General features: G+C 39.9%; 8 protein-coding genes across 10 annotated transcripts; 5 read left to right on the top strand and 3 right to left on the bottom strand.

Annotated features, from left to right (window-relative positions):
* Positions 1–10,106: 10,106 nt before the first annotated feature.
* On the top strand, positions 10,107–20,770 carry LOC133534107 (protein Jumonji-like). Its single transcript, XM_061873195.1, has 5 exons — positions 10,107–10,118; positions 16,600–16,745; positions 16,947–17,394; positions 19,191–19,427; positions 20,227–20,770. Exons 1-5 carry the CDS (start codon positions 10,107–10,109, stop codon positions 20,443–20,445), a joined length of 1,062 nt encoding a protein of 353 aa, XP_061729179.1. The 3' UTR covers positions 20,446–20,770.
* Positions 20,771–21,214: 444 nt separating this feature from the next.
* Positions 21,215–22,242, top strand: LOC133534111 (uncharacterized). Its single transcript, XM_061873199.1, has 2 exons — positions 21,215–21,692; positions 22,107–22,242. The coding sequence occupies exons 1-2, from the start codon at positions 21,215–21,217 to the stop codon at positions 22,130–22,132; spliced, it is 504 nt and encodes a 167-aa protein (XP_061729183.1). The 3' UTR covers positions 22,133–22,242.
* Positions 22,243–25,333: 3,091 nt separating this feature from the next.
* On the top strand, positions 25,334–39,020 carry LOC133534113 (protein Jumonji-like). 3 transcript variants are annotated; one of them, XM_061873202.1, is made up of 5 exons: positions 25,334–25,981; positions 30,583–30,694; positions 35,684–35,769; positions 36,809–36,865; positions 37,452–39,020. In XM_061873202.1, exons 1-4 carry the CDS (start codon positions 25,769–25,771, stop codon positions 36,824–36,826), a joined length of 429 nt encoding a protein of 142 aa, XP_061729186.1. In that variant the 5' UTR covers positions 25,334–25,768; the 3' UTR covers positions 36,827–36,865; positions 37,452–39,020. The 3 variants fall into 3 exon arrangements, with proteins under 3 accessions (XP_061729186.1, XP_061729185.1, XP_061729184.1); XM_061873201.1 differs by lacking the exon at positions 37,452–39,020 and having other exon boundaries at positions 36,809–36,901; XM_061873200.1 differs by lacking the exon at positions 37,452–39,020 and having other exon boundaries at positions 35,684–36,901.
* A 25,389-nt stretch (positions 39,021–64,409) lies between these two features.
* LOC133534115 (protein Jumonji-like) lies at positions 64,410–75,057 on the top strand. The gene is made up of 6 exons (XM_061873205.1): positions 64,410–64,857; positions 65,059–65,506; positions 67,306–67,542; positions 68,342–68,537; positions 69,062–69,291; positions 74,483–75,057. The coding sequence occupies exons 1-6, from the start codon at positions 64,703–64,705 to the stop codon at positions 74,612–74,614; spliced, it is 1,398 nt and encodes a 465-aa protein (XP_061729189.1). The 5' UTR covers positions 64,410–64,702; the 3' UTR covers positions 74,615–75,057.
* Positions 75,058–75,189: 132 nt separating this feature from the next.
* LOC133534114 (uncharacterized) lies at positions 75,190–77,965 on the bottom strand. The gene has a single exon (XM_061873203.1). It carries the CDS (start codon positions 76,853–76,855, stop codon positions 75,410–75,412), a length of 1,446 nt encoding a protein of 481 aa, XP_061729187.1. The 5' UTR covers positions 76,856–77,965; the 3' UTR covers positions 75,190–75,409.
* A 5,907-nt stretch (positions 77,966–83,872) lies between these two features.
* LOC133534109 (protein Jumonji-like) lies at positions 83,873–129,515 on the bottom strand. The gene is made up of 8 exons (XM_061873197.1): positions 129,493–129,515; positions 113,338–113,403; positions 110,412–110,496; positions 99,117–99,457; positions 97,081–97,317; positions 96,086–96,281; positions 95,332–95,561; positions 83,873–90,393 (listed from the first exon to the last, which is right to left on the bottom strand). The coding sequence occupies exons 5-8, from the start codon at positions 97,219–97,221 to the stop codon at positions 90,082–90,084; spliced, it is 879 nt and encodes a 292-aa protein (XP_061729181.1). The 5' UTR covers positions 97,222–97,317; positions 99,117–99,457; positions 110,412–110,496; positions 113,338–113,403; positions 129,493–129,515; the 3' UTR covers positions 83,873–90,081.
* LOC133534110 (uncharacterized) lies at positions 120,211–121,980 on the bottom strand. Its single transcript, XM_061873198.1, has one exon. The coding sequence runs from the start codon at positions 121,086–121,088 to the stop codon at positions 120,318–120,320; it is 771 nt and encodes a 256-aa protein (XP_061729182.1). The 5' UTR covers positions 121,089–121,980; the 3' UTR covers positions 120,211–120,317.
* Positions 124,639–130,148, top strand: LOC133534108 (uncharacterized protein K02A2.6-like). Its single transcript, XM_061873196.1, has 2 exons — positions 124,639–125,139; positions 125,508–130,148. Exon 2 carries the CDS (start codon positions 125,656–125,658, stop codon positions 127,477–127,479), a length of 1,824 nt encoding a protein of 607 aa, XP_061729180.1. The 5' UTR covers positions 124,639–125,139; positions 125,508–125,655; the 3' UTR covers positions 127,480–130,148.
* Positions 130,149–144,179: the final 14,031 nt, after the last annotated feature.

Genomic DNA, 144,179 nt, shown 5'->3' with positions numbered 1-144,179 from the left:
AAGTAGGACGGATTCCATTATGCTTTCAAATATTTCAAAATTACTTAAAGGCGGCCTATACACACAGACAACAATAAATTGCTCCAATTCTACTGCACTTAGTTCTATAGTCCGCTCAACAGACATGGACACAATGTCCTTACGTTCCTTAAATTTTAACTGACTATTTAATATAATTAATGACCCACCATGTATGGAACTAAGTCTGGTGAACGAACTGCCCACCTGGTGATTATTAAATTGAGGCATTAATTCATTATTATTCAACCAATGTTCAGTAATACATAAAATATCAATATTATAATCATTCAAAAAAAGTTCAATCTGTAAATCTTTTCCTCTAATACATTGAATGTTTTGAATGTTTTGACTTTTGATGCACCAGGTGGATGTACATTCCATGTTTGCAGTATTTTTCATCAGATTTACTAAAAGCTAAATTGCCAGAGACAGATTCTTTTGTCTTAAGAGTCCTTATTCCTACAGACGAGCGTATTTTGTAAAATGCTTCCTTTTTCATTCAAGATTACGACGTAACTATTAGTATTTATTCAAAAACTGATAACGTACTTAAATAATCGTTTCCTAAACTAGGGGCTCCAACAGTTCAAATTTTCATTTTCTCTTTTAAACCTCTTTTTTAATGAGGTTTTTTGGGAGTCTTTTCCAAATTTTGCAGTGAGATGTGGCGTTTCGGTTCTCAATTTTGCTATAAACAAGAATCATTTGGTACATGAATGACTACAATTTGATTCAACATATCTCGTACGAGGGGCTGGAATGATTAACAATCGAAAATTCATTTGAAAAAACTGATAAAATACCTTCCGAGTTTTCTTCATTTTTTTGGCGAAAACAGGGTTTTATTATATTTTATTTCCGCAAATTGTACGCATATTTTGCTTTAAAAATAATATTATAGCAAACTGTAACTTTATGTTAACCTATAAAAAAAAAAATCGTAACTATGGGACCTACATTGCCGTAAATTTATATTTTTTTAAAACACGTATAAATCACGCAGCAGCGACGCCCCGCTCTCAGTCCGCGCGGAGCGCGCTTAGAGGACGGACCTGTGCTCGATTGTCAGGCATTCGTTGCGATCGTAATCAGCTACGGAGTTCCGAGAAGTGCTATATACTGCGATTAGAAAATCTTAATAAAAGTTCATTTTTTACAGTATGCCAAACAGACTCGCTTATTGATGGATTTTCAGTGTTACTTTTTTTTAATACTAAGTCGGTGGCAAACAAGCACATGGCCCGCATATGTACGCCTGCAACTCCAGAGGAGTTACATGCGCGTTGCCGACCCTAACCCCCTCCCGCCCCTCGTTGAGCTCTGGCAACCTTACTCACCGGCAGGAACACAACACTATGAGTAAGGTCTAGTGTTATTTGGCTGCGATTTTCTGAAAAACGCATTTTCACTTGAAATTACGTTAGGGTTTGCATTATTATTTTTGACCCGGATGAAGTCCAAGTTCTCATGATGGAGTCAGGAGTTGGTCACCAGAACTCCTAATCTACTAATTATAATCCCATCGTGTTTGGGCTCAAAAGATTTGCCCTGACGAACACCATCGATCTAGATGAGGTCCAGGGTCTCATGATGGAGTCAGAAGTTGGTCACTAGAACTCCTAATCTACTCATTATAATTCCATCGTGTTTGGGCTCAACAGAGTTGCCCTGACGAGCACCTTCAATCTAGATGAGGTCCAGGGTCTCATGATGGAGTCAGGAGCTGGTCACCAGAACTCCTAATCTACTCATCATAACTCCATCGTGTTTGGGTTCAATAGAGTTGCCCTGACGAGCACCATCAATCTAGATGAGGTCCAGGGTCTCATGATGGAGTCGGGAGCTGGTCACCAGAACTCCTAATCTACTCATCATAACTCCATCGTGTTTGGGCTCAATAGATTTGCCCTGATGAACACCATCGATCTAGATGAGGCCCAGGGTCTCATGATGGAGTCAGGAGTTGGTCACCAGAACTCCTAAACTACTCATCATAACCTCATCGTGTTCGGGCTCAATAGATTTGCCCTGACGAGCATCATCAATCTAGATAAAGTCCAGGGTCTCATGATGGAGTCAGGAGTTGGTCACTAGAACTCCTAATCTACTCATTATAATTCCAACGTGTTTGGGCTCAAAAGATTTGCCCTGATGAGCACCATCGATCTAGATGAGGTCCAGGATCTCATGATGGAGTCAGGAGTAGGTCACCAGAACTCCTACTCTACTCATCATAACTCCATCGTGTTTGGGCTCAATAGAGTTGCCCTGACGAGCACCTTCAATCTAGATGAGGTCCAGGGTCTCATGATGGAGTCAGGAGCTGGTCACCAGAACTCCTAATCTACTCATCATAACTCCATCGTGTTTGGGTTCAATAGAGTTGCCCTGACGAGCACCATCAATCTAGATGAGGTCCAGGGTCTCATGATGGAGTCAGGAGCTGGTCACCAGAACTACTAATCTACTCATCATAACTCCATCGTGTTTGGGCTCAATAGATTTGCCCTGATGAACACCATCGATCTAGATGAGGCCCAGGGTCTCATGATGGAGTCAGGAGTTGGTCACCAGAACTCCTAATCTACTCATCATAACCTCATCGTGTTCGGGCTCAATAGATTTGCCCTGACGAGCATCATCAATCTAGATAAAGTCCAGGGTCTCATGATGGAGTCAGGAGTTGGTCACTAGAACTCCTAATCTACTCATTATAATTCCAACGTGTTTGGGCTCAAAAGATTTGCCCTGATGAGCACCATCGATCTAGATGAGGTCCAGGGTCTCATGATGGAGTCAGGAGTTGGTCACCAGAACTCCTAATCTACTCATCATAACTCCATCGTGTTTGGGCTCAATAGATTTGCCCTGATGAACACCATAGATCTAGATGAGGTCCAGGGTCTCATGATGGAGTCAGGAGTTGGTCACCAGAACTCCTTAACTACTCATCATAACCTCATCGTGTTTGGGCTCAATAGATTTGCCCTGACGAGCATCATCAATCTAGATAAAGTCCAGGGTCTCATGATGGAGTCGGGAGCTGGTCACCAGAACTCCTAATCTACTCATCATAACTCCATCGTGTTTGGGCTCAATAGATTTGCCCTGATGAACACCATCGATCTAGATGAGGCCCAGGGTCTCATGATGGAGTCAGGAGTTGGTCACCAGAACTCCTAATCTACTCATCATAACCTCATCGTGTTCGGGCTCAATAGATTTGCCCTGACGAGCATCATCAATCTAGATAAAGTCCAGGGTCTCATGATGGAGTCAGGAGTTGGTCACTAGAACTCCTAATCTACTCATTATAATTCCAACGTATTTGGGCTCAAAAGATTTGCCCTGATGAGCACCATCGATCTAGATGAGGTCCAGGGTCTCATGATGGAGTCAGGAGTTGGTCACTAGAACTCCTAATCTACTCATTATAATTCCAACGTGTTTGGGCTCAAAAGATTTGCCCTGACGAGCACCATCGATCTAGATGAGGTCCAGGGTCTCATGATGGAGTCAGGAGTTGGTCACCAGAACTCCTAATCTACTCATCATAACTCCATCGTGTTTGGGCTCAATAGAGTTGCCCTGACGAGCACCATCAATCTAGATCAGGTCCAGGGTCTCATGATGGACTCAGGAGTTGATCACCAGAACTCCTAGTCTATTCATCATAACTCCATCGTGTTTGGGCTCAAAAGATTTGCCCTGACGAGTACCATTGATCCAGATGAGGTCCAGGATCTCATGATGGAGTCAAGAGTTGGTCACTAGAACTCCTAATCTACTCATTATAATTCCATCGTGTTTGGGCTCAATAGAGTTGCCCTGACGAGCACCATCGATCTAGATCAGGTCCAGGGTCTCATGATGGACTCAATAGTTGGTCACCAGAACTCCTAATCTATTCATCATATTGTTAATTTGATGGTGCTTGTCGGAGTAAATCTATTGAGCACAAACACGATGGATTTATTATAAATAGATTACGAGTTCTGGTGACCAACTCCTGACTCCATCATGAGACCCTGGACTTCATCTAGATCGATGGTACTCGTCAGGGCAAATCTTTTGAGCCCAAACACGATGGAATTATAATGAGTAGATTAGGAGTTCTAGTGACCAACTCCTGACTCCATCATGAGACCCTGGACTTTATCTAGATTGATGATGCTCGTCAGGGCAAATCTATTGAGCCCAAACACGATGAGGTTATGATGAGTAGTTTAGGAGTTCTGGTGACCAGCTCCTGACTCCATCATGAGACCCTGGACCTCATCTAGATTGATGGTGCTCGTCAGGGCAAATCTTTTGAGCCCAAACACGATGGAATTATAATGAGTAGATTAGGAGTTCTGGTGACCAACTCCTGACTCCATCATGAGACCCTGGACTTCATCTAGATCGATGGTACTCGTCAGGGCAAATCTTTTGAGCCCAAACACGATGGAATTATAATGAGTAGATTAGGAGTTCTAGTGACCAACTCCTGACTCCATCATGAGACCCTGAACATCATCTAGATTGATGGTGCTCGTGAGGGCAAATCTATTGAGCCCAAACACGATGGAGTTATGATGAGTAGATTAGGAATTATGGTGACCAACTCTTGACTCCATCATGAGACCCTGGACTTCATCTAGATCGATGGTACTCGTCAGGGCAAATCTTTTGAGCCCAAACACGATGGAATTATAATGAGTAGATTAGGAGTTCTAGTGACCTACTCCTGACTCCATCATGAGACCTTGGCTAGTCACTATCATGGGTGCGTAGCCAACATGCCAATCGTTTACGATACGACAACGAAACACTACTCTCTCTCTATCGCACTAATATACGCAAACGATTGGTATTTTGGCTAGGCACTAAGCAAGTGTGTGGCCAACATGCCAATCGTTTACGATACGACAACGGAACACTATCTGTCTCTCTATCGCACTAATATACTTTATTTATACCTGCAGTCATTTACTAACTTCTTCATTTTCCATTGGTGTGAAAGAGACAGAATAAAGAGCAAGGGTTATAGTACACTCTGTAGTCTGTACACTTAGTAGTAGTGTACATAAAAAAAACTACTGTGCTTAAACAATAAAATAAAGAGTGCCCATATGATATCATATGACACTAAAATTAATGTTGCTTGAAATTATATTGAAAACTATCAAGATTATTCTAGTCTGCATTGAAACGCGCGTCGCGTTGCCGGCGCTCGCGTACCGAGCGCCAACGCCATCTATCGAGCGTTATTTCGTGAAATCGGAGAACGCTCCAAGGATTAAGGGCTCTTAAGAGCTAATTTAAATTATTGGTTATGACTGGAACCAAAACCAAGTTCATACCGGTCTGCTCAATAGAAGCAGGATAAACTGCCAAATTTTTGGCAGAAATGTCAAACAAATATGATAGCGACAAAGCTTTAATAATAATTTGAAAGGTATAACTTACCTTTAGTCCAAAAAACCATAGGCATATGGTATTTGCTAACAAATTTGTTAGTGTCAATTATACTAAACTTATCACTATATGTACAAAGATTATATAAAAATATATTTAACTTACACCTAGTGTTATTTTCTGCCTCTGACATTTGATCACAATAGGGGAATGTGAAAATAATAATTTCATTCACTATAAGTGTCTTTAATTGTTCAAATAATTTTATTAAATTATTTTTATTCACATTACCCCTATTCCCCATAAGAATAAGCAGTGTTGTCTTTGAATTAATAGTACTATCATTTAAAATTCATTTTGAGAGATTTTCAAGGCTACTATGAGGCAGACAATTGTTGATTGTACTAAGTCCCTTTAAGTAATAGTTTAAAAATGTGCTCATATTGCTTCCAATTTCATCACAGTACATAATAACATTAGGTTCAGGTGTGCTTTGTTGTGTAGTGTGGAAGGAGCTATTATCATTTTGTTGTGATGGAGTCAAACTGTCACACAGGTTCGGCTCGAGTGCTCCACTCGACGAATGACCATTCATTTGCATACAAGCACATGACTGGCCATTGGTCAGAGACTCAACCTGCTCTGAATTTTGTCTAATTTGGGATATTAAATCATCCATGGCTAAAGAATATTCATTGATAACTTTTTTTGAACTCTCATTTAGTGCATCTAAGGATTTAATTGAATCCTCCAAACTCTGAACTTTTAGTTTTAATGTCTGTGTGTCAGTTTCATATTGTAATTTACTATGTTCTAACTGAGCAGAGTATAAATCTAACTTATCCACTAAGCTTACATTAACTTTACAAAATCTCAATTTTTTAAAAAACAATTTATTTATTTTTGACAACTTTTGTTTTTTTTTAATGAGTCTATTTAATTTAATATATTTCTTTAGTTTGTTTCCGCTGCAACTTACTAACCTTGGTGTGGTGGTATCATTGGCTAAATCTGTAGTGGCCACAGGGTTTTCAATTGGTGCGGTAACCAACTGAGAGTCGGGCCGAACCAGTTCTTCGAATAAGGTCTGAGTGTGTGCTGCTGCTACATTGTTTTGGGCCTCCTGTAGCTCGTAGATTTGTTCGTGGGCGTCGTGCAGTGCTCTCTCCAATGAGTTGATGTCCTTCAGGGCCTGCTCATAGGCAGCACTACATTCAGTGAACCTGTCAACCGTCTCCTGAAGCTGGGCCCGCTCTGAATTTACATTATTATAGTCAGTTTCTAAAGAACACAGTTGCTTTTTCAGCTTATCATTGCTATTAAGTACTAATAATAGTTCCTTCTCACTGTCTTCTCTTTCACTAAGCAATTGAGCACAAGATTCCTTGGATTTTTTCAATTCCAGCAAGGTAAGTTGGAGTTTATCAGTCTCCTGCTGGCGAGCCGCTGCGGCTGCTCTGCGGGTTAGCATTGTAGATGTTTTTTTTATTATTATATTAAACCCAAAAAAAACAAGGATTCGCTTACTCAAGCCAAGTGATATTTAGGTACGTACTTACATGAAATAGTGACGATTGACTATGTCTACACTGTGTTCTAACCCTGTGCAATGATTTACGCTTTATTATAAGCACACTTAGTAATTACTAGTGATAAAAACAACCAGAAAGGATTTTAAGGCGAACACAGATTTCAAATGTATAACCTATAACGGCTACAAATTTGAGATATTACAAGACACGTAAACGTCACTAAAGCACTTCACTTATTATGTATACATAAAACTTAATGTTAAAACTATTTAATACACACTTAAACAGCTTACTATTACATGAAATATCATTAAAATTAAAATAATTACAAGGGACCTAGCAAAATCAGCTGCTTATCGTTTGACAGCCAGGGTTGCCAACCTGACAGCCAGGGTTGCCAATCGTTGCCAAATGTTCCTTCAATTATACCCGGTTCGTGTGGACCATGTTCAAGGGTCTGACGGGCTTATAGCAGAAAAACTCAAAATAAAATATATGAGACGTGTAATCTGTCTTGTGGTACAGGAATAAGTAAAGTGACATGCAAATTTTGACAATATCTTAAATTAATACGAGAGGAGATTGACCTCTGTGGCGCTTTGCTATAGTATTTGCGCAGGCGCTTCATGGATCTGATTTTGACCCGAACAGAGACAAAAATAAGATACGTAATTCAACGGTATATTGACGGTTGATATTAGACCCCCGAAATAAGTCAGACCGTATAGTTCCAAAACACCCTACTAGTCCTCAATCGTAATAATTAATTGAAATAAAAATTTAATAAAAAAACCATATTTTACGTATTTGAACTTAAAAAAATACGCAATTGTTACGCAAAGTAAATAATTCTACTTTTAACGATATCCACTATACTTGACAATTAGTTGTATCCGCAATTCGGACCGTATCTTACAAAGTTTTTTTTTTTCAAAAAAAAGTTGTCGATTGAACTGTCAATTGATGTTCGTTACTTCATTATTTCCGTAGGTATTATTTAATTGAAATTTCTTTCGTTTTGATTTATTGCGGTAATTAAACTTAATTGTTAGAATACCTTAAGAAAACATGAGTGAAATAGTGATGAAGGCGGATTACATTTTTTTCAGGTTGTATTTTCACCTTTCAAATATGTTCACACTGCTGTCGTGAAATTTTTTGTGTACTACACGAGATCAAAGTTATTTACATCTCGTGCGCTTTTGAGTCCCTTACTGCGAAAAATAAAATCTAATCCGTCTTCATCACTATTTAACTAATTAAAATAAGCACTCGAAGAAATATCAAACTTTGCTCTCTTGTTGTACAATAGTACATTGTGCAACGAGGGGGGTAAGTGAAACTTTGGAAGCGAGGGTGGTCATTTGCAATATTCTTACCCCCGGAGTTACACACAATGTTTTTCATCACACTTGCGAAGAAAAAACTAAATTTTAAGCGAAATAATTCTTAAATACGGTGACATATCAAACATTCGTCCGCCATTTTGTAATTTATTGGCAGGTGAGGCATCGAAGGCACAGACCTATTCGGCATTCAGCCACGATTGAAAGTTATGTAAATAAATTTTAAACGGCTGTTAAATTAATCAAATTAAATAATTTTAAACATAAACAAAAATATTACATTTTAAACGTCAGCATTTTAAAAGTAAAACTCATTTATGCTACTTGGTTTGTATGAATAAGTGACATAATTAAAGAATAAAGCTATAACTCCTTAGGGAATTATAGCTTCACAATCCATAACTCCCGCGAAAACAAAATAGGCCTTTGTCCTTCAGCACACCTGCATGAAATAAGATCTTTTTCGAGCAAGTGTGATGAAAATAACTATTTCATTTTTTTTCCAAAATATATATATATATATATTTTTTTTTTTTTTAATTTATTTAGAAAACAAACAGCCTTTTACAAATATGTCTAAAGTAAATGAACTAAAAATAGGCCTAAAGTTTCCTACATTACTAAGAAAACTATTACATGGAAATGTAAATTACGCAATTATAAATTACCGGTTTAGTTGTGTGCTACATGCAAGTAAGTTAAGAAAACATACAAAAGTATGAAAAATATGACTGGAACCAAATTGATCAATTTCTAGAAAACAAAATTTGCCGAACTTTGTTCTTGAACACGGACAAACTATGAACAAAAATATCTATATCGTTAAGAGATTCATTATACAAATAACAAGTGCGCCTAAAGAAAGAGTTTTTAGCATACTGTGTGCCACAGGAGGAAATAGAAAATGTGGGTTTAGAACGTGAGGTGAGAAAATATGGTTACAATTTGCTTAAGTTTTGGAGGGGGGAAATGGCGAGAACGAAACCTCGATTTCAAAGATTTTTACGCTGGATTTTTCGCATAAGCTGCAGTTGTCCTTATCGCTCTCATTTTAGGAGCCTCGTCAGTGCGAAGGAGATATATAACTAAAATTATTAAATCTGGTATTTCCTCATAAAAAGTAATATTTACTTTGAACGCCACGGCTATAGTGTGCGGTGGTCATCGTGAACTTTCTCGGAATGGACGAAAGTTAATATGGGCTGTGGGCGCTGTGGCCGCGTGCGTCAACGTTGACGACCGGTTTGGCCTAGTGGGTAGTGACCCTGCCTACGAAGCTGATGGTTCCGGGTTCAAAGCCTGGTAAGGGCATTTGTTCGTGTAATGAGCATGGATATTTGTTCCTGAGTCATGGGTGTTTTCTATGTATTTAAGTATTTATAAATATTGATATATATCGTTGTCTAAGTACCCTCAACACAAGCCTTAATGTGCTTACTGTGGGACTTAGTCAATTTGTGTAATAATGTCCTATAATAAGCGGTGATGTCCGAGTGGATATGACGGCCGACTTTCAATCCAGAGGTCGCGGGTTCAAATCCTGGCTCGTACCAATGAGTTTTTCGGAACTTATGTACGAAATGTCATTTGATATTTACCACTAGCTTTTCGGTGAAGGAAAACATCGTGAGGAAACCTGCATACATCTGCGAAGAAATTCAAAGGTGTATGTGAAGTCCCCAATCCGCATAGTCTAGCGTGGGGACTATAGCCTGAGCCCTCTCGCGTATGAGAGGAGGCCTGTGCCCAGCAATGGAAAGTATATAGGCTGGATTATTATTATTAATGTAGTGAAAGAAGATGTATCATGAAGCTTCGTGTATGTCTTCTGCAGCTCCATTGCTCGATTGAGGCAGTATTTACCTCTGACGTTTCGAGGACGGCATTGTCCCCGTGGCCTCGGAGAATACTAGCTAAAGTTGACACCAATGTTTTAGCCGCGCGAGTTTTTCGTGCTACCCGCACCCGTTTTGCGCACTAGGGATGTTAATCACTCGACACACAACACTCACGATATTTGTTTTCGCTGATACATTTACTAATGACTGGATTACAATTGAATGAGATCCTAAAACCATCTTTCCGATTGAAATTGATTTGTTTTTTTAATTTCAATGGCTTCACTACGATCCGTAGAAATGATTTTAGGGTTATGCAGCTCAATCCAGTGATTTGTTTGACTAGTAAATGCTCGGCAACCACAGACTTGTCCTCGAAACGTCGTAGGTATATTAAAAACTTAACTTTACGCTATTAATATTTTGTCCAAAAGAGAGGTATGGGTAAAAAAAAAGCGCTGGTGGCCTAGCGGTAAGAGCGTGCGACTTGCAATCTGGAGGTCGCGGGTTCAAACCCCGGCTCGTACCAATGAGTTTTTCGGAACTTATGTACGAAATATCATTTGATATTTACCAGTCGCTTTTCGGTGAAGGAAAACATCGTGAGGAAACCGGACTAATCCCAACAAGGCCTAGTTTATCCTCTGGGTTGGAAGGTCTGATGGCAGTCGCTTACGTAAAAACTAGTGCCTACGCCAATCTTGGGATTAGTTGTCAAGCGGACCCCAGGCTCCCATGAGCCGTGGCAAATGCCGGGACAACGCGAGGAAGAAGAGAGGTATGGGCAATGTGAATGTCATCTCGCCTTGTGTGGTAGGGCACAGCACAGCGGATGTCATTCCAGATCTAGAGCAGAGCCCAACTGGGGAAGTACCTCCAACTTACAGAAAACCGCAGCCAAATAACACTAGACCCTACTCATAGTGTTGTGTTACTTGTGTTCCTGCCGGTGAGTAAGGTTGCCAGAGCTCAACGAGGGGGGTGGGGTTAGGGTCGGCAACGCGCATGTAACTCCTCTGGAGTTGCAGGCGTACATAGGCTACGGAGACTGCTTACTATCAGGCAGGCCGTATGCTTGTTTGCCACCGACGTAGTATAAAAAAAAAATTAAGTCCCGTTTTAGTCAGTTTTTTTTTGTTAACCTTTTGACCGAGGATAATCAGACTTCGTGCGTTCCCATATGGCTCACGATGACACGCCGCGTTCGATAGATGTGGCATTCAAAGGGTTAAAGATTATTGTGTATGTTAAGAGCCCTTAATCCTTGGAGCGTTCTCCGATTTCACGAAATAACGCTCGATAGATGGCGTTGGCGCTCGGTACGCGAGCGCCGGCAACGCGACGCGCGTTTCAATGCAGACTAGAATAATCTTGATAGTTTTCAATATAATTTCAAGCAACATTAATTTTAGTGTCATATGATATCATATGGGCACTCTTTATTTTATTGTTTAAGCACAGTAGTTTTTTTTATGTACACTACTACTAAGTGTACAGACTACAGAGTGTACTATAACCCTTGCTCTTTATTCTGTCTCTTTCACACCAATGGAAAATGAAGAAGTTAGTAAATGACTGCAGGTATAAATAAAGTATATTAGTGCGATAGAGAGACAGATAGTGTTCCGTTGTCGTATCGTAAACGATTGGCATGTTGGCCACACACTTGCTTAGTGCCTAGCCAAAATACCAATCGTTTGCGTATATTAGTGCGATAGAGAGAGAGTAGTGTTTCGTTGTCGTATCGTAAACGATTGGCATGTTGGCTACGCACCCATGATAGTGACTAGCCAAGGTCTCATGATGGAGTCAGGAGTAGGTCACTAGAACTCCTAATCTACTCATTATAATTCCATCGTGTTTGGGCTCAAAAGATTTGCCCTGACGAGTACCATCGATCTAGATGAAGTCCAGGGTCTCATGATGGAGTCAAGAGTTGGTCACCATAATTCCTAATCTACTCATCATAACTCCATCGTGTTTGGGCTCAATAGATTTGCCCTCACGAGCACCATCAATCTAGATGATGTTCAGGGTCTCATGATGGAGTCAGGAGTTGGTCACTAGAACTCCTAATCTACTCATTATAATTCCATCGTGTTTGGGCTCAAAAGATTTGCCCTGACGAGTACCATCGATCTAGATGAAGTCCAGGGTCTCATGATGGAGTCAGGAGTTGGTCACCAGAACTCCTAATCTACTCATTATAATTCCATCGTGTTTGGGCTCAAAAGATTTGCCCTGACGAGTATCATCGATCTAGATGAAGTCCAGGGTCTCATGATGGAGTCAGGAGTTGGTCACCATAATTCCTAATCTACTCATCATAACTCCATCGTGTTTGGGCTCAATAGATTTGCCCTCACGAGCACCATCAATCTAGATGATGTTCAGGGTCTCATGATGGAGTCAGGAGTTGGTCACTAGAACTCCTAATCTACTCATTATAATTCCATCGTGTTTGGGCTCAAAAGATTTGCCCTGACGAGTACCATCGATCTAGATGAAGTCCAGGGTCTCATGATGGAGTCAGGAGTTGGTCACCAGAACTCGTAATCTATTTATCATAACTCCATCGTGTTTGGGTTCAATAGAGTTGCCCTGACGAGCACCATCAATCTAGATGAGGTCCAGGGTCTCATGATGGAGTCAGGAGCTGGTCACCAGAACTCCTAAACTACTCATCATAACCTCATCGTGTTTGGGCTCAATAGATTTGCCCTGACGAGCATCATCAATCTAGATAAAGTCCAGGGTCTCATGATGGAGTCAGGAGTTGGTCACTAGAACTCCTAATCTACTCATTATAATTCCATCGTGTTTGGGCTCAAAAGATTTGCCCTGACGAGTACCATCGATCTAGATGAAGTCCAGGGTCTCATGATGGAGTCAGGAGTTGGTCACCAGAACTCGTAATCTATTTATAATAACTCCATCGTGTTTGTGCTCAATAGATTTACTCCGACAAGCACCATCAAATTACCATTATGATGAATAGATTAGGAGTTCTGGTGACCAACTATTGAGTCCATCATGAGACCCTGGACCTGATCTAGATCGATGGTGCTCGTCAGGGCAACTCTATTGAGCCCAAACACGATGGAATTATAATGAGTAGATTAGGAGTTCTAGTGACCAACTCTTGACTCCATCATGAGATCCTGGACCTCATCTGGATCAATGGTACTCGTCAGGGCAAATCTTTGAGCCCAAACACGATGGAGTTATGATGAATAGACTAGGAGTTCTGGTGATCAACTCCTGAGTCCATCATGAGACCCTGGACCTGATCTAGATTGATGGTGCTCGTCAGGGCAACTCTATTGAGCCCAAACACGATGGAGTTATGATGAGTAGATTAGGAGTTCTGGTGACCAACTCCTGACTCCATCATGAGACCCTGGACCTCATCTAGATCGATGGTGCTCGTCAGGGCAAATCTTTTGAGCCCAAACACGTTGGAATTATAATGAGTAGATTAGGAGTTCTAGTGACCAACTCCTGACTCCATCATGAGACCCTGGACCTCATCTAGATCGATGGTGCTCATCAGGGCAAATCTTTTGAGCCCAAATACGTTGGAATTATAATGAGTAGATTAGGAGTTCTAGTGACCAACTCCTGACTCCATCATGAGACCCTGGACTTTATCTAGATTGATGATGCTCGTCAGGGCAAATCTATTGAGCCCGAACACGATGAGGTTATGATGAGTAGATTAGGAGTTCTGGTGACCAACTCCTGACTCCATCATGAGACCCTGGGCCTCATCTAGATCGATGGTGTTCATCAGGGCAAATCTATTGAGCCCAAACACGATGGAGTTATGATGAGTAGATTAGGAGTTCTGGTGACCAGCTCCCGACTCCATCATGAGACCCTGGACTTTATCTAGATTGATGATGCTCGTCAGGGCAAATCTATTGAGCCCAAACACGATGAGGTTATGATGAGTAGTTAAGGAGTTCTGGTGACCAACTCCTGACTCCATCATGAGACCCTGGACCTCATCTAGATCTATGGTGTTCATCAGGGCAAATCTATTGAGCCCAAACACGATGGAGTTATGATGAGTAGATTAGGAGTTCTGGTGACCAACTCCTGACTCCATCATGAGACCCTGGACCTCATCTAGATCGATGGTGCTCATCAGGGCAAATCTTTTGAGCCCAAACACGTTGGAATTATAATGAGTAGATTAGGAGTTCTAGTGACCAACTCCTGACTCCATCATGAGACCCTGGACTTTATCTAGATTGATGATGCTCGTCAGGGCAAATCTATTGAGCCCGAACACGATGAGGTTATGATGAGTAGATTAGGAGTTCTGGTGACCAACTCCTGACTCCATCATGAGACCCTGGGCCTCATCTAGATCGATGGTGTTCATCAGGGCAAATCTATTGAGCCCAAACACGATGGAGTTATGATGAGTAGATTAGGAGTTCTGGTGACCAGCTCCTGACTCCATCATGAGACCCTGGACCTCATCTAGATTGATGGTGCTCGTCAGGGCAACTCTATTGAACCCAAACACGATGGAGTTATGATGAGTAGATTAGGAGTTCTGGTGACCAGCTCCTGACTCCATCATGAGACCCTGGACCTCATCTAGATTGAAGGTGCTCGTCAGGGCAACTCTATTGAGCCCAAACACGATGGAGTTATGATGAGTAGAGTAGGAGTTCTGGTGACCTACTCCTGACTCCATCATGAGATCCTGGACCTCATCTAGATCGATGGTGCTCATCAGGGCAAATCTTTTGAGCCCAAACACGTTGGAATTATAATGAGTAGATTAGGAGTTCTAGTGACCAACTCCTGACTCCATCATGAGACCCTGGACTTTATCTAGATTGATGATGCTCGTCAGGGCAAATCTATTGAGCCCGAACACGATGAGGTTATGATGAGTAGTTTAGGAGTTCTGGTGACCAACTCCTGACTCCATCATGAGACCCTGGGCCTCATCTAGATCGATGGTGTTCATCAGGGCAAATCTATTGAGCCCAAACACGATGGAGTTATGATGAGTAGATTAGGAGTTCTGGTGACCAGCTCCCGACTCCATCATGAGACCCTGGACCTCATCTAGATTGATGGTGCTCGTCAGGGCAACTCTATTGAACCCAAACACGATGGAGTTATGATGAGTAGATTAGGAGTTCTGGTGACCAGCTCCTGACTCCATCATGAGACCCTGGACCTCATCTAGATTGAAGGTGCTCGTCAGGGCAACTCTGTTGAGCCCAAACACGATGGAATTATAATGAGTAGATTAGGAGTTCTAGTGACCAACTTCTGACTCCATCATGAGACCCTGGACCTCATCTAGATCGATGGTGTTCGTCAGGGCAAATCTTTTGAGCCCAAACACGATGGGATTATAATTAGTAGATTAGGAGTTCTGGTGACCAACTCCTGACTCCATCATGAGAACTTGGACTTCATCCGGGTCAAAAATAATAATGCAAACCCTAACGTAATTTCAAGTGAAAATGCGTTTTTCAGAAAATCGCAGCCAAATAACACTAGACCTTACTCATAGTGTTGTGTTCCTGCCGGTGAGTAAGGTTGCCAGAGCTCAACGAGGGGCGGGAGGGGGTTAGGGTCGGCAACGCGCATGTAACTCCTCTGGAGTTGCAGGCGTACATATGCGGGCCATGTGCTTGTTTGCCACCGACTTAGTATTAAAAAAAAGTAACACTGAAAATCCATCAATAAGCGAGTCTGTTTGGCATACTGTAAAAAATGAACTTTTATTAAGATTTTCTAATCGCAGTATATAGCACTTCTCGGAACTCCGTAGCTGATTACGATCGCAACGAATGCCTGACAATCGAGCACAGGTCCGTCCTCTAAGCGCGCTCCGCGCGGACTGAGAGCGGGGCGTCGCTGCTGCGTGATTTATACGTGTTTTAAAAAAATATAAATTTACGGCAATGTAGGTCCCATAGTTACGATTTTTTTTTTTTATAGGTTAACATAAAGTTACAGTTTGCTATAATATTATTTTTAAAGCAAAATATGCGTACAATTTGCGGAAATAAAATATAATAAAACCCTGTTTTCGCCAAAAAAATGAAGAAAACTCGGAAGGTATTTTATCAGTTTTTTTCAAATGAATTTTCGATTGTTAATCATTCCAGCCCCTCGTACGAGATATGTTGAATCAAATTGTAGTCATTCATGTACCAAATGATTCTTGTTTATAGCAAAATTGAGAACCGAAACGCCACATCTCACTGCAAAATTTGGAAAAGACTCCCAAAAAACCTCATTAAAAAAGAGGTTTAAAAGAGAAAATGAAAATTTGAACTGTTGGAGCCCCTAGTTTAGGAAACGATTATTTAAGTACGTTATCAGTTTTTGAATAAATACTAATAGTTACGTCGTAATCTTGAATGAAAAAGGAAGCATTTTACAAAATACGCTCGTCTGTAGGAATAAGGACTCTTAAAGGTTACGCTTGTATTTTTTTTTAAATACAGGAAACCGAAAGTTGCTCCGGTCAAAGAGAAGAAAACGTTACCGAAGCGTGCGGCGAAGGCAGCCCCTGCGCCCCCTGCCCAGGAAGAGGTGGCCACCAACACGAGACTTCTCAGGAAGTAAGTATGATAAGATCTCTGCTTGGCCTTACGGTTGACTGGTAGAGTACAGAATGCCTTTTGTACTGTAAGGTTTTCTTTTGTGCAATAAAGGTTAAATAAGTAAATTAATAAGCATATTCTGGGGATTACGGTAAATCCCGGGTTTATTTATCCCCTTCATATGATACAGGTATATACTTATAGAACCTATTTTTCCAGCTCCCGCGACCCTCCGCCGCCAAACCCGGACGTGTACGAGTTCGACGAACTAGAAGGCTCTCGGCCTCCCTCGGGCCTCCGCCGCCGCAACCAGCCCACCCCCGACCCCCCCGCGCAGAGCCCCGAAAGCATACAATACATGGACATATGCCCTACAAGCTCTCAACTAGCCAAAATTAATACCAAACAAAAAGAAGTTGGGAACGTACTTAGTGTCAGCTTGGTACCTGAGGACGATATATATAAGAAGCGGAAGAATTTGATAGATAATCTGACGAATAGTCCAGCGCTGTTAAACAAGATTTTCAACTCCTTACCGACAGAACTTCAGAACGAGCTTGGGAGCTTGGCCACGGAGGGGACTGGGCGGGAGGAGGCTTATTTGGACGAAAAGGCGGGGACGGTCTTAGAGGCACCCACGTACTATCCTACGGCTGAGGAGTTTGAGGTAATATATTAGTGTTTATTGTATCCACTGCTGACAGAACTTCTCAATGAGCTGGGGTGCTTGGCCACGGAGGGGACTGGGCGGGAGGAGGCTTATTTGGACGAAAAGGCGGGGACGGTCTTAGAGGCACCCACGTACTATCCTACGGCTGAGGAGTTTCAGGTAATGTATATTTTATTGTATCCACTGCTGAACAGAACTTCTCAATGAACTGGGAAGCTTGGCCACGGAGGGGACTGGGAGAGAAGAGGCTTCTTTAGAGGAAAAAGCAGGGGCGGTGCTTGAAGCAACCGCGTACTATCCTACGGCTGAGGAGTTTGAGGTAATGTATTAGTGTTTATTGTATCCACTGCTGAACAGAACTTCTTAATGAGCTGAGGAGCTTGGTCACTGAAGGGACTGGGAGAAAAGAGGCGTATTTGGGGAAGGCAGAGACGGTCTTAGCGGGATCTACGTATTTTCCTAAGGCTGAGAATTTAAATCTGTTTTAGAAATGCAACGGATACCGGATATGCGGCCGCTGGATCCGCCGAATATTCGGTATCCGGAAGCCGGATATCCGGCTAAAAGTTTGGTCAAAAATTAATTAAATTAGATAGCGCGCTTGCTCAAAGTTCGATGCAGGTTGCAACTTATTTATAGTTATAGGCAGCCGTTTATAAATAAGTAAACTAAATTCACATACTGCGAGAATTGAATAGCGCAAATTACAATTTTCTTCGTAAGTGTTTTGCGCGCTGCGGCGCCTGCGGGGCAGCCGCAACAGTCTCCTGGCAATTATAGCTGACAGGCTTGACAGTCAGCTTCTTGTGCACTGGACCAGGGTACACTCACTGGTAGCTACATACACATGGCTCACATGAGTGTATGTAGTTATTACTAGTATATGTGACTGGCTCCAGTTTAAACCCTAAAATATTGTAAGTTTAAACCCTAAAATATTGTAAGTTTAATTTATTTCAATAATAATTTAATATAATTTTTAGAGTAAGTCGTACTAACACTGTATGGACCAAGGTCTGAAATAAATGATTTTTATTTTATTTTATTTTATTGATTTAATATTTTCATAGCGAGTGCAGATTTATTAACTTTGTTTCGTTATTTATAAGATTTAGTAGTGTTTAGTGCATATTGTATTCATAAATATCGTGCTAAATTACTATCCGGAATCCGGCCGGATACTAAGCACTATCCGGAATCCGGCCGGATACTACGCACTATCCGGAAACCGGCCGTATTGTAAAAAATTGCCCGGATACCGAATAGTAATTGGATATTCGTTGCATCTCTAATCTGTTTATATTCGTTTCTTAACTTTATATTACATTTTCACAAGCTTAGTTAAAATTGAGTTTAAGTAACGCAACTTTTACCCTAGTCTTACATTATAATCATGTTGTTGTTGTCCTAAAGCACCCCAGAGGTGTAAAGGGCCTTCACAAGCTCGCGCCACGCCTTCCTATCTTCAGCTCGTCTTCTGGCCTCGCTCCAGCTCAACCCGACCGCTCGTAACTCTCTTAGGACGGACCGTTGCCAAGAGTGTACAGGACGCCCCGAGCCTCGGCTTCCGTCCGGTTTCCACGCGATAGCTATGGTAGCATTATTCGTTTCCCCTCTTCGAATAAATCATGTTAGATCGGTTAAAATAAATATTAGGGGCAGAGAAACACTTGTAGAGAATCGTCATACTTTTTCTATTGCGTCTTGCAAAATAAACTAAGTTTTTATCTCCACTTAACAATGTTTATTATCATGAAATTATGTGTATATGATTATTAACTTATTATTTACAGGATCCGATAAAATACTACGACAAAATCGCCCCCGAGGCCTCAAAATACGGCCTCTGCAAAATAGTTCCCCCTGAAAACTTCAAACCAACATGCACGATGAGCGACACGATCCGCTTCGCGGTCATATACCAGTACATCTCCAAGATGTTCAGCCGCTGGGGCCCCGTGTCCAGGGAGCTGGCTGCCATCAAGGCGCACCTGCGGACCCAGAGCGTCGTGTTCGCGCGGTCTCCCCTCGTGAGTACACCCTCTACCCGCAGGCGACATGATCCAACTCGAAGGCAACTCCTCTGGAGTTGCAGGCGTACATAGGCTGCGGAGACTGCTTCCCATCAGGCGGGCCGTATGCTTGTTTGCCACCGACGTAGTATAAAAGAGTACACCCTCTACCCGCAGGCGACATGACCCAAGTATCTCCTAGGAATAGTTCCCCCGGACGACTTCAGACATGAGCGACACGGTCATATACCAGTACATCTCCAAGATGTACAGCCGCTGGGCCCCCTTGCCCTGGAGACCCAGAGCGTCGTTGGTAAATAAAAATAAATAAGCTTTTGGCAAAATTTCATTTTTGGTACAAGCTTTTATCGCTGACTGTACTTTTTTTTCCACAGGCAACTAATACAATAGACAATTCTAAGAACCCCAAACACACTTAGGTTGCGTTGTTTTATCACAAAGTTCTTAAGGCCACCTCTTGTGTGCCAAAAGTATGCTACATTGGGTTCGGTTCCGGGCGCGTATGAAGGTATGCTCGTGTATCTTAGCTGTATACTTTTGGTTTGTTTACCTATATGATTCTAGTATTATTCTAGTATTATTTTTGTTTTTGACTCCTAGGAAAAGCATTGTATGCAACGTTGTATAAATAGTGCAAAAAATGCTCGTGGCGTATTCCTTTACAATGTTCGCCTACGCCTTCGGCTCCGGCTCGCATTGTAACTCACGCCACTCGCCTTTTTTGACCCTTCTTATACAACTGTTGCATAAAATACTATTTCGAGCAAGTGTGATTAAAAACCTGTTACTGTTTTAGTTGGACGGCAGCGAAGTGAACCTCCCCAGGCTATACCACGCCGTGGAACGCAACGGCGGTCTCAGCAACGTCATACAACGCATGCGGTGGGGCCGCGTCGCCGACGAGATGAAGCTGACCAAGTTGCAGCACCCGGAGCGCAAGCTGGACCCCATATACATGCGATATCTGCTGCCCTACGCCACGTTGTCCGATCGTAAGTTATTAAGATTGTGGTGACCATAAACTCCACACTAATTACTGCTCCAGCGGGCCCGAAGTCAGGCGACGGCGGGAGCGGCCCGCAGCCTGGCGGTCCCTGGCTGTGACGTCACGCCCCCACCGCGGCGCGGCCGGCCGGAGCTCAGTGCATCGCCCGCGCTCGGACAGAGGCTCCCAGAGATTCGCACTAAACGCACGCCGCTTTTCTCCGCCTTATCGCTAGCCTCTGCTTACGCGCGCTACGCGATTATAATATTCTATTTAGCTTCTTTCTGTCGCCTAAACTCTTTCCGTACTTTGCACGCTTGTAAATATCTTTTAATTATTATAAATTTTATATGGATCTCCGAGTTTGATTTCTACGCCGCTGAATAGGGATCCATATCTGGTGACCGCGCGACGTTTCTTAAACGCGATGTCGGACACGGAGCACGAGCAGACAAAGGAGCCAGCGAGCGGGGCAAATGTCAAACCGCCGGGCAAGAAGGAAAACGTGGCCACGGCTCCCTCGTCGGATAATGACGTCTCGGAGCCCTTAGTGTACGGCGCAGTGAATCGAGTTGCTGTTCGTTTGCCCCCGTTCTGGCCAGACGACCCAGAAATTTGGTTTGCCCAGGTGGAGGCGCAGTTTGAAGTTACGGGTACGAAGACCAACTCCACTAAATTCTACACCGTGGTCCAACAGCTAGATCAGAACGCTGCCAGGGAAGTACGCGACATCATTACAAATCCACCCGCGAAAGGCAGGTATGAAAAATTAAAATATGAATTGGTGCGACGGTTATCGATGTCACGCGACGAGCGCTTACGGAAACTTCTAGTAAAGGAGGAGCTAGGCGATCTGAAACCGTCCCAGTTTTTGCGTAAATTACAATCGCTAGCCGGTACAGGAGTGAGTGACGAATTTTTAAGATCGCTGTGGTCGAGCCGTTTGCCCATTAATGTTCAGCAAATTATCGCTTCGCAAAATGTAAGCCTCAGTGATTTAGCAGATTTAGCCGATAAAATAACTGAAATATCGCCACCTAATAATATGCTTCAAGTAGCCAGCACCAGCTCAGCGGCCGTTCCGTTGTCATTTGAGGGTATGCTTTCAAAAATGGAAGAGTTCATCACAAGCCGTATTAAATCCGAAATTACCCAACAGATCTCTCAGCTGAACATTCGAGAACGACGAGGCCGCAGCCGTACGCCACAGGGTCGAGGCAACCGGTTAGCCCGGTCTAGAAGCAGGGGTCGTCAACATTCGCAGAGCCGTACTCCAGGTATTTGTTGGTACCATAATTTATTTGGCGATGACGCCGAGAAATGCACCATCCCGTGTAGTTACAAATCTTCGGGAAACCTGAACGACAGTCAGTAGAGGCGGCAAATGGCTGTCTTAAATCTACCAGCCGCTTATTTGTTACTGACAAAAATACTAAGGTGCAATTCTTAATAGATACTGGCTCAGACCTTTGCGTTTTGCCACGTAGATTCGCCCGGGACAACAGAAGGCCAACCGGTTACAGCCTGACAGCTGCAAATGGCACAGTTATTAAAACTTACGGGATAATAAAGCTGCATCCAGAATTAGGCCTGCGACGCGACTTCGCCTGGAATTTCGTGGTGGCTGACGTAGATAGGCCGATCATTGGCGCTGATTTTCTTTCATTTTACGGGTTGCTTGTTGATTGCAGAAACAGACGCTTATTGGACAGCTTGACCTTATTGTCAAGCACCGGCGTAGTCAAGACGTGCCAGCCGCCGGGCATCAAAGCTATTTCGGGTAACACAGAGTACCACAAACTTCTGGCCCAGTACCCGGACCTCATCAAGCCATCCGGCATCATGAGAGAGGTAAAGCATTCGACTGTCCATTATATACGCACTACAGCTGGACCACCTGTCTTCTGCAGACCGCGACGATTAGCACCCGACCGTTTGAAGGTAGCAAAAGACCAATTTGACGAGATGCTTCGAGACGGAACAGCTAGACGCTCAGATTCTCCTTGGGCATCTGCATTGCACCTGGCACCAAAGAAAGGGGACTCCTGGAGGCCCTGCGGCGACTACCGTGCTTTGAACGCACGCACGGTACCTGACAGGTACCCTATCAGACACATAGAAGACTTCTCGCTCAGACTATCTGGTTGTAAAATATTCTCGACACTGGATCTGGTGAAGGCTTACAACCAAATCCCAGTGTATCCTGATGATATTCCCAAATCCGCCATTACGACGCCATTCGGATTGTTCGAATTTCCGTACATGTCATTTGGGCTCAGGAATGCGGCTCAATCATTCCAACGCTTCATGGATGAAGTTCTACGGGGCCTAGACTTCTGTTTTTCCTATATCGACGATATTTTGATTTTTTCCCAGACCCACGAGCAACACCTAGAGCATCTGAAGCAGCTGTTTCAGCGCCTGAGCGAGTATGGCATTCTATTGAACGAGGCCAAATGCAGTTGTGGTGTAAGTGAAGTCACTTTCCTAGGGTATTGCATATCAGCAGAAGGTGCACGTCCGCCGGAATCGAAAGTCACAGCCATCCAACAGTTCACGGCACCTGAAACAGCAAAAGGTTTGAGAAGATTTCTCGGAATGCTCAATTTTTATAGGCGTTTCTTACCCAAGGCTGCAGAAGAACAGGCAGTTCTACACGGCATGTTGGCTGGTTCTCACGTCAAGGACTCTAAGGTCCTGACCTGGACCCCACAGCTTCTGAACGCCTTTGAAAGATGTAAGTCCAGTTTATCAAAAGCTACTTTACTGTCTCATCCTGTCCAAGATGCTCCGCTAGCTCTAGTAACAGATGCTTCCAATACAGCCATAGGATCGGTGATAGAACAATTAATAGATGGACAGTCGCAACCTCTGGCGTTCTTTTCAAAAAAATTGAACAATGCACAGAAACAGTACAGCGCTTATGACCGTGAACTGTTAGCGATATATGAGAGCATAAAACACTTCCGCCACATGATCGAGGGACGACATTTCGTAATCTATACAGACCACAAACCGATTACGTTCGCGTTCACGCAAAAGGACCGTACCTGTTCTCCTCGTCAGTTCAACTACCTCGACCTAATTTCTCAATTTACAACAGACATTCGGCATATTTCAGGAAAGGATAACCTGACTGCCGATGCCCTCTCTAGGATTGAAGCCATTTCAACATCTATAGACCTGGAGGAATTAGCACGCCTGCAGAAAAACGATGCCGAGTTGCAGAACCTTATGTCCAGTGGTTCTTCACTAAAGCTAAAGCTTGTACCAATGCAAGGTATGAATATTTCCATTACTTGCGATGTCTCTCAGTCGAAGCCACGACCGTTCATCACAAAGGAACTACGTCATCAAGTGTTCCAGTCCGTCCACGGAATGAGTCACCCAGGCGCGAGAACTACGACCAAACTGGTAACAGACAGATTCGTCTGGCCCTCCGTACGCAAGGACTTGCGAAACTGGGTTCAGAGCTGCGAGTCATGCCAACGCGCGAAAGTTCAGAGACACACTTCTGCTCCCCTAGGAAATTTCGAACTGTCAGGTTCCAGGTTTTCTCATGTTCACATAGACCTCGTGGGACCCCTACCATCTTCGTGCGACAACCGATACTGTTTAACTGCTATAGACCGATTTACACGCTGGCCGGAAGTCGTACCGCTGCAAAATATCAGCGCTGAGACGGTAGCTAAGGCATTTTGCGATACATGGATTTCAAGGTTTGGTTGTCCACAGATCGTGACCACTGACCAAGGCCGGCAGTTCGAGTCCCATCTATTTAAAGAACTCTCCAAGTTGTGCGGCATCCAACTTCAACGCACCACGGCGTACCACCCAGCTGCCAACGGTATGATCGAGAGGCTACATCGATCCTTGAAGGCCGCTATAATGGCCCACAATGAGATACGATGGACGGACGTGCTACCCATCGTACTTTTGGGCCTACGAACGGCGTGGAAGGAAGATTTACACTGCTCAGTGGCAGAAATGGTCTATGGTGAGCCTCTGAGGATCCCTGGTGAGTTTTTAGAACCACATTCTATGAATAAGGTCCAGCCAGTAGACTTTGTTTCCCAGTTGAGACAGCACATAGCTAAAATCAGACCTGCTCCTGTTTCAAGGCATGGTACGAAGTCAGTTTTTGTCCATAAAGACCTTAAAACCTCAAGCCATGTATTTTTAAGAAAAGGCCATCTTAGAGGGTCCTTGGAAGCTCCGTACACAGGCCCATTGAAAGTCTTGAAGCGAACCGATAAAACTGTTACTCTAGAGCTACAAAGAGGACCAGTGACAGTTTCGATCGACAGAGTCAAACCAGCTTATGTGTTGAGTGACGACAACTCATCTCAATCCCAAGTCTGCCCGTCTCAAGTCGTCAGGACAACACGCTCGGGCAGAAAAAGTAACTTTTCCTGATTTTTATGTCGCAGGTCCATAAATCTCCAAGGGGGGTGGTGTGGTGACCATAAACTCCACACTAATTACTGCTCCAGCGGGCCCGAAGTCAGGCGACGGCGGGAGCGGCCCGCAGCCTGGCGGTCCCTGGCTGTGACGTCACGCCCCCACCGCGGCGCGGCCGGCCGGAGCTCAGTGCATCGCCCGCGCTCGGACAGAGGCTCCCAGAGATTCGCACTAAACGCACGCCGCTTTTCTCCGCCTTATCGCTAGCCTCTGCTTACGCGCGCTACGCGATTATAATATTCTATTTAGCTTCTTTCTGTCGCCTAAACTCTTTCCGTACTTTGCACGCTTGTAAATATCTTTTAATTATTATAAATTTTATATGGATCTCCGAGTTTGATTTCTACGCCGCTGAATAGGGATCCATAAGATAATCAATCATTTATTTCATATAATGCAAAATGTGAACCTTGAATGTATGAGAACAGTAGTTGTTTTACCAGGGGGTTGTGTTTAACCGCTCGTGCTAATATTGATACCCGAGTAAGGGGAACATTTCAAAATCGAATCTAGAGCGTTGTGAGGGTTTCAAGGCACGTGTGTTAAACAAACTGCTTTACCACCACACCAACGCAAGGAAAATACTACTCGTAACTGTAAACCATCATACGAAATCAATCCAAAGTGAACGTCATTAAATATTTATCATTTAAATTTATCATTTAAAAGTCAATTCTACCAGCCAACATAAGAAAACAACCGCAAAATTTAAATTAAATTACTTTGCAACACATGTGGATAGAATCCAACTTTCTTATCCGTTTTTGAATAATTAAGAGAGCTTTTACGACCTATTGTGGTGAAAATAATCTTTAAACCGAGCCCAAACTACTGTTTCATTAGCAAGTAGCAATTTTTAAGCTCTTTTTCCATTGAGGAACGCCAAAGTATAATGGCGGAAGTGGAAAAATGCTGGACCACCAAGTACCAGAAGATGCTAGAACGGGCCCGCAATCCCTTCCAGCGTCAGAACCGGATGCTGGGCACCGAGTGCGAGTCGGAATCTGACGACGAAGGAGAGGATGGAAACACAGCTGGTGCGCTCCAAGAGGCAGAGGACTGCATAGTGCAGGGGCGCACAATGAACCTCGTCACATTCAAAAAAGTAAGTCAGAATCTGTCGACGAAGTGGAAGATGGCTACACAGCTGGTGCGCTATATGAGGCTGAGGACTGCATAGTGCAGGGGCGCACAATGAACCTCGTCACATTCAAAAAAGTAAGTCAGAATCTGTCGACGAAGTGGAAGATGGCTACACAGCTGGTGCGCTACATGAGGCTGAGGACTGCATAGTGCAGGCGCGGACCATGAACCTCGTCACATTCAAGAAGGTAAGTCAGAATCTGACGACGAAGTGGAAGATGGCAACACAGCTGGTGCGCTACATGAGGCTGAGGACTGCATAGTGCAGGGGCGGACCATGAATCTCGTCACATTCAAGAAGGTAAGTCAGAAACTGACGACGAAGGGGAAGATGGCAACACAGCTGGTGCGCTACATGAGGCTGTGAACTGCATAGTGCAGGGGCGGTCCATGAACCTCGTCACATTCAAGAAGGTAAGTCAGAAACTGACGAAGAAGGGGAAGATGGCAACACAGCTGGTGCGCTACATGAGGCTGAGGACTGCATAGTGCAGGGGCGGACCATGAACCTCGTCACATTCAAAAAAGTAAGTCAGAATCTGTCGGCGAAGTGGAAGATGGCAACACAGCTGGTGCGCTACATGACGCTGAGGACTGCATAGTGCAGGGGCGGTCCATGAACCTCGTCACATTCAAGAAGGTAAGTCAGAAACTGACGACGAAGGGGAAGATGGCAACACAGCTGGTGCGCTACATGACGCTGAGGACTGCATAGTGCAGGGGCGGTCTATGAACCTCGTCACATTCAAGAAGGTAAGTCAGAAAGTGACGACGAAGGGGAAGATGGCAACACAGCTGGTGCGCTACATGAGGCTGAGGACTGCATAGTGCAGGGGCGGTCCATGAACCTCGTCACATTCAAGAAGGTAAGTCAGAAAGTGACGACGAGGGGGAAGATGGCAACACAGCTGGTGCGCTACATGACGCTGAGGACTGCATAGTGCAGGGGCGGTCTATGAACCTCGTCACATTCAAGAAGGTAAGTCAGAAACTGACGAAGAAGGGGAAGATGGCAACACAGCTGGTGCGCTACATGAGGCTGAGGACTGCATAGTGCAGGGGCGGACCATGAAACTCGTCACATTCAAAAAAGTAAGTCAGAATCTGTCGACGAAGTGGAAGATGGCAACACAGCTGGTGCGCTACATGAGGCTGAGGACTGCATAGTGCAGGGGCGGACCATGAACCTCGTCACATTCAAGAAGGTAAGTCAGAATCTGACGACGAAGAGAAAAATGTGGGAACTCAGCTGGTGCGCTACATGACGCTGAGGACTGCATAGTGCAGGGGCGGTCCATGAACCTCGTCACATTCAAGAAGGTAAGTCAGAATCTGATGACGAAGGGGAAAATGTGGGAACTCAGCTGGTGCGCTACATGGGACTGAGGACAAATAAACACACCCAAAAAAATCGATAGTTAGTACATAATCGAACTATTTTTTTAACTAATATAAATGAAAATACAGGTCTGTTAACTAAAGCTGGCGCGTTCACAGTACTCACACTTATGCAATTTCACTATACAGCATGTTTAAAAATAAACCTCCAAATACAACACAGCGCCGCGCGTCGATCACACGTGACTGACTGACACTAACATTTACAATAACATCATGCTGTATTTATAAACAGTAGCAAAATAAAAACAATAACTGTCTCCTTCACGCTCATAAGATAGACCGCGCGCGAGAGAGACGGGCAGACTTTTCATGTTGCGTATGCAGTGCGACGTCACGCCGCGCGCTTATTCACAGACACTACACAAGCGCAATGTGTAAATGTGTTGATCGCGCCAGCTTTAGTTAACAGACCTGTAATAATAAAAACAGTTTACTATTAAATATTTTTAACAAAATACATAATGGATATATACAGAGGATTACTATAACTAGCTTAAATCTAAAATAGGCCCTTGAGGCATTGTACCTAGGATGCTGGTGGCATTTCCTCGTTGTATCGCAATACTGATAAGTTGTGCGAGGAAGCCGCCAGCTCTTCGGCCACCTCACCAATTACGTCAACCAGACGTTTCGCTTGTGCGCGCTGGGACCCCATTATTCAAATTGTTAACAAATTTGAAAAAAGTGTTTACATACATACATTTCTTATGGGACCGTCTGCAATTATCGGGGGTTCTTATATTAGCGAGAATCCTGACGTATTTTTCAATAATAATCAGACATAGAACTTATTGTGGCAAAAACGAGTGCTTGAGAAAATGAAACATCGACAAATATGTTATAGATAAGTCAGTCATAGATTAATAATTTCAAGAATGCAAATCAATTATAAATCGGACCATAATTTCTTTAATACATATATTAAGTATTTAAAAATAAAAACGTTAAATGTAGAATACTGTGCCAAAAAATAAGAAACTACCAATTGGCTGTATCAAAGAAGATATCGAACGTGCTGTGTATTTTGCGGTAGCTATCTTTTTATACAATGTTTAAAATATATTTTCTGCCCTCCGGGCGGACTTTGCTCCCGCTGCGCTAAACGAAGTTGCCGCTTTCCGCCTCCGTCTAGCAGAACAATAGTATGCGCACCACGGCAGGAAACGTAGGACATTCCATCCCGCGTGTTTGTCACCCACGCCTTCGGCTCGGGTAACAATTTTACACGCGGCACGCAATTTCCTACTTTTCCTCCCTTGGGACACAAATAACTAATAACGCTAAGGTAACATCGATAATAGAAATGTCGATATTTGATTTTGTCAATCACTTTATTTTGCCACAATAACTTCTATGTATGGTAATAATCATTCAAAACGGATACGGTCTTCACTGTAGAAAAGATACACTGATTGAGTAGGATGTTATATCTTTTGACGTAATGACTCTTTGTTGCCATAATACAATAGAATAAAAACAGTAGATTGTTAAACAGTGTGTGGAAAGTGAACCATATCACCCGAGATATTTTCGAGGGTGAGATGGTTACTTTTACCCGAGTTAAACACTCTACTTTTCATTTCGACTATGAGGAAAGTCAAACACAAACAAGAAATGTAGGTTATGAGTTATGACTGAAATTGGCGCCATTTACATTTTGATCGGAAAAAATCTAAAACCATAGACAATCCGATCTTAAATTGGGATGTGTCTGAAACGGCCTTCATGAATACGCGCCTTAAAAAAGTGAAACTGAATGAATGAATGAATGAATGTAATGTAATGATAATATTTTAAACATTCATATTGATTTATTAACAAATATTTATGTTTATTTCATACATTTAAATATAAAATACAAGTAGTGTAATTTTTTGATAATGCAATTGACATTTAATTTCGATAATACTTTGTAGGAAAATGCGGAAGCTAATTTGAGAGCTTTCAACTGAATAATATGGCTTATATGGCTGTTAGCCGTTGCTCGAATTACAAATTTTAAAAAAATACTTTCCACCCTAGGGTGGGAAATGCAATTTTCCACCCGGCTATTAGCCTATGAAAGGTGAACTTTCCGATTAGGAGAGATTAATAGTACATTGTGCAACTAGGGGGTAAGTGAAATTTTGGATACGAGAGAATTTAAGACCCGAGTTTGCAATATTCTTACCCTCGGAGTTACACACAATGTTTTTCATCACACTTGCGAAGAAAAAACTAAATTTTAAGCGAAATAATTCTTAAATACGGTGACATATCAAACATTCGTCCGCCATTTTATAATTTCTTGACATATAATTTCTTTGACGACCGGTCTGGCCTAGTGGGTAGTGACCCTGCCTATGAAGCCGATGGTCCCGGGTTCAAATCCTGGTAAGGGCATTTATTCGTGTGATGAGCATGGATATTTGTTCCTGAGTCATGGGTGTTTTCTATGTATTTAAGTATTTGTAAATATTTATATATTATATATATCGTTGTCTAAGTGCCCTCAACACAAGCCTTATTGAGCTTACTGTGGGACTTAGTCAATTTGTGTAATAATGTCCTATAATATTTATTTATTTATTTATTTATTATTTGACAGGTGAGGCACAGACCTATTCGGCATTCAGCCACAATTGAAAATTATGTAAAAATATTTTAAACGGCTGTTAAATTAATAAAAATTAAATAAGTTTAAACATAAACAAAAATGTTAAATTATAAACGTCAGTATTTTAAAAGTAAAACTCATTTATGCTACTCTGTTTGTTTGAATAAGTGACATAATTAAATAAAAAATCTATAACTCCCTAGGGAGTTGTAGCTTTTTTTCACAATACATAACTCCCGCGGGAATAAAATAAGCCTTTGTCCTTCAGCACACCTGCATGAAATAAGATCTCTTTCGAGCAAGTGTGATGAAATAGTACATTACGATACAAGTGCGAAAAATAGGAAATTCGAAACGAATGGCGATAAATTAAAACACGACCGAAGGGAGTGTTTTAAATCGACACGAGTTGCGAATTACCTATTCGCACATGTATCGTACAACGTTTTACAGTACATATGGCCCTTTAAATGTTCGACACAGTAACGTAATATGCTACTTCTCGCACTAGTGCTATAAAGTAGCCCCATATGTACTGTAAAATAAATAATGTGATCATATTTCAGATCGCGACGTCGCTCATGGACGCGCACTTCGACCCGTCCAAGCAGCCGCCGGGCGCCGTCGACGTCGAGAAGGCGTACTGGCGCGCCGTGCTGCTTGGCACCGAGCACATCGGTATACATTTAGATTTATAGTACCTGGGCGACCGAGCTTTGCTCGGTTATAACTATTTATTGTAATATGGTGGTGTATAGGTGGTAATCTTAACTATTTTTTTTACTAAATTAAACTTGTCTAAAACAATAAAAATTAAAAAAAAATATATAAATTTGAACATATAAAGAAAAAAGTTAGTCACCGGGCGAGATTCGAACCCGTAACACTCGTTTAGCAGTCCGCGTCGTAACCCGCTGAACCAGACGGACAGTGGCCGGCAACACGAAATTAGCGACCATATTCTGCGTCGAAAGAAAAACGCATGAAAACTCGAAAACACGCGTTTTCCCAAACATAAGACTCATCTAGATAGATTGTATACCCCCAAAAACCCCCATATACCAAATTTCAGCAAAATTGTTAGAGCCGTTTCCGAGATCCCGGAAATATATATACAAGAATTGCTCGTTTAAAGGTATAAGATATAGATTTATTTATTTATGCAACATACGATTACAAATTACATTCATGTCAATTTATCGACTTCATATTTTTCAGTGACCTCTATTATTATAATATAATAAGGGTGACAGTTGGTAACTACAGTTACCAAAAGCAATTAATTGATCTATATTGTTTTAAAAGTTGTTAATCAAAAGTTATATCGTTTTAGGAGTACAATATATGTTTAATTATTTGCTCGTGTTACAGGAAACACCCGGTAGATGCTCGAGACATTACACCGAACTCTATTCGAATCCAATTGCTATTGACTCAATGGCCTTAGTACATACGCCAAAGCTAGCAACTTGGTTCGAACTAGATGTACCACCCTCTGTAGAGGAATTTCATAAGGCTGTAAAGCAGCTGAAACGCGGAAAGAGTCCAGGCAGTGACGGTACTCAAGCCGACATCATAAAGCTCGAGTGTGTGGGTCCGATTCTGCATAGTCTGTTGCGGAAATGCTGGGAGGAGGGAAAATTCCCACAGGATATGCGCGATGCTAATATCGTCACGCTGTACAAAGGGAGGGGAGACCGCGGTGATTGCAACAATTACCGAGGCATTTCCCTCCTTAGTATCGCGGGCAAGTTATTCGGTCGGGTAGTACTATCAAGACTACAGCAACTTGCCGATCGCGTATATCCCGAAAGTCAGTGTGGATTCCGTGCCCAGCGTTCCACAACGGATATGATCTTTACACTTCGGCAAATCCAAGAAAAATGTAGAGAACAGAAAACACCTTTGGTTGTCGCATTCGTTGACCTAAATAAGGCCTTCGACACAGTTAGCCGAGAAGGGCTTTATTCTGTACTGGAACACATCGGATGCCCACCAAATCTCTTGAATCTTGTGAAGTCCTTTCACGAAGGTATGCAAGGTGCAGTGGTGTTCGACGGTACCGTGTCTGACCCGTTCCCTATGCGTCGAGGCGTTCGGCAAGGCTGCGTACTGGCCCCTACCCTGTTTGGTATATTCTTCTCGTTGCTGCTAAAAACTGCTTTCGGTGACGACCAACAGGGTATCCATCTGCATACAAGGGCCGATGGGAAACTTTACAACGTTTCCCTTCTAAAGCGAAAACGAGACAATTTATTCGTTGACAACTTGCTCTTTGCTGACGACGCAGCCTTCATCGCCACATCACAGTTTGAGCTTCAAACTATTATGGACAAATTTTCTCGGGCCTGTGCTCTGTTCTCTATGTCCATCAATCCCCGGAAAACTGTTGTATTGGCTCAAGGGTGTGCGGAAATACCGACGATCGTGTTGGATGGCGCCCCGCTGGAGTCAGTCGACAAGTTTTGTTACCTCGGGTCGACGGTGACTAGTAATCTCTCACCGGATGCGGAAATCGACGTTCGAATCGGAAAAGCCGCGACGATGTTTGGGAAGTTGAGTACAAGAGTATGGCAAAATAAACATCTAACCAGGAAAACCAAGATGATCGTTTATCAAACGTGCATCCTGAGCATACTCTTGTATGGGGCTGAGACTTGGACATCGTACGCCAAGCACGAGCGTCGTCTCAACGCTTTCCACATGCGCTGCATCCGGAACATATTAGATATAAATTGGAAGGACAAGGTTACGAACGAGAGGGTTCTTGAGATTGCTCAGCTACCCAGCCTCTTTGCGCTGCTAAAGCAGAGACGCTTACGTTGGCTGGGGCATGTGCATCGAATGCAACCTTCTCGTTTGCCGCGGCGTGTTTTACTTGGCGCCATAGCTGATGCCAAGAGAAGCGTCGGTCGGCCTATGTTACGGCATAAGGACTGCGCCAAGCGAGACATGCACGCCTTCAACATCCCTGTTCATAAATGGGAGGAGCTTGCCGAGGACAGAGATAAGTGGCGCAAACTGGTGTTCGACGGACGTAAAATCCACGATGAGGCTTGGTTTAAGACACTTGCTAGTAAGCGAGCCAAGCGTCATCAGCCCGACACCTGTTCGCCACGGACACACTACACCTGCCTGGCTTGTGGTCGTGTTTGCCGCTCCCGTATTGGCCTACACAGCCATGAAAAGCGCAGCCGCCCTACCTGACACTGTTTGAATAGTCTGTAATAGACTCAAAGGCCAATGAATGAATATGCCTGTCACGTTCTAACAAGTATGTAAGTGCGAAAGTGATGCATGACATGAAAAGTGATAAAAATGCGACCATGATACCGCCGGTGTAAGGGTTAGCCTTGCCTATGATTGTCTGATCTGGCATAATTTGTTTCTGATAATTCCAATGATAATCTATAGATAGAATAAGGAACACAAAAAAATACTTCCATATTTATTTCTATACCTACGAAGAAATCTGTTATTTTGATTCATTGTTGCATTCCATTCATAATTGTTGAACATTAGCTTCTCTCTTTCTCTTTCTGTGAGCGGGAACTCGTCAGCACGTGTGCATTTCTCGCTTGCCCAGATGCGACTAAAGGAAACTTTGACAAAGGACAAAATCTATGGTTATTATAAAGTACTAATGTAGGCTCGGATCAACTATCACTGATTGGACCATTAATTGTCATTAAACATATAACAACGTCGTACCCCACACTAGCGTCTCCCGAGCGTCGGCGTCTAGTCAACTCTATAACTGTCACTGAAATTTTTTTAGCTTCTATGACTTTATTATTGTATGTATCGTAATATACCTTTCTATGGACTTCGTTGCCTGATAATCTTCTTCTTCCTAGCGTTTGTCCGGGCTTATGCGCACTTAGACTGAAGCGTTAAATCAATCCTTTGAAGTAGTTTGTGTTGAAAAAAGGGTAACAGGGACTCTATTAATCAGCAATTGCGCTGTAAATAGATAACACGTGATCCACTAATCAGACAATCTTCAGCTCTTAGGGTGACTGTTACCTTTAGTAATGCTGATATAAGTAAGTAAGTAAACATTATTTATTGCGCCAACAATAACTAACAATAACTTTAGTGCAATGTTTCCAATTATTCAGCTGACAGCTGATTAATTTGCCCCCAAAATAGAGTTACCTACACTTGCAGCGCCTCTAACACTCTTATTCAGCTAGTTTACATAGTTAAGGGTTCTATTGTGGACAATAATACAGCGAAATCAGTTTAAAAACAACGGTTTTTCAAGTGAAACCGAAATACAAAGGTTTTGCGCCAAGTACATGATAACGGTTTGGAACTTTAACCGGTTTCCGAGCCGTGCTTCTAAATGCCTTTCATTAATTATATAGCAGTCACATAAACTAATATTTTTGCAAAATATGTATACGCTAATTGACTTATTGCACCGAAACAGGAATTTAAACGAATCATAACTCAAAGTAGTCACCGACAGGAAATCCATAATCACAATCCCACAGAAATGGCTAAATAAACAGCACCATTAAACTGGAAACTAAGCCAAGTCTGAAACTTTACAATGACTATTTGTTTCGAATTCGAAATGAACAATTAAAGAAATTCTTGGGGAAATAAATACAATTCGTGGAGCGAGCCGGTGAACAGACTTTATAACGGTAACTAAAGACGACGTCCATTAAACTTCTGAACCCCTTGTTTTTAAATTCAAGTTTACCAAGGGATGAAAGGTACATAGGTGACGACGAGGTATTTTTATTAGAATTAAAGTGAGAGCACCAAAATTTCAGTCCAGTCAGAATGGGTGCTTTTCAAGCGAGTTAAATACTCAACTTTCGTCTTTCGTTCTCTCGAATACGAGGAAAATATAGTAGTTACATAACACAAACACACACAAATAGGACTGCGTACAAACGTTCATAACATTTTTGAGGGTATTTTCAGTTAACATTATAAGTAAAAGGATCATTAATTATGCAATTGTAAGTTACATATCAGAATACAAACTACACAACAAATTAATTGCAAAAAATAAAAATAATTTTTTCCTTCCAATTTTTTTTTTACTTTTCGCGGAGGTACACCTCCAAAAAAAATATGCATGAGTAGCCACTAATTCCCACTACATACACATATAAAAATATTTGCACAAATGTTCGTGCTTCATGTCAAAAAAAAACGATTCTCCAATAAGTAGTCACTGGCATTATATGTACAGATAGAAGGACATCAACGATGACGTGTCAGCTTTGATAACATCTGACACATAATATTATCTGCATTTGTTTTTTGCATTTTGTAGTGGAAAATGGAAAACATTAAGTGCAAGTCTTGTAAAAAACAGTAGCATCAACTTCTGCGACTACATGCACAACAATTGGCGATGCTGGCTCTTCGTCTGCAACCTACTGCTTTATGTTTATATACTAAAAGTCGACACTTACCACACAATAAATCATTTATGCAAATTAACATATTACTGCATTTGCTATATAAATCAGCCTCTTGCTATGTTTCTATGCATTTTTGTTTCCCACGTGCATAGCTTGACCGTGCGCTGCATTGGGGTTCCGGCTTAATACTGGGATTTCTTTTAGTTCTAGTGAACAAAGCGGACAGCCGAGCCGTACTTACACGTACTAAAGTATTTATGTTGGTAATTTGTTTCAGTAAACGATGTGCCCGTAAAAGATGGAGAGAAAGGATGCGAAAGAGCAGCTTTATTGTTCAATTGCCTAACTGAAAATGCTTCTAAGGTAAACACACCTTTAGATTTAAAATGAGTGCAAAAAGTTTTCATTCGAGATACCTGACATTTTTTTTGTAATATATATTGATCTAAATCTAAGCTCATTCATGTTCTTACTATTGGACTTCTTAGTCAGGTTATAAGTTCTGTCACAAAGATTTTTACCTTATTAGACATAAATGGGTTGAAAGCTTATTTAATGCTGAATTAGGTACTTACAATATAATTTAACGTAATCTGCTGTGCCAGTTTTGTATAATTCTATGTAATATTCAGAAAAAAATATATAAAAAAACATGCAAAATATACGCGGCCTGTTCAAGGTGATTCTGATCCCCATTTATCTATATTTATTTTCCATATGGTTGTGTCTTACATAAAACTAAAGCTGGGTCTATCTTTAGATATATAATTCATGTGTATTGGACTGCCAAAATTGCAACTGTACATGTTCAAAGGTTAACTGGAAGAAACCCCTTAAAGGGATAAGTTTGCCTTTGTACTGCCTATATACTGTGCCATATTTATGTTTTGTTTTGCAAGTACAATAAGGAGTTTATACATACATACATACTCACAATGAGCTGCAAAATGACATGGAGAAATTGGTATGAATGAATTCATTGATAAAGTCGCCATGCACTTTTACGGCTGATGGTACTTACATATTCTACCAAGCCTACTTGTTGGATGGCAGTGAAAAATAAGCGTGTTGCTGAAAAATAGTACCCTCAGTTTGAAGTATTCGTGTCTTACCAAAATTCTAAAGTAAACAAGTAAGTAGTAAATAAAGTCACGATTATTACGTTTTGATCAGTATAAGACAAGCTTTCAAATCATAGTTACTTAACTTTTTTTTATTAAAAGCTTTGTATTACATTTTTTCAGTCAACACCTTTATGACAGAACTTATGACCTGACTAAGTAGGTAAGTAGTTATAATATAACTAAGTTGATAATATTAAGAGGGGACTAACGCAAAATTGTAGTTGTAATATTGAATTTTTATACGTTTTAACACATACATTATATTATTTTATTTTCAGATGGGATTCAATATATAAATGTTTAAGTTTCGAAAGCTCCACATTGTTAATGCGTCGGTAAGGATCATAATTTTAATAAATATGATGAATGGATTTATATTTGTTTATTTTTATCAATCTAAGAATTCCCAAAAACCATTTTTTCTGTTTTCACAAAATTAAAATTTCGCGCCCACATTTTTAAATCCTGTTTCTACTGACAAAATTTATTTGTCACACATGTTCATCCGCCGTTTAATTAAAAAAAAAAATAGTTTATTAATTCCGACACCCAAGGAACCCGTGATCGGCCCATTATTTTATCAGACCTGTCCATTAAGTAGGTAGGATAATCACACAACATGCAATAAGTATTGTAACTGGTAACCCCACTTACCTATGCACCTAATAAACGTCAATTGTAACATTCTAACACAAAAAATGTAGGAGCAACTTTAAATAGAAATGCCCATTTGGCAACTTCATGTTTATGAACGTCTGTGGAACCTAAAATAAAAGAACACATGAAAAGTAACTTGGTAACTTGCTAGCCTAACAGTTTAATAATTTCTTGTTGGAGTACTTCAGCCACTACACTAATAGCTTCAAGAAACGCTGGCAACAATGGTACTCGTACTTTTATTAACAGTTGTATCGTTTTCAGAGCTTGTGTTCCTGCCATCGCGACTAGGCTCCCTAGTCCTATATCACTCGGGTTTCAAGTACCACCGCCAATACATCAGGGCCGGCAAGACCCGCTGGCATTGCGTCCGACGCAAGAAAGCCTGCCTTGGGTCCGTGACCACCATCGAGAATAGGGTGTGGAGTAGGCAGATCTATCATAACCATCCGCCAGAAGCATTTCATGAACTTATGACGTATTTTAAGGAAAGAATTAAGAAAGAAAATAATCAAATTTAAACTACACAAGACGTAACCACGACTACAGTGTTTTTGATTGTATAAAGTATTACGTTAAATAAAAATATAATATGACAAAAGCCATTATACATTTGTGGAGATCTTTGGCGTTTAGGAAGCCTCGACCTCCACACTTCCGTGGGATGTACAATCTCATAACAGATGAGCGTGGGTGTAGCATACGGTATGTGGTGAGCTGTAGTCGGACCCTCCGATCCAGGGCGTCCAGCTCGGTCTGAGTCCACCTTAGTATGCCAAAGGAGTATGTGAGTAGGGGCATTACCCAGGCGTTGAAGGCGCGCACTTTGTTGCCTCCTGACAAAAGACTTTTAAGGACTTTTGTGAGTCGACTGAAAAAGCGCTCCTTCACCGACTGTCTAATACCCTCGTCCTCAATACCCAAAGTCAGTCATGGCAGTAGCATCCTATAATTAATAAATTAAAAATAGCAGGAATTTATAGTATTCCATGTTATATGTATACCGTATATTTTATTGTAATATACATATTATGATATTTCTATAAAAGCATAGTACCTGTTAAGAGGAAAGAATATAACTATGCTAAATTAAATTATTCAAATATTCCTATACATTTTAATTTCGGTTTGGCTCCAAAAACCGTTATTTTTAAACCGGTTTTTATGAGACCAGTTCTTGTCATATTAACCGGTTTATATCAATATGTCGGTGGATATTTACGTTGCATACCACCAGGCCAACCGGCCGTTGCGTCAGTCCTCGAATAAACCGGTTTTTTAGGTTAAAATAAAGTTCTTAAAACGTTCTCGTTCTTATGAAAGTTCTGAGGAAAACCGAAATAAACTGGTAAAGACGTGTTCAGATATTTTAGAGTACCCGGCTGCTCCGATATATCTGATAGCGACTGTACTTACAACTATCTACATAAAACAATCAGCACTATTTTAAATTCAGTACCCCTAGTGTAACTTTGATCGACATCATAACGTGACGAACGCGTTTGCGTTAAGTCTCATTTTGTATAGGATTTTGAGTTTCCAAAACGTCCCGCTTGGCGCGCTCTTTCGAAATCCAATACAAAATGAGACTAAACGCAAACGCGTACGTCACGTTTGGAAATCGAATTTATTTACACTAGGGGTACAGAATTCTTACCTCCATACTTTTTCGAATGAGTAATTGTGTGTAACTGTGTAACAGCAATTAGCTATTCTCTTTTCAAATTGCGAATCCCGTGTGCATCTGCGTAACCAATCGGTCACAGTCTAGCAGCGCCATTATCTGCGGTCATGTTGCGTGAAGCCGAAATTTCGTTACTACGTCTCTTTCGCTCGAATATGCAAGTGCGATAGAGAGTGTCGTCAAGCTCACCATACTTATTAACCTATCGAATGAGCTAATGGTTTTACGGATACTGGAAAGCGATATGTAAATGTACTACATACCTATACGAGGCCTGGATGTTAGTGAGATGACGATATGAGTTGTGCTGGTGTCCGACTTTATTACCTACATATAACATGAGTATCACATGATTATCCACCTGGTTTCTTGAGCTTAATAGTCGCCTCCAAACCTCCCCTTATAGCGACCCCTTTCCTCACACAAAGTTTACCTTAAGTTCATATTAGCCTCACTGGATCACTGTTCACTCTGAGTACTGATAACGTTGGTCACAATATACTAGAGACACATAATTATTCTAATAACACCATAAGAACGTTCTTGACTTGATCTAAAAGCAAATATCACTGCCGCGTCGATCTGTTCGCACACAACCTCCTTTTTCCTACTGTCGTTCTCATCTACCCTCTCACCTTCCCTCAAAAAATCCCAATAACCTCGAAGCGGTTACTTAAGTTAAACGTGACTACTAGCGCCATCTACTCCATGACGTTGGCAAATATTAGCGGGTTCGCAATACGTTGGCGACACTCCCGCCCAGAAAGAAAATGCTACTCTTAATTGAAATTAGATGTCTATAGGCAAACATATAAATAAATCAACAACTAGATAATAAGAACACTTGTGAATAACAATGTGTTTTCTCGAACCGCATGGTTCACCCTTTGCGTCGTGAATCGGCACGGCCTGAGACTTTGTGCAATTTCTGATGACGTTACAGAAATGTGCTGAGACACTGCGTTTCTGAGATCGATCCAATCGTGCATCTGGTCTGAGTTGAGTTGTGATTGTGAGTGATCTGTCTTGAGCTGATAAAGAACAGGATTCTGAGTCTGGTCTGAGCATTCATCAATGTTTGTGCTGAGCCAAATAATAACAGGATCCTAAGACTGATCTGAATACTGATCAATTTCCGTGCTAAACTGATTGAAAGCAGGATTCTGAAACTGGTGTGAGCGTCCATCGATGTCTGAGCTAAGCTGAGTGGGATCACGGCTGCGACCTGTCATATTTGGTCCATTACTGGTCTCTCCGTCAACCCATGACCAATGTTATTTCTTACACTCCAGCGCGTACGGTTCTTGATTGCTCCGAGCAGTCTCTAGTTGCAATTTAGGTCACGAGAAGAGACCGCGTCATGCGGCCCATGTGTCAGAGAGTGGCAATGCGATCTGATATCAAATATCGGTATTATTAAACAGTGAGAGCTCCGTTCGCGATAGGTTTATCCCATCTGTAACTACCATCTGTGATTCGCTCTGTCACTTTGTCACTTTGCTCTTTTGACATCGTTATTAACATAATAACCTATTTCACCACTTCAAGTGTCACAACTATTACTACAGCAGACGTAAACAACTGTAACTGTTTTGAACACTGCGACGACCGCGAGAACGAAAAGAACATACGTTTTTTATATGCAATGATAGTTACCACACAGACAAATGCGGCCATCTTATCCGAACGGGTGTATGTAACCTAAATTCCCACTACTTCTCTTTACTGAATATTACTCGCAGTAATCTACTATGTTAAGTATTCGCTTTAAATCTATTCGCTTATCCATTAAGGCCACTGTTGACATGTCCATCTCTGGGTGCACCCACTTCATGTCCGGCAGCCCTCCCCAGCCAAGGGAGAATCACGCTATTTTTATATAATCACAAATCAGAATGTAAAATAGAATCTATTTACAACTCGACCACACTCCTTTTTTTTATGCTAATTGGACATTCAACAGACTTGTCAAATCAGGCTCCCACTTCGAACCGTCAAATCCAAAACAAGTGATGTGATATTCAAGGCACCTTTTCTTACCGTTCATTTCGATTTATCAAGCAGATATTGAGTCAAAATGAACTCTGTTTTTTTTGTTTGCAAAGTGGTTTTTATTCTTCTTATCATTCTCTGGTGCGTTTATATCGCGCCTGGTGTGAAATAATCTAGTTTAAATATGTTGGGACAGTCAAGTTGTCAGCAACAGTTTTAAAAGTATTATATCGCGTCCGTGATTTTATTCACGTCGATTTACGCATAAACATTTTTGCCACACTTTATTCTGTCTAAATTGAGCTACACTGATACCGCCTTTGGGAGGTGGATGGCTCGGTATTAATTCAACGCATTCAAAATGCTTTTCTTTTCTGTTTCTTGCCGTTCTCACATCACACCATTTTTAAACCGTTATAACCTATTAAATATGTCTGCCAGACCTACCTTACACTTTGCATCATTGCTTTTTGGAGTCATTCGCGATTAACAGCCGTCTTATCTATTTGAAAAACTTAAGATTTCGAAGGGTCATATACGTGGTGTCCTCAGGCTTAACGGCACGCAACACAGTAAGTCCGCTTTTCGTGGCAGCTTTCGATATGTTTACTCTTTGATTACATCCCCGTGCACATGCATCAGTCCTGCTAAGGATGGTAGAAACAGCAATACATATACTGTACATCCGAGGCACCGATCCATCTTCCTCATTCCGATCAGATCTTAAATTAAGCAAAATATCGCCAGCCTTCCGCACCACAGTGTTTTAACTGCTGTGTCCATCAAATTGACCCAATCTGTTTCTTTTATTCACGAATAATCACTTCACAACTTTAACAACCATGCGAGACATATAGATGGGTACTCAGTAGCAAATTCTCAACGTGTGCCAATTAATAAAGAATACAGTGGGTGCGGCGTATACTCTTTAAGGCTTTGCGCTTTATTGACTTCGCATTCGCAAAGGCTTTTGATTTCTTTAACTGGAGTTAAATGTTCAGAGTTATGAGAAATGGGATACCGTAACACGTAATCCTTTTATAGTTGAACGAGGAGTGCAACTGTTCACTGAGATCTGTGAATAGACAATGAGTATAGGAAGGTTGTGAGGGTGATGTCCAAGTTGGTGGCCAACTAATCAATAAACTCAGTTTTGCAGATGACATGACTATATTAGGTTAAGTGTCCGTGGAAAATGAATTTCGGTTCTGCTACAAAAGATTGGGTATGCCAGTAATGAGTCCATTTTCAGGATGCAGATCCATACCTTATGATCAATAGAAATGAGACGAAGATGATGCATGTCGATCTTCCTTGTAAAATTAAGAGAATCAATGAATTGCACGATCTTGAGGCAAGTTGTTGGTTTACTTGGTATTTTAAATAAGTGATGATGGCATCTGCGACTAAAAGGTGATCAGAAGAGCTCATGTGGCCAAAGCTGCGGTGAAACGACTCGCCAGGATATGCATATGGAATAACATAAAACAAGGATCAGACTAATGCGGGCGCCTTGGTTTCTCGATCATATTCTTTACATGTCCGAAACCTAGACCATTGAAACTGAAACCCATCATAGGACAGATGCATTTGAGATATGATGCTGGCGAAGAAAGCTTGAACGTTACTACGGTGCAACTGCTTCAACTCTTGACAAACTCGACATCACCGAGGTTATCCACTGTTAGTACCCATAGCGTTCTTAGTTTCTTCGGCTATCGAGGCCGAACCAAGAAAGGAAGAGCCAAGGAAGCGTAGGGATGGACGTATGGTCACACGTCGTTGGGCGAACAGAATAACATTAAAGATAAATCCACATTACAGGCTAGCATACACCGCCCAAGAAAGAGCGGCTTCGAGTGCACTGGTGAAGAACCACACAGGACAGGTGTCCACAGTGACTTATGACGATACGGCAACGAATAAGACTTTGATAAATCTGTCTTGTGACTATTGCTACTGTAGGAGTCGTACATAAAACAATTAAGGCTCCTCTTCCCGCAAAATACCGTAAAACTAAGTTATTCAGAACCATATTTTATATTAAACATTGATACTTTCTGAGCAGCAAAAAACATATAACAATCTACAAGATATGACCAACGATATATTTTTCTGGAAATCTATTTTAATTTACACAACTATATTTCTTTCAGTTAGATCGGTATTATTTCTGCAAAAATATGGAACTTTACAATCATTCTCACAAGACACTATAAAATGATTTGGTTTTCTTGCTTTTTGCAATTTCATAAAACTATGCCTCAATTTCTAAAAACAATAAGCCTAAATTCCGCCTAGATTCCTACCATTACCCCCCTCTGCGGAGGCAGTGCGAGGCAAGTCGTATTGCTAGACGGACCTGTGCTGCATTGCACGCGCGAGCAAGCGATATTCTATTTCGAACGCATAGCTCTGCGCGCTCGATCTTTTGCAGTGGGTGGTGCGGTGAGGGGTATAAAGCTCCGCCCACACGCGCGAGGTCATTGGCGTCGAGTGCAGCCTTAACACTACGATATTTCACGGCAATATTAAAATGAATCAAGAAAGATATCGAACTTCCTTATATGACATCTGATTCTAATTGTGATTATGATTCTTGGGATCATAGTGTAGCTCCAGTCTGCATTTCAATCCGATTAAATCTGATAAACAAGCTAACAAGCTGAGGTGTCCCGATCAATTATTATCAATAATTATTTGGCTTATGATTAATCTCTTCCTTTTAAAGGTTTAATGGTCTGAGCTTTTGCATACTAAAATAATTAATAATAAAGTCCTTTTTATTGTTTCTAAAGATGATATTATACAAAATAGATGATATTATATCTGAATTACTTCTGTCATTACATTTATTAAAATAACACAATACTTGAGAAATTCTGATCTTATTCAGAAATGTATCCACCATGGTCTTCTACCGCCTTTGTAATTATTACTATGAGTATGAAGGTTGAAGGTACTTAATATGTACATCTACGACGAGTAGACTCGATTGAGTTGGCGACATCAATTAACATCTACTGCTCGATTCCACTTTCATTTAACAAAATTAAAATAGTTTTGCATGGCTAGTGACTATTCTTTAAATTATCTACCACTCCCTTACCTGTTTTTGTTGGAATAAAATACATAATAAAGAAACCACTAGCCCATTCAATTAGTATGCAATTCATTTGAAGTCTTCTCAATAATAATATATTTTAATATTTTTAACCCTAGGTTTGGGTCATCGCATGTACATGACATAGATACATACACAATTCAGAAGTTAAGTTAATATTTATCTAATTAGTTTATATCAAATCGCTAATCTGTGACTGTCCACACTATGAATCAATGGTTGAATAATAATAGGAAGTCCTTATACCTATAGGGTATGGCTTAGGTGCAAACATATATATTATAATAGCCTGGTGGCTTATAGTAAACAGTTTTGCGTTTGCAATTTACTGTTATACAAGTTGATATTTATTGATTCTCTGATGACAATCTCTAGATTGGAATGTTAATTGGGATTGAATCAAGATACTGTGCTGAGTTACATGAACAGAAAAAGTAAGTGAATATTATTTAAACATAATATTTATATTCGGCAGTTCTTTATTCGTTTACAATCCTTTTAACCGTTTATTTTTTAGGACAGCAATATCATGCATGCCAACTGTTAAATCTAGCGAGAGCCCCATATTGGCAGTTTGCTGGTGCCATTGGAGTGGCTGCGCGATTCTGATTGGGTCTCAATGATGGTCCTGGTCCTTTGAGTTTGGGTAGCCATGTACATATTATGACATCAAATTGTAATCTGATTTCAAGTGCCTCCTGCATTTTCATTAAGGCACGTTACAGGTTACTACATCTAAATGATACCTATAACTTCTAAGAAACCAACCCGTACCAATACCTTACAACTGTAACAACAAACAACAATGAGGCAAGACATTCCTTAACATCTCTTATGTTATGAGTGGTTCTAGTCCTTCAAACGAAGTGAAAGGGTTGATTTCGAATTTTGAATTACACGCAATGCGAATGCTTCTGATTTTAGCTTAGTGAAGATATGGATGCGCAAAACATACGATTATAATAGCCTAGTTTGGTTGTTTGGAAGATGTCGCTCTTCAGCGATAAGACCGCTTGTTGTGCACCATAGTTTGAGTTATGTGCTTAATCTGTATGTTATTTTCGTTTTTATATTGGTGAGCAACAAAGAATATTTGTACTGTATTATTTTATTAATCTTGATAAAATAAATTTTGTTTCATTCTAAGAGAATATTTATGGATCATATAAGTATATCGAACGAATGTTAAATCTGGTTCCTACCTAATACGTTAAACATGATACATTCGTTTTCTAAAAAGACACGCAGTATAAATTGTTTCCATCCACCACGCACACTTGCGCACACGACGAGTCAAATCAGGGCTGAGCTGATAATTTGTGATAAAGCGGATATTCTGCAAGCAATGCGTGTTATACAAAAGCATCATTCATAAGAGATTATGGTCCTTTTCACAAAATGTTATAAACACCAATATAACTAGATCCCGAAGTTACAGAAAATATACCAAATCGGGGGTCAGACCTAAACTGGTTTGTAAGCAACAACAGTCGGCAAGGCATTATATCACTATCCGCATGATAAATAAACTTTAAATTTGATACTATTAACTATAACAACTATTCCGCCAAACAGAACAATGAATGAGAGATTTTGATTCTTATTATTTTAATATTAAAATGTTAATTATTTTGTTAATGAATTGTTGATCAACAGCATGATTTGAATCTGTGATAAAGTCGCTGTTTGAAAGGATGTATCCTGGGTCACAACACAAATTGACCAGCAAATTTTAATTCAAAATGTCGTAAATGTTTATTAGTGCATGATTTTATTTTATTTATATCAAAGATTGGTCAGGCAACTAAATCTAAACACGTAGGTAAAGTACCTTGTCCCCTACATAATCAAATATAAATATCAAAATTAACATAACGTATAGGTACCTAAACATAGATTATAGTTAAACCTCTTGTTTAACTTAAACTTAGGTTTGAGCAGTTTGACCTGTTAGGTATGAGCAGGTATGGTAATGGCACCATTCATTAGACATTTAAGAGAACAATTGGATAATTGCTGACACTTCACCGATAATTGAAAAATTTCTACCGCTTTGGGCGTTAAAATTTGAGTTGAATGTCCTTTCACCTTTTATTATTTTCGACATGTTTAATGAAATATGTAGTTAGGTACTTGGTTTCAATATAATGAAATGTGAGACTTAAGAGTTCTAAGGCTCTTGTTGAAGGTAAAATGTTACTAAGTCAGTGTTTAAAAACTGATGATAAATACTTGTTTTATAGGATTTATAGTAAACACGAATTACGAATGTTTACTGAGACTTACCTGATTCATAAATGATTACTGATTACCTTTTATTATTCAGTAGAGATAACTATATTTTCTGATGTGACAATCTTTGCCACTCTCTCATTCTTTTAACATAGAAATGTTGAATCTGTTTAGTAACGTCACATATAATCATGAGCGTAAAAGTAAAATCTTGAGCGTTGCGAGTGTTTCAAGGCACGTGAGTTGAAAACAAACTTTGCTGCTCTGGTAAAACATAAACATTTTTATCACATCAATTATTGTCAAATACTGGTTCTAAAACATAAAAATGTAAATATTTATATCATTCAAAACCATAACATGAAATTCCATTCCATTCCACTGCTTATAGCTGCTATAGGGCTAATAAACACACTGTTTTCAAAGATTAAAGAGAGCTTTTTAATTCAGACTACCCTTTGTCGCAAAATATTAATAATCGTGAAAGTATGTATTTATATATCTGCTTTTTATAAACTATATTATGATACCTACTGACACATGCAATCTCTTGTATATCAAAGAGCAAGAATGTTCAGTTAAAATGTATGTAGGTACTCACTCAATTGCCTATGTGCTCAGGTGAACCACTAACATTCGCCTGCTGAATACCTTTTTGGTAGAAATAATATAAATATGGGCTTCATGGTTGAAATAAAACATTAAATTGAATTAAATAAACCAAATATTGTAGCTCTTTAGTTGTACGCGCGTAAATAAATTGACTTTTCATATGTTAGAGATAAATATATGTTACTTTTGATGATGATAACAGTGCATGTGAATAAAAATTCCCAGCATGCTCCACCATGTCGTCAAGCTCACCATACTTATTAACCTATCGAATGAGCTAATGGTTTTACGGATACTGGAAAGCGATATGTAAATGTACTACATACCTATACGAGGCCTGGATGTTAGTGAGATGACGATATGAGTTGTGCTGGTGTCCGACTTTATTACCTACATATAACATGAGTATCACATGATTATCCACCTGGTTTCTTGAGCTTAATAGTCGCCTCCAAACCTCCCCTTATAGCGACCCCTTTCCTCACACAAAGTTTACCTTAAGTTCATATTAGCCTCACTGGATCACTGTTCACTCTGAGTACTGATAACGTTGGTCACAATATACTAGAGACACATAATTATTCTAATAACACCATAAGAACGTTCTTGACTTGATCTAAAAGCAAATATCACTGCCGCGTCGATCTGTTCGCACACAACCTCCTTTTTCCTACTGTCGTTCTCATCTACCCTCTCACCTTCCCTCAAAAAATCCCAATAACCTCGAAGCGGTTACTTAAGTTAAACGTGACTACTAGCGCCATCTACTCCATGACGTTGGCAAATATTAGCGGGTTCGCAATACGTTGGCGACAGAGAGGGAGATAAAGGTATTTCATATTTTGATGACCGCGGTGGGCTGCGTGATGTTGCATGAAGGAAACCCCTATATTAACGCCATCTATATTTATAGTGCGCAAACTCATTTACTTTGCTCAAAAAATAAGACTCTTGGGGCATATGTGCCTAACATCAGAGCCCGAGGGGAGACAATGTTTAGTGATTTAGTAGAAACTGAAGGCCTACCGCTAACCACGTTCGCCGTGTTGCCTCTCTGTCGCACTTGTAAATTCGTACGTAAGTGAGACAGTGAGCCGTTTCGCTTTTGAATAAATAAAAAAATACCTGGCTTTTCATTGTGTCAATAACATACTAAAAAAGCGGCCAAGTGCGAGTCGAACTCGCCCATGAAGGGTTCCGTACCATTTAACACGTATTAAAAAAAAACCCAAGTAGCATTTTACTCCATTTAAGAGTACACATTTAGTTCCCAGGTGTACTTGAAGCATTATTACAGTTCACTCGTGATGTATAAGCTGCATTATTGCGATTAATAACACCTATACCTGTCTAAGGGACTTATAGGAGGGTAGAGTTATACTTTTATACGACTGTTGGTGTTATAATACTCTAACAACTATCCTTTAGTCAGCCGTCTGACTAAGAGCATTATAGGAGGGTAGAGATACGGCAACCGCTGTTTAACAGCCTACTTGTACGATGTTGTAGAGCTAGCATTTTAATAGAACACACATGGTCATTTATAAAGCCAAAAGCTGTTATGTTTACTTGTTTGAGACTGTTATACAGCTAGTAGGTGTAGTAGGACTTGTTTGTGATCATTAAAATAACCTTTTTTTACTAGCTGTACAGAAGTGTTTAAATGGTTCGCATGTGCACTGTAGGCTGTTAAAAGGATTATATGTGTTGTCCATTAACATCAATAGCAGTTTATTTGTCCACAAGTACTACTCTAATTTGCTGTAAGCTGAAAATGCATTAAATTGGATGCATCAGTTCACATAGCCGTATTTCATTTCCACCATTTTGTTCTGCGTAACCTAAAATATTTACCAAATAAATCTCCAAAATTATCATGCAGATTTATCACAAAATACGCAGATAGAGCGATTGAGTTTTGGTTTCATGCTATAATTAATTACCGTAGTATAATTATAATGCCAATATAATGTCAAAAACTGAAAATTGTTGATTTCCTCTCAGCCAGTTTTAAATATTTTAAAATGAATATCGCGTTTTTACAGAGGCGCGTGAATATTTTAGCTGTAAATATGTATACATTTCACGATAAACTTGCATTCCCATAGCATTTAACATTATTAAGAATTTAAAACAGGTACTTACCGCGTGTTATCATTAAATTTATCCAAAGGATATCCGCCGGTGTTTCTGATGGCACACAAAAAACCAAACTAATGAGGAATAAATAAAATAAAGAAATATAATGGACCCACGTGAATTTTAGGTAGCACTGGAGTACTTTTGTCGGATTTTATAACTGTGATAGCTGTGTATTTAGCCACTTGTTACTCTTTATTACACTCATGTACGTTGTATGGTTCACACTGCGTCCCATATAGTGCCATTAGTCAGCCTTAAGTCCGATGTTACTACTTAAACTGCTATTATAATGCTATTATACTGCTAATGTACAGCCATAGTGAACTTAAGGCTGTCTAATTTGTGCCCAAACTGGTTCTATAAGAGCATTATAGCAAGCTATACAGCTCTTATACAGCTGACTTACACAGCTTGTGGAGTACATGTGAACGACTAGACATCTCATATAGAACCCCGAATGCCACTTGGGAACTACTTATTTTTGTGTGAAAATCTTAATGCAGTTCACAGAATACATCTACTTCCCAAGTTTCAATAAGGGTTCCGTTTTCTGCCATTTGGCTACGGAACCCTAAAAATCAGGGATAATGGAAAATATTTGAAGTGGAATAACATTTTCACCTTTTATCCTTATTTTCTGTGCAAAAATATATGATTTTCTCAAAATGGCCCCCCCCCTAAGCCTAATCTTGTATCCGCGCTAGGGCGTGCAGTCCCGGGACCGGTTCCTAGTTTTTCATTTCCCGGTACCGGGTCGGAGCCGGTACCGGGATTCCCGGTTCTCCCGGTTCTTTATGCTGAGCTGAATTATTTTTATATATTTTGAATCTTGCAACTAACTTTAATAATAATGAAAAGGAATCGTAGGAATAATTAAGAATTTTTTATAGAATAAAAAACAGTTTTAGGAATAATACACTTAAATCAGTCTTTATAGTTACTTTAATCAGTCTTAATTGATTAATCAGTTAACAGTGTCATTGATCATAATCGTAATGTTATGAATCATGTGTAGTAAGTAATACTTACAAACAACATAATATTTTAAACATTCTTATCATGTTCACAATATCATAATTATCATAATATTGTAATTAAAAAAAAAAAACAAATTGTGCAAAGATATACGAATTTTAATATCTCAACCTGACTATTTATGTATGATGTCGTCAAATTTACTCGACGTAACGCTAATCATTATTTTAATTTTAAATGTGAACTTAAATAATATAAATCAGTCTAATTATAATAGTTCAATATTTTTTATATTTCAAATGTGATTAACTTAAGATAATTGTAACATTGCAGTAATATAATAATCAACACACTTAAAACAAATACAGTTCTTTTTTTTAACAAAAATATAATCAGTATAATCACGTCACACATAAATAATTTAACATAAAGAACTTATCAAATACCTAATCTAATCATTGGCTTAAGAACGGATGGAACTGGAGATCAATAACAATTACGACACAAGAATGTGATTTATAGTTTTATACATAAACATTGTAGTTTAAGTGTTGTGTATATAACATTTATTCATCACCATCACAGGCCTTTGCGTCTATTGCAGACGATTTAAGCATTGCTGTTTAGACAACGGGTTTGGTGACTGTGGAGGCCGATGCGTGAGCGGCACGACCTCCCACATTTTTGGCAGAGAAAGCTCATGCCACCTGAGGTTCCAGTCCCGATTTGCTTTCTGCGACACCTTCTGCTATCTAACGTAGTAAACCAGGCTTGGTCGCATAGCTTTCTCCCCTCCACAACACGCTTGCGCCATCCATCACGGTCTTCAGCTAAAGTTTCCCAGGCATGGTGGTCGATTTCAAATGCTGACATGTCTCGCTTAACACAGTCTTTAAAGCGCAGCATCGGTCTTCCAACGTTCCTTTTAGCATACGCAACTGCACCAAGCAAGACACGTCGAGGTATTCTAGAGGATTCCATCCGGTGCACATGCCCCAGCCACCGCAAGCGTCTCTGTTTGAGAAAAGCGGCAAGACTAGGCAGCTGCGCTTTTTCAAGAACCCTCTGATTTGTCACTTTGTCCTGCCAAGTTATGCCTAAAATGTTGCGTAGACAGCGCATGTGAAAAGTGTTGAGCCGTCGCTCCTGTTTTGCATACGTCGTCCAGGTTTCTGCTCCGTACAAGAGTATACTTAGAACGCAAGTCTGGTATACTATCATCTTGGTTCTAACAGTGAGGTGTTTGTTACACCACACCCTTGAACGTAGCCTCCCGAACATGGTCGCTGCTTTGCCAATACGAATATACATTACACATTTATACATTTATTAAACTCTGAGTAAAAAGTAATCAATATTACGGAAATATTTGATGTTATGGCGGGAACCGGGAGAACCGGGACTCGGTACCGGTTCTTTGGATTCCAAATAAATCCCGGGATTTCCCGGGAAATCGAGAACCGGTATTTCCCGGGAGGACGCCCTAATCCGCGCCTGGGCGGGCGTCCGCGTTAGCTAGCGGAGGCCCTTAAACGAATAAAAACGATTATTGTTCCAAAAAAATATGATTTAACTGTACAGCGAATTTTAAAAGATTAATATTTTCTCGGTTACAGTAGAAGTTAAAGTAACGTCATTAAGTTTGTGACTCCCCCCCTCCCCCGTGTCACATTATCTTGCCCCCTCCCTCCCTCAAAACGTGTGATGACCCCTAGAGAAGAACATCCGGACATACGAAACCACTTTTTCCCCAAGCTAAAAGGGAAACCTTCGCTAACGCTAGGTCCAAAAAAATTTTTTTCACCCCAAAAAATTTTTCTTTTACTTTTTTCCTAATTAGAACATAATACCAAATATGCCCTTCAACGGATGCCCACTATTTTTGTTACACCTTGTAGGTATGGAGATCGATTTAACACATTGACTGTCAGGAACCCGCCTAGTGAGCGCTCGTAATATTTGCTCAGATATCAGACAAACCACTAGATATAATATGAGCGAGCAATCATGCGTGCAGAGCCCCGGATCGGCCGGACCGCTGATACTGACTCAAATGTGAATACTTCTAGATAATTTACAACCTATAAACCTATGTACCTACTTGTTCTGTAAAAAAAGATTGCTGACTGCAAACAGCGTGCAGCGTCTTATTTCGCCGTTTTATGTTTTACTCCTGGCGCAAAACGTGTTTCATACAGCTTTCCACTTAGCAGTATGCATGGTGCCTATGTACATTTGTATAAGCTCTGTCTCTTAAACAAGCTTTATATTGCAGGTAAGTATTATGTCAATAACGTTCGTGTAGGTGTGTTCTATTCTATCGATCATAACTTATGCTACTTTACAAAGTCCATTCACATATAACGCATCCGTTTCATGTTTCACCAATAAACGGTAGGTATAGGACGGGGACAAACGGTTCCATGGGTAAAAAGGTTTACTATGTATGTCTAACCCCGAAATAAAAAGTCATGTGTGCATTTCAATACAAAACACTATACTTATATCAATCGACAAAACAAACAAATTGAGTCGCTTAACTTCAAACTCGGATAAATCCACTCTACCCTATCAGAAATATCTATTCTATTACCTTTTCTTGATACCAAAATCCCAAAATCTGACAGTTGGTTTTGCTGTTTGTACACTTCAATACAAGAAAATTGTTTTAATAGGTAGTTTTTAAACTGTAGGTACCCAATATTTAGATATGGGATTGGCGAGTAATGGAAATTTAGGTGGTAATATGCGTTTTTTCAGTCCCTTAACCAATGTGTAGTATATCCGCATAGCAATAGCAGTTCATTTTATTTTGCGGTTGTTAATGTAGGTCAGTGTTTAATCAAACGCTAAATTGACATGAATGTAATTTGTAATGCAATCGTATGTTGTGTAATAAATAAATCTAAATCTAAACCAGAGTAAATTTTTAAAAAACGCGTGTAGTAACACATCCCTACCAATGCAATATTATTAAGTTATAAACAGTTGACATTGTATAGTTTGGCAAGAAAGAGTATATATTTGGAGCATAGACAAAGAAAGGATACTCTTTTTAGGGTTCCGTAGTCCACTCATAGTTTCGCCAAACCCATCCGTCTATCCGTCCGCGACTTTGCTCCGTGATCGTTAGTGCTAGAAGCTGCCATTTGGCATGGATACATAAATCATACATGGCGACGGAATACTAAAATAAAAAAAAAGCGGCCAAGTGCGAGTCGGACTCGCGCATGAAGGGTTCCGTACCATTTGAGACGTATTAAAAAAAATCTACTTGCTAGATCTTGTTCAACATTTTACCACTTTGGACACACATTTTACCACTTTGGAAGTGTCTCTCGCGCAAACTATTCAGTTTAGAAAAAAATGATATTAGGAACCTAAATATCATTTTTGAAGACCTATCCATAGATACCCCACACGTATGGGTTTGATGAAAAAAAAATTTTTGAGTTTCAGTTCTAAGTATGGGGAACCCCCAAAATTTATTGGTCTTTTTCTATTTTTGTGTGAAAATCTTAATGCGGTTCATAGAATACATCCACTTACTAAGTTTGAATAGTACAGCTCTTATAGTTTCGGAAAAAAGTGGCTGTGACAGAATCGGACAGACAGACGGACATGACGAATCTATAAGGGTTCCGTTTTTTGCCATTTGGCTACGGAACCCTAAAAATGAATTGCAGTAGAATTATTCGGTCGTCTTTAGCGAACATTGATTGAACTGATTTCCCCCACACGTATGGGTTTGATGAAAAAAAATTTTTTTTAATTTTATGACGTATCAAAAAAAAACTACTCACTAGATCTCGTTCAAACCAATTTTCGGTGGAAGTTTGCATGGTAATGTATATCATATATTTTTTTTAGATTTTTCATTCTGTTATTTTAGAAGTTACAGGGGGGGGGGACACACATTTTTTCACTTTAGAAGTGTCTCTCGCGCAAACTATTCAGTTTAGAAAAAAATGATATTAGGAACCTAAATATCATTTTTGAAGACCTATCAATAGATACCCCACACGTATGGGTTTGATGAAAAAAAATTTTTTTTTTTTAATTTTATGACGTATTAAAAAAAAAACTACTTACTAGATCTCGTTCAAACCAATTTTCGGTGGAAGTTTGCATGGGAATGTATATCATATATTTTTTTTTAGATTTTTCATTCTGTTATTTTAGAAGTTACGGGGGGGGGGGGACACACTTTTTACCACTTTGGAAGTCTCTCGCGCAAACTATTCACTTTAGAAAAAAATGATATTAGAAACCTCAATATCATTTTTGAAGACCTATCCATAGATACCCCACACGTATGGGTTTGATGAAAAAAGATTTTTTGAGTTTCAGTTCTAAGTATGGGGAACCCCCAAAATTTATTGTTTATTTTCTATTTTTGTGTGAACATCTTAATGCGGTTCATAGAATACATCCACTTACTAAGTTTGAACAGTATAGCTCTTATAGTTTCGGAAAAAAGTGGCTGTGACAGAATCGGACAGACAGACGGACATGACGAATCTATAAGGGTTCCGTTTTTTGCCATTTGGCTACGGAACCCTAAAAACTATATGCTTTTTAGGGTTCCGTACCAAAATGACACAAAAGGAACCTTTATGGTGCGACTCTGTCCGTCCGTCCGTCTGTCACATCGCTAAATATCTCGAGAACAAGTTATGAACAAGCTAGCCCGAAAATGCCCAATATGAAGAGGGGGCAAAATGCTTATGTTTTTTTTTCGGGATTCAAACCGCTGAAGTCCCTAAAGAAACGCCTCAAAATTACTAATTAATTTTTTTAGCAGCCGTATTGCGATTTGAAAAAGCGCTACTGAGCTCCGTTACTCCGTTATCTGAGCCTACTGCATCTTAAGACTGTTTATTATATTTTTGAACTGCGTAGGTATTATTCACAGTAAGCTGTTTAAAAGTATATCAAGTAAGCACACTTAATAGTATTTTATGCAACAGTTGTATAAGAAGGGTCAAAAAAGGCGAGTGGCGTTAGTTACAATGTGAGCCGGAGCCGAAGGCGTAGGCGAACATTGTAAAGGAATACGCCACGAGAATTTTTTGACCTACTTATACAACGTTGCATACAATATTTTTCCTACGAGTCAACAAAAATAAATCTTAATTTAGGTAAACAAATTACAGCAAAAGTATATAGCCAAGACGCGCGAGCATACCTTGTTACGCGCCCGGCCCGCCCCGGGCCGCGGCCGGCCGGTCCGCGACACCTCCTCGTAACTCATGAGGCCCTGGTACTTGCTACTTGCTAAATTAATTTATTGGACAGTTTTTTCTCAATTTTGGCCACCGTAGCCTACGGAGACTAACAAGCAACGCTAAGCGGTCTTCGTAGTCTATGGGTGTTGCTATATTACGGGTGTCACATGCGTGTTTCTGACTTATGAAGTAACTATTTTTACTATGCAACCAAATGAATATTTTGTAAGTTGGCATCAATGCACTTAGTTTAAAACTGTATTCGTTTTGGTTTTGTTAGGTTGGTAGCCATTAATCGCAGTAACATTATAGCTTATAAAAGCACAAGAGCTTTTATGAGGAATAGACAATATAGACTTTTCTTGAAATCTTTTATGTATGTTCTTATATTCGTGTTAATGAATGCATAAATGACAGATAACAGTAGAGGAGTAGGAAAATATATTACACACACTGTACATTATACACAGTTTAATTGTTTTTATTAATGTCAATATTTCTTGTATAACACTTTAAAACGCAACGTTGCATTATACAACAACGTTTTTCTCTAGAAACTCGGCAATGTAAATTACCCAAGCACAGACAATAAAAATTATAATGTATATTTTACGGCGCGCCCTTTAGCTTCGTCCTCATTAATCACGCCGGTTCACGCCGGATTAAAGAGCCCCGATAACGGAATGGCAGCGAGGTCTCAGTCTTACGGCCCGATTCGAACTTTAAGATACGTCAAACGTTTGATAAAGATACGATATGGACTAGACATGTCAGTGTCAAAAGTGACGTTTTTGTTTGAATAAAAAATCCATATCGTATCTTTTTCTGGGCCCCGAGAAAAATCAATGTAATCTGAGAATAGTACATTCCTAAAAATAAACTAACTTATCTAATAAATAAAACTAAGAACTAATACTAAATAAAATTCAAATATTACATTTTCCGCTGTGAAAAAAAAATGTTTTGGAATGTTTAATTTGAGCTTTTTAAAATTAAACCCCATTTGACGTAGTAACCTAACTTGGAAATTTTCCCCCCTCTTTATATTGGGCATTTTCTATACTTAATAAAAAATAAATAACACTTTCAATGTATCTGGGTTAGCGTTATTCATAACTATTCCACATTACAAATCGATAGCTCTTGAGATATTTATGCCATGTGTACCTTTTTGGTACGGAACCGGAAAAACAATTGCAAAAGATTGAATAACTCTATATATAAAATGTCTATTGTACAGTCAGCATCAAAAGTAGCGGATCAAATAACGCTTCCTAAGTATTATCTACCATTCTTTAATTGCTTAACAAAAAGTGATGTCTTTAATATTGAGCAACGTATACTTTTGAATGCGAGTTTTAGAAATGTATCTATTTTTGGAAAAGTTATCCGGAATATCAGATACTTTTAGCGCGTTATTTCATCCGCTACTTTTGATACTAACTGTACCCTAAGGTTGCTACACACTATACACTACACGTCGGTAAGCCATCGTTTGTTTTCAACACTAAGTCATAAGTGATAAGTTATTTATTAGTAAAACCAATTTACACGTTATAATTATTATAGAGCTTATTTACATACGTCGCAAAATATACAACTCCAAATCAAAATCAAAAACATTAATATTAATAATATAAAAAAATACACATCACTTAACATCCTATTCGCGGAAATTTAAGTATTCATTATAGTCGTAGAATGACACTACATATAGGTACATACATTAGCAAATACTTTTTACCTTAATTAGACTGCAAATGAGTGTATTGTTTATATTATTCGTGAATCCCGAACAGTGGTGGGCAAACTAGCACCCGCGGGCCAGTTCCGGCCCGCGCAAAGACTGTTCAAGGGTCTGACGGGCTTATAGCAGAAAAACTCAAAATAAAATATATGAGACGTGTAATCTGTCTTGTGGTACAGGAATAAGTAAAGTGACATGCAAATTTTGACAATATCTTAAATTAATACGAGAGGAGATTGACCTCTGTGGCGCTTTGCTATAGTATTTGCGCAGGCGCTTCATGGATCTGATTTTGACCCGAACATGCCCCCGGGCGTTGAAAGCTTGTCTTTCAACCCAAACTGCTTGATCCAGGAAGCAAATAGGATGCAACGAAGAATCGCTACTCCAATTGGTGGTTAATTTTATGAATGACGGTGGTGTGACCCCTCTTGAATGTCATGAAGGGTAATAGGTCCAAAATAATTTCATAGTTTTCTCAACGAGCACCACGGCGTCAATTTGCAACGGTTGAGTGTGTGTCATCCAGCCTCTAGTAGAAGATTCCAGAACTTCTTGTTTAACTGGCTTGATGTCGCATCTGCTCGACCCTGATGGGGTGTGAGTGGCCGAAGACATCTGCGTTCCTTGAGGACATGAGTCGGTACTGACGTTAGAGGACGGACACCGAGGGAGTGGCAGCAGCATTTTGACGGTGCAGCAACGAAACAGTGGGAAATGGCAACCAAAACAGTGTTGAGTTCATTGACGAGAAACATACTTTTACAATACCCAGCACTCATTTAAACAAAATGTGGTCGACTTTACCTCAGCTTCCCAAAACCTCCTTAATGTCAGACACGCGGAGCTGACATGAAAAGTAATGTAATCATTAGCTGCAGCGTTAGCTTGCAAATTACAGCTTAGGTAGCCAAGACTCATTGTATGCACTCATAAATGATGCACAGAACAAATGAAGTAATGAGTAACCCTAACAAATAGGTATCACTGGTAATATGTGTACTTAGTATTGAAACATACGAAGCATGGCTATCTGACACCTTCACAAGTCTCAATCTATCAGCCGATGTACACTAATTTAGTTCACATATTTTCACATATTTAGGAACGTAACAAATAGTAGCTAAGCAAGCTTATACTGATAAATATAAATACCGAAACACTAAGATTTCCCTTTAACGTTAAGTTGACATATACCTAAGTATGAGAATATTTACCTTCTTGTCTAGTGAAAAACTTAGTGAAATGCTTTCTATTTGATTTCCTGTTCGAGGAATGATGAGATTGCTTAGTGCAGACCTTCGCAGGCTGCTGGAACCGCGTGAGTTGGGTTCGAGTCTCATCGTCAAGCAATTCATTACTAGCGCATGAGGTGACATTTGTAAAATAACAATTAATACGCGAAGGAGCCGATACCTGACCGCTGTTTGTTGGGCCTGCGACTATATACCCTAATTTAGTCTCAAATAGTATCGTCTGCCTATCACTTAATTCAATTTTATGTGACCCTAACAAGTTCCAAAAGAGATCAGCCCCAATTAAAAAATCAACCTCGGATGGCTTATAAAAGTTAGGGTCAGCTAAACAGATGTTAGACGGAATATTCATTCGCGATATATCCATCTGTTGATATGGCATCTCGTCAGTTATAGATGGCAAAACAGAGCAATTTAAATAAGTCGAGTAGGTGTTATCTAACGATTTAATTGGCACCTGGCACATTTTACCTACGTGAGACTTTAATTTGTTTATGCCTGTAATCGATTTATTTACTCGATTAGTATGTAAATTTAACTGCCGACATATCTTCTCAGTCATAAAACAAGTCGCACTGCCATTATCCAAAACTGCCCTGGCTATGATCTCGCGATTGTCATGCCCGTATACTTTTATTAATGCAGTGGTTAACAGTCCGACGTTCGGTTCAAATGCATGCGAATATGACGTTAAAGCAGGAACGGAGGCGGTGGCCGGCGCCGGCGCATCACTCAGCTCAGTAGCTGCCCGTGACGCGGGACGCTCACACGAATTCGATCCTGTTTTTTGCATGTGCTCTGTGATATGAATGAGTGAATTATGCTTGCGCTTACATATCCTACAACCTGCCTTCTTGCAATGGTTTGCGTAGTGATCTCGTCGGAAGCAATTAAAACATACTTTATAATTCGGCAGCAAATTAAGCCGCTCGATAGTGCTTAACGCGAGAAACTGGGAACAGTTATTTAAGCTATGCTCACCATTGCATTTCGGACATAATTGAGACGGGGAAGTGACACAGTGTTCAGTGGTTTGAGTCGAAAGCAATACCCTATGTTTAGACGCAATTTTAGCCGGCTGACTAGATTGACTGGCGCCTGAGGCGCTCGATAACTCTAAAGTTTCAATCAAATCTGCACGATTACGCATAAAAGTGATAAAATTATCAAATGAAATAGGAATATTCTTATCAAAGCTTCCTTTGTGCTCCTCCCACTCGCGGAATGTCTTTGTGTCTAGTTTGCTGCTAATTATGTGAATAAGGAGCGTGTCCCAATGATTTACAGGCTCACCTAGGGATTCTAAACATCTCAAGTTTTTGTTTACGTGGTCAATAATACGTTTTAAATGCACGGACGACTCTTCTGTGATCGGCTCCACATTAAATAATGCAGATACATGGTTTTGTAATAATAACCTTTTGTTATCGTACCGTTCGCATAAAAGTTTCCATGCTACCTCATAATTGTTCCCAGAAAACTCTATGGAATGAATAACTAAGGCTGCTGACCCTTCTAACGATGCTCTTAAATAGTGAAATTTATTAATGTTGTCAATGTCATCGTTAGAATGGATTAGACTTGTGAAAGTATCTCGGAAACCTAGCCAATTCTCGTATGAACCCTGAAATTTTGGTAACTGAATAGTTGGCAGCTTAACCAGTTTATGATTATTTGAACCACTACGCGACCCACGATTGCTGCATGACTCGAATTCATCGCGTTTTTTATTAAAATTATTGAGCATATCCTGGGCCCGCGAGAGCACAGAGAAGTAGTTATTTTGAAACTCGTCTCGCTCTGCCATATGTGTGTCCAAATTTTCACTGCTGCACTCTAACTGTGTCTGTACATCATCGTAAAGCTCATACAATGCCTCAATCTTACCTATACGCAACTGCAATTGACTAGCCTCAGCTTGAGTTAATGACGATTCCTTCACTGTGCCTAGGTATGTATTAAACAAGGTTAGTTGACCTTTGTAACTGCCTCTTTTGCGAATTAAATCCTTTTCATCAACCATTTTTGGGAAGCTGGTGTACGTAGACCTTGAATGTAAACAATTAATAGATGTAAGCACGATTATTGAAACAATTTAATAATTAAAATTACACTTTGTGTTCAGTTTAGTCAATAAGCTAAAATAGTCTAGTTCGTAAGATTTTACAGTAAAATTATAATAAATAATTCGAAATCCCAAATAAAATGTAAATAATTGATTGATTCGTGTAAAATAATGTAAAAAATACTAAACTATTATCTTATTGTACCTATTAACAAAGACCATACATTTGCAAATTATCATTCATATAAAATTATTCAATTTAAAATACAATTTTTATTTAAAATCCCTAGTAATAAAATTCCTGTTTAAAATAATCCACAATACAAATAAATTAAAGATTATGACTAGTCTCGGTGAATAGAATAAGCGTACCTACACGAATAGCGGTAAATTAACGGTCAGAAGTTGCGTTGACAAAAGTAAGTTATTTAAACGAAAATCAATTCAATTTATTGTGAGTTTCAAATAAATAATTAAGAATTGACTAGATGAATATCACATTTAAATAAATACAACGAACTAACTTACAAATTGATCGGACCTTAATAAATACCAATACACTTTAAACAATAAAATATTCACTAACCTGGTATTTCCACCATAAATCCTACCTAATTATACCTTAATAACGAGTGCTGGACCCTAACAACTCCTAACACACTCAACACTGCTGGATTCCGATGTCCTGGTGAATTTCTTCATCACAGCCTCGGCAGTCGTAATATCCTCAGTGATAAATTGGTAATTTATAGGTATTTCCCTTCGGTCCTCCTATAAATGCTGGTTCCTTCAATTATACCCGGTTCGTGTGGACCATGTTCAAGGGTCTGACGGGCTTATAGCAGAAAAACTCAAAATAAAATATATGAGACGTGTAATCTGTCTTGTGGTACAGGAATAAGTAAAGTGACATGCAAATTTTGACAATATCTTAAATTAATACGAGAGGAGATTGACCTCTGTGGCGCTTTGCTATAGTATTTGCGCAGGCGCTTCATGGATCTGATTTTGACCCGAACAGAGACAAAAATAAGATACGTAATTCAACGGTATATTGACGGTTGATATTAGACCCCCGAAATAAGTCAGACCGTATAGTTCCAAAACACCCTACTAGTCCTCAATCGTAATAATTAATTGAAATAAAAATTTAATAAAAAAACCATATTTTACGTATTTGAACTTAAAAAAATACGCAATTGTTACGCAAAGTAAATAATTCTACTTTTAACGATATCTACTATACTTGACAATTAGTTGTATCCGCAATTCGGACCGTATCTTACAAAGTTTTTTTTTTCCAAAAAAAGTTGTCGATTGAACTGTCAATTGATGTTCGTTACTTCATTATTTCCGTAGGTATTATTTAATTGAAATTTCTTTCGTTTTGATTTATTGCGGTAATTAAACTTAATTGTTAGAATACCTTAAGAAAACATGAGTGAAATAGTGATGAAGGCGGATTACATTTTTTCAGGTTGTATTTTCACCTTTCAAATATGTTCACACTGCTGTCGTGAAATTTTTTGTGTACTAAGTACACGAGATCAAAGTTATTTACATCTCGTGCGCTTTTGAGTCCCTTACTGCGAAAAATAAAATCTAATCCGTCTTCATCACTATTTAACTAATTAAAATAAGCACTCGAAGAAATATCAAACTTTGCTCTCTTGTTGTACAATAGTACATTGTGCAACGAGGGGGGTAAGTGAAACTTTGGAAGCGAGGGTGGTCATTTGCAATATTCTTACCCCCGGAGTTACACACAATGTTTTTCATCACACTTGCGAAGAAAAAACTAAATTTTAAGCGAAATAATTCTTAAATACGGTGACATATCAAACATTCGTCCGCCATTTTGTAATTTATTGGCAGGTGAGGCATCGAAGGCACAGACCTATTCGGCATTCAGCCACGATTGAAAGTTATGTAAATAAATTTTAAACGGCTGTTAAATTAATCAAATTAAATAATTTTAAACATAAACAAAAATATTACATTTTAAACGTCAGCATTTTAAAAGTAAAACTCATTTATGCTACTTGGTTTGTATGAATAAGTGACATAATTAAAGAATAAAGCTATAACTCCTTAGGGAATTATAGCTTCACAATCCATAACTCCCGCGAAAACAAAATAGGCCTTTGTCCTTCAGCACACCTGCATGAAATAAGATCTTTTTCGAGCAAGTGTGATGAAAATAACTATTTCATTTTTTTTCCAAAATATATATACTTATATATATATATATTTTAATTTATTTAGAAAACAAACAGCCTTTTACAAATATGTCTAAAGTAAATGAACTAAAAATAGGCCTAAAGTTTCCTACATTACTAAGAAAACTATTACATGGAAATGTAAATTACGCAATTATAAATTACCGGTTTAGTTGTGTGCTACATGCAAGTAAGTTAAGAAAACATACAAAAGTATGAAAAATATGACTGGAACCAAATTGATCAATTTCTAGAAAACAAAATTTGCCGAACTTTGTTCTTGAACACGGACAAACTATGAACAAAAATATCTATATCGTTAAGAGATTCATTATACAAATAACAAGTGCGCCTAAAGAAAGAGTTTTTAGCATACTGTGTGCCACAGGAGGAAATAGAAAATGTGGGTTTAGAACGTGAGGTGAGAAAATATGGTTACAATTTGCTTAAGTTTTGGAGGGGGGAAATGGCGAGAACGAAACCTCGATTTCAAAGATTTTTACGCTGGATTTTTCGCATAAGCTGCAGTTGTCCTTATCGCTCTCATTTTAGGAGCCTCGTCAGTGCGAAGGAGATATATAACTAAAATTATTAAATCTGGTATTTCCTCATAAAAAGTAATATTTACTTTGAACGCCACGGCTATAGTGTGCGGTGGTCATCGTGAACTTTCTCGGAATGGACGAAAGTTAATATGGGCTGTGGGCGCTGTGGCCGCGTGCGTCAACGTTGACGACCGGTTTGGCCTAGTGGGTAGTGACCCTGCCTACGAAGCTGATGGTTCCGGGTTCAAATCCTGGTAAGGGCATTTGTTCGTGTAATGAGCATGGATATTTGTTCCTGAGTCATGGGTGTTTTCTATGTATTTAAGTATTTATAAATATTGATATATATCGTTGTCTAAGTACCCTCAACACAAGCCTTAATGTGCTTACTGTGGGACTTAGTCAATTTGTGTAATAATGTCCTATAATAAGCGGTGATGTCCGAGTGGATATGACGGCCGACTTTCAATCCAGAGGTCGCGGGTTCAAATCCTGGCTCGTACCAATGAGTTTTTCGGAACTTATGTACGAAATGTCATTTGATATTTACCACTAGCTTTTCGGTGAAGGAAAACATCGTGAGGAAACCTGCATACATCTGCGAAGAAATTCAAAGGTGTATGTGAAGTCCCCAATCCGCATAGTCTAGCGTGGGGACTATAGCCTGAGCCCTCTCGCGTATGAGAGGAGGCCTGTGCCCAGCAATGGAAAGTATATAGGCTGGATTATTATTATTAATGTAGTGAAAGAAGATGTATCATGAAGCTTCGTGTATGTCTTCTGCAGCTCCATTGCTCGATTGAGGCAGTATTTACCTCTGACGTTTCGAGGACGGCATTGTCCCCGTGGCCTCGGAGAATACTAGCTAAAGTTGACACCAATGTTTTAGCCGCGCGAGTTTTTCGTGCTACCCGCATCAGTTTTGCGCACTAGGGATGTTAATCACTCGACACACAACACTCACGATATTTGTTTTCGCTGATACATTTACTAATGACTGGATTACAATTGAATGAGATCCTAAAACCATCTTTCCGATTGAAATTGATTTGTTTTTTTAATTTCAATGGCTTCACTACGATCCGTAGAAATGATTTTAGGGTTATGCAGCTCAATCCAGTGATTTGTTTGACTAGTAAATGCTCGGCAACCACAGACTTGTCCTCGAAACGTCGGAGGTATATTAAAAACTTAACTTTACGCTATTAATATTTTGTCCAAAAGAGAGGTATGGGCAATGTGAATGTCATCTCGCCTTGTGTGGTAGGGCACAGCACAGCGGATGTCATTCCAGATCTAGAGCAGAGCCCAACTGGGGAAGTACCTCCAACTTACAGAAAACCGCAGCCAAATAACACTAGACCCTACTCATAGTGTTGTGTTACTTGTGTTCCTGCCGGTGAGTAAGGTTGCCAGAGCTCAACGAGGGGGGTGGGGTTAGGGTCGGCAACGCGCATGTAACTCCTCTGGAGTTGCAGGCGTACATAGGCTACGGAGACTGCTTACTATCAGGCAGGCCGTATGCTTGTTTGCCACCGACGTAGTATAAAAAAAAAATTAAGTCCCGTTTTAGTCAGTTTTTTTTTGTTAACCTTTTGACCGAGGATAATCAGACTTCGTGCGTTCCCATATGGCTCACGATGACACGCCGCGTTCGATAGATGTGGCATTCAAAGGGTTAAAGATTATTGTGTATGTTAAAGGTTACGCTTGTATTTTTTTTTAAATACAGGAAACCGAAAGTTGCTCCGGTCAAAGAGAAGAAAACGTTACCGAAGCGTGCGGCGAAGGCAGCCCCTGCGCCCCCTGCCCAGGAAGAGGTGGCCACCAACACGAGACTTCTCAGGAAGTAAGTATGATAAGATCTCTGCTTGGCCTTACGGTTGACTGGTAGAGTACAGAATGCCTTTTGTACTGTAAGGTTTTCTTTTGTGCAATAAAGGTTAAATAAGTAAATTAATAAGCATATTCTGGGGATTACGGTAAATCCCGGGTTTATTTATCCCCTTCATATGATACAGGTATATACTTATAGAACCTATTTTTCCAGCTCCCGCGACCCTCCGCCGCCAAACCCGGACGTGTACGAGTTCGACGAACTAGAAGGCTCTCGGCCTCCCTCGGGCCTCCGCCGCCGCAACCAGCCCACCCCCGACCCCCCCGCGCAGAGCCCCGAAAGCATACAATACATGGACATATGCCCTACAAGCTCTCAACTAGCCAAAATTAATACCAAACAAAAAGAAGTTGGGAACGTACTTAGTGTCAGCTTGGTACCTGAGGACGATATATATAAGAAGCGGAAGAATTTGATAGATAATCTGACGAATAGTCCAGCGCTGTTAAACAAGATTTTCAACTCCTTACCGACAGAACTTCAGAACGAGCTTGGGAGCTTGGCCACGGAGGGGACTGGGCGGGAGGAGGCTTATTTGGACGAAAAGGCGGGGACGGTCTTAAAGGCACCCACGTACTATCCTACGGCTGAGGAGTTTGAGGTAATATATTAGTGTTTATTGTATCCACTGCTGACAGAACTTCTCAATGAGCTGGGGTGCTTGGCCACGGAGGGGACTGGGCGGGAGGAGGCTTATTTGGACGAAAAGGCGGGGACGGTCTTAGAGGCACCCACATACTATCCTACGGCTGAGGAGTTTCAGGTAATGTATTAGTGTTTATTGTATCCACTGCTGAACAGAACTTCTCAATGAACTGGGGAGCTTGGCCACGGAGGGGACTGGGAGAGAAGAGGCTTCTTTAGAGGAAAAAGCAGGGGCGGTGCTTGAAGCAACCGCGTACTATCCTACGGCTGAGGAGTTTGAGGTAATGTATTAGTGTTTATTGTATCCACTGCTGAACAGAACTTCTTAATGAGCTGAGGAGCTTGGTCACTGAAGGGACTGGGAGAAAAGAGGCGTATTTGGGGAAGGCAGAGACGGTCTTAGCGGGATCTACGTATTTTCCTAAGGCTGAGAATTTAAATCTGTTTTAGAAATGCAACGGATACCGGATATGCGGCCGCTGGATCCGCCGAATATTCGGTATCCGGAAGCCGGATATCCGGCTAAAAGTTTGGTCAAAAATTAATTAAATTAGATAGCGCGCTTGCTCAAAGTTCGATGCAGGTTGCAACTTATTTATAGTTATAGGCAGCCGTTTATAAATAAGTAAACTAAATTCACATACTGCGAGAATTGAATAGCGCAAATTACAATTTTCTTCGTAAGTGTTTTGCGCGCTGCGGCGCCTGCGGGGCAGCCGCAACAGTCTCCTGGCAATTATAGCTGACAGGCTTGACAGTCAGCTTCTTGTGCACTGGACCAGGGTACACTCACTGGTAGCTACATACACATGGCTCACATGAGTGTATGTAGTTATTACTAGTATATGTGACTGGCTCCAGTTTAAACCCTAAAATATTGTAAGTTTAAACCCTAAAATATTGTAAGTTTAATTTATTTCAATAATAATTTAATATAATTTTTAGAGTAAGTCGTACTAACACTGTATGGACCAAGGTCTGAAATAAATGATTTTTATTTTATTTTATTTTATTGATTTAATATTTTCATAGCGAGTGCAGATTTATTAACTTTGTTTCGTTATTTATAAGATTTAGTAGTGTTTAGTGCATATTGTATTCATAAATATCGTGCTAAATTACTATCCGGAATCCGGCCGGATACTAAGCACTATCCGGAATCCGGCCGGATACTACGCACTATCCGGAAACCGGCCGTATTGTAAAAAATTGCCCGGATACCGAATAGTAATTGGATATTCGTTGCATCTCTAATCTGTTTATATTCGTTTCTTAACTTTATATTACATTTTCACAAGCTTAGTTAAAATTGAGTTTAAGTAACGCAACTTTTACCCTAGTCTTACATTATAATCATGTTGTTGTTGTCCTAAAGCACCCCAGAGGTGTAAAGGGCCTTCACAAGCTCGCGCCACGCCTTCCTATCTTCAGCTCGTCTTCTGGCCTCGCTCCAGCTCAACCCGACCGCTCGTAACTCTCTTAGGACGGACCGTTGCCAAGAGTGTACAGGACGCCCCGAGCCTCGGCTTCCGTCCGGTTTCCACGCGATAGCTATGGTAGCATTATTCGTTTCCCCTCTTCGAATAAATCATGTTAGATCGGTTAAAATAAATATTAGGGGCAGAGAAACACTTGTAGAGAATCGTCATACTTTTTCTATTGCGTCTTGCAAAATAAACTAAGTTTTTATCTCCACTTAACAATGTTTATTATCATGAAATTATGTGTATATGATTATTAACTTATTATTTACAGGATCCGATAAAATACTACGACAAAATCGCCCCCGAGGCCTCAAAATACGGCCTCTGCAAAATAGTTCCCCCTGAAAACTTCAAACCAACATGCACGATGAGCGACACGATCCGCTTCGCGGTCATATACCAGTACATCTCCAAGATGTTCAGCCGCTGGGGCCCCGTGTCCAGGGAGCTGGCTGCCATCAAGGCGCACCTGCGGACCCAGAGCGTCGTGTTCGCGCGGTCTCCCCTCGTGAGTACACCCTCTACCCGCAGGCGACATGATCCAACTCGAAGGCAACTCCTCTGGAGTTGCAGGCGTACATAGGCTGCGGAGACTGCTTCCCATCAGGCGGGCCGTATGCTTGTTTGCCACCGACGTAGTATAAAAGAGTACACCCTCTACCCGCAGGCGACATGACCCAAGTATCTCCTAGGAATAGTTCCCCCGGACGACTTCAGACATGAGCGACACGGTCATATACCAGTACATCTCCAAGATGTACAGCCGCTGGGCCCCCTTGCCCTGGAGACCCAGAGCGTCGTTGGTAAATAAAAATAAATAAGCTTTTGGCAAAATTTCATTTTTGGTACAAGCTTTTATCGCTGACTGTACTTTTTTTTCCACAGGCAACTAATACAATAGACAATTCTAAGAACCCCAAACACACTTAGGTTGCGTTGTTTTATCACAAAGTTCTTAAGGCCACCTCTTGTGTGCCAAAAGTATGCTACATTGGGTTCGGTTCCGGGCGCGTATGAAGGTATGCTCGTGTATCTTAGCTGTATACTTTTGGTTTGTTTACCTATATGATTCTAGTATTATTCTAGTATTATTTTTGTTTTTGACTCCTAGGAAAAGCATTGTATGCAACGTTGTATAAATAGTGCAAAAAATGCTCGTGGCGTATTCCTTTACAATGTTCGCCTACGCCTTCGGCTCCGGCTCGCATTGTAACTCACGCCACTCGCCTTTTTTGACCCTTCTTATACAACTGTTGCATAAAATACTATTTCGAGCAAGTGTGATTAAAAACCTGTTACTGTTTTAGTTGGACGGCAGCGAAGTGAACCTCCCCAGGCTATACCACGCCGTGGAACGCAACGGCGGTCTCAGCAACGTCATACAACGCATGCGGTGGGGCCGCGTCGCCGACGAGATGAAGCTGACCAAGTTGCAGCACCCGGAGCGCAAGCTGGACCCCATATACATGCGATATCTGCTGCCCTACGCCACGTTGTCCGATCGTAAGTTATTAAGATAATCAATCATTTATTTCATATAATGCAAAATGTGAACCTTGAATGTATGAGAACAGTAGTTGTTTTACCAGGGGGTTGTGTTTAACCGCTCGTGCTAATATTGATACCCGAGTAAGGGGAACATTTCAAAATCGAATCTAGAGCGTTGTGAGGGTTTCAAGGCACGTGTGTTAAACAAACTTTGCTTTACCACCACACCAACGCAAGGAAAATACTACTCGTAACTGTAAACCATCATACGAAATCAATCCAAAGTGAACGTCATTAAATATTTATCATTTAAATTTATCATTTAAAAGTCAATTCTACCAGCCAACATAAGAAAACAACCGCAAAATTTAAATTAAATTACTTTGCAACACATGTGGATAGAATCCAACTTTCTTATCCGTTTTTGAATAATTAAGAGAGCTTTTACGATCTATTGTGGTGAAAATAATCTTTAAACCGAGCCCAAACTACTGTTTCATTAGCAAGTAGCAATTTTTAAGCTCTTTTTCCATTCACAGAGGAACGCCAAAGTATAATGGCGGAAGTGGAAAAATGCTGGACCACCAAGTACCAGAAGATGCTAGAACGGGCCCGCAATCCCTTCCAGCGTCAGAACCGGATGCTGGGCACCGAGTGCGAGTCGGAATCTGACGACGAAGGAGAGGATGGAAACACAGCTGGTGCGCTCCAAGAGGCAGAGGACTGCATAGTGCAGGGGCGCACAATGAACCTCGTCACATTCAAAAAAGTAAGTCTGAATCTGTCGACGAAGTGGAAGATGGCTACACAGCTGGTGCGCTACATGAGGCTGAGGACTGCATAGTGCAGGGGCGCACAATGAACCTAGTCACATTCAAAAAAGTAAGTCAGAATCTGTCGACGAAGTGGAAGATGGCTACACAGCTGGTGCGCTACATGAGGCTGAGGACTGCATAGTGCAGGCGCGGACCATGAACCTCGTCACATTCAAGAAGGTAAGTCAGAATCTGACGACGAAGTGGAAGATGGCAACACAGCTGGTGCGCTACATGAGGCTGAGGACTGCATAGTGCAGGGGCGGACCATGAATCTCGTCACATTCAAGAAGGTAAGTCAGAAACTGACGACGAAGGGGAAGATGGCAACACAGCTGGTGCGCTACATGAGGCTGTGAACTGCATAGTGCAGGGGCGGTCCATGAACCTCGTCACATTCAAGAAGGTAAGTCAGAAACTGACGAAGAAGGGGAAGATGGCAACACAGCTGGTGCGCTACATGAGGCTGAGGACTGCATAGTGCAGGGGCGGACCATGAACCTCGTCACATTCAAAAAAGTAAGTCAGAATCTGTCGGCGAAGTGGAAGATGGCAACACAGCTGGTGCGCTACATGACGCTGAGGACTGCATAGTGCAGGGGCGGTCCATGAACCTCGTCACATTCAAGAAGGTAAGTCAGAATCTGACGACGAAGTGGAAGATGGCAACACAGCTGGTGCGCTACATGACGCTGAGGACTGCATAGTGCAGGGGCGGTCTATGAACCTCGTCACATTCAAGAAGGTAAGTCAGAAAGTGACGACGAAGGGGAAGATGGCAACACAGCTGGTGCGCTACATGAGGCTGAGGACTGCATAGTGCAGGGGCGGTCCATGAACCTCGTCACATTCAAGAAGGTAAGTCAGAAAGTGACGACGAGGGGGAAGATGGCAACACAGCTGGTGCGCTACATGACGCTGAGGACTGCATAGTGCAGGGGCGGTCTATGAACCTCGTCACATTCAAGAAGGTAAGTCAGAAACTGACGAAGAAGGGGAAGATGGCAACACAGCTGGTGCGCTACATGAGGCTGAGGACTGCATAGTGCAGGGGCGGACCATGAAACTCGTCACATTCAAAAAAGTAAGTCAGAATCTGTCGACGAAGTGGAAGATGGCAACACAGCTGGTGCGCTACATGAGGCTGAGGACTGCATAGTGCAGGGGCGGACCATGAACCTCGTCACATTCAAGAAGGTAAGTCAGAATCTGACGACGAAGAGAAAAATGTGGGAACTCAGCTGGTGCGCTACATGACGCTGAGGACTGCATAGTGCAGGGGCGGTCCATGAACCTCGTCACATTCAAGAAGGTAAGTCAGAATCTGATGACGAAGGGGAAAATGTGGGAACTCAGCTGGTGCGCTACATGGGACTGAGGACAAATAAACACACCCAAAAAAATCGATAGTTAGTACATAATCGAACTATTTTTTTAACTAATATAAATGAAAATACAGGTCTGTTAACTAAAGCTGGCGCGTTCACAGTACTCACACTTATGCAATTTCACTATACAGCATGTTTAAAAATAAACCTCCAAATACAACACAGCGCCGCGCGTCGATCACACGTGACTGACTGACACTAACATTTACAATAACATCATGCTGTATTTATAAACAGTAGCAAAAGAAAAACAATAACTGTCTCCTTCACGCTCATAAGATAGACCGCGCGCGAGAGAGACGGGCAGACTTTTCATGTTGCGTATGCAGTGCGACGTCACGCCGCGCGCTTATTCACAGACACTACACAAGCGCAATGTGTAAATGTGTTGATCGCGCCAGCTTTAGTTAACAGACCTGTAATAATAAAAACAGTTTACTATTAAATATTTTTAACAAAATACATAATGGATATATACAGAGGATTACTATAACTAGCTTAAATTACTAATTATTATTAATTAGCTTTTGACGACCGGCTTGGCCTAGTGGGTAGTGACCCTGCCTACGAAGCTGATGGTCCCGGGTTCAAATCCTGGTAAGGGCATTTATTCGTGTGATGAGCATGGATATTTGTTCCCGAGTCATGGGTGTTTTCTATGTATTTAAGTATTTATAAATATTTATATATTATATATATCGTTGTCTAAGTACCCTCAACACAAGCCTTATTGAGCTTACTGTGGGACTTAGTCAATTTGTGTAATAATGTCCTATAATATTTATTTATTTATTTATTTATTTAAATCTAAAATAGGCCCTTGAGGCATTGTACCTAGGATGCTGGTGGCATTTCCTCGTTGTATCGCAATACTGATAAGTTGTGGGGTAAGTAATAGAACGTATACAAACCTATAATATATCACTCTGAATGTATAAATTCAATTTGTATAATTTTGATCGGAATAACATTCAATTGCAATAACATGCAATATGTATAACAACGAATTCTATAATTGTAAATTGTATAATAAACACTACATATATCATTGTTTACGATAACATTAGAAAGGTATAACATTGAAATAATATAACATACAAAACAAATATCATACATTTAAAATACCGAACCACTACCGAAATTACATTATTTAAATATATTCTTGTGTGTTAGTTAATGAACAGATACAGTTTTTAAATTATTATGAAATGAGCAGTGTATTTGAAACATCTATACTATGCGAATTTATATTTCAACGTAGTTTGCTCCGTATTTATCTATTACAGATTGCAGCTTTTTTCTGTGGTAATTCTGGTGCTAATTTCTTTATCTAGAGGGTCACAGTTCTAACCTAACCTAACCCACTTTTCTGTTAACAGTTTCTTTTTCCGAAGCCTCAGAGTTCTAACCTAACCTGCTACTTATTCTGGAAACAATTTATTTATCTAGGGGGTCACAGTTCTAACCTAACCTAACCCACTTAGCAGTTTTTTTTCTAGTAGTGTGTTCTATGAGGTTTGAAATTCTAGGTCATCCTACTAATTTTACTACTTAATTATATAAGATGATATTTATATTTTAATATGTATATATTATGACAGTTATATGAAATGAGCTTAACTTATATGTATATTATACCAAACAGCCATATGTATGTCGTATGTTATATTATTTTTATGTTATACTAATTGAAAGTATACGTTTACTTTATTATACATAAGATTAGTATACATTTTTAACGTTTGTAAACTGAAATTATTCCAAAAGTGCGTATATATTATAGGACGCACCCCTTCGGCTCGGGTAACAATTTTACACGCGGCACGCAATTTCCTACTTTTCCTCCCTTGGGACACAAATAACTAATAACGCTAAGGTAACATCGATAATAGAAATGTCGATATTTGATTTTGTCAATCACTTTATTTTGCCACAATAACTTCTATGTATGGTAATAATCATTCAAAACGGATACGGTCTTCACTGTAGAAAAGATACACTGATTGAGTAGGATGTTATATCTTTTGACGTAATGACTCTTTGTTGCCATAATACAATAGAATAAAAACAGTAGATTGTTAAACAGTGTGTGGAAAGTGAACCATATCACCCGAGATATTTTCGAGGGTGAGATGGTTACTTTTACCCGAGTTAAACACTCTACTTTTCATTTCGACTATGAGGAAAGTCAAACACAAACAAGAAATGTAGGTTATGAGTTATGACTGAAATTGGCGCCATTTACATTTTGATCGGAAAAAATCTAAAACCATAGACAATCCGATCTTAAATTGGGATGTGTCTGAAACGGCCTTCATGAATACGCGCCTTAAAAAAGTGAAACTGAATGAATGAATGAATGAATGTAATGTAATGATAATATTTTAAACATTCATATTGATTTATTAACAAATATTTATGTTTATTTCATACATTTAAATATAAAATACAAGTAGTGTAATTTTTTGATAATGCAATTGACATTTAATTTCGATAATACTTTGTAGGAAAATGCGGAAGCTAATTTGAGAGCTTTCAACTGAATAATATGGCTTATATGGCTGTTAGCCGTTGCTCGAATTACAAATTTTAAAAAAATACTTTCCACCCTAGGGTGGGAAATGCAATTTTCCACCCGGCTATTAGCCTATGAAAGGTGAACTTTCCGATTAGGAGAGATTAATAGTACATTGTGCAACTAGGGGGTAAGTGAAATTTTGGATACGAGAGAATTTAAGACCCGAGTTTGCAATATTCTTACCCTCTGAGTTACACACAATGTTTTTCATCACACTTGCGAAGAAAAAACTAAATTTTAAGCGAAATAATTCTTAAATACGGTGACATATCAAACATTCGTCCGCCATTTTATAATTTCTTGACATATAATTTCTTTGACGACCGGTCTGGCCTAGTGGGTAGTGACCCTGCCTATGAAGCCGATGGTCCCGGGTTCAAATCCTGGTAAGGGCATTTATTCGTGTGATGAGCATGGATATTTGTTCCTGAGTCATGGGTGTTTTCTATGTATTTAAGTATTTATAAATATTTATATATTATATATATCGTTGTCTAAGTGCCCTCAACACAAGCCTTATTGAGCTTACTGTGGGACTTAGTCAATTTGTGTAATAATGTCCTATAATATTTATTTATTTATTTATTTATTTATTATTTGACAGGTGAGGCACAGACCTATTCGGCATTCAGCCACAATTGAAAATTATGTAAAAATATTTTAAACGGCTGTTAAATTAATAAAAATTAAATAATTTTAAACATAAACAAAAATGTTAAATTATAAACGTCAGTATTTTAAAAGTAAAACTCATTTATGCTACTCTGTTTGTTTGAATAAGTGACATAATTAAATAAAAAATCTATAACTCCCTAGGGAGTTGTAGCTTTTTTTCACAATACATAACTCCCGCGGGAATAAAATAAGCCTTTGTCCTTCAGCACACCTGCATGAAATAAGATCTCTTTCGAGCAAGTGTGATGAAATAGTACATTACGATACAAGTGCGAAAAATAGGAAATTCGAAACGAGTGGCGATAAATTAAAACACGACCGAAGGGAGTGTTTTAAATCGACACGAGTTGCGAATTACCTATTCGCACATGTATCGTACAACGTTTTACAGTACATATGGCCCTTTAAATGTTCGACACAGTAACGTAATATGCTACTTCTCGCACTAGTGCTATAAAGTAGCCCCATATGTACTGTAAAATAAATAATGTGATCATATTTCAGATCGCGACGTCGCTCATGGACGCGCACTTCGACCCGTCCAAGCAGCCGCCGGGCGCCGTCGACGTCGAGAAGGCGTACTGGCGCGCCGTGCTGCTTGGCACCGAGCACATCGGTATACATTTAGATTTATAGTACCTGGGCGACCGAGCTTTGCTCGGTTATAACTATTTATTGTAATATGGTGGTGTATAGGTGGTAATCTTAACTATTTTTTTTACTAAATTAAACTTGTCTAAAACAATAAAAATTAAAAAAATATATATAAATTTGAACATATAAAGAAAAAAGTTAGTCACCGGGCGAGATTCGAACCCGTAACACTCGTTTAGCAGTCCGCGTCGTAACCCGCTGAACCAGACGGACAGTGGCCGGCAACACGAAATTAGCGACCATATTCTGCGTCGAAAGAAAAACGCATGAAAACTCGAAAACACGCGTTTTCCCAAACATAAGACTAATCTAGATAGATTGTATACCCCCAAAAACCCCCATATACCAAATTTCAGCAAAATTGTTAGAGCCGTTTCCGAGATCCCGGAAATATATATACAAGAATTGCTCGTTTAAAGGTATAAGATATAGATTTATTTATTTATGCAACATACGATTACAAATTACATTCATGTCAATTTATCGACTTCATATTTTTCAGTGACCTCTATTATTATTGTTGACGAAGGTTCGTAAATGATGAAGACGACACCAAATTGTACTTTAAAACCGTATATTGGTCTGAGCGATTAAATTACATAAAAAATAGGTACGTGTATCGCGAGCACTGATTAGCGGTGTGCGCGCGCGCTCTGGTCGAGAGCGCTGGAGGAATGAATGCCGGCGCGCGATGAGGCGACGGGCCGGCGGTGGCGGCCCGCGGGGAGCGAGCGCGGGAGGCGGGGACCCGATCAGCGAGTCCGCGAGTGGGGCGCGTTAACAAGCTGGCCCCCTTGGACCATCCTGGTCCAATGTCAGTGGGAGCGGGCAGAGCCTGTTGTAGGCCCTTCTCAGCGTCCCTGTGGTGGTGGTGACGTCAGCGACGCGGCTGACTCCGTCGTTGCCCGGGTAGACTGCGGTGACTCGCCCAAGCAGCCATCTGCTGGGGGGCAAGCGGTCGTCTTTGACGAGAACCATCTCGCCAAGCTTCAGCTGGCCTCCATCCCTGCGCCATTTGTTTCGGACCTGCAGTTCTGAAATGAATTCCTTATAATACCGATTCCAAAAATGCGCTTTTAGTGCTTCTATTCTCTGATATCTCGTTAGGGTATGTATCGGCGAGTCTTGCACCAAGGGAGCAGGTATCATAGTGAGCGTTCGGCCTATCAAAAAATGCGCAGGGGTGAGAGGAGTAAGATCTGAGGGATCAGATGAAATAGGGGTTAAAGGCCTAGAATTAAGCAAAGCTTCAACTTGAACCAAAAATGTAACCATCTCTTCATAATCTAAGTGAGCCATTGAGGTAACTCGTTTTAAATGATGTTTTACCTGCTTAACTGCGCCCTCCGCCAAACCATTAAAATGTGGGCTATAAGCAGGACAAAATTTGAATTCTATTTCCTTTGTAGCTGAATATGACGTTATTTCTTCAGAATTATTTTTAAGGAACTTTGCTAATTCGTTACAAGCCCCTATGAAACAAGTACCATTATCTGACAAAATGGTGGCTGGTTTGCCTCTGCGGGCTATGAATCTATTTAAAGCGGCAATAAAGCCCATGGCTGTCAAATCAGTGACGAGCTCCAAGTGTACCGCCCTCACTGCCAAACAAACAAAAACAACTATATATGCTTTCTTCGTTTGACAACCACGACCCTTTCTGCTCGCTATCAGGATTGGCCCAGCGTAGTCACAGGATGTGTTAGCAAATACATATTCGGACTGTACCCTTTGCAGTGGCAAGTTGCCCATAATTGGCTGATAAGTTTTACCCGAGTATCTTAAACATGTAATGCAGCTTTGTGAAGTCTGTCTGCAAAGGTTACGGCCGTTAATTATCCAGTACCTGTGACGTAATGTTGCTAGCATCAGCTGTGGTCCAGTGTGCATCAACATTCGATGGTAATGGTGTACTAATATTTTAGTGATGTGATGCGATGCATGTAATAAAATAGGGTGTTTTGTGTTATAATCGTAATATGAACTTGCAAGTCTACCGCCTACTCGCATAATTCCGAAAGTATCTACAAATGGATTAAATTTCAACAGAGTATCTTTGTGAGAAAGTGGGCGCTTATTTAGCAAACGCGAGAGTTGCTCGCTAAATTTGTCAGTCTGCACTTGTTTGCACAACATTTGTAAAGACAGATTAAGCTCTGACACCTTTAATGGACCTGTATTCTTGTTTGTTACATTTTTACAGTTATGAACGAATCTATTCATGTATGCTACAATACGTTGCAATTTACAAAAGTTTGAGTATTTAGAGGTAAAATTATCCTCGCATTGTTCAGTTGAAACGTGACATTGTATTTTGACTTCAGGCAAATTTTCTAAAGTTAAGTTTTGAGGTTGAGTAGGCCATTGTATTTCCGTTTCATGAAGGAAGGGCGGTCCTTCCCACCACAAAAGTGAATTTTTGAGGTTTGATGCGCTCTGACCCCTACTACCTATGTCGGCAGGGTTCAAGGTTGTGGGTACATAGTGCCAATCTATGGGGTCAGAGTTGTTACTGATTTCTGTGATCCTATTGTAGACAAATTGTTTTAATTGTTGTTTACATGTTTTTATCCAGCACAGAACTATAGTTGAATCAGACCAAAAATGCTGTGAATCGATATTCAAGCGCAGTGAATTTTTTACCTTTTTTGCTAGTTGTATCGATAAGAGGGCCCCTAGCAATTCTAAGCGTGGGGTACTTAATTTCTGTTTCAGTGGAGCAATTTTGCTTTTGGCTAATGCTAAATGTACACTAACCTGTCCTGTATTGGAAATTGAGCGTAGGTATATGCATGATGCATAAGCTTTATTACTGGCATCGCTGAAAGCATGTAGCTCGACCTTGACGTAAAAATCACATATTATTCTGCGCGGGATACGAATTTCGACTATTTCTGGTATTTGTTTAGCAAAATTGTTCCACTGAGCCTCGATGTCCTCGGGTAATTGACCTTCCCAAGAAATATTTTTAGCCCACAAGGATTGTAAAATTAGTTTAGCTGGTAGCAAACATGGGTTTATTAGTCCCAAAGGATCAAAAATCGTGGCAATGGTGGCGTGGCGTGGCGGAGGCAGGCAGGCAAGCAAGCGCGAACACCGACGGAAGCAGGTGTACACGTGCACGTGCACGCTGTAGCTCCGGCCCCGGCACGGCTTGGTTACGTGTAGGTACAAATACGAACACGTGTAGACTTCTGAAATATTCCAAGTAAATATTAAAATATAGCAATGATGGCACACGGTTGGCACAAATGGTTGCAATACAATTAATTAGGCCTTGAAATGTGGTTACTAATTTTAAGCTAATTTTACGGAAACTGTAATAAAAATATCCAAAATATGAACGGGAATGTTAACCTTGATAAGAAAGCTTGTAAATTAAAAAAAGGAATATTTAAAAAATATTACGATTTAACTAAGATGTAAACTGATTAAGAGTTGGGTGACGTGAAACAGGAATGTGATTTTAGTAGCTAGAAGAGAATTAAAATATTGAAAATTAAAGAAATAAATACCAAATAAAGGTGGTCAAATTATACCTGCGCAATAAGAAATAAAATAGGAACGACTCACAAATAAATACTGCAAACCCTTTTCCTGGTATGTGGAGCCGTTCTTGGTTTGTGGGACCCTTTTCTGGTTTTGAATGTCTTGTTTCTTTATTCTCGGGCAGGACGATGACTTCACAAATTTCGCTTTATTGTAGTAGTTGTAGCTTAGGTTGGCTCGCGGTGATTCACTCCGATGTTATAAAAATGGCGATTGTAGTCTCGGCCAGGCGCGCTATCTTCTTTGTGTTTGATGGACCTCGTCGAAACGGCGTCTTTAAAGTTGCTTTACGTCGAATCCGGTTCGAAACTTGTTGACGAAGGTTCGTAAATGATGAAGACGACACCAAATTGTACTTTAAAACCGTATATTGGTCTGAGCGATTAAATTACATAAAAAATAGGTACGTGTATCGCGAGCACTGATTAGCGGTGTGCGCGCGCGCTCTGGTCGAGAGCGCTGGAGGAATGAACGCCGGCGCGCGATGAGGCGACGGGCCGGCGGGGGCGGCCCGCGGGGAGCGAGCGCGGGAGGCGGGGACCCGATCAGCGAGTCCGCGAGTGGGGCGCGTTAACAATTATAATATAATAAGGGTGACAGTTGGTAACTACAGTTACCAAAAGCAATTAATTGATCTATATTGTTTTAAAAGTTGTTAATCAAAAGTTATATCGTTTTAGGAGTACAATATATGGTTTAATTATTTGCTCGTGTTACAGGAAACACCCGGTAGATGCCTCAAACGCATTAATGGGTAGTGTTTCTTTAGTTTGTTAATAATTTAATATATTTATGTTTTTTTGTTCAGTGGCCAACACGGCGTCCATAGACACGGGAGAGGAGGGTTATGGTTTCCCGAAGGACCCGCAGGCCGACTACGGCGCGCACCCCGGGAATCTCAAGGTAGGTTTCTAAAAAAAATATCGCTGACTGTACTTTTATATCAACAGACAACTAATATTAATCGAGACTATAAAGCAATTATTAAAATTCTTCGTGTTACTTTACGTATTAATTGGTTTTACACCACACCATTATATAGGTTTCAAAATATACAGAAGTTAGTTTCCAGTTCGTAATTTATGATATTAAAAACTTGTTGCATGTCTATAATAGTACATTATTGCAGAGGCCGGGAAAGAGCAATTCGTGGATGAGATTTGATTTTGTCGGACGACGCGAAGCGGAGTCCGACAAAGAAGACGAATCCACGAATTGCTGTTCCTGCCGAGGCATATATAGTGCTTTTCTCCAAACATGCGAGGAAATCAGGTAAAATAATCATAATTTAAACATGAACCAGCACTCAAATCGAGCCTTCACATCAAAAACGTTAAAATCAATTTCGCTCTTTAATTATTTTTTTAAAGTTAAAGGCACAACTATTCTGCCATTCAGTACCATTCAATATTCGCTCATTCAATATAATTGTGCAATATAAGCTGTATTTGCACGCATGAGATCCTTAAAAAAATATAAAAGTTATATAGTCTTTGATTTTATTAAGCAGTATTCGCACGATCATACACGTCGGTCTTACACGACTCTATCCTATATCTTGAAATGACGCTGACCGGGTCGTGTAGACGCGGCCCGCGGCTATATTAATTGGCTGTATGCCGTCCGCTAAAACACGACAATACTGTTTTTTTTTATTTGAGTACAATAAGGTGAACATTTCCGAGCATATCGGAGTAAATAATATTATAATAAATAAATCTTCTCTGCTGGTGTACGGGCGATATAGCCGTGACGATGTGCGCTCGCTAGGTGGGCTCTTTGGCGTAGACGGGGGTCTGTAGCTCTGTATAAAGACTAGCCCAGCGGGTTGTCCGGCATCAGTTCACGAGCGCCCACCTGGTGGGTTCCTGGCAGTGTCAGCATTCGAACCCTCGACCTCCTCACAGGTCCTGGCGCGGAACCCGAACAACGTGCTCCGCTACCTCGGCCCAGTGCTACGCCAGCTGGCGTGAAATATCGTAGTGTTAAGGCTGCACTCGACGCCAATGACCTCGCGCGTGTGGGCGGAGCTTTATACCCCTCACCGCACCACCCACTGCAAAAGATCGAGCGCGCAGAGCTATGCGTTCGAAATAGAATATCGCTTGCTCGCGCGTGCAATGCAGCACAGGTCCGTCTAGCAATACGACTTGCCTCGCACTGCCTCCGCAGAGGGGGGTAATGGTAGGAATCTAGGCGGAATTTAGGCTTATTGTTTTTAGAAATTGAGGCATAGTTTTATGAAATTGCAAAAAGCAAGAAAACCAAATCATTTTATAGTGTCTTGTGAGAATGATTGTAAAGTTCCATATTTTTGCAGAAGTAATACCGATCTAACTGAAAGAAATATAGTTGTGTAAATTAAAATAGATTTCCAGAAAAATATATCGTTGGTCATATCTTGTAGATTGTTATATGTTTTTTGCTGCTCAGAAAGTATCAATGTTTAATATAAAATATGGTTCTGAATAACTTAGTTTTACGGTATTTTGCGGGAAGAGGAGCCTTAATTGTTTTATGTACGACTCCTACAGTAGCAATAGTCACAAGACAGATTTATCAAAGTCTTATTCGTTGCCGTATCGTCATAAGTCACTGTGGACACCTGTCCTGTGTGGTTCTTCACCAGTGCACTCGAAGCCGCTCTTTCTTGGGCGGTGTATGCTAGCCTGTAATGTGGATTTATCTTTAATGTTATTCTGTTCGCCCAACGACGTGTGACCATACGTCCATCCCTACGCTTCCTTGGCTCTTCCTTTCTTGGTTCGGCCTCGATAGCCGAAGAAACTAAGAACGCTATGGGTACTAACAGTGGATAACCTCGGTGATGTCGAGTTTGTCAAGAGTTGAAGCAGTTGCACCGTAGTAACGTTCAAGCTTTCTTCGCCAGCATCATATCTCAAATGCATCTGTCCTATGATGGGTTTCAGTTTCAATGGTCTAGGTTTCGGACATGTAAAGAATATGATCGAGAAACCAAGGCGCCCGCATTAGTCTGATCCTTGTTTTATGTTATTCCATATGCATATCCTGGCGAGTCGTTTCACCGCAGCTTTGGCCACATGAGCTCTTCTGATCACCTTTTAGTCGCAGATGCCATCATCACTTATTTAAAATACCAAGTAAACCAACAACTTGCCTCAAGATCGTGCAATTCATTGATTCTCTTAATTTTACAAGGAAGATCGACATGCATCATCTTCGTCTCATTTCTATTGATCATAAGGTATGGATCTGCATCCTGAAAATGGACTCATTACTGGCATACCCAATCTTTTGTAGCAGAACCGAAATTCATTTTCCACGGACACTTAACCTAATATAGTCATGTCATCTGCAAAACTGAGTTTATTGATTAGTTGGCCACCAACTTGGACATCACCCTCACAACCTTCCTATACTCATTGTCTATTCACAGATCTCAGTGAACAGTTGCACTCCTCGTTCAACTATAAAAGGATTACGTGTTACGGTATCCCCATTTCTCATAACTCTGAACATTTAACTCCAGTTAAAGAAATCAAAAGCCTTTGCGAATGCGAAGTCAATAAAGCGCAAAGCCTTAAAGAGTATACAGACGCCGCACCCACTGTATTCTTTATTAATTGGCACACGTTGAGAATTTGCTACTGAGTACCCATCTATATGTCTCGCATGGTTGTTAAAGTTGTGAAGTGATTATTCGTGAATAAAAGAAACAGATTGGGTCAATTTGATGGACACAGCAGTTAAAACACTGTGGTGCGGAAGGCTGGCGATATTTTGCTTAATTTAAGATCTGATCGGAATGAGGAAGATGGATCGGTACCTCGGATGTACAGTATATGTATTGCTGTTTCTACCATCCTTAGCAGGACTGATGCATGTGCACGGGGATGTAATCAAAGAGTAAACATATCGAAAGCTGCCACGAAAAGCGGACTTACTGTGTTGCGTGCCGTTAAGCCTGAGGACACCACGTATATGACCCTTCGAAATCTTAAGTTTTTCAAATAGATAAGACGGCTGTTAATCGCGAATGACTCCAAAAAGCAATGATGCAAAGTGTAAGGTAGGTCTGGCAGACATATTTAATAGGTTATAACGGTTTAAAAATGGTGTGATGTGAGAACGGCAAGAAACAGAAAAGAAAAGCATTTTGAATGCGTTGAATTAATACCGAGGTACTCGCCAGCATCCACCCCCCAAAGGCGGTATCAGTGTAGCTCAATTTAGACAGAATAAAGTGTGGCAAAAATGTTTATGCGTAAATCGACGTGAATAAAATCACGGACGCGATATAATACTTTTAAAACTGTTGCTGACAACTTGACTGTCCCAACATATTTAAACTAGATTATTTCACACCAGGCGCGATATAAACGCACCAGAGAATGATAAGAAGAATAAAAACCACTTTGCAAACAAAAAAAACAGAGTTCATTTTGACTCAATATCTGCTTGATAAATCGAAATGAACGGTAAGAAAAGGTGCCTTGAATATCACATCACTTGTTTTGGATTTGACGGTTCGAAGTGGGAGCCTGATTTGACAAGTCTGTTGAATGTCCAAATAGCATAAAAAAAGGAGTGTGGTCGAGTTGTAAATAGATTCTATTTTACATTCTGATTTGTGATTATATAAAAATAGCGTGATTCTCCCTTGGCTGGGGAGGGCTGCCGGACATGAAGTGGGTGCACCCAGAGATGGACATGTCAACAGTGGCCTTAATGGATAAGCGAATAGATTTAAAGCGAATACTTAACATAGTAGATTACTGCGAGTAATATTCAGTAAAGAGAAGTAGTGGGAATTTAGGTTACATACACCCGTTCGGATAAGATGGCCGCATTTGTCTGTGTGGTAACTATCATTGCATATAAAAAACGTATGTTCTTTTCGTTCTCGCGGTCGTCGCAGTGTTCAAAACAGTTACAGTTGTTTACGTCTGCTGTAGTAATAGTTGTGACACTTGAAGTGGTGAAATAGGTTATTATGTTAATAACGATGTCAAAAGAGCAAAGTGACAAAGTGACAGAGCGAATCACAGATGGTAGTTACAGATGGGATAAACCTATCGCGAACGGAGCTCTCACTGTTTAATAATACCGATATTTGATATCAGATCGCATTGCCACTCTCTGACACATGGGCCGCATGACGCGGTCTCTTCTCGTGACCTAAATTGCAACTAGAGACTGCTCGGAGCAATCGAGAACCGTACGCGCTGGAGTGTAAGAAATAACATTGGTCATGGGTTGACGGAGAGACCAGTAATGGACCAAATATGACAGGTCGCAGCCGTGATCCCACTCAGCTTAGCTCAGACATCGATGGACGCTCACACCAGTTTCAGAATCCTGCTTTCAATCAGTTTAGCACGGAAATTGATCAGTATTCAGATCAGTCTTAGGATCCTGTTATTATTTGGCTCAGCACAAACATTGATGAATGCTCAGACCAGACTCAGAATCCTGTTCTTTATCAGCTCAAGACAGATCACTCACAATCACAACTCAACTCAGACCAGATGCACGATTGGATCGATCTCAGAAACGCAGTGTCTCAGCACATTTCTGTAACGTCATCAGAAATTGCACAAAGTCTCAGGCCGTGCCGATTCACGACGCAAAGGGTGAACCATGCGGTTCGAGAAAACACATTGTTATTCACAAGTGTTCTTATTATCTAGTTGTTGATTTATTTATATGTTTGCCTATAGACATCTAATTTCAATTAAGAGTAGCATTTTCTTTCTGGGCGGGAGTGTCGCCAACGTATTGCGAACCCGCTAATATTTGCCAACGTCATGGAGTAGATGGCGCTAGTAGTCACGTTTAACTTAAGTAACCGCTTCGAGGTTATTGGGATTTTTTGAGGGAAGGTGAGAGGGTAGATGAGAACGACAGTAGGAAAAAGGAGGTTGTGTGCGAACAGATCGACGCGGCAGTGATATTTGCTTTTAGATCAAGTCAAGAACGTTCTTATGGTGTTATTAGAATAATGATGTGTCTCTAGTATATTGTGACCAACGTTATCAGTACTCAGAGTGAACAGTGATCCAGTGAGGCTAATATGAACTTAAGGTAAACTTTGTGTGAGGAAAGGGGTCGCTATAAGGGGAGGTTTGGAGGCGACTATTAAGCTCAAGAAACCAGGTGGATAATCATGTGATACTCATGTTATATGTAGGTAATAAAGTCGGACACCAGCACAACTCATATCGTCATCTCACTAACATCCAGGCCTCGTATAGGTATGTAGTACATTTACATATCGCTTTCCAGTATCCGTAAAACCATTAGCTCATTCGATAGGTTAATAAGTATGGTGAGCTTGACGACAGGAATGAAGATATAGTAGAACGCCCGGAGGATGAAGAAATGTTGAACGATTGGAATAGAGAGGGAAGTTCAGATATGGTGCAATTACCGATATTACGCGTGGAAAAGAGGCCAAGAAACGGTAGTGACGACACAGATGAGAATGACGGGGAGGGTGGTTTTACGTTAGTGGAAGGAAGAAGGAGGGCAAAACGACTGATTCGACGTTTGTCTTCTGACCTTGGTCCGCCTACATCGGGGGAAAATGGTAGCATTCAACCGACCTTAGAGGAATGTGAGGTTTGTCTTACGTCTAAGGACAATTTACCTAAACAAATCGGTCTGGCTAAGTTGCTGAGATCCGAAGGCATTCAAAACGTTCAGAAAATATCGTTTAAAAATCAGTGCAAGGTTCTGATTAAATTTAATAACAGGAATGACGCGAATAAACTTCTTACGTCGGCAAAATTTAATGAATCTGGATATAGATGTCAGCTGACGAGCGAGGTAAGGCTGTCCTATGGAATATTGAGACAAATAGATTTTGACGTAACGGAGGAGGAAGTAGTGAACAATTTTGAGTGCATTTATAAAATAGTTTCGGCAAAGAGACTGAAGCGCCTTGACGAAACAGGAAAATGGGTTGACAGTGAGACCATGAGAGTTTGTTTTCAGTCTTCAACCTTACCCCCGTATGTTCGTGCATATGGCTGTGGGATAAAGGTGGAACTAAACTATTTTTCAGTCACTCAGTGCTCGGGTTGCTGGAAGTTCGGCCATCTTGTTAGACATTGTCCAAGTAAGAAGAAAATATGTCCTAAATGTGGAGGTGACCATGAAAATTGCGAAATCACTGTCTTCAAATGTGTCAATTGTAAAGGGGACCACATGGCGCTTAACAAATGCTGTCCGGCATATCTCAAAGAGCGAAGAATCAGAAGAATAATGACTGAGAATAATTGCACGTACCGAGTAGCGTTAGATACACTATTGAAGGAGAAACAAAATTTGCCACAGGAAAGTGCCAAGACAGTCGAAACAATATTAGTCAACGAATGCAGTAAGGTGCCAGAGCTAGCCAGCGCTGGTTCTAGTGGTTACCGGAACGCACTGAAAACTGGAACTAGACAGAATATGGACTCAGAAATGGTCCAGGATGTTAATGAAGAAGAAGATAATGCAGTGAAGAGCCATAAAAGTAAGTCAAACTTGAAACCCAAGAAATCTACAAGTAAGGAGCCGAAAAGACCTCAAACCCAAAAGAGCAAAGCAGAAGGAGAAATAGAAAGAGAAGAAAACCACGAATCCTATATGACAACAGAAGAGGATTCTGTGTCACAACAAAGCCGTAGTGAGAGAAGAGAGTCGATTTCATGGGCTGTGTTTTGGATTAGAGCCAAACAAATTTTTATGTCTGACTCAACTGTAGAAGAAAAGATAAACCTTGTGCTTCAGTTAATTATGGAAGGCGTGACTAATTTTGTTCTAAACACTTTTAGAAATGGGGACTTGCTTAGGGGTATAATTTCTAGTTTCTGCCATGGATAAAAAGTCGAAGCTTAATATAATACAGTGGAACGCACAAGTATACGACCTAAACGTTTACAGTTCGAAACTATTTTAAATCAGGAGAAAGTACATATAGCTATATTAAGTGAAACTTGGTTAGAGACTGGTACCGAGATCAAATTTAGTGGATATAATGTGTATCGTTGTGACCGAGATGATACCTATGGAGGTGTAGCTATAATTGTGCATAAATCCATTCCGTCACATGTAAGCTCATATATTAGTGATAACCCAGGAATTGAAGTATTGCATGTAAAAATCTTGAACTGTAAGTATTTAGAAAATATACTGTCCATATATTGTCCATCATCTGTACGAACTAGGCGTGAAGACTGGGATGGCATTTTCTCGAGATTTACTAAGCTAACATTGGTAGCGGGTGACCTAAACGGACATCACACGAATTGGTCTCATAAAAATGACACCAGAGGCATACAACTAGCGGACTCATCATTGGATCACGCATTTATCCCACTTAATGACGGCAGTCCCACTAGAATAAAATTAGTCAACAATGTACTACAAGAATCTGCACCTGATGTTACATTTGTATCTTCTGATATTGCCATTTATTTTAATTGGAAAGTAACTCATGAAAGTTTAGGTAGTGACCACCTGATGATAAATTTCTTTGTGCAATATAATTCAACCATGTCTTCCATGTCTTCTAGACGTAATTTTAAAAATGCAGACTGGATGGCGTACCGTGAGTACATCGCGCAACATCTACCAAGTCAGTTTAGTGCTACTGCGGACTTACAAGCATTATACGATTCATTTCTAGCACTTATCAATGAGTCCGCGAATAAACACATTCCAAGAATCAAATTGTACAGGGGCCCTATACAAAGATTTACGCCAAAGCACTATTGGTGTCCAGAGTTGTCAATGAAAGTTGCACAAAGACGTTTAGCATTGAAAACATTTAGAAAAAATCCCACCCCACAAAACTTAAATATATTTGAAAAAATAAACCTTGAGAGCAAAAAACTAATAAGTGAAGCTAAAGCTAAAGGGTGGCACCAATTTTGCGATGATCTAAGCGAGTCTACCACCTCGTCAGAGGTATGGAAGAAGATGCGATGGTTGAAAGGCGTCAGGGCCAATTCATTAGCTGTTTCTGATGACAAAAAGAACGAGTTACTATGTTGTTTAGCACCCGACTCCGTAACAACTCCTAAACCAATTTTCTATTCCGTAAATGCACAGTTAGAACAAGAATTTAAAATTCATGAATTATTATGCTGTCTAAAAAAGAAAGATACTGCTCCTGGTGAAGACGAAATAACCTATTCTATGATATTCAACCTGCCCTTGAGTGCCAAAAAATATTTGCTAAAATTATATAATCTTATGTTTAAGGAGTCAGCCGTACCCGAACAATGGCGTAGTGTGCAGGTAGTGCCTATTCCCAAGCCCGGAAACCACAATAATTCTGAGACTAAGTTACGTCCTATATCTTTAATCTCGTGCATATGTAAAATTTTTCATGTTATGCTTGCTAAACGGTTAGAATGGTACGTAGAGAAAAATAAAATATTTGCTGAGTCTGTAACGGGTTTTAGAAGAGGCCAATCTTGTATAGATTCCTTGGTTCGCTTAACCACATATATACAACTGGGATTCTCAGAGAGGATGCCAACCCTAGCATGCTTTTTAGATATAGACAGTGCTTATAACAATGTTCTTATAGAAAAAGTGGTTTCCACATTAGATAATTTATCTGTTGGCTCTAAACTTTGTACCTACTTATGGGAGTTCCTGAGTAATAGAAAACTGAAAATAAAAGGTGAGACCACAGATAGGTTTGTCAGATGGTGTAGTAGGGGCCTGGCTCAGGGTGATCCTATATCCCCATTGTTATTCAATATAGTCACACATAGAATAGCAAAACTAACTAAAAACGTAATGTTATCACAATATGCAGATGACTTTGTCATATACAAAAAAATCTCACAGTTTAAGCGAGAGTATTTTTCTGGTCCAGAATTCACTTAATGAGACTACAAAGATGTTTGAACAATTAGGTTTAGAGATATCAGCTAGCAAAACTAAAGTTTGTTTATTTACTCGTGGACGCAAAGTACAGTCGATCGATTTGAAACATAATAATAACCCGATTCGTACAGTGGACAAAGTTAAATACCTAGGATTCTGGTTAGATAAGGCTTTATTATTTAGTTTACATATAAATGAGATGAGGGTGAACATTTCTAAGTACTTGAACATATTTAAAGTTTTGACAGGACCGTCATGGGGAGTTCACCCGTCACATTTGAGAAGGTTATACATAGCTTTAATCAGAAGTAGACTGGACTATGCATGTTTCCTTTATGATTGTAGTGCTGAGTCACATGTAATAAAGTTAGACAGGCTTCAAAATCAAGCGTTAAGAATAATTGGCGGTTTTATTAAATCAACGCCAATTCACGTGATGGAAAGTGAGCTTTGTCTACTACCCCTATATTTACGCAGATCCTTTTTAGCTTATAAATATTGTTTAAAGTGTCTAACATGGACAAAGAACAATACTGTAGAACTTTTAATGTTGCTAGACGTTTCATCTCAGAATCGGTACTGGAGGAAAAAGAAAACTCCACTTCTAATGACTGTCTACCATGATATTAAAGATGAAAGGATATCTATGTCGAATCCTCTTAAGATGTTTTGTTTAGAAACCTGGGTCTCAAATATAGATGTCAAAGATGCAATTATCACAGATTTAGGTGTAGCTAAGCATCCGAAAAATACATACTACCCTTGTGATCTTAGGAATATCGTCTCATGTGAATTAAGTGAAAAATACAAGCATTGGCACACAATCTATACAGATGGGTCCAAAAGCGAAAGCAATTTAGGAGCTGCGTACCATGACCCGATATGTAATGTAAACAACTCTTATAAAATAACGTCAGAAATATGTATTATGTCGGCTGAACTATTTGCCATCTCAGAAGCCATATCATATGCAGTTAGTTCAAAACTTACAAAAGTTGTATTGACAGATAGCAAAAGTGCCTTGCAGCATGTAGCTCGCTGCACCTCTGGCACCAGAGGCACAGCGCTAGCGTACACAGTGCTACAGAAATTAAGAAGAATACCTGCCGATATGGTGCTGAGATTGCAGTGGATTCCCTCACATATAGGATTAAGAGGTAATGACGAGGTTGACAAGTTAGCCAAAGCTGCCTGCACGAGAGGGGCGGAGGTATATGTTACTCCAGAGTTTACAGAAAAACTACATATATATAGTAGAAAAACACGATGTACCTGGAAGGAACATTTTGACGAACGTTGCAAGGAGAAAGGTGTGTGGTACAAAACTATGCAATGTGAACCTCCTCATATACCTTGGTTCACAAAAGCAGATTTAAGTAGGAAATTAATTAAGATAGCTTTAAGGTTACGTTCTGGACACATTCCGCTTAACAAGTTTGCTTACTTGATGAAAAAAGAACCATCGCCAAACTGTGAGGCCTGCAATAAAATAGAAGACGTTCAGCATGTTTTGACGGAATGTGTACGGAATGAAGGCGAAAGATTAGCTCTGTTTCGCTTACTCAGTCTGAATAGGTTGGATATGGGTGGATTCCAGTGTATTTTGGCAGAGCCTTCGTCAGTTGCGGCCAAACAAATTTATTTATTTGTGTTAGACTATTTAAGTAGATATAAGACTATAACATAAATATTGACTGTAATATTGATTAAGGTACGATGGGGCTGACATAATCATTAAGGATTGTAAGTCCCTAAATAATAAAAGAATAAAAAAAAAAAAAAAAGAACGCCGCCACTCTTTCTAGAACGGCAAAGATTAGAGAAAACTTTCGCATGATGATCGCCGACATCCGATAGGATATGGCACCATAAGAAGAAGACATACCTAACTACATATATAAATAAATACATACAAATATTTTAAAATATGTAACCTACCTACGTTTCTTCCAATTGAAATTAATTTTGATTAGAATAGTTAGGTTACTTTTATTTAAATACCTAAAGATACAAAGTATATATGGCAGTCACTACCTACTATAGTTGATACAGAATAAGAATATTTTATTTGCTATAAACATTACCACGCGCACGCACGCACGCACGCACGCACGCACGCACACACACACACACGCACACAAACACACACACACACACACACACAAGTGCACGCACCATATCTTCTCGGCCCCGCTGTGCATGTACTCGGTCCAGGGCAGGCCGTGGGGGTCGCGGTGCCAGCACGAGGTGCTGAACAGCATGCTGAGGTGGAGCGTGGGCACAGTCACGCCCAGCACTGGGCCGAGGTAGCGGAGCACGTTGTTCGGGTTCCGCGCCAGGACCTGTGAGGAGGTCGAGGGTTCGAATGCTGACACTGCCAGGAACCCACCAGGTGGGCGCTCGTGAACTGATGCCGGACAACCCGCTGGGCTAGTCTTTATACAGAGCTACAGACCCCCGTCTACGCCAAAGAGCCCACCTAGCGAGCGCACATCGTCACGGCTATATCGCCCGGACACCAGCAGAGAAGATTTATTTATTATAATATTATTTACTCCGATATGCTCGCAAATATGATCACATTATTTATTTTACAGTACATATGGGGCTACTTTATAGCACTAGTGCGAGAAGTAGCATATTACGTTACTGTGTCGAACATTTAAAGGGCCATATGTACTGTAAAACGTTGTACGATACATGTGCGAATAGGTAATTCGCAACTCGTGTCGATTTAAAACACTCCCTTCGGTCGTGTTTTAATTTATCGCCACTCGTTTCGAATTTCCTATTTTTCGCACTTGTATCGTAATGTACTATTTCATCACACTTGCTCGAAAGAGATCTTATTTCATGCAGGTGTGCTGAAGGACAAAGGCTTATTTTATTCCCGCGGGAGTTATGTATTGTGAAAAAAAGCTACAACTCCCTAGGGAGTTATAGATTTTTTATTTAATTATGTCACTTATTCAAACAAACAGAGTAGCATAAATGAGTTTTACTTTTAAAATACTGACGTTTATAATTTAACATTTTTGTTTATGTTTAAAATTATTTAATTTTTATTAATTTAACAGCCGTTTAAAATATTTTTACATAATTTTCAATTGTGGCTGAATGCCGAATAGGTCTGTGCCTCACCTGTCAAATAATAAATAAATAAATAAATAAATATTATAGGACATTATTACACAAATTGACTAAGTCCCACAGTAAGCTCAATAAGGCTTGTGTTGAGGGCACTTAGACAACGATATATATAATATATAAATATTTATAAATACTTAAATACATAGAAAACACCCATGACTCAGGAACAAATATCCATGCTCATCACACGAATAAATGCCCTTACCAGGATTTGAACCCGGGACCATCGGCTTCATAGGCAGGGTCACTACCCACTAGGCCAGACCGGTCGTCAAAGAAATTATATGTCAAGAAATTATAAAATGGCGGACGAATGTTTGATATGTCACCGTATTTAAGAATTATTTCGCTTAAAATTTAGTTTTTTCTTCGCAAGTGTGATGAAAAACATTGTGTGTAACTCCGAGGGTAAGAATATTGCAAACTCGGGTCTTAAATTCTCTCGTATCCAAAATTTCACTTACCCCCTAGTTGCACAATGTACTATTAATCTCTCCTAATCGGAAAGTTCACCTTTCATAGGCTAATAGCCGGGTGGAAAATTGCATTTCCCACCCTAGGGTGGAAAGTATTTTTTTAAAATTTGTAATTCGAGCAACGGCTAACAGCCATATAAGCCATATTATTCAGTTGAAAGCTCTCAAATTAGCTTCCGCATTTTCCTACAAAGTATTATCGAAATTAAATGTCAATTGCATTATCAAAAAATTACACTACTTGTATTTTATATTTAAATGTATGAAATAAACCTAAATATTTGTTAATAAATCAATATGAATGTTTAAAATATTATCATTACATTACATTCATTCATTCATTCATTCAGTTTCACTTTTTTAAGGCGCGTATTCATGAAGGCCGTTTCAGACACATCCCAATTTAAGATCGGATTGTCTATGGTTTTAGATTTTTTCCGATCAAAATGTAAATGGCGCCAATTTCAGTCATAACTCATAACCTACATTTCTTGTTTGTGTTTGACTTTCCTCATAGTCGAAATGAAAAGTAGAGTGTTTAACTCGGGTAAAAGTAACCATCTCACCCTCGAAAATATCTCGGGTGATATGGTTCACTTTCCACACACTGTTTAACAATCTACTGTTTTTATTCTATTGTATTATGGCAACAAAGAGTCATTACGTCAAAAGATATAACATCCTACTCAATCAGTGTATCTTTTCTACAGTGAAGACCGTATCCGTTTTGAATGATTATTACCATACATAGAAGTTATTGTGGCAAAATAAAGTGATTGACAAAATCAAATATCGACATTTCTATTATCGATGTTACCTTAGCGTTATTAGTTATTTGTGTCCCAAGGGAGGAAAAGTAGGAAATTGCGTGCCGCGTGTAAAATTGTTACCCGAGCCGAAGGCGTGGGTGACAAACACGCGGGATGGAATGTCCTACGTTTCCTGCCGTGGTGCGCATACTATTGTTCTGCTAGACGGAGGCGGAAAGCGGCAACTTCGTTTAGCGCAGCGGGAGCAAAGTCCGCCCGGAGGGCAGAAAATATATTTTAAACATTGTATAAAAAGATAGCTACCGCAAAATACACAGCACGTTCGATATCTTCTTTGATACAGCCAATTGGTAGTTTCTTATTTTTTGGCACAGTATTCTACATTTAACGTTTTTATTTTTAAATACTTAATATATGTATTAAAGAAATTATGGTCCGATTTATAATTGATTTGCATTCTTGAAATTATTAATCTATGACTGACTTATCTATAACATATTTGTCGATGTTTCATTTTCTCAAGCACTCGTTTTTGCCACAATAAGTTCTATGTCTGATTATTATTGAAAAATACGTCAGGATTCTCGCTAATATAAGAACCCCCGATAATTGCAGACGGTCCCATAAGAAATGTATGTATGTAAACACTTTTTTCAAATTTGTTAACAATTTGAATAATGGGGTCCCAGCGCGCACAAGCGAAACGTCTGGTTGACGTAATTGGTGAGGTGGCCGAAGAGCTGGCGGCTTCCTCGCACAACTTATCAGTATTGCGATACAACGAGGAAATGCCACCAGCATCCTAGGTACAATGCCTCAAGGGCCTATTTTAGATTTAAGCTAGTTATAGTAATCCTCTGTATATATCCATTATGTATTTTGTTAAAAATATTTAATAGTAAACTGTTTTTATTATTACAGGTCTGTTAACTAAAGCTGGCGCGATCAACACATTTACACATTGCGCTTGTGTAGTGTCTGTGAATAAGCGCGCGGCGTGACGTCGCACTGCATACGCAACATGAAAAGTCTGCCCGTCTCTCTCGCGCGCGGTCTATCTTATGAGCGTGAAGGAGACAGTTATTGTTTTTCTTTTGCTACTGTTTATAAATACAGCATGATGTTATTGTAAATGTTAGTGTCAGTCAGTCACGTGTGATCGACGCGCGGCGCTGTGTTGTATTTGGAGGTTTATTTTTAAACATGCTGTATAGTGAAATTGCATAAGTGTGAGTACTGTGAACGCGCCAGCTTTAGTTAACAGACCTGTATTTTCATTTATATTAGTTAAAAAAATAGTTCGATTATGTACTAACTATCGATTTTTTTGGGTGTGTTTATTTGTCCTCAGTCCCATGTAGCGCACCAGCTGAGTTCCCACATTTTCCCCTTCGTCATCAGATTCTGACTTACCTTCTTGAATGTGACGAGGTTCATGGACCGCCCCTGCACTATGCAGTCCTCAGCGTCATGTAGCGCACCAGCTGAGTTCCCACATTTTTCTCTTCGTCGTCAGATTCTGACTTACCTTCTTGAATGTGACGAGGTTCATGGTCCGCCCCTGCACTATGCAGTCCTCAGCCTCATGTAGCGCACCAGCTGTGTTGCCATCTTCCACTTCGTCGACAGATTCTGACTTACTTTTTTGAATGTGACGAGTTTCATGGTCCGCCCCTGCACTATGCAGTCCTCAGCCTCATGTAGCGCACCAGCTGTGTTGCCATCTTCCCCTTCGTCGTCAGTTTCTGACTTACCTTCTTGAATGTGACGAGGTTCATAGACCGCCCCTGCACTATGCAGTCCTCAGCGTCATGTAGGGCACCAGCTGTGTTGCCATCTTCCCCCTCGTCGTCACTTTCTGACTTACCTTCTTGAATGTGACGAGGTTCATGGACCGCCCCTGCACTATGCAGTCCTCAGCCTCATGTAGCGCACCAGCTGTGTTGCCATCTTCCCCTTCGTCGTCACTTTCTGACTTACCTTCTTGAATGTGACGAGGTTCATAGACCGCCCCTGCACTATGCAGTCCTCAGCGTCATGTAGCGCACCAGCTGTGTTGCCATCTTCCCCTTCGTCGTCACTTTCTGACTTACCTTCTTGAATGTGACGAGGTTCATGGACCGCCCCTGCACTATGCAGTCCTCAGCGTCATGTAGCGCACCAGCTGTGTTGCCATCTTCCCCTTCGTCGTCAGTTTCTGACTTACCTTCTTGAATGTGACGAGGTTCATGGACCGCCCCTGCACTATGCAGTCCTCAGCGTCATGTAGCGCACCAGCTGTGTTGCCATCTTCCACTTCGCCGACAGATTCTGACTTACTTTTTTGAATGTGACGAGGTTCATGGTCCGCCCCTGCACTATGCAGTCCTCAGCCTCATGTAGCGCACCAGCTGTGTTGCCATCTTCCCCTTCTTCGTCAGTTTCTGACTTACCTTCTTGAATGTGACGAGGTTCATGGACCGCCCCTGCACTATGCAGTTCACAGCCTCATGTAGCGCACCAGCTGTGTTGCCATCTTCCCCTTCGTCGTCAGTTTCTGACTTACCTTCTTGAATGTGACGAGATTCATGGTCCGCCCCTGCACTATGCAGTCCTCAGCCTCATGTAGCGCACCAGCTGTGTTGCCATCTTCCACTTCGTCGTCAGATTCTGACTTACCTTCTTGAATGTGACGAGGTTCATGGTCCGCGCCTGCACTATGCAGTCCTCAGCCTCATGTAGCGCACCAGCTGTGTAGCCATCTTCCACTTCGTCGACAGATTCTGACTTACTTTTTTGAATGTGACGAGGTTCATTGTGCGCCCCTGCACTATGCAGTCCTCAGCCTCATGTAGCGCACCAGCTGTGTAGCCATCTTCCACTTCGTCGACAGATTCTGACTTACTTTTTTGAATGTGACGAGGTTCATTGTGCGCCCCTGCACTATGCAGTCCTCTGCCTCTTGGAGCGCACCAGCTGTGTTTCCATCCTCTCCTTCGTCGTCAGATTCCGACTCGCACTCGGTGCCCAGCATCCGGTTCTGACGCTGGAAGGGATTGCGGGCCCGTTCTAGCATCTTCTGGTACTTGGTGGTCCAGCATTTTTCCACTTCCGCCATTATACTTTGGCGTTCCTCTGTGAATGGAAAAAGAGCTTAAAAATTGCTACTTGCTAATGAAACAGTAGTTTGGGCTCGGTTTAAAGATTATTTTCACCACAATAGGTCGTAAAAGCTCTCTTAATTATTCAAAAACGGATAAGAAAGTTGGATTCTATCCACATGTGTTGCAAAGTAATTTAATTTAAATTTTGCGGTTGTTTTCTTATGTTGGCTGGTAGAATTGACTTTTAAATGATAAATTTAAATGATAAATATTTAATGACGTTCACTTTGGATTGATTTCGTATGATGGTTTACAGTTACGAGTAGTATTTTCCTTGCGTTGGTGTGGTGGTAAAGCAAAGTTTGTTTAACACACGTGCCTTGAAACCCTCACAACGCTCTAGATTCGATTTTGAAATCTTCCCCTTACTCGGGTATCAATATTAGCACGAGCGGTTAAACACAACCCCCTGGTAAAACAACTACTGTTCTCATACATTCAAGGTTCACATTTTGCATTATATGAAATAAATGATTGATTATCTTAATAACTTACGATCGGACAACGTGGCGTAGGGCAGCAGATATCGCATGTATATGGGGTCCAGCTTGCGCTCCGGGTGCTGCAACTTGGTCAGCTTCATCTCGTCGGCGACGCGGCCCCACCGCATGCGTTGTATGACGTTGCTGAGACCGCCGTTGCGTTCCACGGCGTGGTATAGCCTGGGGAGGTTCACTTCGCTGCCGTCCAACTAAAACAGTAACAGGTTTTTAATCACACTTGCTCGAAATAGTATTTTATGCAACAGTTGTATAAGAAGGGTCAAAAAAGGCGAGTGGCGTGAGTTACAATGCGAGCCGGAGCCGAAGGCGTAGGCGAACATTGTAAAGGAATACGCCACGAGCATTTTTTGCACTATTTATACAACGTTGCATACAATGCTTTTCCTAGGAGTCAAAAACAAAAATAATACTAGAATAATACTAGAATCATATAGGTAAACAAACCAAAAGTATATAGCTAAGATACACGAGCATACCTTCATACGCGCCCGGAACCGAACCCAATGTAGCATACTTTTGGCACACAAGAGGTGGCCTTAAGAACTTTGTGATAAAACAACGCAACCTAAGTGTGTTTGGGGTTCTTAGAATTGTCTATTGTATTAGTTGCCTGTGGAAAAAAAAGTACAGTCAGCGATAAAAGCTTGTACCAAAAATGAAATTTTGCCAAAAGCTTATTTATTTTTATTTACCAACGACGCTCTGGGTCTCCAGGGCAAGGGGGCCCAGCGGCTGTACATCTTGGAGATGTACTGGTATATGACCGTGTCGCTCATGTCTGAAGTCGTCCGGGGGAACTATTCCTAGGAGATACTTGGGTCATGTCGCCTGCGGGTAGAGGGTGTACTCTTTTATACTACGTCGGTGGCAAACAAGCATACGGCCCGCCTGATGGGAAGCAGTCTCCGCAGCCTATGTACGCCTGCAACTCCAGAGGAGTTGCCTTCGAGTTGGATCATGTCGCCTGCGGGTAGAGGGTGTACTCACGAGGGGAGACCGCGCGAACACGACGCTCTGGGTCCGCAGGTGCGCCTTGATGGCAGCCAGCTCCCTGGACACGGGGCCCCAGCGGCTGAACATCTTGGAGATGTACTGGTATATGACCGCGAAGCGGATCGTGTCGCTCATCGTGCATGTTGGTTTGAAGTTTTCAGGGGGAACTATTTTGCAGAGGCCGTATTTTGAGGCCTCGGGGGCGATTTTGTCGTAGTATTTTATCGGATCCTGTAAATAATAAGTTAATAATCATATACACATAATTTCATGATAATAAACATTGTTAAGTGGAGATAAAAACTTAGTTTATTTTGCAAGACGCAATAGAAAAAGTATGACGATTCTCTACAAGTGTTTCTCTGCCCCTAATATTTATTTTAACCGATCTAACATGATTTATTCGAAGAGGGGAAACGAATAATGCTACCATAGCTATCGCGTGGAAACCGGACGGAAGCCGAGGCTCGGGGCGTCCTGTACACTCTTGGCAACGGTCCGTCCTAAGAGAGTTACGAGCGGTCGGGTTGAGCTGGAGCGAGGCCAGAAGACGAGCTGAAGATAGGAAGGCGTGGCGCGAGCTTGTGAAGGCCCTTTACACCTCTGGGGTGCTTTAGGACAACAACAACATGATTATAATGTAAGACTAGGGTAAAAGTTGCGTTACTTAAACTCAATTTTAACTAAGCTTGTGAAAATGTAATATAAAGTTAAGAAACGAATATAAACAGATTAGAGATGCAACGAATATCCAATTACTATTCGGTATCCGGGCAATTTTTTACAATACGGCCGGTTTCCGGATAGTGCGTAGTATCCGGCCGGATTCCGGATAGTGCTTAGTATCCGGCCGGATTCCGGATAGTAATTTAGCACGATATTTATGAATACAATATGCACTAAACACTACTAAATCTTATAAATAACGAAACAAAGTTAATAAATCTGCACTCGCTATGAAAATATTAAATCAATAAAATAAAATAAAATAAAAATCATTTATTTCAGACCTTGGTCCATACAGTGTTAGTACGACTTACTCTAAAAATTATATTAAATTATTATTGAAATAAATTAAACTTACAATATTTTAGGGTTTAAACTTACAATATTTTAGGGTTTAAACTGGAGCCAGTCACATATACTAGTAATAACTACATACACTCATGTGAGCCATGTGTATGTAGCTACCAGTGAGTGTACCCTGGTCCAGTGCACAAGAAGCTGACTGTCAAGCCTGTCAGCTATAATTGCCAGGAGACTGTTGCGGCTGCCCCGCAGGCGCCGCAGCGCGCAAAACACTTACGAAGAAAATTGTAATTTGCGCTATTCAATTCTCGCAGTATGTGAATTTAGTTTACTTATTTATAAACGGCTGCCTATAACTATAAATAAGTTGCAACCTGCATCGAACTTTGAGCAAGCGCGCTATCTAATTTAATTAATTTTTGACCAAACTTTTAGCCGGATATCCGGCTTCCGGATACCGAATATTCGGCGGATCCAGCGGCCGCATATCCGGTATCCGTTGCATTTCTAAAACAGATTTAAATTCTCAGCCTTAGGAAAATACGTAGATCCCGCTAAGACCGTCTCTGCCTTCCCCAAATACGCCTTTTTTCTCCCAGTCCCTTCAGTGACCAAGCTCCTCAGCTCATTAAGAAGTTCTGTTCAGCAGTGGATACAATAAACACTAATACATTACCTCAAACTCCTCAGCCGTAGGATAGTACGCGGTTGCTTCAAGCACCGCCCCTGCTTTTTCCTCTAAAGAAGCCTCTTCTCTCCCAGTCCCCTCCGTGGCCAAGCTCCCCAGTTCATTGAGAAGTTCTGTTCAGCAGTGGATACAATAAACACTAATACATTACCTGAAACTCCTCAGCCGTAGGATAGTATGTGGGTGCCTCTAAGACCGTCCCCGCCTTTTCGTCCAAATAAGCCTCCTCCCGCCCAGTCCCCTCCGTGGCCAAGCACCCCAGCTCATTGAGAAGTTCTGTCAGCAGTGGATACAATAAACACTAATATATTACCTCAAACTCCTCAGCCGTAGGATAGTACGTGGGTGCCTTTAAGACCGTCCCCGCCTTTTCGTCCAAATAAGCCTCCTCCCACCCAGTCCCCTCCGTGGCCAAGCTCCCAAGCTCGTTCTGAAGTTCTGTCGGTAAGGAGTTGAAAATCTTGTTTAACAGCGCTGGACTATTCGTCAGATTATCTATCAAATTCTTCCGCTTCTTATATATATCGTCCTCAGGTACCAAGCTGACACTAAGTACGTTCCCAACTTCTTTTTGTTTGGTATTAATTTTGGCTAGTTGAGAGCTGTTTGTCGAACTCGTACACGTCCGGGTTTGGCGGCGGAGGGTCGCGGGAGCTGGAAAAATAGGTTCTATAAGTATATACCTGTATCATATGAAGGGGATAAATAAACCCGGGATTTACCGTAATCCCCAGAATATGCTTATTAATTTACTTATTTAACCTTTATTGCACAAAAGAAAACCTTACAGTACAAAAGGCATTCTGTACTCTACCAGTCAACCGTAAGGCCAAGCAGAGATCTTATCATACTTACTTCCTGAGAAGTCTCGTGTTGGTGGCCACCTCTTCCTGGGCAGGGGCTAGTGATGGGTAGGACATCAATTTAAAATGAGTTTGTATGAGTACCTCATTCTCTAAAATGAGGTGTTACAATGTCTTACTTCAAATGAGGAGAGGTACTAGCACTTTTGCAGCATCGACTATTCCATCAACTCCAACGGCAGCAAACCATATTTAATGTAAATACATATTTAGGCATTGCTAAACTTCCTTTTAAATATTTACTTGGAGTGCAATTCTGGAGGTTTAAAACAGAACTTTAACAACAGAAGACATACATTTAAGAATCAAACTAAGGAGTTAAAGTACATACATCCTATTGCAACTTAATTTGATGCTTTTATGAAACTTGTTCTAATTTAGCAGTTTATTATTTTTATTGTTAGATTGTTCAGTATCAATCCTTGCTACTTGATATAATTTTAAGTTTAACATTCATATATTGAAATAAATACTAACCATAAACTACCAAACAAACAATTAACAAACTAAGGAGAACAAATCCAATATTTTTTGTACCATTATTATTATATAGAAATTACTAACTTACCACCTCATAATTTATCAGTAATAATAGCATTGTAATATGATAACAAACGAAAGCCTCAATAACGTTCGCGCGGTAATGCCACCGGCGTGTAATATACACTTGATTTTTGTATGCAAAAGACACAAAGAAAGACCCACAGGTATATTTTATCGCGAAAACAATGTTACTATATTGTTATTTTGGAATAATTATAAGAATGGTCACTGATCACTATTTATAAAACACAACTAAAGATTACGAACAACTTTTTCGAGTTTCTCGTACTATAAATATGTCAAAATCATAAATGATCGAAATACTATACGAAGCACGTTAACAAAAAGTATTACAAATTCAAATCGTTAAAATGTACATGTTTATTTCACCTATACAAATTATATTTACTTTTTTATTAATAAACTAATGTAAAATATCATATTTTGTGTACGCCACTATATATATTTCAATAATTTAAATAATATTTTGGTCTCTTAAACGATAACTGTTTTAAGCTAGCTTCGTAAATGCCCAGTGAGACTTGGTTGGAATTTCAATCGCTTATCAAGTAACCATTTCACTGTCCAGTCTAATTGATTCAGATTATACATGACACCAGCAATATGAACCTTGAGGTCAGGTTATACTGGTATGCGCGTTAGTACAATAATAGCTAACAAATATGGAGGCCTACCGCGAACCACGAAGTTTTGCTTTGCTGTCGCACTTACGTATGAAATTACAAGTGCGACAGAGAGAAAAAACTTTCTTCGGTAGGTTCTTTGATGACTTAGATTTTTCGCTTTTGACAAGTAACTTAGCAATGCTAGGATCAAAATGGCGTAATATGTATGTAAGCTTGCGGACGCTTACGCTTGTTTTCTTTCGTGTTTCATTTTTAACGTATTTTCGATGAGGTGTTATTGAAGCACGGCGCGTGTCTGTCTCACTCCCTCTTTCGGTAAATCTAATTCATTGTTTCATTTTGAAAGGATTTTTGAGGGGATGTCACAGTGAGGCGAAGGCGAGGTACAAACACAACGCATTTCTCGGTGGACCTTTTGTCCTTGCAATAAGGTTTGTAGTTGGGCAGTTGATAGTGTGAGCGATGAATGCGATGACGTCAATGACTCATTTCTTCATTTGAATGTCGGCGAGCACCGAGCGCCTCGCGACTCTCTTGCGAGTTGTGAGGAACGCGAGTGAGTTTGAAAGGCTGAGAGTTTTTTTTCAAATTTGAAGTGTTTGAATGGTTTGAGTGGTAAGAGCTGTGTGTGATGCGCGCGAGTAAATGAGTAAAATTAATTGAGGAGTGATGTATGACATTTATGCGGTGTGAAGTTCTGCGACAATTTAACTAAATGAGTGGTACAAATGAAGTGCCTCACGAGTGAGCAACTCAACACTAACCGTGTGAGCCCTTAGCAGAAGCATCATAGACTACGCGCACTTTACTAGTGTCTTTGTCCTCTCGAATAACAGCCAAATGAGCAAGATACAGTGCATTTTCATCGTTTTGTGTTTCTGATCTTCGCAAGTGTCCCATGTCCTTGTACTCATTTATAACATTTGTGTATTCCTGCTTTAACTTATCGTCTTTTCTAAATTTTCTTTCCAAACTCTGAAATCGATTGATAGCCTGATGTTTCGTATCACCACATAGATTAACAGTTTCTTCAACATTTTGTTTCAATGGTAAGTGTACTGTATATCTTCCGCTTTCATCTCTTTTAGTTGTTCTTTTGTATATCTCTTCGCATTTTTCTTCTTCTTTTGTCAGTATTTTCTTTTTCTTGTACACATCAGTTTCTATCTCCCAGAACCTTCGCAGTAAATCATTGTCTTCAGCCACCATTCTTGTTATGTGTAATGTTGTAACGTTGTGTTGGTCGCTCTGTGCTTTTATTTGTTTTCGACCCGTTAGTATCCATCCTAAAGTAGTTTTTTGAGCGACTATCCCATCATTCATTTTTAATAAACCTTCTTGAATAATTTGACAGTAGATTTCTGCGCCGAGCAACATATCCACCTTGCTGGGTATGTCATAGGTAGGATCAGCCAATTTCAATGTTTCAATGGCCTGAGAATCTATCGAAATATGTTTCGAAGGCAAATATGTGGATACAGACTTTAAAACGTAAGCTGAAACTAGAACAGTCTTCTTGTTTTCATATCTTGATGAAATTGTAATGTCGACCATATGCTTGATATTTATTTGTGTACTTTCTTCAAGTCCAGAAACTACTCCATTGATGCTAGTTCTTGGCAAACCCAGTAATTGTACAACTCGTTCTGATACAAATGAAGCCTCTGAGCACGGGTCGATTAGAGCTCGAAGTATGTGTGTATCACCATCGCTCGATCTTACCGCTACTTGGGCTGTGGCCAGTAACATTTTACGACTCGGTTGTTGTTTGGAAACGTGCAAAGTTGTAAGTTTCGTGTCAGGTTCTGGTTGTGATTGTGGGTGTGTAGCAGCTACTTCTTCATTAGCTTCTCGCGTTTGATGCAGAAGAGAATGATGTCTTTTTCTGCAGATCCTGCACGACGTCTTTTGTTTGCATCGAAATACATTATGGTATGGAACAAGACAGTTGTAACACAATCGGTTCTTTCTCACAAAATCATGTCTGTCTTCCACTGAGTTTTTAGTAAATTCCTTGCAGTTGAATATATAGTGTTTGCCTTTACAATAGGTACAAGTATGCTGTGATGCTACGCTAGCATGAGCACATTGGAACAAACTCTCTTCATCTTCTTCTTGTTCAGCTACATGAAATGTTTTGGGATTTTGCGACTTATCACGTGTAGGCACTGAAACTGCTGCGGCCATTTCCAATGTGCGAAACTTAGCCACCAGAAACTTCTGTAACTCTTCCCACTTAGGCATGTCTTCTGAGCTGTCCTTATGTACAGTTTGTTCCCAGTCTTTAACTGACTCAGCGTCCAGCTTCTGTCCGACGAGAAAGATAATTATCGGATCCCAAGAATCCGTGTTTACGTTTAAATTGTTTAAACTGTTGATACATTCCATAGTGGTATCAAGTAAATGTTTTATTTGATTTGAAGACTGGGTTTGAATCTTCTTCTGACCAACTAATTTCTTTAATACAGAATTAACAATCATTCTTTTGTTGCCGAAACGGTTTTTAAGTAACTCCCATGCCTGTGTGTAATTATTTTCTGTTATTTGTACATGCCGCAATAATGTCTCTGCTTCACCAGAGACACTTGTTTTTAAATAGTGTAACTTTTGTACACTTGTTAATTTTGTGTTGTGCACGAGGGCTGTGAATAAATCTTGGTATGTGGGCCAATCTTCATATTTCCCTGAAAAGGTCGGCAATTGGATTTTTGGCAGATTTACAAACGGTAATTGCCCTTCATGGAACGACGTTGACATAGTAGATAATTCCATTGCCTTTTTTCAGACTCCCACTTGGTCAATAAATCTGTTAAGTCGGCTTGCAAACAGAGGTAAAGGTCTTCCACAATATAATAATCTTCATCAACAAAATACTTGATTTCTCCTCGTTGTTCACGCGGTGTGCAATGCATGAGACTATTGTGTGCTTGTTTAAACATAATCCAATAATCATCAAGCATTTTAATTATTTGTTTAACATAACCCTCGGTTAGCCGTTGTTTTGGACACTTCTTTATGTTAGATTGCGTTTTTTGTATCATACCGGCCACATCTTCTAACTTGGTAATGAATTGAGTTTGTTCGGGCGTTATTAGAGGCATTTTAGTAATTTATTCACTTATTTATTCACTTTATAATTAATCAGATAATTGTCACTAGGTATCAAAGTCAATGGTTCCAACACACGAAGTTATCTTTACGCCAAATAGTTTGTAAATCACACTTGCAATCACTTTCCTGTTTGTTATAAATCAATAATTATTTAACATTACTTAAATCTTCACTAAACAACGTAAACAACTCCGCTTATCTCTTAAGGAATGCGCTCCCTATTGTATTCGCCGGCCGGCCGCCTGCATCACTCCCGTACTTGATCCGGTTCGATTTTGGACCATATGTTCCTTCGGTTAAAGCTCATTTTTGAATGTAGGGGGAGGTTACACAGTAAAAGACATGTTTCTTCGATGCAGGTGTAATTGCAACTGAGTTAATGATTTACTATGGCTACATATATATGCATAGATACGTTTAAACAATTGTCTCCCTCATCTATCTGTCCGGTATTTTTGTCTTCTTTGTCCCTATCATCTTTATGTCCTACTTTCTTGCCTTCTTTGTCCCTCTCATCTTGTTGTTCTACTTTCTTGCCTTCTTTGTCCCTATCATCTTTATGTCCTACTTTCTTGCCTTCTTTGTGTCCCGCTTTCTTGTCTTCTTTGTCCCTTTCATGTTTCTGACCTGCTTTCTCACTGTCCTTATCTGTCTTAGCTTTGTTTGTATTTTGGTTCTTTTTCGCTTGTACATCAATACCTGAATCCTCATTATCAGAAACGTTATTTTTTTCTGAAGATTTTTTAGATTTCATTTCTCTTTTATCTGAGACTTCGAATCTGATTTCTTCAAGTTCTTTCTTAATGTTTTCGTCCATTATTTCCTTTCCTCGTACCAAATCCCCTTCGGACTGTGGGTCTTGGAACTCTGGGGTCGCGGTCCACCCTGGTGGAGTTCCAAGCCGGATGATGTCACTGCTGATGTCAGACAGGGACTTGAGAGACCGCGATGCCCTACAAATGGCACATGGCATGGCTGGGGGTAAACACCAGTCTTCCACTCTGTGTAACAAACGATAAGTGTTGCAAAATGTTTCATTTTATAACATTTCTTAGTCTAACCCTTTGAACGCCACGCCTATCGTGTGTCAAAGGGTTAACAACGTAACAAAATTGAGAATTAAACGATGTGAAAATAAAACGAGAAGACCGAAAACTTCTATATTCTCCTAAGGCCCACCGTCCTATACATAGTACAAATTAAGGCTGCGATTCGACGCAAGCTGTGCAAGGATGGGTTTGTCATAAATTAATACTAGAACTTTATTTACGTATTCTCGTTTAGCGCCACTACAGTTAGTGTTGAGTTGCTCACTCGTGAGGCACCTCATTTGTACCACTCATTTAGTTAAATTGTCGCAGAACTTCACACCGCATAAATGTCATACATCACTCCTCAATTAATTTTACTCATTTACTCTACTCGCGCGCATCACACACAGCTCTTACCGCTCAAACCATTCAAACACTTCAAATTTAAAAAAAAAACTCTCAGCCTTTCAAACTCACTCGCGTTCCTCACAACTCGCAAGAGAGTCGCGAGGCGCTCGGTGCTCGCCGACATTCAAATGAAGAAATGAGTCATTGACGTCATCGCATTCATCGCTCACACTATCAACTGCCCAATTACAAACCTTATTGCAAGGACAAAAGGTCCACCGAGAAATGTGTTGTGTTTGTACCATTCACTCGCCTCACTGTGACATCCCCTCAAAAATCCTTTCAAAATGAAACAATGAATTAGATTTACCGAAAGAGGGAGTGAGACAGACACGCGCCGTGCTTCAATAACACCTCATCGAAAATACGTTAAAAATGAAACATGAAAGAAAACAAGCGTAAGCGTCCGCAAGCTTACATACATGTTACGCCATTTTGATCCTAGCATTGCTAAGTTACTTGTCAAAAGCGAAAAATCTAAGTCATCAAAAACCAACCGAAGAAAGTTTTTTCTCTCTGTCGCACTTGTAATTTCATACGTAAGTGCGACCGCAACGAAAAACTTCGTGGTTCGCGGTAGGCCTCCATATTTGTTAGCTATTATTGTACTAACGCGCATACCAGTATAACCTGACCTCAAGACTCATATTGCTGGTGTCATGTATAATCTGAATCAATTAGACTGGACAGTGAAATGGTTACTTGATAAGCGATTGAAATGCCTACCAAGTCTCACTGGGCATTTACGAAGCTAGTTTAGAAACAATTATCGTTTAAGAGACCAAAATATTATTTAAATTATTGAAATATAATATAGTGGCGTACACAAAATATGATATTTTACATTAGTTTATTAATAAAAAAGTAAATATAATTTGTATAGGTGAAATAAACATGTACATTTTAACGATTTGAATTTGTAATACTTTTTGTTAACGTGCTTCGTATAGTATTTCGATCATTTATGATTTTGACATATTTATAGTACGAGAAACTCGAAAAAGTTGTTCGTAATCTTTAGTTGTGTTTTATAAATAGTGATCAGTGACCATTCTTATAATTATACCAAAATAACAATATATTAACATTGTTTTCGCGATAAAATATTCCTGTGGGTCTTTCTTTGTGTCTTTTGCATACAAAAATCAAGTGTATATTACACGCCGGTGGCATTACCGCGCGAACGTTATTGAGGCTTTCGTTTGTTATCATATTACAATGCTATTATTAATAATAAATTATGAGGTGGTAAGTTAGTAATTTCTATATAATAATGGTACAAAAAATATTGGATTTGTTCTCCTTAGTTTGTTAATTGTTTGTTTGGTAGTTTATGGTTAGTATTTATTTCAATATATGAATGTTAAACTTAAAATGATATCAAGTAGCAAGGATTGATACTGAACAATCTAACAATAAAAATAATAAACTGCTAAATTAGAACAAGTTGCATAAAAGCATCAAATTAAGTTGCAATAGGATGTATGTACTTTAACTCCTTAGTTTGATTCTTAAATGTATGTCTTCTGTTGTTAAAGTTCTGTTTTAAACCTCCAGAATTGCACTCCAAGTAAATATTTAAAAGGAAGTTTAGCAATGCCTAAATATGTATTTACATTAAATATGGTTTGCTGCCGTTGGAGTTGATGGAATAGTCGATGCTGCTAAAGTGCTAGTACCTCTCCTCATTTGAAGTAAGACATTGTAACACCTCATTTTAGAGAATGAGGTACTCATACAAACTCAATTGATGTCCTACCCATCACTAACTACAGTGGAAGCAGCTGAGCAGAGCGAGGTGTTTGTACATACAAAACAAGCGATGGAAATAGTATTTATGCAACCATTGTCATAGAGACATAATAAAAACCGGCCAAGAGCATGTCGGGCCATGCTCAGAGTAGGGTTCCGTAGTTACTCTTCCGTCACAATAAGCTAAACTGGAACTTAAAGTATGGTACATTGTTAACCAAGGGATGAACTGTGGGTGTACGTCTTTTTACTATGAAGGGGAAACTTTTTGCGATAACTCAAAAACAGATAAACTGATCATATCCGCTATAGTTTTCATTTAATGTCTTTCTTAAACTCTATTTCCAAGATTTTTTTCATATTTTTTGGACCTATGGTTCAAAAGTTAGAGGGGGGTGGGGGACATTTTTTTTTTCTTTCGGAGCAATTATCTTCGAATATATTCACTTTATCAAGAAATGTTTGTTGAAGACCCCTATTAGTTTTGAAAGACCTTTCCAACGATATCCCACACTGTAGGGTTGAAGCAAAAAAAAATTTTCACCCCCACTTTACGTGTAGGGGAAGTACCCTAAAAAAAATTAAATTTTTAGATTTTATTGTACGACTTGGTTGGCTTTATTGATTTATATATCCATGCCAAATTTCAGCTTTCTAGCACTAACGACCACGAAGCAAAGCCTCGGACAGACAGACAGACGGACATGGCGAAACTATAAGGGTTCCTAGTTGACTACGGAACCCTAAAAAGTACATAGAGTGCTCACTGTATACATCAGTTTTGGTACCAAAACGCTTATTATTTTCGTAGTCGACATCTAGCGTCGAGTAGCGGAACTCTCAGTACTGCTACTCGACACTAGATGTAGACTACGAAAATAATAGTATTTTTGGTAACAAAATCGTTGTATGGAGTGACCACTCTTGGTCTTCTTAATTTTATTTGTCGTTGTATAAGGGTAAAAAAAGTCGAGTGGCTTGAGCACAATGTGAGCCGGAGCCGTAGGCGTCGGAATTGGAAATAAATACGCCATGAGCATACAATATTTTTCCTATGAGTCAACAAAAATAATATGTTAACTAGTATAATCATATAGGTGGGAGAAGAACTTTATAGCGTCACTCGTTGCCATGGTTACGATTAGTTGTGCAGGGGACAAAAGTTCATTGAAATACTGATTTTATGGTGCTTAAATGTATTAAACTTGCGTTTTTGTGGTCGTTATAACCAATGTCCATAATGGGCCCCCTACTAAGCATGTTAATAGAACGGCATAAAACATCTCTTCAAACAAACTGTGCCACTGTTGTCCCTTGGACAACGGGACAGGATAACAAAACAAAAAAAGTTGATTCACCCAGGTAAACAAACCAAAAGTATGCAGCTAAGATACGCGAGCATACCTTCTTACGCGTCCGACCCGACCGACCGGCTGGTCAGCGACACCTCGTAACTCATGAGGCCCTGGTACTTGATCTTTGCTAAATTTGGACAGTTTTTTCTCGATTTTGGCCACAGTAGCATATGGACACTAACAAGCAACGCTATGCGGTCTTCGTAGTCTATGGGTGTTGCTATATTACGGGTGTCACATGCGCGTATCTGACTTATGTAGCAATGGTTTCTACTATGCAACCAAATGAATATTTTGTAAGTTAACAACAATGCACTTAGTTTGAAACTATATTCTGTTGATTTTGTTAGGTTGGTAGCCATTAATCGCAACTTTATAGCGATTTCACAGCGCAAGTGCTGTTATGAGGAATAGACAATATAGACTTTTCTACAAATCTTTAATCTATGTTCTAATATTCGTGTTCATGAATGTATGAATGACAAATAATAATATAAATAAATATTGTTAAAAATTGATTTTTTGTTTTTTTTTACTATTTTTTTTGTTTGATTTATAGCTGATTAATACATGCAGTCATATCACATAAATATTTGACGACCAGTTTGGCCCAGTGGGTAGTGACCCTGCCTACGAAGCCGATGGTCCCGGGTTCAAATCCTGGTAAGGGCATTTATTCGTGTGATGAGCATGGATATTTGTTCCTGAGTCATGGGTGTTTTCTATGTATTTAAGTATTTATAAATATTTATATATTATATATATCGTTGTCTAAGTACCCTCAACACAAGCCTTATTGAGCTTACTGTGGGACTTAGTCAATTTGTGTACTAATGTCCTATAATATTTTTTATTTTTTTATTTTTTTTTTATTTAATTATATTTTCACCTCAGCAGCTCGAACAAGCCTTTCCTCACAGGGAGTGAGACAAGCTTTCGTCATAATGATGATGCCTTTCATTCATGAATGTAAATAAATGTGGTTAACTTTACTTTATGTTGATTTTTTTAAACCTTTAATTATTTATTTATTATTTATTTATTTATTTAATATGTTCTCACTACTGAGGTGAAAAGTTTGATGTGTCACACGAGAGCAAAGTTACTTTACAGCTCGTGTTTTTGAGTCCCGAGTAAGCGAAAGATTTTATAATTGAGTTTATCGTAATGTTGGCCATTATTTACGGATTTTGAAGGCATCATAGAGGGTTTATGACATATGTGTAGATAATAACATTAAAAAGCTTCGATCCCGCCTCTCTGCACCCCGCTCAGTTATTTATTTAGAATGCTTCACACCCTCGCTACGCCTCGCACCACTTAGCTACCTCGCACAGCTCCGGCGGCAGCTTAAGATCGATGAAATTTAAATAATTTTCAATTGTAATACAGTTATATTTTCACCACACCAACTGGTAAAGGCCCCTTTGAATGTTCAAAAACGAATGAGAAAGTTGCATTTTATCCACATGTGGGGCAAAGTAATCGGATGCAAATTTTGAATTGTTTCCTTATGTTGGCTAGTAGAATTGACTTTTAAATGATGATTTTGAATGATTATTTTATTTTTACGTTCATTTGGATTTGATTTCATTTGAATTTTTTCGTATTTCATAGTTAGTAGTTTCCTCGTGTTGGTGTGGTGAAAAATTGTGTTTCACCCGGAGGCAAAGTTTGTTTAACCCTCGTAAAGATTCCACTTCTCGAACCACTCGCTACGCTCGTGGTTTAATTTTGGAATCTTTCGCTCGCTCGGGTATCAATATTAGCACGAGTGGTTAAACAACTTTGCCCCATTGTAAAACAAATAACTATTGTAACGTGCATGGCAAAATCAATTCTATTCCGTACATCATAGGTTAAATTTTTATTAGCAAATGAGGGTAGTATGACCATACCCGTTGGAGGGGACCGGCGATGGCGGGTATGAGGGGGCGAACACCTCGACCATGCCGCAGGGTCTGCTAGACTTCTCCACTTCCTCTGTGGAGTAGAATCAGTGTACACCGATTTATACCGTGTAGTCTAACTTTGAACAAAATAAAGTCGTCATGCTCAGTCGTTTGTTAGTCGTATACCTCGAAATCAAAAATTCCTTGTAGCTTTTCACCTATTCGCGTTTCGCCGCGATCTCATAATTTCTGAACAGATTTTTTTTTTTTTGCAGTATGATTTCTGGTCGCCAATTCCAATGGTGTATAAAATTCATAGTATATTTACTTCCCTGCCTTTCTTCACTGTAGTCACTTTTCACCTCGATATATATTTGTTTATAATGCGTTATTACATATCGCGACATTTCCTTTAAGCACTATACCTCTATAGCTTTGTTTTGTAAATGCATTTCGCACTTGTAGTTTATCTCCTGGTTTTGAGTGTGTTATATGTAACCTTAGAGGTAGATTTCCTAAATAACAAATTCTCCAAAGCTAGTTAATATATGGCTGTAACAATAAGGTCAATAAGCGACCGTATTTTTATTATATCCCAGTGATATAGCCAATTTTTTTTACGATTAATACAATACAGTACAAAAATATGCGACCCAGGTAAAATGCAACAATTTTTTTTTGCGGATAACTAAATAGGCTATTGATAATACACGCTACATCAAAATTAGCTACTGTTGTAAACATCTATTGAAAATATTTGCGGCTAACTAAATATGCTATTGATAATACATTCTACATTAAAATTTGCTACCGTTGTAAAAATCTATTAAAAATATATGCGAGTAACAAAATACACCACCGATATTACACGCTATAACAAAATACGCTATCACGGTGAAACGCGAATAGGTGAAAAGCTACAAGGATTTTTTGATTTCGAGGTATACGACTAAAGAACGTGCTCAGTGTAGGGTTCCGTAGTTACCATTCTGTCAGAATAGGCTAAACGGGAGCTATTAGTAAGTATCATATATGGATGTATATACAAGGGAGTATTTTGCAGCGCTTTATACGTCGTTTTACCATAAAGAAGACTTTTCACGACAATTTAACAGCTAAACTGATCATGTCCGCTATAGTTTTCTATTTCCACGATTTGTTTCATATTTTTAGACCTATGGTTCAAAACTTACAGGGGGGGAAGGATTTTTTTTTCTTTCGGAGCGATTATCTCCGAATATATTCACTTTATCAAAAAGTGTTTTTTTCAAAATCCCTATTAGTTTTGAAAGATCTTTCCATCAATACTCTACACTGTAGGTATACAAAAATAAATTTAGATTTTATTGTACGTCTGTCGGATTTATTAATTTATTCATGCCGAATTGTAGCTTTCTAGCACTAACAAAGCCTCGGACAGACAGACAGACAGGCGGACATGGCGAAACTATAAGGGTTCCTAGTTGACTACGGAACCCTAAAAAAAGTGGCTGTGACATAATCGGACAGACAGACGGACATGACGAATCTATAAGGGTTCCGTTTTTTGCCATTTGGCTACGGAACCCTAATGAGCGAATCTCGGGTAAAAACAAGTGACGACGCGACAGATTTGGTTAACTACATGACGTATAGACATAGAAGTTATTGTGGCAAAATAAAGCAATTGAAAAAAATCAAATATCGATCGAAATAGCGTTATAGATATTTTTAACATTGTATAAAAAGATAGCTACCGCGAAATACATACAATACGTTATCTTCTTTGATACACCCACTGGTAGTTTTTTTATTTTATTTGCACTGTATTCTACAGTTTTTATTTTATTTATTTTATTTTAAGTATGAGGGGAAAAGGGGGAGAGGTAGACTTAGAAATAAATGGATAAATAACATTAAAGACTGAACGCATACAAAAGACGCAGCCACCCTCAAGAGATTGGCAAAGACCAGAGAGCTGAATGCCATGCTGACCGCCGACGCCCATTAGACTGGGCATGGCACCAGAAGAAGAATATACGTAATAAAGAAATTATAGTCGGATTTGTATACTTTTAGAAATCAGTTATTGAAATTGAAATGAGTTTTTGGAATTTTTTTTTTTGTACAAGCTATTAATCGCTGACTGTACTTTTTTTGCACAGGCAACTAATACTCATCGAGACAATTCTGGAAACCCCAAAAACATTTAGGTTGCGTTATTTTATCACAGAGTTCCTATGTCCACCTCTTGTCTCCATCATCAGATCAGCTCGATGGTACCATAATATTGCATTGTCACCAGACTTACATATGTATGCAAATTTTCAGCTCAATCGAAAACCGGGAAGTGGGTCAAATTTAGCTTTCGAGATTTGACCCGCATAAACACATACTAACAAGGTGAGTTATATAAAAAAAACTTGTGAATGATACAACAGAGCCCCTAGTGTACATTTATTCGATAATGAAACATGACGTACGCGTTTGCGTTAAGTCTCATTTTATATGGGATTTTGAGTTTCCAAAACGTCCCGCTTGGCGCGCTGTTTCTAAATTCCACACAACATGAGACTTAACGCAAACGCGTACGTCACGTCACGCTATCGAATAAATTTACACTAGGGGTACAGATTATGTAAAAACCGATTGTCCACTATCACCTTGATCACTTTGTTGTTTCTGTGTTTTTATGTCAAATACATTTGTATTTCTACTACAACTTAGACAAAAAATTTTTCGTTGTCTTATTTTTCATCCCCGAAAAATGTGACTTTTTGTATGAGATGAAATTTAGATATTAATTTTTCTCGTGGTAAATGTAATCTACAGTTAAAAAGAGATGCAATAGCACTTGTCTTTTTGTATTTATTTGATAAACTACAGAAATACAAGCGTGACAGAGTCGTCCAAATCCAAAACAGGACCACGAAAATAATTTCGACCTACTTACTGGTTTCAGTGGGTGGGGGTCTCGGTGCCTTGAAACCGGACGGGCCCGCCTTCGATGTATTCTCGCCTATTAACAAATAAGCACAATAAGTTTTCGGCAAAAAATTATATTTCCATACAAGTTTTTATCGCTTTTAATTAAAAGTACCTGGGCGACCGAGCGTTGCTCGGTTATAACTATTTATTGTAATATGGTGGTGTATAGGTGATAATCTTAACTACATTTTTTTACTAAATTAAACTTGTCTAAAACAATAAAAATTACAAAATATATATATATATATAAACTTGAACATATATAAAAAAAAAAACAAAAGTTAGTCACCGGGCGAGATTCGAACCCGTAACACTCGTTTCTAGCAGTCCGCGTCTTAAACAGTGGCCGGCAACACGAAATTAGCGACCATATTCTGCGTCGAAAGAAAAACGCATGAAAACTCGAAAATACGCGTTTTCCCAAACATAAGACTAATCTAGAACAATTGTATACCCCCAAAAACCCCCATATACCAAATTTCAGCGAAATCGTTAGAGCCGTTTCCGAGATCACAGAAATATATATACATATATATATATATACAAGAATTGCTCGTTTAAAGGTATAAGATATATATATTTATATATATCGGTGGGCCAAATTGGCTACCGAATGGACACCGCAGATTAGCCGGGGCAGAGGCAGACCAAAAAAGAGATGACGGGATGACCTCGACGCTTTTTGAAGCGACTGGCGGGAACATGCTCCAAACCGTGATGAGTGGCGGAAAAAAGGGGAGGCCTTTGCCCGGCAGACACAAAATAGGCTATTAAAAGACTGTCAATCCGGAGGTCGCGGGTTCAAATCCTGGCTCGTACCAATGAGTTTTTTCGGAACTTATGTACGAAATATCATTTGATATTTACCACTAGCTTTTCGGTGAAGGAAAACATCGTGAGGAAACCTGCATACATCTGCGAGGAAATTCAAAGGTGTATGTCAAGTCCCCAATCCGCATTGGGCTAGCGTGGGGACTATAGCCCGAGCCCTCTCGCGCATGAGAGGAGGCCTGTGCCCAGCAGTGGGACGTATATAGGCTCAATTATTATTATATATATATATATATGTCAGAGCAGCTCCATGTCCTAATAATATTGCATAATCATCCGATTTACATATAAATGAAAAATTTCAGCTCAATCGGATATCGTCAAGTGGGTCAAATTTATCTTCCAAGATTTGACCCACCCTAACATACTAACAGGGTAAGTTCTTCTTCTTCTTTTGGCAATTTTTTAAATTTTTGATATAAGCATTTATAGGGAGCGTGCATGAACTGTAGGAGGCAGCACAGGAGCCGTCAGATTTTTGGCGCGAGGCGTAAATGTGATGTTTATTGTTCCAATGTAGCCCACAAGATGGCAGTACCTACTATGCACAAGAAAACACGTGACGTGTAAATTTACATGTTTATGGTTCCGATTCAGGCCACAAGATGGCAGACCCTCCAACGCGCACGGTCCCTATTGCTGACTGTATTTGTTTTCCACAGGCAACTAATACTCATCAAGGCAATTCTAAAAACTCCAAACACAATTAGGTTGCATTGTTTCATCATGGAGTTTATATTGCCACTTCCTTTCTCCATCATCAGATCAGCTCGATGGTACCGTAATATTACAATGTCACCCGACTAAAGTTGTACATTATATTCCATATTGTGACAAATGCATGTTCTATGTGTATTTTTTACTGTAACAGTCTTAACACATTCACTGCCGGGAACCCCACTGGTGGGCGCTCGTGAACTTTGTTCACATGCCGGACAACCCGCTGGGCGGGTTGTTTTGTACGCAGCTATAGACCACCGGTTTCTGGGGTAGTGCGCCGTTTTTTGTCTGGCAGTCATCTCAGAATGACCATCTTTTTTTTTTTTCAAAAAAACACATTTTCAAAACTTTCTCAAAATGTCTAAAGTTCAAATCAACGTGGTGTCACAATGCTTTGGTTTCATTGCACCTTAATTTCATTTCACCCATTTACCATAATTTCTGGAGATCGAAACGGAATAGTATTAAAATGTCAGAATCTCAGAAAGTCTAACTTTTTTCTCAAAAAAGCACATTCCCAAATGACCTGAATCTCATATAACATGCATTAATGAGTACTATTTTACCCCATATGATATGATATTATCTTTAGTTCCATTCGACCGTTAAAATAATATTGTTAATACGATAAAGGTTAAAAGAATGGATTTTAGATATAGCTAAACTTAATATATTTAAAAAAAGAAGTCCGTCGGAAATTCGTCATTTGGCGAAAGATACTTTGAAAAAGTCGTTATGACATTTGGCCATTTTAAAAAGGGCACAATTATTATTAAAAGGCATTCTGGGACAAAGTTGTTTTGAAATTTAGGACATATGATATTTAATTGCAACCAAAACCACACAATACCCATACATAATTACACACAAACAAGACATAAAACTACTTATGTTATTTGTTATTTATTTATATTACGTACACACAACACGTTGTTCCCTACCCTTCATTTCAATGAACATTGACAACGGGGTTCAGGGGACACACCACACACATTGACAACGGGGTTCACGGGACACACCATAAACATTGACAACGGGGTTCAGGGGACACACCACACACCATAAACATTGACAACGGGGTTCAGGGGACACACCACACACCATAAACATTGACAACGGGTTTCAGGGGACACACCACACAAATTGACAACGGGGTTCACGGGACACACCATAAACATTGACAACGGGGTTCAGGGGACACACCACACACCATAAACATTGACAACGGGGTTCAGGGGACACACCACACACCATAAACATTGACAACGGGTTTCAGGGGACACACCACACAAATTGACAACGGGGTTCACGGGACACACCATAAACATTGACAACGGGGTTCAGAGGCGACACCACACACATTGATCTTTAGTAAACCTCTGAAACGCTTTTCCGCACAAACACAGGTCCCAATTTAAACCCAGGATATAGGCGCTTAACACACTGGATCTGATTCGCACGTCGGTCCGATGTGCGAACGGGATATCGCTATAATACACGCATAGCGTTGTCTCGCTCAATCATCGGAGCGACATGCGAATCGAATCTAGTGTGCTAAGCGTCAGAGAAAATGCCCCTTCGTTTGATTTTTCAATTTTATTAATATTATTTGATTTAGAAGCGAAAAGCCAATTCCATAAAAAAATATTGAGGTATTTAGTAAAACAACCGTTCGGACCAATGACTGGTTTATTACTGGAATATGCAGGTACAGCGTCAACAGTCAATACATATCACTCCTCCCACATTATTCTGGGAACCTGACAACAAAACAGACAATATTTTAGACATAAGTATCTTCAAAGAGATAGGTACATTAATATACTTATAACTATTTATAATTAACCCTTTTAGTTCTAGGCCTTAAATTACATCGGCGCGGAACCGGATCCGACTGGTTATCGGGCTGCTCGCTCTGGTCTAGCAGCAGTTGCGAGTCCGCGGAGGCCGCGAGGGACAGGGGCGCTGCAGGGCTCGCGGGAGCCGAGCCGGACGCGGGGCCCGCGGGTGCAGAGCTTAGCGTTTCTGATTCTGGCACCGGTCGATCCGTTTCCTCTCCCCCCACATTATTATCATCACACTCATAAAAGTCGTTGTCGGATGCAATATCTAGTGGCTCGTTTATATCTTGATCAATATTTTCAATTGCGTCCGGCCTCGACAATGACATAGGAGAGCACGGAGATGAGGGTTGCAACGCCTGTGCCGTCGGCGCCGGAGCGGGCGAAAAGGTCAAAGGCCGCGGGGAAGGTGCGGAAACAGGCGCAGGCGGCGGCGGCAGCGACTGATTTGCTTGCGCAGCGTTATCAATATTATCAACAACCGACCCACCTGAATATCGCAACAGCTGATCGACATGACGTATACATTTACCGATATCTCTAACGTATACAGTAAACATCCTATTCCCGACTTTATTTATTATTGTTCCCACGCGCCATACAGGCTTTTGAGCAACAAAGCATCGTACTAAAACAACTTGGCCCACATCAAATTTACGAGCACCTGCTAAACCAACCTGCTCGTTATTACTATCAGGTTCTTTGCTAGGTAAAATTAAATCGAGTTTACTACGTAAATCCCTACCGAACATGAGTTTTGCAGGTGTTTCGTTGGTGCTACAATGGACACTGTTGCGATATTCAAATAAAAAACTTAACAATCGCTCATTAATAGCCTCTGTTGACATTTTATTATCAAAACTTTGAATACATTTTATCATTTTTTTTGAAATTTTTGCACATATCTCGGCCTGACCATTACTGCAAGGATGGTAAATTGGTGAGTTTAAATATTTTATCCCATTAATTGCACAAAAATGTCTAAATAAGTCACTATTTATTTTTGGGTCATTATCTGACACTATAGTTTTGGGTAAGCCGAATGTTGAAAATAGGTATTTTAATTTTACAATTAGGGATCTTGATGAAACATCTTTACTCATATGTACGCACTCCAACCATTTGCTGAATGCATCTACCACGACCAAGTACATCCTTTGCCCATGCAACCTGCACGTAGTCAATATGAATACGTTCCCAGCATGCGCGCGCGCGAGGCCACGGAAGGGGCGAGCGGGGTGGGGCGGTCCGCAGCTTACTGCATACGGTGCAATTTTGCACAATGCGTTCTATATCGGAGTCCAAACCTGGCCACCAAAGCTTACCGCGCGCAATACTCTTAGTTTTTACGATTCCTAAGTGTCCCCTATGCAATTCCTCTAACACGCGTGCCCTATAAGCCGGAGGGACAACTATTCGATGACCGCGTAAAATACAACCCTTTTCGACTTCTAAATCGGTTTTACATCTAAAATATGGTTGAATATTTTTGCATTTAATTTTACGCGGCCACCCGTTTTTAATGTACTTCATAACAATTTTCATTGTTTTGTCTAAGGCCGTCGCCGCCCTAATATCTTCAAACGATATTGGCAAAGTATTCTCGTCTAAAAAGTTTAAGTATGAACTTCCCTCGTCAATGTTTAACTCAGACGGATTTACTACTTTCGGCGGTGCCCTAGAGAAATAGTCGGCCACAACATTTTTTTCACTAGTAATGTAACTAATGACGTAGTTGTAGGCTGATAAGTAAATAGCGTACCGTTGTAAACGCGAAGCCGCCATAACGGATATGCCATTTTTCTTGCCAAATATGGCAAGTAGGGGTCGGTGGTCAGTTTTGAGTACAAATGGTTCACTTCGCCCGTAAAGGTACTGGTGAAAATGTTTCACTCCGTACACGATGGCTGCGGCTTCTTTGTGGACCTGGCTGTAATTTTTCTCGCTGGGTGTAAGTGCCCGGGAGGCGAAAGCCAGGGGTCGCTCGTGACCTTCCGGCCCAAGCGATATCACGGCACCCAGGCCGGCGGGTCCAGCGTCAACACTCAAAACCAGTCGCGCTTCCGGGTCAAAATGAGTTAGGACTCGCCCCGAAGCCATCTCCCGCTTAATTGCGGTAAATGCCTTCTCCTGCTCGGGGCCCCATCTCCATACAGCATCGACCTTAAGTAATTCGTGCAAGGGATTAAGTACGCTTGAGGCACGCGGTATAAACTTCCGATAATAATTAATAAACCCTAAAAACCGCTTTACATCTAAAACATTATTTGGACGAGGGGCATTAACTATTGCCTCAATCTTTCTCGGGCACGTTCGAAGACCGTTTTTATCAATAACGTAACCTAAATATGTGACGCTCGATTTAAAGAACTCGCACTTATCCTTTTGTAATTTTAAACCGGTGTCCTTAATTCGAAATAATACTTCACGCAACCTTTCCAAATGAGTCGCCTTATCCGGGCCCGTGATACACACGTCATCCAGCCAGATGCTCACTCCGTCTATTCCTACCAGCAGGGTTTCCATTGTTCTCTGAAATATAGCCGGCGCATTGGCCAGACCATATACGAGCCTGGTATATTGAAACAACCCCCGCGTGGTGCTGATGGTAGTGAGCTCCCGAGACTCGTCACCCAATACGAATTGGTTATACGCATTGCTCAAATCCAGCTTTGTAAAACGTTCGCCGCCCCCCAACTTCGCAAATACTTCTTCTATGCGCGGCATAGGATATTTGTCTATAATCAAGTCTTTGTTTAGTGTTACCGAATAATCGCCTGCAATTTTAATTTTCCCGTTCTCCTTCAAAACCGGAACAATTGGAGTCGCGTACTTCGAAAAGTTAACTGGTACCAGTATACCTAAACCAACAAGACGTTCGAGTTCCTCATCAACTTTGTGCTTAAGGGCAAAGGGGACTGGCCGGGGCTTAAAAAAACCTGGTACAACATTTTCCTTAAGGCGAAGTGAAATTTTAAATTTATTAAATTTCCCCAATCCCTCGCTGAACAAATCGGCATAAGAATGTAATAATTGCCGGACCTCCCCGGCGTAATGGTCAATGGCTATACTATTATTATTATAATATTCCTCAGTAGTAAATTTGATGCCGAATTTAGCCATAAAATCACGGCCAATTAAGGGTGGGCCTCCTTTAGGTATCACATATATCTTAAGAACGTCTTTAATTGAATTATACTCAGCATTTACTAACAATACACCCATTGGCGTCATTTTATGCCCGTTATAAACACACAATTTAATGTTGCAGTCGTGTAACTGAATATGAGAAAAATATTATTTATAACATTTATCGGAAATCACACTTATTCCAGAACCCGAGTCTAATTCCATGTAAAATTTGTCGCCGTTGATTAATACAGTTAAAATAATCGGATCGTAATGTTCATACCTTAAATTGTATAGCGCACACTCCTCACAGTCCTCGCAAGAAGTTTCCGTTTCTCCTTCCTGTGCTTGGATATTGTGAAATTTTAGTTTGCATACTTTCTTTAGGTGTCCCTTAACACCACACTTGCCGCACTTATAACCTTTATAACGACACGTTTCCGCACTGTGGTTCTCCAACTTCGCAAATATTACATCTATTTACTACATCACGTTCATGCCATTTGGAACCCGATGCGATGTCCGTAGCACGACCGGCGCCAGCTCCGCCACCGCGGCTGGCACGGCCACGGGCGCCGCCGCGCCCAGGGCTCGCCGCGTATGCCGCACGGAAAACCGGCTCCTCCTTTATCGGCACGTTGCCGATACTGCCAGTCTCGCCTACCATCGCCTGGGCTTGCCTAGCACTAGCCGCTTGCTCTGCGACCTCCAACGCCTTGGCGAACGTAAGGGTCGCCGCGTCTTGCTCAAACAGCTTGTCGCGCTCGGGGCCGGAACCCAAACCGAGTACGAAACGGTCCGTCAGCACCGTCTCCAGGGCGTTGCCCAGGTCGCAATGACTTGCCAACCCGCGTAGCCGCGCCGCCCAATCTCCTAAAGACTCGTCTGGATTTTTCGTCGCACTGTAGAACTTCGCCTTATTAGCAAACGAACACTTTTTAATTTTAAAATGTTTATCCAGAACAGCAATAAGTTCGTCATACGTATGCGCTTCTAAATCACGAGGGTACACGAGATTACGTGCCAAGCGATACGAATCGTCCGAAAGATGCGTTATTAACACTGCACATTTGTTATCAGCTGTAATACTATTAGCGTTTACTTTAAAAAATTGAGTTAATTTGCCCTTAAAAATAGACCACTCTCCGGATTTGTAATCGAAATTATGCAAAGAACCGAGATAAGAGTGCGCCATATTTGTTTTTATTGCGTGGGTACTCTCGCGTCGTCGCCAGTGAGGTATTTAGTAAAACAACCGTTCGGACCAATGACTGGTTTATTACTGGAACATGCAGGTACAGCGTCAACAGTCAATACATATCAAATATTCTCCTAACTCTTATAATAGTTATAATTATCTTCTTCTTCCTCGCGTTGTCCCGGCATTTGCCACGGCTCTTGGGAGCCTGGGGTCCGCTTGACAATTAATCCCCAGAGTTGGCGTTACAAAAGCGACTGCTATCTCACCTTTCAAGCCAGAGGATAAACTAGGCCTCGTTGAGATTAGTCAGGTTTCCTCACGATGTTTTCTTTCACCGAAAAACGACTGGTAAATATCAAATGACATTTCGTACATAAGTTCCGTAAAACTCATTGGTACGAGCCGGGGTTTGCACTCCTAGCAAGGCTAGGCCACCAGCGCTTTTGTTATAATTATCAAAAACATACATACATACATACATACATACATATAATCACGCCTATTTCCCGAAGGGGTAGGCAGAGACCACGGATTTCCACTTGCTACGATCCTGACATACCTCTTTCGCTTCCTTCACTTTCATGACATTCCTCATACACGCTCGTCGGTTTAGGGTGGCTCTCGGCCTGGCCTTTCAGGATTTCCCCGATTTGATCAGAGAAAGTCCGACGAGGTCTACCCCTTCCAGCTCCCTCTTCTACTTCTCCCTTATACACTCTCTTTGTTAACCTTCTTTCCACGTGTCCAAACCATCTCAACATACCGTTCTCAATTTTTGTCACTACATCTTCGTTCAGTCCACACTTTTCACTTATCACACTGTTCCTAATTCTATCTTGTAATTTTACACCACACACACTTCTCAACGCTCTCATTTCCACTGCATTCACTTGGCTCTGATGTTTCTTCTGCCATACCCAACTTTCGCTACCATACATAGTGTAGGCACCAACACGCCTCTATGCACAGCCAACCGTGCTTTTTGCGACACCTTCTGGCTGCTCATAAAAGCGTTGAGTGCCCCATTCACACGATTTCCAGCATTCACTCTCCTTTCAATGTCTTCATCATGTTTACCGTCCCTAGTGAACAAGGTTCCCAGATACACAAACTCTTTCACTTGTTCAACTCTTTCTTGACCAATCAAAACTTCACAGTTTGTCATACTTTCTCCCTTTTCAAATACCATTACTTTCGTCTTGCTCACATTTATTTTCATTCCTTTCCTTTCAAAAGATCTATGCATTCTATCAAAAAATAATAAATAAATCAAAAGACAGGGCAAAACTGTGGTTGATATACATAAATGTGTGTAATATTTCTGTAATGTATGTACTTACTTACCTAATAGTATTTGTCACATCGCGGTGCATTCGCGTGCGCCCTCTGCAGGCCAATTAGTCTCGCAATAAATATGTAAGTGACCGGACGTGTGTGTTTCATTTATTCATATATATCAGTGGCGTACGAGGATTGGCTTTTAAGTACCCAGAATCGAGAATAGTGTGGTATAAACATGTCCGTGGGGAAAATAAAAGCGTTCGAGGTTTCGGCGGGTAATTGGAGTACATACGTGGAGCGCGTGAATATGTATTTCAAAGCCAACAACATCAAGGAGGAGTTGCAGTTGCCGACCTTGATTGCCGTTATGGGAGAAGAAGCATATGAACTCCTCAGCAACTTGTCAAGTCCCAAGAAACCAGGAGACATGAGTTATGAGGACGTAATTAAGATAATGTCTGAACACATCGAACCAAAACCATCTTTCATGGCAGAACGGTACCGGTTGCGCCAAAGGCGACAGGGAGATAAGGAGACGGTCGCTCAGTATCTAACAGATCTTAAAAAGTTGGCCAAGCATTGCGAATTCTCCACAACATTAGAGGAAAATCTGCGGGACCAATTTGTGTGTGGTTTGAAGAATGACACAATTAGACAACGCCTTTTCGCTGAGACTAAGTTAACCTATACTACCCAAGTAGCATTGCTAGCTGTATAAGAGCTGTATATCAGTTTATTTGAATACTATAAGCTGTACATTTAGGCTGTACTACAGCTGTATAAGCGCTTATACAGCCCTTATAAGTTAAAAAAGGGCCCCAATTATACAGCTTTTCGCGTTATTAGAGCTGTACAGTATTTGTACAGTAGCTGTACAAGCAATAGATAAGCTGTATAATAGCTGTAATTCGGTGTAAATGGAAATCTTAGCACTACAGATTATCTCTTATAAATATGATTTAAGAATATCAGTTTTAAATAGGTTTTTAAGAAGAATTACAATAGAATAAAAAATATTCAAGTCTAAAAATGTCTTCTGTTCATTCATTATATTTGTAATGGCGACAAATAACAAATATAAGTGGAAAGTAATAAAGTGCAGTTAAGATACAGGATCTTGAGAGCAGTTATATTACTATTGGTAAGTGCCGATTATTATTTATTGTGAACATGTGTATCTTTTCTGGCAAAATATTCACGCCCCTGCTTAATAATCAAGAAAAACATAACAAAAATATCTAAAAGTGGTACATAAGTTTAGTTTTTGTTTTTAAGGTTAAGGTTTTTTTTCTTTTAATGTTAATTCTAAGGTTAAAGTCAATTTATTTTAGCTGGTTATCATAATATGACAAGTTTTTGTTAAATATTTGCAAGTTTATCTTTAATTATATTTTCAAATATGTTTTTATTCATAGTAAAATGGCGACAGTATTTAAACAGCCTATAGGATAGTTGGAGAGCATCATAATCTTAGTAGCTGTACTATGTAATTAATGGAGTCACTTCTACAGCTTTTGGATTTAAATCAGCTTTGTAATATAATATTTTTATACATTTGACTGTATTTCGGCTTTCTGTACATAAGTTATAATTCCCGTTAGAGATCCGTATTATAAATAAAAAAACTAAAGCTGTAATATGACTGCCATTTATTCATTTAGTTTTATAATACACTCCTTGTCAGAAATCATAAAACTACTATACTTATATGAGTGCAAAATTACGCCAAAAAATTACTTTAAGCTACTTTGGTCAGAAATACAGACAAAAACTGTACTACAGCTGTCATTTATTCTTTTAGTTCTATAATAACCTTACAGACAGAAGTTATAACACCATTATACTTATAATAGTGTAAAATTACGCCATAAGAATTAGTTTTAAATCGGAGTTGACAAATACTTTTATACAGCAACAAGTGCCAGGTGATCCTACACTACAGCCTCTATACAGCTTAAATGATAGAATAAGCTTGTAGCGTCACACAACACTTAAAGTTTTATAACGGAGTTTACAGATACTTTTTTACAGCAACAAGTGCCAATTGATACTACAATACAGCCTGTATACAGCTTTAACGATAGAATTAGGTCGAAGTGTCACACAACACTTAAAGTTTTATAGTAGATTTTTTATTTTCTGATATAACACCCCATGCGTACGCAGATTCCAAGTCCCTTAAACCACCCTAAGTTCTAAATTGGCTGGTATATTGATTTTACCGACACTTAAATGCTACTTGGGTAGGGCCGTACAGTTAGCACTTTCGTTGGAAGCCGCCGAGAAGGACGCAGCAATGGTAGAACGCCCGAGTGTGAGCGAGAAAGGCGATGCGCCAGAGAGAGGCGAGACGGTACATGCGCTCACATCGTGGCAGCCGCGTGGCGGTAATGGCGTTAATAAAGTAATTTGTGCAGTATGCGGGAGGTTAGGTCACCGTGACGTCCAATGTCCTTACAAAGATTTTCAGTGTAACAAATGTGGTAACGTAGGTCACTTAAAACGCGTGTGTCCGGCAAGGATGGCAGGTGGTACTGGCAGCAGCGCCCGTAGTTCGGGTGGCGGCCCTCGTGGGTCGAGCGGCAGCAGCGGCAGCGGCACCCGGCGCCTGGGCTCCGGCGGCCGCAGGGGCGCGCGGCGCCCCAGTCGCGCCATACACCATGTCCAGGCAGAGGATGACGAGACTCACTATGACGAAGAGGGTACGTCGGGGTCTGACGTCGAAGAAGACCTGTATCATCTCTGCCTAAACGATTATAAATCGGTAAGCCTATCGTTATGTGTAGATGATGAAGTCATTTCTATGGAGATCGACACAGGGAGCGCTGTGTCGTGTATAGGTAGTGATACTTATAATAAGTACTTTAAATACAGACCGTTGGAACAGTTTCCTTTGGTGTTAAAGGTTTATGATGGACGCCGTGTTAGACCCCTAGGGGTCATAAGGCCAGTTGTTAGATTTCAAAACCGGTTGAAAAAGTTAGAACTTTTTGTTATTGAGGATGGCACTACCCCACTATTAGGCAGACAATGGTTAGCAGAGTTACAGATTCGGGTTCCTAAGTTTTATAAAGAGTATTTATTTAACTTTAACGAGTCCCTTAACAATGATTTATGTACTTTGCTTGACAGATATAAGGAGTTATTTAGCGGAGGACTTGGGCGGTTTAGTGGTGGAAAAGCGACATTCCGAGTGCGTGAAGGGGCTACGCCGGTGTTCTGCCGCGCACGGCCGCTGCCGTACGCGCTCCGCGACCGCGTCGAGGCGGAGCTGGACGAGATGCTGCGCTGCGGCGTCATCGAGCCGGTCGACACGTCGGAGTGGGCCACGCCGCTGGTACCGGTACGTAAAGCTGATGGGGGCTTGCGAATCTGTGCAGATTACAAAGTAACCTTGAACCCTGCCTTACTGATCGATAGGTACCCGCTCCCTAAGATAGATGACCTTTTAGTGAGATTAAATGGTGCCCGCGTATTTTCAAAAATTTACCTGACACAGGCGTATAATCAGGTGGAGTTAGACGAATCGAAAAAGTATACTGTCATCAACACACATAAGGGATTATTCAGATATAATAGACTAGTTTACGGATTGTCTTCCAGCCCTGGTATATTCCAGCGAATTATGTCCAACTTGTTGAAAGATCTACCTCAAGTCGAAGTATTTCTGGATGATATAATTATTGGTTCCGCGGACATAAATTCTCATTTAGTGACATTAGAAAAAGTTTTGAAACGACTTCACAGTCATGGAATGAAATTAAAGAAAAGTAAATGTTCTTTCTTATTAGAAGAAGTACAGTATTTGGGATATGTAATTTCAAAAGACGGAATTAAAGTAGATCCCACCAAGATAGAAGGTATCCTTAAGATACCTCGACCTCTCAATGTGACAGATTTAAGGTCATTTTTAGGGGTAGTAAATTTTTATGCTAGGTTTGTACCGCATTTGAGTACGATTTTATCCCCTTTGTATGATTTACTTAGGAAAGGTGCCATATGGAATTGGAATGAGCGTTGCGAGAAATCATTTAAAAGTATTAAGAAACTGTTAGTGAGCGCGGAAGTGTTAAGTCATTACGATCCTAACAAACAGCTGACGCTGACCACTGACGCGAGCAGCCGCGGCATCTCCGGCGTGCTGACACAACCAGGGGACCGCTCGGACGCGGGCGGCGCGCGCGAACGGCCAGTGGCTTATGTCTCGCGTTCTTTAAATGATGCCGAACGTAATTACTCTCAAATAGACAAAGAGGCGTTAGCAATCGTGTTTAGCCTACAAAAATTACATCAATTCCTTTATGGCAGACATTTTACATTACGAACGGATCACAAGCCGCTAGTTAGTATTTTTGGATCCAAGCAGGGTATTCCCGCGATGGTGGCTAGCCGATTGCAACGGTGGGCGATTAAACTATCCGCATATACTTATAATATAGAATACATACGCACCGATGCTAATGGCGCAGATGGCTTGTCGCGCTTGCCCGTGCCGATAAAAAATGCTGACTCGCTAGACGGCCCGCCGCCCGAGCAAACGTATTTACATTTCGCACACAACGAATTGTTATTAGATTATCATGATGTTAAAAAAGAAACACAGCGCGACCCGATATTGAGCAGAGTTTTAGGGTATATACGATCCAGTTGGCCGACTGACGTAGAAATCCGTAATTTACAACCGTACTTTAACCGTAGACTAGAATTGTACGAAGAGTTAGGATGCGTCATGTGGGGTCATCGGGTGGTAATACCGGATGGTTGCCGAGATAGGGTTTTAAGCGTGTTACATGAGAGTCATATGGGAATCGTAAAGACGAAAGCGTTTGCCCGGAGCTACGTGTGGCGGCCGGGTATAGACGAGGCGGTGGAGCGCACGTGTCGCGAGTGCAGCGTGTGCGCCGCCGAAGCGGAGGCGCCCGCGCGCCACGCGCCGTGCCCGTGGAGCTGGCCCGCGCGTCAGTGGACGCGGGTTCATTTAGACTTTTTAGGACCACTTTATGGAGTAACATATTTGGTGATGATTGACGCTCGAACAAAGTGGCTGGAGGTATTCCCGGTAAATAGCACCTCGGCTAGTAACACCATCGAAAAACTGTGTTAAGTTAACGCTCGATGGGGTTTCCCTAGACAAATAGTTTCGGATAACGGCCCTCCGTTTACGAGTACACAATTCGCGACCTTTTTGACAAAAAACCGTATTGAACATGTACACTCAGCTCCATATCATCCTGCTTCGAATGGGGCTGCGGAAAATGCGGTTAGAATAATTAAACGGGTTATAAAGAAAGCCGTGCGACAAAAGCATAATGTTAATCTAGCTATCAGTAATTTTTTATTACACTATCGTAATACGCCACACTGCACGACAGGCGAAAGTCCAGCTACGCTTATGATTGGCAGACAGGTTCGTACTCAATTAGATGTACTGCGTCCAGATTGTGAAGATAAGGTCCGTAAAGCACAGAGGAAACAAGCGAACACTCGATTGGGTCCTAACCGTGTTCTCCAATCAGGAGATAACGTATGGATAAGGCAATATCAGGGAGATACAAAATGGGTTCCTGGTCGTATTACTCAGAAAACGGGTACTACGGACTATACCGTGCGCGATAACTTAAATAGGGAGGTACATAGGCACGTTGATCAGTTAAGGCGGCGATCAAGTATATTAACCTGCCCGGGTGACTCATCAGCTTTGCAGGTACCTCAGCCCGAACCAGTGGAACATACTGATGATGCCATCTTTGGCCGTGCTGATACGCCGATGGCCATAAGCACGCCGCAGCGCAGTCACCAAGGCCGGCCTTCCACTGCGAGCGGCGCGAGTCCGGGGCCGAGTCGAGCGGCTGACGCGCGGTCCGGAATACCGCAGGCCTCACCAATGTCAGATGGCAATGAAGACCTCTTTTTGTCGCCAACAGCAATTTCAACTCCACCATCTAAACCGCCCCAGTTACCTCGTCATGTCAGACTATGTAGACTTACGAACCCACCAAAATACAAATTTTAACTAACTTAGTCAATGGAAATTGTGCCATGTAACGTTAGTATAGGGTTGAGTATCAATTAACTTAAAAATAAATGTACATATATAAAGCATTGCTCGTGAAAGACTAGGTGATAAGAGGTGTGCCGTTATGATATTATTTTAGAAACTTGGTGTAAGCCAGTTTCTCTTTTTATTGTTTTTTTTTTACCAGTATAAGTTATGTTATGCATTAGTAGGCAATATATTGTTTTCCACAATAAATAAAAACACAAATTAATTGCCAGACATACATATGTAGTTATGTACATCTATTAATTGTGTAAACATTGTCTAAACTATAAGACTATTAATTTTCTTAATACATCTGTATGCTTGACCATCCGAATAACTTCTTGATCCCTATAAAACAAAAATAATTACCTCTATTAGTTTAAAGGCGTATTATCTATTTCTAATGAACTTATTTCAGATAAACAATATTATAAGTAGTCGATAAGATAAACCAGTTATAATAATGCCATTGTAACTAAATAATAATATAGAGGAACATTTATGAATGATGATGTTATCAAACTCTGCTTTATATATAGTAGTTAAGTTTTTCTGTTATACGCATGCTCCTTATATTGCTTATACCTATAGGTATTTACCTTACAATTAGGAGGCACCTAAAGATACTGTTTTGTGTTCTGAGGAAAAATAACAATAGCGTTGATGAACTTTTTTTTTTCTTGTTAGTAAACTTACCATGTACTAGGAAAGGAGAAGGTATTGTGTTCAGGAAGCAGTATTTAAGGGTATAAAATTATAACTTCAAATAATGTTTTAAGAAGAGAGTGATGTAATGTATGTACTTACTTACCTAATAGTATTTGTCACATCGCGGTGCATTCGCGTGCGCCCTCTGCAGGCCAATTAGTCTCGCAATAAATATGTAAGTGACCGGACGTGTGTGTTTCATTTATTCATATATATCAATTTCCTATAAGGTAATGTTAATATTCAGAGAGGAAATGGGGACTAGGTTTGTAAAGGAAAAGCAGTCTCCTTTCCTCTTAAAGTTGAAGACAGTGTACCGATGGTCAATAACAGTCAAGAACTGGACATACACGAGATCGAACATACCGAAAAAGTTGATGGGAGTGAATGAAATCCTGAACGAGTCTAGAGAATCCTGTTCTGACGGGACATAGCCTGCAACAAAGAGACACCAGTAGAATCACGCTGGGGAACAGTGGGGATGATGACCAGAGGTCGGAATTCTCGTGGCAGTTTTAATAGGGTTGTTTCCAATTTTTTAAAACGCTTGTATTACGTTCTATATTAACTAAAAGTTGCCCTAAAATTCGACTTTTATACTAAAAACGGCTTTGAATATGTTAAATTAACAAAATATATTTTGACGGATGCATTCGCGCCCAAAACGCTCTTTGAAAATTGTGTGACGTCACAGTTTACGGTTTGACACATAACTACATACACACGTAGAAGATACGAGCTGTCAACTGACATTTGTCATTTGTTGTTTATCGCCTAACTGTCAACAGTGTCAATCCGAGAGTTGTGACGTCATCAGAATCTTCGAAGACGTTTCGAGTTTGGTCACGTGACGTGTGCTAAAAGATATTTTAAAATCAAAATTTAGAAATATATGGTCATTACAGGTCCCCTAAAAGTAGTTTAACATGTTCTTATAATCCAAATAATTTATTGGGATACAATTCTGCCCTAAGATTTGTAGATGGAAACAACCCTATTGTCATCAGGGACTTCTCTTTTATCGACTTTCGACATACCTAAGATATTGATACAATGTAGAATACAACATATTAAAAAATATTAACCTTTTGAACGCCACGCCTATCGCACGCGGCGCGTAATCGTGAACCTTGTCGGTACGCATGAAGGTTGATATTGGGCTGTAGCCGCGCACGTCATATGACGTCTTTGGCAATCAAAAGGTTAAAAGTATAGGTAAGAAATAACAAGCGATCTTATAGCTAAAGAGTGATCTCTTCTAAATAACTTTTACAGTACATATGGTGCTACTTTACCGCACTTGTGCGAAAATTAGCATATTACATTACTGTGTCGAACATTTAAAGGGCCATATGTACTGTAAAACATTGTACGATACATGTGCGAATAGGTAATTCGCAACTCGTGTCGATTTAAAACACTCCCTTCGGTCGTGTTTTAATTTATCGCTACTCGTTCCGAATTTCCTATTTTTCGCACTTGTATCGTATGTACTTATTGTATACTTGAGAATACGAAATAGAGATGTGCAATAAAAAAATGGTAACTTAATAGTTACTAGTTTCACATTAAATTACTTCTGTTCCGAGTTTTTTTTTTCAGTTTCAAAGTCTGTTTTAGTGCTAACAAATGTTCATAATTTTAATTGTTAGAGGCGATACAATCCTCAGTGCGAGCGTCAGACTTTTCTGACCTATGTGTTGCTTAAATACCATGAGTCCTATATAGACATTTGATGTTCAGGAAAATCAAGATCGATTGACATTAGTTACAAAAACTGTCAAGTAGCCAATTATTTTCAAAAGTATTCATTTAATCAAAAAACATGTTGATTTTATTATTTAATGTATGGAATGCCCTTTTGCCCCGACAAGCTTGAACATATAAATTGTGTATAATGAGGTTATACTCGTAAGTTGATGATTAAAATTTTAAAGGAAAATTTTATTTTCTTCTTTTTAGAGCAGTTAAATAAAAGCTTTTGTAAAAAATAGTACATTACGATACAAGTGCGAAAAATAGGAAATTCGAAACGAGTGGTGATAAATTAAAACACGACCGAAGGGAGTGTTTTAAATCGACACGAGTTGCGAATTATCTATTCGCACATGTATCGTACAACGTTTTACAGTACATATGGACCTTTAAATGTTTGACACGGTAACGTAATATGCTAATTTGCGCACTAGTGCGGTAAAGTAGCACCATATGTACTGTAAAAAATTTTTTACTCGTATTTATCTATATGGTAAATATACTCACTGCTTTCAGAGGGCGGCGGGCGTGGCACTCTAAAACCGGACGGGCCCGGCGGCGCTGGTGTGTCGTCTGACAAATAAATACGACAGATTATTATACACAGTAACAATTTTAAAATGACTACTATCGAACGAAAAAGGAACATGCGTCAAAATTAACCCAAAACCATGAAACATGGGAGTTGGGCTATTAAATAAGTATTTAAATCTACTTCATTTCATTCTACGGGCGCCAAGCGGAATTCCATTGAAGAACTGACCTGTACCCCTAGTGTAAATTTGATCGACATCATAACGTGACGAACGCGTTTGCGTCAAGTCTCATTTTGTATAGGATTTTGAGTTTCCAAAACGTCCCGCTTGGCGCGCTCTTTCTAAATCCAATACAAAATGAGACTAAACGCAAACGCGTACGTCACGTTTCGAAATCGAATTTATTTACACTAGGGGTAAAGGAAAGGTACCAAACTGTCTGGTTCCGATTTGATTTATATTTATATATGTTATAAAGTAGTCTAAAATAACGGACACGTATTTTTTTTTGGTGCCCAAACTCACGTAATAGACTTTGAACACGATCAGGAAACACATTTATAAAAGCGTGTTCTTCTAGTGATTTTTAAACTATTAATTATTATTTTATTCATTTGTATGGCCTGGGTCTGAGGAGGGCAAGGCAAATTAATGTCACAAGAAATGAAATCAATACTAAACAAATTATTACCTTTGTTTGTTTTCGGACCCGGTTTCCTGACTGCTGGTTTAGCTGGCTTTTTACTTGGAATAGTTCAATTATTATTAAATTATTATTAAGTCCCCATGAGATATTTTATTTATTTATTTTATTATAGGACATTATTACACAAATTGACTAAGTCCCACAGTAAGCTCAATAAGGCTGTGTTGAGGGTACTTTGACAACGATATATATAATATATAAATATTTATAAATACTTAAATACATAGAAAACACCCATGACTCAGGAACAAATATCCATGCTCATCACACAAATACATGCCCTTACCAGGATTTGAACCCGGGACCATCAGCTTCGTAGGCAGGGTCACTACCCACTAGGCCAAACCGGTCGTCAATACAAATATAATATAATATATATGGGGAATATTGGAGCAGCCAATGTGCTCAAAAATATCTGGACGTGCACTTTAGCGTCTTGGTCCTAACCTTTGGTATGTTTAGGAGCAGATCTGCTCCATATACAAGGTGCCCGTGAGCATTGCGAGAGATTTTAACGGTGCATTCCTGATGGCAACAGAAGCAAAAAATGTCATTTGACTTTTTGTGAAATTCATGTACATAAAACGTATTTTTTATTACACATAACCTAAAATTAACTAAAAAGTTTTTTTTTTATTTGAGGGTAGCCTCTCGATAACATTTTTTTAAGTTTTCGATGTCAATCAATAGGTATGTCCAGACTAGACCTCAAAGTGGCAATACCGCAGTCAAAAATGTGTTTTTGTACCAACTTATGGCGAAAGAATGATTTCGAAAAACATTTAATTATCTCTGAAACTATGCCTAATCCAGAAAATTTTATACGACATTTTAGTTTCTAAATATTACCAGGAATGCTTAGTTAAAATATCTCACAATGCTCACGGGCACCTTGTATAGTCAACCAAATTCAACTTAAACATAAAGATTGTATGGTTGCTAAATAAATGGCAAGTTTTTGACAGGCGCATACGAAAGCCTAAGAGGTTTTGTTCACATATTTCTGAACACCTTGGCCGTTCGGTTATAGATGGCGACTGTACTCGTCTATTTCGAGCCCAAGTATATATGTACGTATTCAGCGTCAGCATGAGTTTATCCATTGGACCAAAATAAACTTGATGTGTTTTATAATGAGTTTTTCGGAACTTATCATTTGACATTTACCAGTCGCTTTTCGGTGAAGGAAAACATCGTGAGGAAACCGGACTAATTCCAACAAGGCCTAGTTTACCCTCGAGTTGAAAAGTCAGATGGCAGTTGCTTTCGTAAAAACTTGTGCCTACGCCAAATCTTGGGATTAGTTGTCAAGCGGACCCCAGGCTACCATGGGCCGTGGCAAAATACCGGGACAACGCGAGGAAGAAATATAATAGATATTAACCCTTTTCCAGGCCGCACCAATCTACAAGGTTTTCCGAAAAAAATCAAATATATTCGAATAAATTCAGCTTTGATGATTCATTTGAAGACAAGTCACATTTTACGAAAGTGCAATCTAAAGGTCTTAGCACATTGTTACAACTCAACAGCCACTCGACTAGTGTTGAGTTGCTCACTCGTGAGGCACCTCATTTGTACCACTCATTTAGTTAAATTGTCGCAGAACTTCACACCGCATAAATGTCATACATCACTCCTCAATTAATTTTACTCATTTACTCTACTCGCGCGCATCACACACAGCTCTTACCGCTCAAACCATTCAAACACTTCAAATTTAAAAAAAAAACTCTCAGCCTTTCAAACTCACTCGCGTTCCTCACAACTCGCAAGAGAGTCGCGAGGCGCTCGGTGCTCGCCGACATTCAAATGAAGAAATGAGTCATTGACGTCATCGCATTCATCGCTCACACTATCAACTGCCCAATTACAAACCTTATTGCAAGGACAAAAGGTCCACCGAGAAATGTGTTGTGTTTGTACCATTCACTCGCCTCACTGTGACATCCCCTCAAAAATCCTTTCAAAATGAAACAATGAATTAGATTTACCGAAAGAGGGAGTGAGACAGACACGCGCCGTGCTTCAATAACACCTCATCGAAAATACGTTAAAAATGAAACACGAAAGAAAACAAGCGTAAGCGTCCGCAAGCTTACATACATATTACGCCATTTTGATCCTAGCATTGCTAAGTTACTTGTCAAAAGCGAAAAATCTAAGCCATCAAAAACCAACCGAAGAAAGTTTTTTCTCTCTGTCGCACTTGTAATTTCATACGTAAGTGCGACCGCAACGCAAAACTTCGTGGTTCGCGGTAGGCCTCCATATTTGTTAGCTATTATTGTACTAACGCGCATACCAGTATAACCTGACCTCAAGACTCATATTGCTGGTGTCATGTATAATCTGAATCAATTAGACTGGACAGTGAAATGGTTACTTGATAAGCGATTGAAATGCCTACCAAGTCTCACTGGGCATTTACGAAGCTAGTTTAGAAACAATTATCGTTTAAGAGACCAAAATATTATTTAAATTATTGAAATATAATATAGTGGCGTACACAAAATATGATATTTTACATTAGTTTATTAATAAAAAAGTAAATATAATTTGTATAGGTGAAATAAACATGTACATTTTAACGATTTGAATTTGTAATACTTTTTGTTAACGTGCTTCGTATAGTATTTCGATCATTTATGATTTTGACATATTTATAGTACGAGAAACTCGAAAAAGTTGTTCGTAATCTTTAGTTGTGTTTTATAAATAGTGATCAGTGACCATTCTTATAATTATACCAAAATAACAATATATTAACATTGTTTTCGCGATAAAATATTCCTGTGGGTCTTTCTTTGTGTCTTTTGCATACAAAAATCAAGTGTATATTACACGCCGGTGGCATTACCGCGCGAACGTTATTGAGGCTTTCGTTTGTTATCATATTACAATGCTATTATTAATAATAAATTATGAGGTGGTAAGTTAGTAATTTCTATATAATAATGGTACAAAAAATATTGGATTTGTTCTCCTTAGTTTGTTAATTGTTTGTTTGGTAGTTTATGGTTAGTATTTATTTCAATATATGAATGTTAAACTTAAAATGATATCAAGTAGCAAGGATTGATACTGAACAATCTAACAATAAAAATAATAAACTGCTAAATTAGAACAAGTTGCATAAAAGCATCAAATTAAGTTGCAATAGGATGTATGTACTTTAACTCCTTAGTTTGATTCTTAAATGTATGTCTTCTGTTGTTAAAGTTCTGTTTTAAACCTCCAGAATTGCACTCCAAGTAAATATTTAAAAGGAAGTTTAGCAATGCCTAAATATGTATTTACATTAAATATGGTTTGCTGCCGTTGGAGTTGATGGAATAGTCGATGCTGCTAAAGTGCTAGTACCTCTCCTCATTTGAAGTAAGACATTGTAACACCTCATTTTAGAGAGTGAGGTACTCATACAAACTCATTTTAAATTGATGTCCTACCCATCACTACACTCGACTCAAAATTAAATATTGAAATTAAAGCCTTATCTTGTATGTCCTATAGTACAATTTTAAAATTTAGAACTGTCGGGTGGTCTACGCGTCGTCCACTCGTCGTCCACTAAGGTGAACCAAAAGTGAGTTGAGTTGGTGTGGAATTGGTATAGTGTGCGAAGACCTTTATTTGAACCTTAAATCGGATAGCTAAGATTGAAATTCTATTGGCGCGTATGTGGTCGATAAATCGTACTATGCCTGGAAATGCCCATTACTATAGAGGACGGGAAACGAAGGGTTGCAGGCCAAGTAGATATAGACGGCCGAGCGTAGCGAGTTCGCATAGGGAGACGCGGCCGGCAACCCCGTTTCCCGCCGAGATTTGTATAGTGCTTTTCTCAAACTCGCAATGAAATAATTAAAAAAAAAATAGGATGATGATGATGATTGTTTCATGTCTTAATGTGATAGGTTATTCCGTGCGTGGGGTATTGAAGGGGAACAAAAATGTAATTATATTGGCGCTACCACGCACGCCGTTACGCTTTTTTTCTTTTTTCTTTCTTTTTCTTTTTTTTCTTTTTTGCGTTTTTTGTTGATACCGAAAGGGAAACGAAAAATTGATTATTTTTACGCTACGACGCACGGTTTAGGAGATACAGCCCTATAAAGATTTCTGAATGACTGAAAAAAATAAAACTTTTTGGGGCTGTATCTCCTAAACCGTGCGTCAAAGCGCAAAAAATATGAAATTTTTGTTTCCCTTTGAATCCCCGAAGTAATATTTAACAAACACAAAAAAGAAAAAAAAACACAAAAAAAAGCATACTGGCAGAATTTTGCTTATAGGTTTTTTACGGTTGAATGCCAAGACGTGCCATAATTTGACGTTTAAAAACAAAAGAAGGTTGCCTTACAGGCCTAGGTGTGTAAGGCTGTATGAAATTCCTTTACATATCATCATTCATCGCACCTGATATGTAGTATTTCCGGACCTAATTTGAAGTAAGTCATGTCAACATTTCATTACAGGTTTCAGAAAAATGATTTCCGTACGTGTCCGCCATTCAAAGTGCCACTATAGGCTTGAATTAATTAAGTTCCCTCACGGTCCCCTGTTTGATATTCCGGGCTATGTAAACACGAACGTGTGCACTATCGTGCAATCAAAATGCTTTTATAAACACAATCTAACACTAAAGTGTTTTCGTTTGATCCTTTGTACGCCATGCGTATTATATATAAGTATATATCGCATCGGAAACCTTATTGGAATGAATGTATAGTGCATTGTTTACCAACGGATGAAAGGGGATGATCATTACAGTCTAGTTGGGCGCTCGAACTCAGTGAGTAAAGTATATATCGTCGCCGTAGAGCGAAAAGTCACCAAATCACAAAATGGCCAAAATTGACTTATATATGTCATCAAAATCGCATTTTTTTTTCTCCAAATTTCAGTCTTATTGCGGTAGCAATAGCGATCATAGTTTCAATTTTACAAAGTTAAAGAAGTAACTAAAAACTCACTTCGGATTCAATATTTTAGTCGAAAAATACCTAATTCCGTTATACATTTTTCAACTTCTTGTAACTTATTTATGAGCGTACCTAAGTCATTTTAGTTATATTATAATGAATAAACACATATAAAACCACAATTTTATCTTAAGATAATTTCAGTAAAAAAAAAATTTAATTATTATTTTTTTAAACCCTCATAACTCAAAATGACCAATGAACGATTTGGTGACTTTTCGCTCTACGGCGACGATATGCACCTATTTAACGTTCTATATTATTTCTTGAATACTTTAAATTAATAATTCAGGTAAAAGTATCGCTATTTATGGATTGAGGATTTAAATATCAGCATGGAAATTGTACAAGAAATTCATTTAAAACAAAATTATAACTGCTTATCATAAAATAAAATATTATTATAGAAAAACAAAAAACCCGACTGCACTAAAAAGATGAAAACAAGGCCCACAAGAATATTGTTGCTGATGGTAAGTATCGCAGGCGGGGACCAACTTGACCGCCACCAACGAAAATACCTACCTAACAAGGAAGGGTACCCAACTGTCCGGTTCCGATTTGATTCATTTTGATATATGTTATAGAGTAGTCTGAAATAACGGACACGTATTTTTTTTAGCTGCCCAAACTCAACCTGTTAGGAGAAAATGGCCTTCAAAGTACTAAAAAGTTACTAAATCTTCTAACTCCTATAGAAAGTGATGCTCAAGCAACTTGCTAGTTAATGGCTGGTTTGAGTATATGTTTGAAAGCAGCAAAAAATAATGAGCACGTGTTTTGTTATATCTGCTCACAACTCAAGTTTTCCTAAAAAAATACCTGTCTTTATGTGTAACTTTAGAGATAAGATATTATAAAACTTCGAATGTCGATTTTTTTAGGAAAAAATGAGTTTTAGCCGGTCTCATAGATTCGGATCTTGATGCGTCTGCTTACAAGCTTGGACACTAACACCTTGTGAAGGGCTGCACTGCATCGCAATGTATTCTGGATCCTAATCTTTATGCCCTATGAAGCATGGACACTAACACTCAAGGAAGAAAACATGCTGCTAGTTGCCGAGAGGAAAATCCTCCGTAAAATACTGGGCCCCAAACGAGGACCGGATGGAAGTTGGACAGTCCTTAAGAACCGTTAGATTGAAGACCAAGTGGCTGAACCTAATATCATGGGAGAAAGTAAAGCCCACAGACTCCGTTGGTTGGGCCGCCTTGAGAGAATAGACGAAGATCGGAACGTGAAAAGAGCGTACCTGGGTCGCCTAGCAGGAGGATGTCCTATCGGACGCCCTAGGTATCGCTGGAGCGACATGGTGGAGGCGGATCTGCGCGAGCTTCGAGTCGACAATTGGCGAGAGGTCGCACAGGACCGAGAAAAGTGGCCCTGTCTTGTGTCGGAGGCCAAGTCTCATTTTGGGTCGCTGAGCCAACGGAGTAAGTAAGTAGTAACCCTCTGTTGGTCCCCACCTGCGATACTTACCATCAACAACAAAAATTGCCGAACTTTGTTCTTGAACACGGACAAACTATGAGCAAAAATATCTATATCGTTAAGAGATTCATTATACAAATTACAAGTGCGCCTAAAGAAAGAGTTTTTAGCATACTGTGTGCCACAGGAGGAAATAGTGTAGGTTTAGGTGAGTGGGACCGAGAAATTTTGAAGGAAACGCTATCTAACAAAAGGTTAGAATCTTATGTGATTTCTAATCATTTTAAATAAAAATAAAACATCTAGATATGCAGGAGAAAAGTTGTTGGAGAAAAGAAGATTTTCTCCAACGGAGGGAGACTATGTCTAGCTGCTGACGAAAAATAATCAGTTATAGCGGCCGGTTCTATAATCAAGGGACTTCTTCTTCTTCACTGGCTCAGTGACCCAAACAGGATCTTGGCCTCTGACACAAGAGAGCGCCACTCTGCCCTATCCTGCGCCACTTCACGCCAGTTGGGTATTCCGAGGGCGAACAGGTATTTTAGGACTTCGTCACTCCAGCGGTATCTGGGACGCCCAGACGGACGTTTTCCACCCGGGTGCCCCACATACGCTCTTCTCACGGCACGATCCTCTCCCATCCTCTCTAGGTGACCGAGCCAGCGGAGTGTGGCTTTGATCTCGCCAATTATATTGGGCATCGCAACCAGCTCCTCTAGCTCCCTATTCTTCCTATGCCTCCAAGTTCCATCTTCATCTCTGATAGGTCCCAGAATCTTCCGCCAGATTTTCCTTACAAAAAATTTGCTGAATCCTTTCAAGTCGAAAGTTTTTAATTTGCCTTTTAGCAACGCCAGTGACTGGCTCTGCCTCCAGAATCCAGAAGAGCTCTCAGCACCACCGTTGTTGTCACCAGAAGGGCTAACAGAAGCTGGCGATGTGGGTGTGTTAGTGGTGTGTTTGTGTAGGCATGTGTTATGACGCCTCTTACATACGCGACATCCTCCCAGTCGACAGCGCGCCGTGTCGTGGTCGGGGCGCAAGCAGTTGAAGCAGAGCTTGAGCTTTGCAGCCTGGGCCCATTTTTCGTCGGTCGTCAGACTGCTGAAGACCTTGCAATCGAAGATACGATGCTTCCCCTGGCACACGACGCACGGCCGCGGTGTCTTTTCGATAGCTGAAATGGCAAATGATTTACTTTGAGGCATTTCTGATTTTAATTGAGGCTTAACTTGTTTATCTCTTTTTGATCTATACAAAGTTTCCAAAACATCAGCTCGAGATTTCAAAAAAAATTTGAATTCATCTAATGAGGGTAATTCGACTAAATTATTGCGATATTCTTCCCATTTTGTACGAGTAGCTTGGTCCAACTTCGTTGTTAACATATGTATGATGATGGTGTCCCACTGATCAGTAGGCTGGCCGAGCGTCTTTAACGCCCGCAAGTTTTTGGTCACATGATCACTAAGATACCTAAGTGCCTTATCGGATTCGCGCTGCAAAGGTTCGATGCTAAATAAAGAATTAAGATGATTAGTAATAAGTTGACGATTATTATTATATCGTTCGCACAAAAGGTCCCATGCTTCAGAATAATTATCAGCTGATACTTCTAAATTTGAAATGACGCGCGCTGCTTCACCTTCAAGGTATGACGTTAAGTAGTGAAACTTATGTATAGCCTTAATTCGGTCATTTTTATGAATAAGAGACTCGTAGGTGTCGCGGAATTCAAGCCATTTAAGGTGGTTCGATTTTCATACAAAAAACAATCGCTATTTATTAATTAATTACACAATATTATTATATAAATAGTTGCGCATCTATCTACTTTCGAATATTCATTTGCGCTAAATTAATAGAAAAACTTTGTTTCATACAGAAATCATGCAATAATCAACGTTATATTTTTATAAATTTTACTCATGTGTGTGTGACAAATGTCGTGTACAAATACATTGCGGCGTTGCCACTCCATGCATCGGCGCGACGTTGCGATGTTTGACGCGTTTTTAGCTGACTCTGTCGACACTGACACTCAGTGTGACCAGGCGTACGATAATTGTCGTACATGTACGATAATTTGGGCCCCGGTATGACGTAATGTTCCAAAGAGCATTATCGTACACTAAAGTACTATAATTTCAGCCCTTGGATGATGCCACCTTAAAAGTCTAGTCATTTGAAGCAAAATATGACACTTTCTCTCAGAAATAGGCTAAAATTAGTTTCTTTTGGGTGTTCGGCTCCTTGGTGTTCAAAGTTTAAAATGTCACAATTTCCTGTATACCGTTTGAGTCTATCCCAAAAATACACAAACATAAACAGATTTTTTGCGCAATTTAGACGAAAATTGTCTTTTTTTTTATTATTAATTGGAAATTTAAGCTTATTTTGCTAGACATTTTTAGGGGCTGCCTTTTTGATTGGCGTACGATATTTTTTTCAACGGTACAATAATATTGACACTCAAGTACGATAATTCTCTTCCGCTCACCTGGCAACACTGCTGAAACTTGACAGGACCTGGGGGCCTACCGCGAAAACCTAAAGTCGCAAATTGCGGGGATCTTTCTCTTTTACTCTCACTAAGACGTAATTAGAGTGACAGAGAAAAATGCCCGAAATTGACGAATTTCGATTTTCCCGGTAGCCGCCCTGGTGCTTGAGGTACTTGATAGAAAACAACGCTGCCGCATGTTCTGAATTGTGATTTTATGTGTTTTTGGATTGAAAATGATAGCAACGTCTAAATCAAGCTACAAAAATCATCGATATTCTGGTCCGCGAAAAACCAGGAAAAGTGTAACTGTAATTGGAGTCTACAAAAATGACCAATTCATAGAAAATATGACCTAGAAACTAGTTCACTTTTATAAAACTCAATTTTGCCCGAGATTGTACTTAGGCGAATACCTAAGGGAGCTAAGTGTATTGATCTTGAATAATTAGTTGGCTAATACATATATGACTCCAACATGATATGGACATTTACATCATAACTATTATACCTAGTTGGTTACTAAGTTCTGTTACTCGATTTCTTTCTTTCTTCCTAGCGTTGTCCCAGCATATTGCCACGGCTCAATGGAGCTTGGGGTCCGCTTTGACAACTAATCCCAAGATTTGGCGTAGGCACTAGTTTTTACGAAAGCCACTGCCATTGCCATCTGACCTTCCAACCCAGAGGGTAAAACTAAGCCTTGTTGGGATTAGTCCAGTTTCCTCACGATGTTTTCCTTCACCGAAAAGCGACTGGTAAATATCAAATGATATCTGTTCTGAAGTTCTGTTACTCGATTTGCAACCTCTTTATTTCCGATAAAACAAATGCTACCGAAAAAATGTGGTGGATTTGTGAGCTATAATTATATACCACACATAACGCTTATCTCGTCGTATCTATAATGAATTGGGGCCTAAAAGAGAATCGTATTCCAATTTTTTGAAACGCTTGTATTACTTTCTATATTAACTAAAAGTTGCCCTAAAATTCAGCTTTTATACTAAAAATGGCTTTAAATATGTTAAATTAACAAAATATATTTTGGCAGATGCTTTCGCGCCCAAAACGCTCTTTGAAAATTGTGTGATGTCATAGTTTATGGTTTGACACATAACTACATACACACGTAGAAGATACGAACTGTCAACTGATATTTGTCATTTGTTGTTAATCGCCTAACTGTCAACAGTGTCAATCCGAGAGTTGTGACGTCATCAGAATCTTCAATGACGTTTCGAGACGTGTGCCAAAAGATATTTTAAATTCAATATTTACAAAAATATGGTCATTACAGGTCCCCTAAAAGTAGTTTGACATGTTCTTATAATCCAAAAAATTTTTTGGGATACAATTATGCCCTAAGATTTGTAGATGGAAACAACCCTATTGCGTTGCACAAATGTGGGCACCCGCCAAACATAATTTTGGGTGTGTCATACTCAGGGCTAACACAGATTCATTTCTGTGAAAAAGGTGTGAAAACCGGAAACTGGAAACCGTTCTCGAACCAATAGTGAAGCCCTTAAGCCACACCCTATTTCAAAACCAGTCATGGATCTTTGAACAGGACTCAGCTCCTGCACATAAGGCAAAAACAACTCAAGCCTGGTTTCGAAGGAACTTAATTGACTTTATTGCCCACGAAGACTGGCCGTCCTCCAGCCCGGACCTTAACCCCCTGGATTATGCCATATAGCAGGTTATTGAGGAGAAAGCCTGTGCTAAACCCCACAGAAATCTTAACTCCCTCAAGCGGGCCATAGTTAAGACAGTGACGGAATTAGACATGACAATCGTGCGTGCCGCTATTGATGACTGGCCTCGTCGTTTGAGGGCCTGTGTCAAAGCCAGAGGAGGCGATTTTGAATGATATTGTCATATGTAATTCCTGATTTTGTGTACTTCATTTTAATATATACTTTATTAAACTTTCGTTGGTATATTTTATGTAGATAAAGATTATTGAAGTAACAGAATTTAATAACCAACTAGGTAGAAAACAATGCAATACATAAACACATAAATTGGATATGATGTGATCCGTTGAATGAAATTGACAATAAATAAAATAAATAAATAATTTTCTATCTCTAGGCATTGTGTGAAACTTCTAGTTGTGTCAAAATATCGGGAAATCAATAATATAAACAAACATGGTACTTAAATATCTCATTTTTTTTATAATGGTTATAAATAGAAGGCCATGCAATTTTGTAACTCACTGTAATTTAATTAAATGTATCGTAAAAAAATGTTTTAATTCTACTGTAAAATAGTACCTACTTTTTTAAAGGCAGTAAGGGATTGCTTTAATTTTAGAACAAAACAGCATTTTTTTTTTTAAAATACCGGAAAATCTGACTTACAAATTTGGACTTTCTTAGGTTCATTCTACTTAGACTCTTCTCCACCCTAGCATTAAAAAAAGATATCCTAAAATATCCATACCATTACGTCACATTTTAGTGTGAAAGAAATTTCAATGTAAAACTAAAATTTCAATACAAATTTTCGGGTTTTTTTAACACGAGGATTGATTATGCTAGTGATTCTGAGTTGGAAGAATCCAAAAATATCATGATGTGTGAGAATCAGATTTTTAATATTTTTATGGAAAACGCTCATATTTCTCATAAAATAATTTATTAATAATAGGTACCTACTTGATAATACTGATAACAAAAAAAAATTAATGAGTCTCGGAACCCACATCCTCTTGCATGTATTTCCACGTACATACCGCAACGCTATTGAAGCCTACTCACGCTGTGCCAAATTGTCTACTACAAGGATCCCAGTAAGACTGTTTGAATGTGTGAGTGATACTTAGAAATAGAGTCAAGAAACATTCTGTCGACATTAAGGGGTAGTTTTTGTACAATGAAGTGTTCAATGTTTGTTGTAATAGTTCAATATTTATTTAATGAGTGCGCTAAACATAATTTACAATATAGAAATACCAAGACTACTCCACAAAAAAATTAAAACTCAAAATTTGCAATTGTGGCGCCATCTAGTGAGGTTTAAGCTTTGGGTAACCTAATCGAACCACCTTAAAGAAGGTGCCATCGAATTTATGTATTTGAATTAATGGCAATTTAAAACCTAAAGAGTCGTGATCATGA

This window comes from Cydia pomonella, unplaced genomic scaffold (assembly GCF_033807575.1).
Source record: "Cydia pomonella isolate Wapato2018A unplaced genomic scaffold, ilCydPomo1 PGA_scaffold_57, whole genome shotgun sequence".
In the NCBI taxonomy this organism is placed as follows: domain Eukaryota; kingdom Metazoa; phylum Arthropoda; class Insecta; order Lepidoptera; family Tortricidae; genus Cydia; species Cydia pomonella.
The sequence above is the reverse complement of the archived record's forward strand: the minus strand, read 5'-3'. Positions and strand labels throughout refer to the sequence as shown.

Bases quoted from the DNA above. Each gene is read 5' to 3' on its own strand.
- LOC133534114 (XM_061873203.1), bottom strand. From the start codon at position 76,855: ATGAATAGATTCGTTCATAACTGTAAAAATGTAACAAACAAGAATACA.
- LOC133534111 (XM_061873199.1), top strand. From the start codon at position 21,215: ATGTCACGCGACGAGCGCTTACGGAAACTTCTAGTAAAGGAGGAGCTA. The intron at 21,693-22,106 runs GTATTTGTTGGT...TGTTGATTGCAG, and splicing joins TTCGCAGAGCCGTACTCCAG to AAACAGACGCTTATTGGACA.
- LOC133534110 (XM_061873198.1), bottom strand. From the start codon at position 121,088: ATGGCGCACTCTTATCTCGGTTCTTTGCATAATTTCGATTACAAATCC.
- LOC133534108 (XM_061873196.1), top strand. From the start codon at position 125,656: ATGCTGCGCTGCGGCGTCATCGAGCCGGTCGACACGTCGGAGTGGGCC.
- LOC133534107 (XM_061873195.1), top strand. The intron at 16,746-16,946 runs GTAAGTATGATA...CTATTTTTCCAG, and splicing joins AACACGAGACTTCTCAGGAA to CTCCCGCGACCCTCCGCCGC. The intron at 19,428-20,226 runs GTGAGTACACCC...TTACTGTTTTAG, and splicing joins TGTTCGCGCGGTCTCCCCTC to TTGGACGGCAGCGAAGTGAA.
- LOC133534109 (XM_061873197.1), bottom strand. From the start codon at position 97,221: ATGAGCGACACGATCCGCTTCGCGGTCATATACCAGTACATCTCCAAG. The intron at 95,562-96,085 runs GTAAGTTATTAA...TTCCATTCACAG, and splicing joins CTACGCCACGTTGTCCGATC to AGGAACGCCAAAGTATAATG. The intron at 90,394-95,331 runs GTAAGTCAGAAT...ACCTCCTCACAG, and splicing joins ACCTCGTCACATTCAAAAAA to GTCCTGGCGCGGAACCCGAA.
- LOC133534115 (XM_061873205.1), top strand. From the start codon at position 64,703: ATGTTAAAGGTTACGCTTGTATTTTTTTTTAAATACAGGAAACCGAAA. The intron at 64,858-65,058 runs GTAAGTATGATA...CTATTTTTCCAG, and splicing joins AACACGAGACTTCTCAGGAA to CTCCCGCGACCCTCCGCCGC. The intron at 69,292-74,482 runs GTAAGTCTGAAT...ATCATATTTCAG, and splicing joins ACCTCGTCACATTCAAAAAA to ATCGCGACGTCGCTCATGGA.
- LOC133534113 (XM_061873200.1), top strand. From the start codon at position 25,769: ATGGCGGAAGTGGAAAAATGCTGGACCACCAAGTACCAGAAGATGCTA. The intron at 25,982-30,582 runs GTAAGTCAGAAT...ATCATATTTCAG, and splicing joins ACCTCGTCACATTCAAAAAA to ATCGCGACGTCGCTCATGGA. The intron at 30,695-35,683 runs GTATACATTTAG...AATTTGTTTCAG, and splicing joins GCTTGGCACCGAGCACATCG to TAAACGATGTGCCCGTAAAA.